The 130,447-nt window shown below is 38.1% G+C and overlaps 14 protein-coding genes, 2 long non-coding RNA genes and 2 pseudogenes across 22 annotated transcripts; 10 read left to right on the forward strand and 8 right to left on the reverse strand.

Moving 5' to 3' along the window:
• Positions 1 to 1,559: 1,559 nt before the first annotated feature.
• On the forward strand, positions 1,560 to 2,559 carry LOC148692526 (uncharacterized). 2 transcript variants are annotated; one of them, XR_015954559.1, is made up of 3 exons: positions 1,560 to 1,807; positions 1,891 to 2,163; positions 2,276 to 2,559. It is a non-coding gene; the product is annotated as an uncharacterized LOC148692526 (long non-coding RNA). The 2 variants fall into 2 exon arrangements; XR_015954558.1 differs by having other exon boundaries at positions 1,560 to 2,163.
• A 4,538-nt stretch (positions 2,560 to 7,097) lies between these two features.
• Positions 7,098 to 12,300, forward strand: LOC137745373 (cytokinin riboside 5'-monophosphate phosphoribohydrolase LOG7). The gene is made up of 7 exons (XM_068485321.2): positions 7,098 to 7,226; positions 8,362 to 8,459; positions 9,805 to 9,835; positions 9,931 to 10,030; positions 10,262 to 10,332; positions 11,046 to 11,189; positions 11,932 to 12,300. Exons 1-7 carry the CDS (start codon positions 7,119 to 7,121, stop codon positions 12,025 to 12,027), a joined length of 648 nt encoding a protein of 215 aa, XP_068341422.2. The 5' UTR covers positions 7,098 to 7,118; the 3' UTR covers positions 12,028 to 12,300.
• Positions 12,301 to 14,033: 1,733 nt separating this feature from the next.
• On the forward strand, positions 14,034 to 15,275 carry LOC148692527 (uncharacterized). The gene is made up of 2 exons (XM_088680967.1): positions 14,034 to 14,264; positions 14,409 to 15,275. The coding sequence occupies exons 1-2, from the start codon at positions 14,034 to 14,036 to the stop codon at positions 15,273 to 15,275; spliced, it is 1,098 nt and encodes a 365-aa protein (XP_088537093.1).
• A 3,364-nt stretch (positions 15,276 to 18,639) lies between these two features.
• LOC137745374 (uncharacterized) lies at positions 18,640 to 19,940 on the reverse strand. The gene is made up of 3 exons (XM_068485322.2): positions 19,419 to 19,940; positions 19,203 to 19,324; positions 18,640 to 19,095 (listed from the first exon to the last, which is right to left on the reverse strand). Exons 1-3 carry the CDS (start codon positions 19,714 to 19,716, stop codon positions 19,033 to 19,035), a joined length of 483 nt encoding a protein of 160 aa, XP_068341423.2. The 5' UTR covers positions 19,717 to 19,940; the 3' UTR covers positions 18,640 to 19,032.
• A 467-nt stretch (positions 19,941 to 20,407) lies between these two features.
• Positions 20,408 to 23,082, reverse strand: LOC137744718 (2-Cys peroxiredoxin BAS1, chloroplastic). The gene is made up of 6 exons (XM_068484503.2): positions 22,562 to 23,082; positions 22,127 to 22,208; positions 21,928 to 22,007; positions 21,047 to 21,172; positions 20,825 to 20,938; positions 20,408 to 20,674 (listed from the first exon to the last, which is right to left on the reverse strand). Exons 1-6 carry the CDS (start codon positions 22,856 to 22,858, stop codon positions 20,558 to 20,560), a joined length of 816 nt encoding a protein of 271 aa, XP_068340604.2. The 5' UTR covers positions 22,859 to 23,082; the 3' UTR covers positions 20,408 to 20,557.
• Positions 23,083 to 25,751: 2,669 nt separating this feature from the next.
• Positions 25,752 to 27,314, forward strand: LOC137746027 (protein SEEDLING LETHAL 1, chloroplastic). Its single transcript, XM_068486075.2, has one exon. The coding sequence runs from the start codon at positions 26,060 to 26,062 to the stop codon at positions 27,059 to 27,061; it is 1,002 nt and encodes a 333-aa protein (XP_068342176.2). The 5' UTR covers positions 25,752 to 26,059; the 3' UTR covers positions 27,062 to 27,314.
• Positions 27,315 to 30,796: 3,482 nt separating this feature from the next.
• Positions 30,797 to 35,626, forward strand: LOC137745313 (transcription factor E2FA). Its single transcript, XM_068485251.2, has 14 exons — positions 30,797 to 31,321; positions 32,049 to 32,235; positions 32,466 to 32,513; positions 32,618 to 32,703; positions 32,801 to 32,889; positions 32,994 to 33,048; positions 33,314 to 33,366; positions 33,452 to 33,502; positions 33,621 to 33,669; positions 33,755 to 33,820; positions 33,912 to 33,988; positions 34,158 to 34,389; positions 34,844 to 34,910; positions 35,036 to 35,626. Exons 1-14 carry the CDS (start codon positions 31,109 to 31,111, stop codon positions 35,170 to 35,172), a joined length of 1,410 nt encoding a protein of 469 aa, XP_068341352.2. The 5' UTR covers positions 30,797 to 31,108; the 3' UTR covers positions 35,173 to 35,626.
• Positions 35,627 to 42,411: 6,785 nt separating this feature from the next.
• LOC137745740 (uncharacterized) lies at positions 42,412 to 44,250 on the forward strand. The gene is made up of 2 exons (XM_068485743.2): positions 42,412 to 43,607; positions 43,735 to 44,250. Exon 1 carries the CDS (start codon positions 42,637 to 42,639, stop codon positions 43,186 to 43,188), a length of 552 nt encoding a protein of 183 aa, XP_068341844.2. The 5' UTR covers positions 42,412 to 42,636; the 3' UTR covers positions 43,189 to 43,607; positions 43,735 to 44,250.
• On the reverse strand, positions 43,236 to 45,468 carry LOC137745739 (putative HVA22-like protein g). Its single transcript, XM_068485742.2, is given in 8 exon segments — positions 43,236 to 43,447; positions 43,449 to 43,600; positions 43,828 to 44,043; positions 44,413 to 44,476; positions 44,583 to 44,639; positions 44,910 to 45,008; positions 45,139 to 45,216; positions 45,332 to 45,468. Coding segments are annotated over 7 exon segments (738 nt in total). The 5' UTR covers positions 45,171 to 45,216; positions 45,332 to 45,468; the 3' UTR covers positions 43,236 to 43,329.
• A 5,661-nt stretch (positions 45,469 to 51,129) lies between these two features.
• Positions 51,130 to 57,778, forward strand: LOC137746104 (uncharacterized). 4 transcript variants are annotated; one of them, XM_068486169.2, is made up of 13 exons: positions 51,130 to 51,336; positions 51,695 to 51,823; positions 51,914 to 51,987; positions 52,061 to 52,132; positions 52,231 to 52,259; positions 53,215 to 53,265; positions 53,738 to 53,788; positions 54,594 to 54,653; positions 54,771 to 54,853; positions 55,345 to 55,492; positions 55,741 to 55,791; positions 56,429 to 56,533; positions 57,248 to 57,778. In XM_068486169.2, exons 1-13 carry the CDS (start codon positions 51,293 to 51,295, stop codon positions 57,383 to 57,385), a joined length of 1,035 nt encoding a protein of 344 aa, XP_068342270.2. In that variant the 5' UTR covers positions 51,130 to 51,292; the 3' UTR covers positions 57,386 to 57,778. The 4 variants fall into 4 exon arrangements, with proteins under 4 accessions (XP_068342270.2, XP_088537807.1, XP_088537809.1 ...); XM_088681681.1 differs by having other exon boundaries at positions 51,185 to 51,336; positions 56,326 to 56,533; XM_088681683.1 differs by lacking the exon at positions 51,130 to 51,336 and adding an exon at positions 51,352 to 51,586.
• Positions 57,779 to 59,028: 1,250 nt separating this feature from the next.
• LOC137744220 (transcription repressor OFP6 pseudogene) lies at positions 59,029 to 59,876 on the forward strand (annotated as a pseudogene). The gene has a single exon (XR_015954038.1). The product of XR_015954038.1 is annotated as a transcription repressor OFP6 pseudogene (transcript).
• A 16,254-nt stretch (positions 59,877 to 76,130) lies between these two features.
• LOC137746267 (transcription repressor OFP13-like) lies at positions 76,131 to 77,398 on the reverse strand. The gene has a single exon (XM_068486341.2). It carries the CDS (start codon positions 77,175 to 77,177, stop codon positions 76,230 to 76,232), a length of 948 nt encoding a protein of 315 aa, XP_068342442.2. The 5' UTR covers positions 77,178 to 77,398; the 3' UTR covers positions 76,131 to 76,229.
• A 6,518-nt stretch (positions 77,399 to 83,916) lies between these two features.
• LOC148692528 (uncharacterized) lies at positions 83,917 to 90,229 on the reverse strand. Its single transcript, XR_015954227.1, has 2 exons — positions 88,363 to 90,229; positions 83,917 to 84,513 (listed from the first exon to the last, which is right to left on the reverse strand). It is a non-coding gene; the product is annotated as an uncharacterized LOC148692528 (long non-coding RNA).
• On the reverse strand, positions 85,357 to 86,624 carry LOC137745084 (putative CCR4-associated factor 1 homolog 11). Its single transcript, XM_068484958.2, has one exon. It carries the CDS (start codon positions 86,301 to 86,303, stop codon positions 85,455 to 85,457), a length of 849 nt encoding a protein of 282 aa, XP_068341059.2. The 5' UTR covers positions 86,304 to 86,624; the 3' UTR covers positions 85,357 to 85,454.
• Positions 90,230 to 90,980: 751 nt separating the features above from the next.
• Positions 90,981 to 93,765, reverse strand: LOC137744984 (ubiquitin-conjugating enzyme E2 variant 1D). Its single transcript, XM_068484821.2, has 4 exons — positions 93,446 to 93,765; positions 92,681 to 92,820; positions 91,955 to 92,080; positions 90,981 to 91,393 (listed from the first exon to the last, which is right to left on the reverse strand). The coding sequence occupies exons 1-4, from the start codon at positions 93,477 to 93,479 to the stop codon at positions 91,253 to 91,255; spliced, it is 441 nt and encodes a 146-aa protein (XP_068340922.1). The 5' UTR covers positions 93,480 to 93,765; the 3' UTR covers positions 90,981 to 91,252.
• Positions 93,766 to 96,276: 2,511 nt separating this feature from the next.
• LOC137744985 (uncharacterized) lies at positions 96,277 to 99,482 on the reverse strand. The gene is made up of 2 exons (XM_068484823.2): positions 99,217 to 99,482; positions 96,277 to 98,607 (listed from the first exon to the last, which is right to left on the reverse strand). The coding sequence occupies exon 2, from the start codon at positions 98,590 to 98,592 to the stop codon at positions 96,568 to 96,570; it is 2,025 nt and encodes a 674-aa protein (XP_068340924.2). The 5' UTR covers positions 98,593 to 98,607; positions 99,217 to 99,482; the 3' UTR covers positions 96,277 to 96,567.
• A 227-nt stretch (positions 99,483 to 99,709) lies between these two features.
• Positions 99,710 to 104,405, forward strand: LOC137744986 (uncharacterized). Of its 2 annotated transcripts, none has more exons than XM_068484824.2 (12): positions 99,710 to 100,275; positions 100,380 to 100,482; positions 100,596 to 100,671; positions 100,889 to 100,985; positions 101,126 to 101,228; positions 101,345 to 101,478; positions 101,867 to 102,044; positions 102,457 to 102,611; positions 102,815 to 103,024; positions 103,350 to 103,697; positions 103,822 to 103,948; positions 104,042 to 104,405. In XM_068484824.2, the coding sequence occupies exons 1-12, from the start codon at positions 100,132 to 100,134 to the stop codon at positions 104,191 to 104,193; spliced, it is 1,827 nt and encodes a 608-aa protein (XP_068340925.2). In that variant the 5' UTR covers positions 99,710 to 100,131; the 3' UTR covers positions 104,194 to 104,405. The 2 variants fall into 2 exon arrangements, with proteins under 2 accessions (XP_068340925.2, XP_088537623.1); XM_088681497.1 differs by having other exon boundaries at positions 99,745 to 100,275; positions 100,596 to 100,705.
• A 4,578-nt stretch (positions 104,406 to 108,983) lies between these two features.
• LOC148692529 (uncharacterized) lies at positions 108,984 to 111,151 on the forward strand (annotated as a pseudogene).
• The last annotated feature ends 19,296 nt before the right edge of the window (positions 111,152 to 130,447 follow it).

Raw genomic sequence — 130,447 nt, forward strand, 5'->3', positions numbered from 1 at the left:
TTCACAGTTATGCCTACCTGATCCACTACTCCTGACATCCATTAATCTATCATTATGGCTCATAACTGTGCCAATCTAGCACCACAGCTCCCAGCCGTGCCGATTTTGCCCTGTGGCTCGCTCTAACTAAGCCTTAAAATGGCACATGATGAAACCCCTAATGATGGCGCAATAATTCTGGGAGCAGCTCACTGTGCTTACACCCTTACGCGGGCTCTACAAGCAGTTCAAAGTCTTAAGCAGTTTGCCAAAAAAGACCTCGCAAGCTGAGGATTATTTCAGTTATCCAGCAGTTCAGCTTTCCTCAGCTGCACTCACGACAATGACTTCCATGCTCTCCAATACGAGAGGGTAAACCAATCCACCGACACCCATCTGGGTAAGTTCTCCAATGTGAGAGGATAAACTAATTGCTTTTTAGTGCGAAAGGGTAAACCAATCCCCCGACACCCATCTAGGTAAGCTCTCCAATGCGACAGGATAAACTAATTGATCTCCAGTGCGAAAGGGTAAACTAATTCCCCAACACCCATTTGGGTCTGCTTTCCAGTGCGAGAGGGTAAACCAATCCCCCGATACCTATCTAAGTAAGCTCCCTACTGTGAGAGGATAAACTAATTGCTCTCCAATGCGATAAGGTAAACCAATCCCTCGACATCCATCTGGGTAAGCTCTCCAGTACGAGATGATAAACTAATTGCTCTCCAGTGCGAGAGGGTAAACCAATTCCCCGAAATCTATATAGGTCTGCTCTCCAGTGCAAGAAGTTAAACTAATTGCTCTCCAGTGCGAGAAGGTAAACCAATTCCCCGAAACCTATATAGGTCTGTTATCCAGTGCGAGAAGTTAAACTAATTGTTCTCCAGTGTGAGAAGGTAAACCAATTCCCTGACACCTATATGAGTAAACTCTCTAGTGCGAGAGGGTAAACTAATTGCTCTCCAATGCGAGAGGGTAAACCAATTCCTTGACACCTATATGGGTAAGCTCTCCAGTGCAAGATGGTAAACTAATTGCTCTCGAGTGCGAGATGGTAAACTAATTGATTTCCAGTGTGAGAAGGTAAACCAACTCCCCAACACCTATATGGGTAAGCACTACTACAAAAGTGGCTTATTGTGTTGGTGGCTTGTGTCGGTTTTATATAATATACTGGCGGATACGACATTTCCAACACCCTCTTTACATGGTGTCGAAATTAATGTTGGGTATAAGTGACATAAATTGTCTATGTCGCTTATAACCGACATAGCTTTTAATCTTTTTAAATGGTGGTGTCGTATAAAAACAAAATCGTGTTGCTTTCAACCCACATAAAGTTAATGTTGGTTAAAAAAAGAATCGTGTCTCTTCTACCCAACACTAATAATTATATTTAAATATTTTAAAACCTGGTGTCGGTTGTAGCCGACACTAATAATTATTTTTAAAAAATAGGTTGTGAAATCACACGAACTTAACTACAAAATTTGGAGAATGAGCGGGACAAGAATTTTGCAAAATTTCAAACATCTTTGAAATTTAAAAATTTCACATTACTTTGGCAAACTTCTCAAAATAAAAAGGAAGTTCAAATTTTATTTATTGGTTTATCTCATCCCATCAGCTAGTAACTGCAAAACTCCCCCTCCCCAAATTGTGAGAATTTTTTTCAATCTTCTTGCTTCTTTCTTCCTCGTCCGCTTTGAACCCTCAAGTATCTCCACCAATCACTCTCTATCTCCCCCCCCCCTCTCAGGTTGGCTACCGATAAAATCCCAATTCACCACTCTTCCATTTGCTCGGTAACCAAATAGAGAACCCATTTGTAAAGTTCTCAACTTTCTCCTTTAATTGGATTAAAATTTGTTAATTTTTTGTCAAATGTTGACTTGAAACTTTGTGGTTCAGTTTGTGAAGGGAATTTATGGAAATGGACATTGATGAGCTTATGGGTCACAACTAGCCGGTGAGCATTCCGACGAAAAGGGCGATTTTTGTGTGGAGATATAGCAAGTCCAAGCAGACGGGTTAGAATGCGAAGAAGCAACAGTTGAAGATCTCGAAGCATCTCTCCGGAGCTTTTTGGGTGCACAGCGAGGGCTAATTGGCGGTGGCTGGACATTACTTGTGACCGCTAGCACACCGCCTCTACTGCTTCAGATGGTTTGCTTTTCACTTGGGGTAATTAAGCTTCATTTTTTTATTTTATTGTTTTAATTTTTATAAATTTCAATTCTTTCATTTTTTAATTTAATCAAGTAATTATATATTGTGTTTGGTTTATGTGCATTAGATAACCTGAATGTGTAAGCAATCGTTCAGGAGCTAGTGATTTCAGTCTGTTGGGAGATGGAACGAAGCAGTGAAGAAATGTATAGTATATTTGCAGAAATGCATGAGCGACAATATATTTGCAAAAATGCATGAACGAAGCAGTTAAAAACTGAGACAAACATTTTTATTATTTTTTATTATTAATAGTTTGTGGTGTCGCTTATGGGTGACATTATAGTGGTTATTTTATTATCAAATTATTAGGTGTTGTTGGTTAGGACCGACACCAGTTTGCTTCATCAATCAATCATTGTCAGTACTTAACGTCACATTTATCCGACATGAGCCTTGATGTCATTTTTAACTGACGCTACTATCCTTTTTTATTTTATATTGCTCTCCTTATTCGTGGCGAATTAAGGGGATTAACCGACATCAATACCCTTTTCGTGACGTTAGCAATGGTGTCAGTTCCTTTATCCGACATTTCACGATTTGAAGTCCGATTTTTTCGAAAAATACAACAGTAATTGGGGTTTCTTGTCGATTTTTACACCGCTAGTGATAACCTCTTTTGTAGTAGTGAAGCTCTTCAGTGCGAGAGGGTAAACCAATTCCCCGACACCCATATGGATAAGCTCTCCAGTGCAAGATGGTAAACTAATTGCTCTCCAGTGCGAAAGGGTAAACTAATAGCGCTCCAGTGCGAGAGGGTAAACTAATTGTTCTCCAGTGCTAGAGGGTAAACTAATTGCTCTCTAGTGTGGGAGGGTAAACTAATTCCCCAACACCCATCTGAGTAAGCTCTCTAGTGCGAGAATGCCACATCGCTCAAAAGATTGAATGCTTGAAAACCAACTAAGCATCAAATGGTCAGGGGGCAGCAGCCACTTTGCACTAACAGTTTGCTCATTCGACACTTCATCTTCAACAACTCCGATCTTGGCAGCTTCATCCTTGACTACTCCATCTACGGCAGCTGAGAAATCAAACTCAAGCAGTTTTCTTATTTTTGATAAGCAACCCAGACGTGGCAGCCCAAACCGTGGCCTATGCCACGCCACTTCCTTGGCCCACGCTGAGCCAGTCCTTGGCTTCAGTCAAGCTGAGCAGCACAACAAGCAATGGCCCTTGCCACTCCACCTCATTGGCCCATGCTAAGCCGACTCTTGACCCCTACTAGCCGACGTGTCACACCACCCCGACGGCTGCCCCGTGGCAGCACCACCCAAGAAGAAGACAAAGAGAATTAAGTTTTTCTTACGTCGGTGCGGCGCGGAGAAGACAAAGAAATCAACGGAAGATGGTTCTTTGCACGAGCAAGTAAAGAAGAGTGCTAGGGGAAGGGGAACAAATATCCTCTAGTTTTGTCTCTTTCTTGTAGGGACAAATAATTGCCCTTCGAAGTTGATTTAATCCCCTACTTAAGGTAGGCTTAAATAGGCTTTGGAGGCGATTTATTTCCCTTTCCTAGAAGAATCTAATTCCAAGTCCAATTGAGAATCTGCATCAAAGTTGGAGATCTCTGCACCTGCTGCCCTTTCTTGCAAGTAGCTCAGCAGGTGTGGGGATATTTGTGGAGCCAAAAATAATCGAGAAAAATATGGAGGTGACACGTGGATTCTAGGGTAAAAAGGACAAAATTAACCTCGAGGAATACTGGAACTAGGATAAAAAGGACAAAATTAACCCCGAGGAATACCGGAACTAGGACAAAATTGCCCTTACTTGCAAGTAGCTCAGTAGGTGTGGGGGTATTTATGGAGCCAAAAATATTCAAGAAAAATATGGAGGTGACACGTGGATTCTAGGGTAAAAAGGACAAAATTAACCCCGATGAATACCGGAACTCCTACACATGAGCAGTGGACAATCATGACTCAATTAAGGTCCAAAGTGCTCAAAGTAGGTAATTATTCAAAACCTATTTCATCCATCCTCATCAAATCTTCTCCACAAGGTAACCCTCAAATCATTCCTTTCAATTTATATTAATTAGCTAATTAATCGATTAATTATTCAATTAATTGATTAATTAGCTAACAAATCATGAATCTCACTCAAAAAACCATCCAAGTGGCTGGTCCTCCTCCTTCCAAAAGGACTGGCCACATCCCTATATAAAGACCCTCATTGTCTCCAAAACCTAAGTTCTACACTCTTGCTAAATTCTCTAAATTCTCCAAACACATTTCCCTCAAAATTCTAACTTTGGCATCGGAGGTTCTTCAGCCAAAGCCCCCCCTCGCCAATTCATCGTGGGCGCGTAAGGCTCTTGGCCTTGACCAAAGGTGTTATTTGTTTTGTAGGTACAATTTGGTCCAAGAACAAAGAGGAAGAAATTTGCATCCACATCAATCACCATAGCCACCCTGCTATACGTATAACAAAGCTTCATGCATGTTCAACCAAACTAAAGCTTTTCAAACCTATTTAACAAAAAAAAAAAAAAAACACTTCAGACTTGAAGAATAAAAACTGGAGGCACGTATAAAATATAGGTAAACTGTGGTTGGGATTGAAGGGGGAGAGATAAAGAGAGCAGGGAGAGGAAAGATAATCAAGAGAGTGAAGAGGTAAATAAGGATGAGAAATGGGAGAGATAATAAAAAGAATAAAGTGACGAGAGAAAGATATAATAGTTATTTTCTAGTTAGCCTAAATTTATGATCTATGCATAATTATTATAAATAATTCATTGATTATGTAAAAAAAAAAATGGCCATTAATACATGACAATTAGTCAAGATTTTATTGACCTTTGACTAAATTACTTGGTTTAAAAAACAATTCAAGTCATAAATCAAATGATGTGACTGTTAGTGATTGGATTAACGTGCTTATTTTCTAATGGTGATACATCATTTAGTTTATAAATTTAATTTAACAATTTAGTATCTCTAACATCATCCAACTCTAAAATGTGAGTGCCCTTTGTTTTTTCCCGGTAACCATGAAAGTTTTGCTTTTTCTTCCTATTATTGGAGTCTTTTTATTGTACTTCTCTTCTGTTATGAAATCATAACTAAGGGTTGACACTTGAAACCAAAAACACGAATCAAATTGAACTGCATTGAAAGGTTCAATTTTGTGGTTTTGAAACGGTTGCGGACCGTAGAGTAGGAAACTATTTGGTTTCGGTTTTGGCTTTTGAAAACCGCACTGAAACCAAAATTGTAGCTCAAATTAAATGTCATGTTTTAATTGGTTGTTTGTTAGAGTACATACATTTAGTATGAACTCAACTACACTGGAATGTCATCCCTTTTCACCCCTATTCTATTTGACAATTAGCACTTATCAATGCAACCTTTCGAAGAGGAAAAGCTACCCTGCATTTCTTTAGAAAACTGAAGAGTAGATTAACAAAATCATCCCCAGCTTCTGCATAACAAACCATGTTCCTAGATTTAATAACCATAAGCTTAACAGTAAATGGTGCAAATTAACACTTGCATTAGGATTGACATGTAATTTTCTTGTGCAAACTTACAACTTTTTTTGGTACTATACTATACCATCTTAGTAATTAACATGTAAAGGTGCAAAAACAGGTGCTCTATATCTATATATATGGAGTTGGAATATAAGTCATCTGTTACAAGCAAATATAGTGTGTTGACTTATAAACAATTCTCCCATCCTCCTCATGTACATGTACAGTGTAGGCTTTATTAAGCTAATCAGCCTTTGCTGCCAAATACAAATCTCCTTCTTGGCCAAGTGAAAACATGCCGAAGATTCTATTTTATTAATTTTCATCATAAATGAACACATGGATTAGATCGGTGTAAACATGTATTGTGTGGAAAATGAGGTCGTCTTATGTGTAGATAAGGTGTAAATTTTAAACTATACATTTTTTTTTTCTCAAAAACCAAACCAAAACCGTTTGAAACCACACCGAACTTAACCAAATAGTTTGGTCTCATTTCGGTTTAGGCGCGCGTTAAAACCGCATAGAACTTCACCACAAAATGTTTCAATTTCGATTGCGGTTTTACTCAAAACCGCACTGAACCAAACCGTGTCCACCTTCAAGCATAACTTGACCATAAAAAAAAAACTTAGAGACCTAGTGGTTGTGCAATGCAAATGTATCGGTTGCACGGAATCACACTAATCAACTCAAAATAATTCATTAAGTTGCTAGAGAGTTACTTGGAACATCCCATGGTTAAGGATGAGCATCCTCTCCGGATCCTATTTGTGAGGATTTCGGGAATCACTTCATCATGTTCGTTCATCATACATCGTGTGATCACTTTTCGTCAAGTAATGTTTGTGTTCAATTTTAAACAAAAAAAAATTCAAAATGATTTCTGATTACAAAATGATAAATGAGCGAACACGATAAAGTAATCTCTAAAATCCACATCTGAATAGGATCCTATTCCCATGGTTAATACTTCTACAAAAATATGTCTCTCCAATATGTCTATGTTTTACAACCAACTACTCTATTTGACATCAAAACTGCTTTTATATAATTCAAAATTATTTGGTTGGTTGCCTATCAAACAACAAACTTTTTCTTATAAGTTATATAACTGCAATACTGAAAACTACTACTACTATAAAAAAAATTATTGATAAATAAAAGCGGTTTATAAATAGCAAATTCCAAACAAAACCATTAAAATATTTTCAACCTTTCAAATAGGAAAGTGAGTGCTCTAGAGCGCCCTATGCCTATATATACTAATAGATAATTGGCGAAGGCGTTATAATATTTCATCCCATATAAACAAATACTCACTTTGTTTTCATTCCCAACCATCCCCCTCCCTCACTTGCTCAGAAGATCATCATTATTCTATCTCTGAGATCATAGAGAGAGAGAGAGAGAGAGAGAGAGAGAGATGGAAGAGACAAAGTCGAGATTCAATAGGATTTGTGTTTTTTGTGGTAGCAGTTCAGGGAAGAAAGCCAGCTACCAAGAAGCTGCTGTTGAACTTGGGAAGGAGCTGGTAATCAACGTTCGATTCATTTTTATATTTTCTCTTTCAATCTCTCACTTTTTGTTCTTATATATTCATCCTTTTGGGTTCCAAAATTCCCACATAAATTGGAACAGTTCATCGCCAAAAGATCTATGTTTCAGAGAAAGTGTTTAATCGTATATATGTGCATACGAACCAAATTGATCTATTTCGGTTTTCTGCGAATGATTCTACTCCTGGGATTCAGAGAAGCCATATTTATCTTCTTTGACTTTCATAGGAATTTGGATTTAATGCATTGATACATTGTTTCCATTTTTGGTTAATTTAATTTCCTAAAACAATGTTTGTGGTCAATTCCTAGTCTTCCAATTTTTAAATTTTCTCCTATTTTGGTTTGTTTCTATGGAAGCTTGTAAAAAGAAGAATAGAAGCAACCACGAGGATGGTGCTTCGAACTTGGGTGCAGAGCGAAAGCTCACTGCACTAGCCAATTTGTCCAAGTTTTCTCAAGTAGTGTGGAGGTGTGAAGGGTCGTCTTGCAACCAAACAAGCCTTCAACGTGGGCTTATCATTGTTCAAGACCTAGAGCTAGCTAGCATTGAGCCTGATTAGGGTTTATGTTTGGCGTGAGAGAGAGGGAGGGAGGGAGGGAGGAAGGAGAGGGTGCTAGCTGTAAACTGGCTGTCAGTTAAGCAGCTTTCTTGCATGATCTGGAGTTTTGATTTTAATTAAACCCTTTTATTTTTATAAGATAAATTAGTTTTGCAGCAGTAGTACTGGCCTCTATGTGGTTTTTATTATTTCTCTCCAGGCGGCCAGGAGGGAACCAAACGTGCTCTCTCGGTATCATGATCCTTTTAAGCGTGTTGACAAGCTTCCATGACTGAACCTCATCTCCATGATTTTTGTTTATGGGGTTCCACGACAAGAAATTTAATACCTATTTTTTGTAATAATAATAATTAATGTTCACACAGTAGCCTCTTTTTACCTAGCTAGGGTTTTTATTCATTCATTCATTCCATCCACTGAAACATACATTATTATTTGCTGCCATTCTACTTCAAGTTTGTTTCAATCAAATCAACTCCATTTTATATTTTATGGGAACTGGGTTTCTGACACGTTGATGGGTTTTGAATTTCGATGTGTTTGGAAGGTGGAGAGAAGGATTGATCTGGTCTATGGTGGTGGAAGCGTGGGATTGATGGGTCTTGTTTCTCAGGCAGTTCATGATGGGGGGCGCCATGTCCTAGGGTTTGTAGCGCTCTCTCTCTCTCTCTCTCTCTCTCTCTAATATACACACCACACGCATACGTTACCCTTATGAAATGATTGGCCAAATTGGGTTGCATTCTTATTTTTTATTGAACCATACCATGCAAATTAATACCTATTATCTATTAATTTACTGGGTTCACAAAGGCAGACAACATAGAAATCTAGGATCAAATGCAACCCCATATTTTATAATGGAATTTGTGCATTCCCTTCTTCCATTTTTTTTTTTATTGGGACAAAAAGGTTCACATATTTATGCAAAATTACCGTGTCTTCTGGGTATTGTAAACATGGTTTCAAACCGCTTTATGTGATCTACAGTAAATTCCAAAAGTTAACCTCCTTTAAATGAAGGCAGATTCTCTACCCTCTCACTTCTTATACCTTACCGTGTTCTTCTGTTTGTATGGTCACAGTTAAGCTACGTTAACATTTTATATTATTATTTCTTTTTATCTTATTATTTCTACATGTTAACATTTTATATTACCATTTCTTTTTATCTTATTATTTCTATAAAAAAACAATATAAAAAATTAACGTGACCACACAAAACACTAAGGCATGAGAAGACATGAAAAGTAGGAGGGCAGAGAATCTGCCTTCCCTTTAAATTCTTACAATGTCAGTTCCCTCTCTGGAACTTCCAGTTAGAAAGATTTACAGTAATGGAAAAGATAATTAGTAAAATTATGGAGACTTTTAGTGAAGGACTGGCATTGCATTTGTAAAAAGCCTGCTTTCCCTGTAATGTAAGAGCTCTTGGTCTCGTAAAAGTTTAAACACGTTCTGTGAAACACAACTGCTGCAAATTAGCTTGGTCAATGCCCCTTGTTAGGTCGAAGGGATGTCAGCAAATTGCTAAATCTTTGATCAATTAAATATTCAGGTATATGCCTACTAGGCCATGGGGAACTTTTAGTAAATTCATTTGTTAATATATATTACCGGTGAAAATTTTCATTTCATTTTGTTTTTTTATTATGAAGTGGAATTAGTTTTTAAATTTTTTTAAAAATAAATCTGTTATGAAAATTGGAATAATGATAAAGTGGTTTCTTCTAACGTGGGAATACTTTTTATTTTTATTTTATTTTAAAATAGTGCATGTTGTACTAAGCTAAGTGTGAGGTTGCTCTAAAAAAACAGAAATTTTTTTGTTCATGTAGTTACTAAATTGCCTATATTTTTTACTTGAGTTCAATTTTGGTGAGGGGGTTAAAATGGTAATTTCATAAAATTTTGATTGAGAACCCAAGTTTTATTAATAGGTAGTGTGGAGATAGTGGTTTGCTGATAAATGTTCGTGGTGTTTTTGCAGTGTTATTCCGAGGACATTAATGCCTAGAGAGGTACATTTAAAGGCTTAAATGTGCTGATTTTAAGTGACACATTTACCGATCTCTAAATGATTAATTAATAATGTGATCTGATTAAATTGTTGTAGATAACTGGTGAAACTGTTGGAGAAGTGAGAACTGTCTCAGATATGCACCAAAGGAAAGCCGAGATGGCCCGTCAAGCTGATGCTTTCATTGCCCTCCCTGGTATGGTTTTAACCCATGAATCGGATGTCACTTATGAAATTATTATTGTTGTCGAATGTTAAAGTTAGCGTGAATAGCTGATTCTTAACTGTTAAATATGTGGTATTTACTCTTGATTTACACGCATCGAGGGTTGAAAGCCATCCATGTGCATGTGAAGTTCTGAACCATTATCCAAATCAACTCTCAATTGTTTTTGTAAAACCCTTTAATTGAAATTATTATGTTCAGGTGGCTATGGTACCCTAGAAGAATTGCTGGAAGTCATTACCTGGGCTCAACTTGGAATCCACCGGAAACCTGTAAGAAGAACTAAATTTATCCACCTCGTTTTATACAATGGTTTGCATGTGATTCCAAACTTTACATGGAAGCAAGCCCTCACATGATTACATGTCGTATGTTTGTTCAAATGTAGTTGTGTTCTTGTAGATAACTGTTGATGTCCCCAAATTTTCTACAAAACCCTAATTAACAATCAATTTCTTCACATTATAGAATATTTTATTGTGTCCTTGTCTCTATGAATTAATAGGTCTATCATATGCCTACAATTTGTAAATATATCATGTTTCTTAAGTACACGATTCTCTCTCTTTCATTTCATAATTCCATACAAGTATTAGTTAGCAACGTTGACGGGGAGATGATATTTGTGATGATGTGAGTCAATCTTATTGAGTGGTATGGATGTATGAGAAAGCTTCATATATAACAGAGAGTCAATGCATGTGGTACTTAATTCTAATTCACATGGAAAAATAACATAAGTTAGGTGGTTGATTATTTGGAGGATCTCCGTTTGAATGGGAGAAATCTTCTCAAATTTAATTTTTTAAGGTTTAAACAAAGTGAGGTTGTTGGTCAAAAGAAGGGTGTTGTTGGTCACAAGACAATGAGGACATATGAACGACATACATATAATATGGAGATTAAATGGGTGTTTGAAGTTGATATTATTAATGAATTGATTGATTAATTAAATAATTTAGTTAGAATTATCTGTTTATTGTAGGTGGGGCTTTTGAATGTGGACGGTTACTACAATTCGTTGTTGTCTTTCATTGATAAGGCCGTTGATGAAGGCTTTGTTTCTCCTACTGCTCGGCACATTATCGTGTCTGCTCCAACTGCCAAGCAATTGGTCAGACAACTGGAGGTAATGCTTCGTGCCTATTTTCATCATATCATGTGCATCATAGAATAGAATATGATCATCAAGATGAATAATTAACGGACCGGATCGATGTGGTACGGTTTGGGGACACTCTCAAGTCCCTGAGGTGTTCAAACTATGCCTCAATGATGCTCATAGATTCCCACTGATCCTATATGCATGTGCTTAAGTTTTGGTAATACAAGGATGGTCTGGACAGAGTAGACTATAAGCTTAGATTTTTATATAACCAAAAATGAAGAAATTATAATATGGATGCGACTCTCTCAATTGAGAACAAATAAATAAGAGAACCTTTTTCTTACATTGTATAGCATCATGCCGAATAATTAAGCATCGTTATGGGTTGGTCCGGTTCAATCTGGTCAAGAACTTTGGGTCCGTCCAAACTCCATCTGGCTAACCTTGGCGACAATGCTGGGTTGGGGGAAAGGCGTCCTTGGCCCCGGTTACATACAAGTGGATTTCAACTAAGTTTGCTATTCTCAGTACCTAGGTTTAGATTTGTTTGAAGATTTACATACGGTTTCTAGGTCGGATTTGTTGCGAAGTTTTTGTTGTTGTACTTTAGCCTTCCATGTTACGAAAAGTAAATGTGTATTTTCATATAATTTCATCAGGGAAGATTAGTACGAATTAACCCTTTTTGTTATTTAACTACACCGTAATTTACAAATTTACTCAACGATCTGGTTAATGATATGTTTTGGTTTTTTGGCCTCAGGAATATGTACCACAGCACGATGAAATAACATCAAAGTTGGTGTGGGAGGAGGTGGACAGAATAAGTTATGTGTCTGAACCCGGAGTAGCCACGTGAAGTGTTGCTTGACTGATCATGCAAAAGCCCTCCTTTTTTTGCGTTTTGGGTTTCACAGTATATACGGTTAATATATGGTACGACACCGTACATCAGCAGCAGAGGAACTTTGGGTTTTTTGTTTTTGTAGCTGAAGCCAGAAACTCTCTCAAGGTCCTCTTATAATATATATTTTGTTGGAAGGTATAAAAAAAAAAAAATTGAAAATGGTGTAGGAAATGCATTGCCCTTTTTGTAAAACTGTGAGGGAATCAATTCAAGTTTCTTCTTGGCTGGCTGCATGGTTGTTATTACTGTGTCGATTCTTTAATTTGCGACGATGTCTTCTGGACATGTATAGTTTCTACTTTAAATTTGTGAGGAAAATGTTAGGATATTATACGAAAAGATGTATTGCAATAGGAAAAGATATTCCATTTCAGCTTCTGTACTCTCAGAAAATGTCCATGTGTAAGTTATAACAACTATATATGATATATTCATTTGTTTTAATTTACAACAAGGGGAAAGCATATGTTAGTTAGGCTTATAATTTTATAGTTAGCACAAATTAATGGTTGTGTTTGCTGTGTTAAGGTTTCAATATAATTAAAAATAGTTTGTCATGAAACTTGAGGACAGCTTGTTGATTGAGTTCTAAAAGCCAGGTGGTATCAGCATGTGAGGCACATGAAGATTATTAATCTCCAAATTGCACTTGATTAAGCACTCGATTAAGGATTGAAGTTAGGTATAGATCTAATGAACCAGAATAAGATCCTCACCCTCAAGGTCAACTCAAATAGTCAATAAATCAAAGGCTTCTCTTGTTGTTGGGTGGCATATAGCTTCGTATGTAGGTTATCTGCATATCTTTTGCTCAAGTTCTTAGATATTTTGGTGGCTTTTAAATTTCTAATACAACTGGAAAATTACCAAAAATAATTAAGGGGGAAAATGCGAAAAATGTTCATTTTATTTTATAAGAAGAATGTCAAAAATGTAAGTTGCTTGCTTATGTGCTAATTCAAGGAATACTTGGTCTTCATAAGAGACTTGATTTTTTTTTCGAGTTGAATGCACTACAACATGAATAGGTCAAGAAAAAAAAACAAGTTAACACCCTTTATGAGTACAAACTCATATAATTTAACATAACTATAAAGAGATTTGATTAATGCTTGATTCGTACCAATTAACGATTGTCAGTCATTTGCGCATGGGTGCGTAGATGATTAAGGTGTGTTAAGTTGTGTTATGATCATAATTGATCGAGCAGTACAATGCAAGAGGTTTGGGAGTTCGCGTGGACATACCAATCGCCCCAACCTTAGTGATCAGTTGGATAGCTCCAATTGTTGCATTGAGGGAACTTTGAAAGTGATTACAAACCCTAATTACAAGTGAGTGTGAGGAAACACTTTCACTATGGATAGTGCTATTCACACGACTGTTTTTACTTCCCACACCCCTTTGTTAATTTTTTGCTATTGGTCTTCTTCAATTCATCTTATCCAAAAGGCCGCAAATTGAGAGGGGTATGTGAGAAGTAAAAATGAGTACGTGGATGGCACTACCCTTTGAGTATATGTAACTGTAAAGATGAAGATGCCAAGTCATAACAAATGTTGTTATTAGTTTGTTATAAGTTTGCTGTAATGTATTCTGTTTTGGTTAGTTAGAGTGTAAATAGTCAAAGATTATATATTAGTGGTTGTATCATTCATTTAAAAATTAATGAGAAATATACTTTTCTTAGTGTTTAAGAAAAGCTTTTAGATAAAGTCTTGAGTTTCTATATGGTATCAACCGCCTCTTGCCTTCCAGCCCCATCGATCCTCATCATTTTCGCTTCGCATTTCTGATTTCTTGATTATTTTCAAGAATTTCTTCTCAGCTGCCATGGTTTCTCCTTCTGATTCATCATCTCATCATGAATCGCTTCAAAATCCAGTACCCAATTCCTCTTCTCCAAACCCTAATTTCACAAATTCGTTTGCATCTCTTACAATCAGAACATTGGAAGCATGGTTCCAATCAAGCTCAAACGATCCAACTATCTTCCATGGTGTGCACTGTTTGCACTGATTCTCCGCCGTTACAAGCTTCTTGGAATCGTTGATGGAACTGAGTTATGTCCACCGCCTTTTTTCCCAGATCGCTCCATCAATCCTGCCCTTGAGCTCTGGTATGAGAAAAATCATAATCTTCTGATCTGGTTGAATTCTACACTTTCTGAAGATGTCATTCCCTTTACCGTTAGTGTATCTTCTTTTTGCGATCTTTGGATCAAGCTAGAGCAACGTTTTGGTGGTGTTTCTGATGCTTATATTCACCAGCTTCAATCTCGTCTCCAAGCCATACAGAAAGGCTTTTAATCTATGTTAGATTATCTGCAATAGTTGAAAGAAATCTCTGATTCTCTCTCTGTTACTGGAGCACCGATCTCCGATCGCGATTTAATGGTGGCAACACTGGCTGGTTTACCAGATGAGTTCGAATCGTTCATTGATTCACTCATGCTTTGCCTTTCATCCACCTCTTTAGATGAACTACTTGGACTTCTTCTCACAAAAGAACTCTTCATGTCTCGTCGCAAGAAGATCTCATCCAATACTGAACCGTTTCAGGCGTTCTCTGTGCAGTCACAAGCACCTCTACTTCCTACTCCACCGCCTCGAGCATTTTCCGCTCATAATCAATTCTCACATCCAAATTCTTCTCGATTTCCCTTTAATCGTGGAAGAAACAACAATCGAAGATATCAATTCAACAACAACAATTGTTTCCATCACAATCATGGTTCTCGGGGTAATTTTCGTGGAAATTCTTCAAATCGAGGTCAAAATCAAGGGTTTCGTGGTTCTAATTTCTCTGGAAATTATATCATCTGTCAGATTTGTGGTTCAACAAGCCATGAAGCCATTGATTGCTTCGATCGCATGAATCCTGACATTCCTGGAAGAATTCCACCTACAAAACTTGCGACCATATGTGCTCATTACAACTCCAAACCATCTTCATCTTGGCTCATTGATTCTAGCGCCACTTCCCATATCACAAATGACATTGCCAACATCAACTCACTAACACCATACAATGGAGAGGACAAAGTCTATATTGGTGATGGTAAAGGTCTGTCCATACACCATATCGGTTCTTCTTCATTGCATACTTCTTATGCTGCCTTTAAATTGCGCAATGTTCTTCATATTCCAAAAATGAAGCATAATATGTTGTCTGCTTATCAGTTTCTTAAAGATAACTAATGTGCATTAACTCTTGATTCTGATGGATCCATTGTAAATGATCGTTCTACGGGGAAGATGCTTTTGTAGGGTCCAGTTAAGGATGGTTTTTATCGTTTGCAAAGCTCTTCTCCCCTTGGTTTATCATATTCCAGCTCTTCTCATGCTCTTGTAAGTGTTCTAGCTAGGCTTTGGCATAGTAGGTTAGGCTATCCTTCTTCTTCTATGTTTCGTAGACTACTATCTACTAATAAACTTGCAATCAAAAGAACATCAACTGTGGATTTCTTTTGCTCTAACTATGATATAGCAAAGAATCACAAGTTACCCTTTGGTTCTTCCACTTCATCAACTACTCATAGCTTAAAATTGTTACATTGTGATTTGTGGGGTCCTGCTCCTGTAACTTTAGTGAATGGATTTAAGTACTATCTACACATAGTTGATGATTTTAGCAAGTATAGTTGGCTCTTTCCTTTAAAGGTCAAATCTCAAGTGTATTCTACTTTTGTAATTTTCAAAAACTATTTAGAAAACAAAACTGGCAATAAAATCAAAACTGTACGTTCTGATTCCGGGGGTGAGTTTACCAGTGTATCTTTTAAATCTTATCTTCATACTTATGGAATTCTTCATCAATTGAGTTGTCCACACACACCATAACAAAATGGTTGTGTAGAAAGGAAACATCGACATCTAGTTAAGTTAGCTAGAACTCTATTAGTTCAATCACGTATTCCTCATCAATACTGGGTTGAAGCCTTCACTACTGCACTATATCTTATTAACAGATTGCCACTCTCTGGGATTACACAATCACCTTGGGAGTTATTATGTCATACTATTCCAAATTACTCCAGGCTCAAGGTCTTTGGTTGTCTATGTTTTCCATGATTAAAGTCTTATGTGTCATCCAAGCTTGATGGAAAAAGTAAAAATTGTGTTTTCTTGGGATATAGCTTACATCATAAGGGATATAGATGTCTGGATACAAAAACACAAATGGCTTATATTTCAAGACATGTAATCTTTAATGAGACTACATTTCCTTTTCATGGTTCTCATCACCCTGTGTCTTCTGTTCCCTCTTCTTTATCTCAGAATATTGATTTGGAGTTTTCTCTGCCCTTATCTATTTCCTCTCCTGCTCAACCTAGTACTTCAACTACTACTACTACTCCAGTTTGTATTGTACCTACCTCACATGCTTCAGTTTTACCAAGTGACACCACAGACTCCAATCACTTTTCTGAGCAGCAGGTTCCACATTTGCAGCAGGTTAAAAATGTACATCCCATGATCACAAGGTCTAAGAATGGTATTTCCAAACCAAAGGCATTTAGTGCAACTAAACACCCTCTTCATTCTTCCATTGAAGTGATTCCTACTACATATCTGCAAGCTTCAAAATCTGCAAATTAGAGATTGGCAATGCAAAACGAGTTCAATGCACTTCAATCTACAGGTACTTGGCTCCATTGAAAGATACAAAGTCAGGCTTGTTGCCAAAGACTTTCATCAAAAGGAAGGTTTAGATTATCAAGAAACTTGCAGCCCTGTCACTAAACCTGTCACCATCAGAATCTTGTTAACTTTTGTTGTTCAATTCAACTGGTTTCTTAGTCAGTTAGATATTAGCAATATTTTTCTTTATGGGGATTTGAAAGAAGAAGTGTTCATGGTACAACCTCCTAGGTTTCAAGATCCATCTCTTCCTAATCATATGTGTAAGCTAAAGAAATCCTTATATGGTCTTAAACAAGCCCTTAGGGCTTGGTTTGATAAGTTGTTTCAGGCTCTTAAATCTCTTGGCTTTACTTAATCATCTTCAGATGCTTCTCTGTTTGTTCTTAAATTCCCAAACTTGGTCATTGTACTGGTTTATGTTAATGATATTCTCATTAGTTGTCCCAATACTTCTCTCTGCAAACAACTCATTCAACAATTGAGTACCCTATTTCCAGTCAAAGACTTAGGACCCTTACATTATTTTTTTGGTTTGGAAGTTCACAGAACCAAAGATAGTATTTTTCTGCATCAAGGCAAGTATTTACTTGATCTTTTACAAAAGACCAATATGGATGGAGCTAAACCCTGTTGTACACCCCTCAGTTTTACAAAATTGGATCACAATGGTGAACTGTTACCTAATCCCACTGAATATCAATCTATAGTTAGTGGCCTACAATACCTTACCTCAACTAGACCTAATATTTCATTTGCTGTAAATCAAGTGTGTCAGTTTATGCATGCACCAACAGTTACACATATGCAAGCAGCAAAGGGAATTTTAAGATTTCTCAAGGGCACTATCTCTCAGGGTATTCTGTTTAAACAAAGTCATTTACTTCTTTCTGCTTACTCAGATGCAGATTGGGCTGGCTACACATTTGATAGAAGATCTACTAATGGTTTTTGTCCATTTTTAGGTTCTAACCTGATTAGCTGGTGTGCAAAGAAACAAACAATAGTGGCTTGTTCATCCACTGAGGCATAATATCGATCTTTGGCTCAAACTGCAGCAAAGATTACTTGGATATGCAAAGTATTGAAAGATTTTGGTTTTCCCATGACTGCTAAACCCACCCTCTAGTGTGATAACATTTTAGCCTTATATCTTGCTTCTAAGCCTATTTTTCATGCTTGCACTAAGCATGTTGAAATAGATTATCACTATATCCGGGAATTGGTTCTTGCCAATTTAATCAAAGTTCAATATGTGTGTAGCCAAGATCAGATTGTTGATATTCATACAAAATCTTTTTCCAAAAATCGGTTTCAGTTTCTACAATCCAAACTCTCACTTGGAACTCTCAATTCTTCCAAGTTTGGCTTGAGGGAGTGTAAAGATGAAGATACCAAGTCATAACAAATGTTGTTATTAGTTTGTTATAAGTTTGTTGTAGTGTATTTTGTTTTGGTTAGTTAGAGTGTAAATAGCCAAAGACTATATATTAGTGGTTGTATCCTTCATTTAAAAATTAATGAGAAATATACTTTTCGTAGTGTTTAAGAAAAGCTTTCAGAGAAAATCTTGAGTTTCTATAAACTGTTCTTCTTTTCTGATGGTGGGAATCTTGTGGCAGCTTACGACGTAGCTCATATTGAGTGAACCTCGTAAGTCCTTGTGTTTGTGTGATTAGTTTACTTTTGTGATTCTTCGCGTTTAGGGAATCTAGAACTTGATATCATAACAACGCATACAAGGAAAATTCAAAATCCTAATCATCACAGCAGCTGAAAATTTCTCTAATGACCTCAACTCTGGTTGAACAAATTCTACGTCCGAGCTAAAGTTTCGGATTCAAACTCAGAACTTCAAATGCATGGATAAACGCTCTTAACTACTTAAACTACTAATCCCAATTACAGCCGGTCTAAAATATACAGTTAAACCTTTCTTTTTTGGTCTGAAGTTTATAGCCTACAAATACAAACCCTTATCGACATTTGGTCTTAATATGATCATATGACTGAAGTAATACACAGCAAACTACTCTCCTTGGAAAAATTTGATAGAACTGTTGATTTATATAAAAAAAACATATATGATTTCTGCCCAAAGCTGTCTTTTTAGTGTTTGGGAACTAAATTGACAAAAGCGATATTCTAATCTACTCTAATTTGCAAGGAAGGAGATTCAAACTTTGGGTTGTCAGGGAGTGTGCGTGCACAAACCTAACCAACTGGCCTAGTCCGCCTCTGCTGGGAACCAAATTTAAGGTAATTTGGCATAGTACAAGTTGCTGCTGTTTTGGTTAAGCTGTAGTGAGTACCTCTAAAAGTTTGCAGGGCTGTCATCCAATTGCTTCTCATCTTCTATATCAACCTCTAAAATTTCCTGAGATCGAACCAGAACTAGATTTTCATCAGCGAAAGAATAAGACAGTAATTTTTCCAAGTGTAAAAATTCAAGCAATTCTGGTCAGTTGGGGTTAATTAACTCACAGGGATCCTCTGCTTGAGATAATTGGCCAGTCTAGCCAGAACCACGCTCCGTTCGTGCCAAAACCGGCCCTTCAGACTGATCTTAACAAAGGGTCCGTCAAGTTCAGCGAGGTCTACTTGTCCTGCAAGTCATCTCCTTATCTTAACTGATTTCCCACCACCAGAAACTAAACAACATAACTGACTCAAAAAACATAAAAGATAAGTAAGTTCAACCTGTCATGCCAACTGAAGTGTCGAAGAGCTGCCCGAATTCAACCCTTGCATCGGCTAAGACCTGTCGAATGTTGTCTTCCGTTAGATCGAGAGGCTGCGAAGGCTGAATCGTTGCTGCTGCCAATATTGTTGAGAATTTCGTGCTAGTTTTGGTTCCCAGTGTTGCTGGGAACGTGGAGATCCTTAGCCTTGGCCTTTGTGTGTGGTTGTGGTTGGCTGTTTTCAGGATCTGGGTTTTGGAGATTTGATGACAGGTAATGGGAAGGGTTAGTGTTGAAGAATGCAGAACTCCTTCCATTCCAAAAGCTTCTCCTTCAATTTGCCTTCCAAAGACGAGAAGCTACAATGATTGGTAGAGAAATGGATAATGGCCACTTATCTTTAGTGGATAGAATTTACTTGCTCAAAAGCCTCTAGCTTGCTGCTCTACTAAGCAGTCATGTGAGATTTCACCTTCATTTTTAAGCACACTGTGAGATTCGTCAAAAGTTCAGACTCCACCAAAAGTCATAAATTCGAATTTCGCGTGCTGTGTAACTGAGGTATTGAAACCAAGGTGAGGTTGAAACAACGCAAAACCCAATTGTCAGATGAATCCCAAGTCAAAGAACTAAGAAATCTTACATGTGCTTATAAAGAGTTCAGTTATTCGTATTTGCCATTTGGCTTCATGGCGGAACCCTATACTGAACTAACTACTTGAGTAATCAAATTGCATAACGATAATAAAAGTTGCGGGTTGATCTTATTCATTGACTATTTAGCTTGTATTATCTTGTCCTCACTTCAAATTCTGAATAAGATGACGATCTGCAGATTAGTCGGACCGAACCGACCCTTGCCCGGAAAATAGAAGCAAAACAGAACCGGGACGATGATCATTCTCTCCATCTTACAAGTTTCTGATCAGATAAAATTACACATAGGCTCAGCCTGTTTCCATAACAAAATAGAGAGTGACAACAATAAAATTGTATGCTACTTGAATATGCTGAAAATCGGGCAAGTCCCATTGATTGGGGTTTATTGTGACATGCTGATGCTCAAAACTACCAAGGATTGGAAAAAGAGGTTACACGAATACAAAACTCGTTTACACGTCCTATTTGAGTCCGACATGGACATGCAGTGTACTAGCTCTATATTGCGGAGAAGTACTCTTTGCTGCCCTTGGGGTCTGGCTTCATGGACTTCTCCCCGGGCTTCCACCCTGCAGGGCAAACTTCATCGGGATTGTCCTGCACGTACTGCAAGGCCTGCAGGATCCAACCCAAGCCAAGAAAGGAAGGAAAAAAAAACAATTATAAAATGTAATAAGAAACATGATGACGAAATTCTTAGCTATACAACAGATCTTGGAAACGAAAACATCCCATTTCTATTTTGGACTTGATGAATATGTTTACCTGGAGCGTTCTCTTAGTCTCATCCACACTACGGCCAATGGCAAGATTGTTGATGGTGGAGTGTTGAATGACGCCTTCCTTGTCAATAATGAAGAGTCCTCTCAAAGCGATTCCCTATCACAGAGAAACCGAACATCTAAATAATCCAGAATTCACAGCACTGAGTCTTTCACAAGTTTATCATTCATTAAATTCAGAACCAACTTTCATTACATATCATACCTGATCTGGGATCAGCACACCATACGATTTTGAAATTGACTTGGTGACATCAGAGATCAATGGATAGTTCAAGTCACCAAGACCGCCAGATTTCCTATCGGTTTGGACCCATGCAAGGTGGGAAAACTACAAAAAAAAAAAAAAAAAAAAAAAAAAAAAAAAAAAAGACAGCATAAGGCCAACGTGGTTCCATCTTACCAATCTAAGGAAGAGCAATTTTAAAACTATTTTACATCAAAGGAACAAGTCAGATGTACATAAGCAAAAGAATCACAGAAAAAAATACGTAGATTCACATCATTCATTGGCCATTAACAAGAACACAACTTTCTGACATCGCCAATCTTATTAACTCCTTTTGGTTAACCTCCATATAGTATTCTAGGTGATTTTAACTGAAGACGTGATACAGAACCGAGCGCAATGTGGTTCTAAGATTTATATAGCCGACCCCACTTGGTGGGAAAAGGCTTTGTTGTTGTTGTTGAATATCCTCATTGTCTATTGTGTGTTCTTTCTCCACCAACAATGGGAATTAACCTTTTGGCTCCCACATGCATTGTCTGCAACCCATACCATGGGTCCAATTTCATGTCGAAGTCAAAAATCCCAAAGCATAAGATCGATATTTTTAGAACTCACGATACGGTACATAATTGTTTACTCAATAAAGGAACAAAGCATGCATATCGTTCAAGGTGCAACTTAGCATACTAACGCGTGTGCATATGCAGCTATTGACCTTTGCAAAAGAACAAGGCTACAACATGTCTAGGCCGAATATTGACTTTTTCGTGGTATATCTAGGCAGAACATTGACTTTTTTATGGTATGTCTGGCAGATTGTGGTATTGAAGATAGCGGGGAGCAGGGCAACTTACCACACTGTCAACTGAAACACCCAAGATTTCTGTGTTGAGCTCCGCAAACTCGGCGTGACGGTCGCTGAAAGCGGTGATTTCTGCGAGATGGGTTCACCAATTTTGAGCAAAGCAATCAGATTCCGTTGGATTCATTCAGCATCAATATAAAGATTAAAAACTTGTCTGAAGAATTGGAGATTGTGAAAGCAAAACAAACCTGTAGGACAAACAAATGTGAAGTCCAATGGGTAGAAAAAGAGAATCACATACTTCTTCCCAATGTACTCAGAGAGCTTGACCTGAAATCCCACACCAAAGCTTCAGTTGCAATGGAACAATTTCAGACTCGTTTGAGACTGCTTTTGCAGAAAGCTCTTTTATTATAAAAGCATTGAAATTTTCACTGAAAGTTCCTAGAAAATCACTTAGAAATGCCTTGAAAAAGTATCTGACATATGCTTCTCTAGAAAGCGCTTTTATGACGCAAAACCATTTCAACTTTTTTCCAACAAACCCAGTAAGAAGTGTTTCTGGTTGTAGAAAGCGCTTTTAGTACACTCACAAGCAAATCCTAGACAGACCCGAAAATCGAAATTACAGAATGCGATTGCAGGAAAAAATCAAAAGCTATGAGTTAAATTAAAGATACGACATTGACGAATTCTTGGTCGAAAACAGCCTCGGCTTCGAAATCAGGAGCAACATTTCCGACGAGGGGAAGCTCGCCGGCGGAGGCTTTGACGATGAAGGACTTGCGAGTGTGGGAGCCGCCGCGGGGGAGGGAAGCAGAATGGGCGACGCGCGGGAGGCGGAGGCCGTGGATGGATTTGGGGAAGTTTAGGGTTTGGGAGATAGGTTTGGAGAAGGCGGCGACGAGAGGGGTGGATTTGGAGGAGGAGAAAGCGCGGGAGGGGGCGAAGGAGATGAGGGCGGCGGTGGAGGCAGCCATAGTGGTTGTGGAGAGCTCAGCCACTCAAGTCAGTGATGAATAGTGAGTGATGTGGGCTGGGAGGTCTAAGGTGGATAAAAGGGTTGGGGGTACAGTTTGAGGATAAGTAGTGGGTAGGAGGAAGGGTGGGTTGGTGGGACCTAGGTTTGAACTGAACCGGCCGACCGGCTACATACGTTTGGGGCAACCGGAAAGAGTAAGGGATTTGGTTTGTGGAGTTTGATTTCTTGGTGATCAAATCTAAAGATTGGACACTATTAGAGCAACTCCAGCGTTGGAGCCCTCCTCCCTAGCAATACACTATTCAATCCACCTAATGAACAGTAATTGCCCTTAATGAACAGTAAGTAGCCCTGGAAATAGAATTTGCATCTCCACCGTTACACTTCAATAGCCGTGGCAATAGGCAATAAAATATTAGTATTTTTTTTTTTAAATAATACAAAATAATTTTAATTGTAATATCGGATAAGATTTTTAATCGTTCTCGTTGCGCCACGTGTCATTATCCGAAGTATTATTAAATAATACAAAATAATACAATTATTGGTGATGGATTTCTGATAAGATTATTAACCAATCACGTCGCGCCACGTGTCATAATCGGTTCACAATCTTTGAGGATAAATTTCCATCAGATTTTTAACGAATGACGGCATGCCACGTGTCATAATCTGTTCACAATCTTTGAGGATAGATTTCCATCAGATTTGTAACGAATGACGGCATGCCACGTGGCATTATGCAGAACCTAATCCTTTCTGAATCCTCTATATAATCCACCATCCATCCTCACAAATCTCACACCAAAATTCTCAAGATCTTTATCATTATTCATAGTTTCTGCTTCCTTATTCACAAAAATTTGTATCATTATTCATAGTTTCTGTTTCTTTCTTTCAATGTCGTCTTCTTCTTCCTCAAGGATGATGTGGGAATACAATCAGGAAGAGGAAGAATTGTTTAACGAATCTGAAACAATCTTCAATCACCAGAGGGTAAGAAATGAGAGGGAAGAGGATGAGGAGCGTCAAATGAGAAATGACGAAGTAAGAAGGGGCAGAGCCTCACATTCCCGTCGAGTCATCCAAGCTGCGGCTCAGATCTGCAGGCCCAGCCGTTCCGGAAACCTTGATAGAAGCAGACAACGACGAGGTATGGAACTCTTGGATGATTATTTTGTTCCTAATAGTGCATTCCTTGATACGTACTTTAGACATCGTTTTAGAATGGAACGACATTTGTTCAACAAAATCATGATTGCTGTTTGCAACCATGATTCTTATTTTGTGCAAAAAAAAGATGTTTTTGGTGCTATGGGTCTACTGCCTGAGCAAAAAATTACTGCTGCCTTGCGGATGCTTGCATACGGAGTATCTGCAGACCAAGTGGGTGAGATAACGAGGATGGGGCAATCAACCATTCTTGAGTCCCTGATGAGGTTTTCCCCACTTCGAATATTACTACTAGCTTGTGCCAAAGCGTCTCTCCACGTACTAAACAATTGGCTAAGTAATTTCCAACGACTGGACATCGATTCTTTGGTTCTTTTCCCACCAATTTTCTCAAGAAAATTGGTATGAATAAGACTCCACATTTCTCGCAACTGCATCTCATTACCCGTAAGCGAACTATGAGTAACTTCAACCCAGCTAGTACACAACGCAACATCTTCAATAAGCGACCAATTCGTACCTGCACCAGTGGTCATTTTGTTGAAAAAAAATGGATTCAAAATTTGAGACAAAGAAAGGAATGTGATTGAAAGTAGTTGAGAAAATATGAAATTGTTGTGTAAGGTAGATGATAATGAGAAGGTATTTATAGAAAAGTAAAAACAATTTTTTTTACAATTTTTTTCAGATTTTTCAGATATTTTTTTGAATTTTTTTGAATTTTTTACAATTTTTTTTAAATTTTTATTCAATTAATTAATCTCTGCCGTTAGATATAAAAAAATTTGAATTCCAACGCTCCAGATTGTGCCATGTGTCACAACGGTAACTTTTCAGATTTTTAAAACTATTTTTTCATTTATTTTTTAATTTATAAAGCATTTTAATATCCACTGTTGATCTCAGATCGAACGGTGGATATTAAATCTGACTTCTTTTTTTTTACCGTTGAGATCTAACGGTCCACATTAAGTGACCGTTAGGATCTAACGCACCGTGGGAAGCCACGTGGCTTCCCAACGGTAACTGACACTTGCTTTTTTTAATTTTTTTTGTGTCGGCGACGCGCCCCCACGCGCGGGTGGGATGCACGCGCCTGACACAAAAAAAATAAAATAATACGCTGACGCCACCCTGGCGTCAGCCCCACCTCGGGCTCAAGGCCTGGCAATCCCTCACGGGCCTGGCCCTCGGGCCTCCCCCTGCCTTCGGCCTCCCGCACGCTGGAGCATCTCCACCGGCCCTCGGGCCATTGTTTTGGAGCCCTTCCCCCGAGCAAAACCCCACGCTGGGGATGCTCTTATGTGATGAAGTCTTGGTTTACTTTTAGGTAGCGGTGGACACAAGATTCAAAACTTAGAGGTTCCGGTAGTATTAAAGTATAAGTTTTTAAGATACAAATAAAGTGAAAAGCGTACAAAAGAATTTTCAGTTTATTCACTGAGGTATTTCGTCGACTAAACCATGTTACGCACATGTCACTTGTATCGACACATACAAAAACAATTTGATGAGTGATATCGAGAGGATTTTCCCAGTGTTGTTGATGCAACTTGTCGAGATATGTCTAGCAAACATTACAACAAACACAAAAAAGACACATATCAAACATTCAAAGAGTCTTCGAAAGAAGTGTTTTTCAAACGCGAACCACCTTAGTATCAACGTTCATTTGCCAATACTTACAATGAACGTATACAAAAGAAAGATAAACCCCGTACCATATAAGTCTCTTCCCCAAAGCTAGACTCACGTGTGCCTATCTACGTGAATTCTTTAGGCTCGGCTCCTCCGGGCTGGCAAGATTAGTCTGGACTCAAGTAATATCCATTTTTTTAACCCGGCCCATTTGTGTTAGATTGCTGATTTCTCCCTCTATCCCTCACCAATCACAATCCGCACAAATCAATGATATTGCTTGGAGCATTTTAAGCCTTATCCTCTCCCTTTCCCCCTGTCCCCCAAACCAACGCTCTTCAGTCCTCCGCCATGAGCAGCTGCGCCCAAACAACAACCAACCAACCAAATGCACGAAACCCACTTCCTCTCCACCGCCATCACCGCCACCAAACAACCCCTTTTCTCCTCCATTCCCAATCCCATTCCCAAACCCCAATCCCCCTCCTCCTCTTACCATGACTCCCACTCCTTTCCGCCTCAGAAGAAAAACCCCCACTTCCCAATCATCTCCGCCTCCAAAACGACGGCCTCCCTCAAACCCCCACCAACCACTGCCACCCCCCACTCCGACTTCCAAGAAAAAGTCCTCTACCTCGACTCCATCGGCCTCGACTTCTTCTCCCTAATCAACCACCACCCTCCGATCCTCTCCTCCCCTCTCTCCCACATCAAATTCACCGTCCACTTCCTCCTCACCTCCATCGGCTTCACGTCCCCAGAATTCCGCCGCCTCATCGGCATGTGCCCCGAAATCCTCTCCTCCCGCGTCGCCGAAATCGCCCCAATCCTCACCTTCCTCCTCCGCGAAGCCCACGTCAACGGCTCCGATCTCCGCCGCGTCATCAACCGCCGCCCTAGACTCCTCGCTTGCAGCGTCAAAACCCGCCTCCGCCCCACCCTCTACTTCCTCCAGAGCATTGGTATTTCCCAAGTTAACAAACACACCTCCCTCCTCTCCTGCAGCGTGGAAGACAAGCTCCTGCCCCGAATCGACTACCTCGAAAAAATCGGCTTCTCCCACCGCGACGCGCTGTCGATGTTCCGGCGGTTCCCGCAGCTGTTCTGCTACAGCATCGAGCAGAACTTCGAGCCGAAATTCGATTACTTCGTGGTGGAGATGGGGAGGGGGATGAAGGAGCTGACGGAGTTCCCGCACTACTTCTCGTTCAGCTTGGAGAATCGGATTCGTCCGCGGCACCAGCGGTGCGTGGAGAAAGGGGTCTGTTTTCCGCTGCCGATGTTGTTAAAGACAAGTGAGGCAAAGTTTCGCGACCGGTTGGAGTTTTGTTGTACTTCTTCCATCCCTTTTAGGAGTTCTCCTTTATGGGGTACAAATTCGGTTGATTGAGAAAATTGAAAATATACAAGGCCACATTCCAATTTTAACTAATTTACTCGTGCAGATGAGTTTTTCAGAATGCTAATAACAATTTCTATTAAATGCCTTATTTAATTTTGGGCGAAAAGGCGGAGATTTCTCGGGTTTAGGGGAGGTTTAGAAAAAAAATTTGGAGATGTGATTTGTTATACATTGTACAATGATAATAGTGGTATCATAAGGACATGATTCATAATGAGAATGTGTTTTTTGGTAGTAGTTACATCAATTAGTTACAAAGTTTGTTCTCATGATTGTTAGTGGTAATAGATTGCATAGTTAACAACATATGGTCTAATATCTCAGTGAATAGTCTATTAGGTTTCCACTAATACGTCTTGGTTTAGAACTCTCTACTCTCTTAAATTATTGTAATAATTTTAAACCTTTTATTTCTCTTAATAATAATAATTTAAAATAAAAAAGTAGCATAATCAACACAAATCATAGTACGGCACAAGTGCTTTAGTGAATCATCTTCAAACTCAACCCTAATAGGATAGAAGGACATGTCCTTCGATAAAAAGAGGTCACTATTCCTCTATCAAGAAACTCAAGCTTCTTTTTTTTTTTGGTAAAATTTAACTCTAACTTAAATATCAAAGAGTCTTCGCCTCGTACATCACTGATGTAACAAGGTCAAGCCAATTTATTCATTTTTGTTGAATAATGCAATTTCATATTGGAGATTTGAAAGAAAATAGTACTACTTATAAATGAATGGTTTCACTATTAATAACAAGATCCTGATTTGACTGTTCCAATTATGAACAAGACCCTGATTTGACTGTTCCAATTGTGAACAAGACTCTGACCTGACAATTCTAATTGACGACGAATCTTCTATTGCTTGAGAAAAAAGAAGGTTGCCAATGTAGAATTGGTTGGTGAATGCAATCTCACATAAAAAACTTGACATTATATTTACCACTTGTTCATGAATGATTCCACTACTAATAACACCCATTTCTTTTGTGATAAAATATAACACCTGCAGGTGGTGATTAGTAGTGGACAGACATCCCAACTCTGAAATCTTAATATTTCTTAATTTCAGAAACGCTCAAATAATTTTATGCTCATGTGAAATTCATTTCCCACATTGTTCACTCTTCGTAAATTAGAAGGAGAACAATACAGTATAATTATTTTTGGCACGTGTCATGTACCCAATAGTAGTAGCACCAAAGTTATATATGTCCGTTGTGGTTAGCTGAAGTTAGGGTTGGAGGAGATGTGGTGAGAGTCGGTGAGAAACGAGCCGTCAAATAATCAGAAAAAAATTGTTTAAAGCCAAATAAAGGCGCGGATCGGCGATTCTCCTTGTATTTTTCGTTTGTTGTCTTTTCTTTTAGCACGTTGCAGTTTTGCCCCATAATTTTGGGATAATTCAAAACTGACCATTCAATATACTATTTTTCTAAAGATTCCACGCCGTTTGGTGCTTTTTACTTTTTCTTTTTCATTCCATTGGTATAAATATAAGAACATATTTTGGGATTAGTCCATATATGTTGGTCTTTTTGGACCTATTTATTTGGGTACTTCAACTAATTTTTATTTTGGGCATCATAAATACATCGAGTGCAAAAATTGTAAAAAGATACAATATCTAATCGTAGTTTTTTGTATCCTATAATAGTATAATTGATGCTCTTGCATTAATTTTAATTATATCTCTTCTGATTCGTCAATTAGAAGAATAAAAATAAGTATGTAAAACATTTCTATGTCTGGTAAAACAACAATAGAATTAGGAAACTTACTCACATGTGTGACAGCCCATCCCGAACTTTTCGTACCGTAGGAGTGAAATGACGATTTTGCCCCTAGTATGTTTGTCTCGTTGTGTGGTCGTTTTTGGGCATTGGTTGGTTGATTTTGGACCACACACACACCCACACTCATTTCTCTCTCTCTATCTGCCCTGTCCCGAGACCCTCTCTCCCTTTCCTATCCTTTTCGTACGAACAACACCACAAACCCTTGGAATCGTCACGGATCGAGGAAACAAACTATACATTTGTGTTCGTGAGGTTGAGTAGATCACGTTGGTGTATTCATACACCTCATTTGAGCATTGTATGAGAAGTTATTTCGTAATGTTGGTTATGTGCTTTAAAATTAATGTTTTAATAGTTGTTTCGCATATAGGTGAGACCTATCCCGAGGACGAGCGTTGTCACTCAAGGTAAGGGGGTTACGACCCTTCTACATACCAGTGAGTGGGCTTTTGGTTTTCCGTATATACATATATACTTATATTTTTCCCAGAAAGTGAAATGAAACGTTTATATGTTTTAAATGCCATGAATTGCAATTGCATATTTAATTATGCATTATTAGTGCATATATATATATATATATATATATATGTTTGGTGCTGCGGACGCACAGGTAAGTGCCAGGTAAGTTATGATTTATGTTTATGTTCAGTAGTGATTTGAGATGCATAGAGAGCTCATAACCTGCACCCCCGATGTTAGTGCTCCCGCCCAGAGTTGGGCACAGTCCTTCACGTGATGTTTACCTCCCGCACCACTCGCTCATCTTGGATCCAAGTTAGGTGCACAGTCCTGTCGTATAGACCACTTTAGGTGGTTCCGACTCGTAGGTGATCCGCGATTATTCGCCCAGTCTTCACGTGATTGTAGCACTTGAGCATATTTATTTTACACCCAGTCCTGTCGTACAGACCACTTTAGGTGGTTCCGACTTATGTGCAGGTGTAGTTAGTGAGATGGAGATTTGAGCTCTAGATTCAGCCGTACATGTCACGTTAGGTGACTTCGGCTGACAGATTACATGACATTGATTTGACATTACCTGAGTACTTGCATTTTATTTAGAGGCATTTGACATGGCATATTTCTGAGCATGATTTATATATATATATATGTATATATTATATTTTCTGGGATGTATACAGGTTTTACGGCGAGGGGTTAGAACCGTGTTTATGAAATGATTTTTGAAAAGCTTTGTTTTTGCTCACTCACGTTTTCTGTTTTGTGCCCCTCCAGGTTCTAGTTTGGCTAGTACTTTTGGTGGCTCCCCAGAGGATTTCCCGGCTTATCTGACAGATTATCACCAGTGTAGGACCACCTTTGGGTGTGTTTATTTAGTGTTGTTTCTCCCGGACTGCACTAGGTCTTCCGTGCTCTGAACTTTGTTTTTCACACTTACGCTTGCACATGTATGTTATTTACCTTGTGTATAGCTAGGTTTGTATTTATTCGTACTCTTATTATTACTTATTAGCTTCCGCACTATGCACATGGTTACGTCACTTCCACGTGATGGCTAGCATGCTCTGATCTCGGTCGGGGTATGTCACATGAGTGCATGAAACCCGTGAAGGGGGTATTTCATAAGTTCGACACGACTTGGAAAGACATTTAATGCACCTTTATATTTTTCAAAAATTACTCTGGTTGTAAATTTAATATACCACTTTTAAACATGAAACGTAACGGTCTTACTAAAAATATGTAAGCATTTGATTCCTATTATTGCATTTGTATAAAACCAAATGGGGAAGTGAAAAAAAAAATGGTATTCCCTCGTCTACATTTTCCAATTCTTTCCAAACAATAAAAAGAAAGGTTTCCATTCTCGCAGGGTCAAAACAGAAATACACAAGTTTCAGGGGTGGAAAATAGGAAAAAAAGTTAACAAATTAATTGTTTTCGCCGTGTTCCCTCCACATCTAGCCGAAACAAAAAATTCCCTCCCTTCCCTCGTTTTCTGCTAGCTCTTCCCATAACTCCCACAACTCACTTTCCCTCTCTAACACTCACTTTCTCTCTCTAACCCCCCCCCCCCCCCCCCTTCTCTTTCTCTCTCTACCCCTCTCGGATCCCATTTCGCCTCCCCATAAACCCTAAACCCCCGCCCTCCTCCGCCCTCCCTCAGATTCTCTCCGATTCCCCAAACCCTAAAGATCCACCTCTCTCCTTCTCCGATCGTCTCTCGGCAATCGGAGACCGCCGCTAGTTCGAGCCGGTCGATCCCTCTATGTCCGGCTGCGCTCAAGCTCCCAACCGCCAACCAGCGCCGGCGACGGCGGCCACAGGCGGCGGCGCCCAGATCCTGCCGCCGTTGAGGCGTCACCTCGCGTTCGAGTCCACGAAGCCGCAGCCGTTCCCTCCCGACAATTACCACCGATTCGCCGGCGGTGCTCGCAGAGCTGGAGACCAAGAACCTGAAGCTATTTATGTTCGATCTCCTGTGAGTTGTTGTCATTTCCATGGATATCTGTGTGTTAATCTCACTGCGTTGGTTTGTTTGGGTGAATTGCGTTGTAATTGTTCAAAGGATTGAGGGTAATTCTGATTGGTTTTGTTGTTTAGGGTAATTAGAAGATTTGGATTAGCTCATTAATGTTATTTTTGGGTTATAAGCTAATATTCTTCACTTACTACTAAGATAGTGCTTCTTAAGATATTTTGTAATCTGGTGGACTTCTGAAAATATGTATACTTAATTGCAATTGTTAGTTGTAACCGGAAAAAGCCGACAATTGTAAGTCTGGTGCATAATGCAACTTGTCAAGGTGAAGTATTGTGATAAATGTCGGCAATGAGGGGAAGACTGAGAAATGATATGGTGTTGATGTGCATCACACTTAGCTGTGTTGCCTAATCTGGAGTGAAGGTACCTGTGATTTGAAAGTAGACTTTCAAGTTGTAGCATTTGGCTCCTTTTTAGAATCAGTTGTTTCTCGTGGCATGTGTTGGTTTCTTCATTGGGTGTGTAAATTAATATTATAAAAGTGTAATTGGGTATAATGACTAGCGGTTCCATTCTCCGTCCTCCATTTCATCTAGATTGATTTGCAATGTTCATCTCGTCGATATATAGTTCATTGTGAAGCATATTTTAACTAGTATGGTTGTGAAGTCGCCATATGCCTAATTTTTAATAAGAATTCTTTAACTTTGCTGGTGTTTTTCAGCAACTTACTCGGAAGGACAACAATGAAGTTGAGTACAGTGATTGGACCTGCAGTCCCGGAAATACTAATATTATTCAGAGTCCCCTTCTGACTCCTCCAATGTCTACAAAAGGGGGAAGGGTAAACAATAGGTCAAAGGCTTCCAAGGGAGGTAGATCTGGACCTCAGACTCCTGTGTCAAATGTTGGTGAGTCTTCTTGTGTCTTCAGTTTTTGCTTGATCTCTACCTTTTTTGGCCTAACTTGAATGAATCACTAAGATGAGCTTCAGATGCAGCTGTCCACGTGAAAGAGGTTGCATAGCATCGTTGATAATAACAAAGTCTTCCTTCTCCCTGGATAAATACAAATAGAATTCTCAACTCTCTTGTTCCATACATACTAAGAATCTTATTGGATAGCTTCTGTCAACATGCAGGTTCCCCTTCTACTCCAGCCGGAAGCTGTCGTTATGACAGTTCCTTAGGTAATCTGAGCATGAGTTTTCTTCTCTTTGACATTTGTGATTTTTAGACTTCACAAGGCTGCCATATGGTGTCACTTGGAGATAACTGTGCTCAAATTTTCCAGGTCTGTTGACAAAAAAGTTCATCAATTTGATTAAGCGTGCAGAGGATGGAATTCTTGATCTAAACAAAGCAGCAGAAACTTTGGAGGTAATCATTTTCTGTTAAAGAGTGTATATACATGCACACTAACACAAATTATCTGTATTTGGTGGTGTGCTGATTGATGGTTTTACAAATGACACAGGTTCAGAAGAGGCGGATATATGACATTACAAATGTTTTGGAAGGAATAGGTCTCATTGAAAAGAAGCTGAAGAACAGGATACGTTGGAAGTAATCTTTGATAGTTTATTCTTAAATTTCCCTTAATTTTCAAGTTCTAATAAGATTTGGAACACATGGAAACTTTCTCAAGGATGCGTTAAATGATTGATTAGGGGATTTGATGCTTCAATGCCAGGAGAGTTGGATGGTGATCTCTCTATATTACAGGTATTTTAATGTTGCCAGTTCTTGTAATGCAAGGGTCAGGAACTTATTTATTTATTAATTTTATTGTCCTTTGAATTGTCATGAGTATGGATTGTCTGTAGTACATAAAATTGCTGAACTCATGTTCACATAATGTTTCTTTATTTAGAGATTAACAATTTCATCTGTCTAGATTGCTATGAAAAGCATGGTGTTAAAAAATACTTTGACAATTTAGTAGCTTCGTGAAGGAAGATAAAAGCCTAAGTTGTGGTATATCCTGCAGGCAGAAGTTGAAAATCTATCCTTACAAGAGCGCAGATTAGATGACCGAATAAGGTATATGCGATTAATTTTCTTTTTGGACTTCAACGCCACTGTTTTGAAACTATTGAAAAGTGCTGACGCCTTCACCCTTGTGCAGAGAGATGCAAGACAAGTTGAGGGATTTGAGCGAAGATGAAAACAACCAAAAGTAATGTCTAGTCCATTAACTTTTTCAGATAATTTTTGTCTTTCTTCTTTATGTTTATATTGTTAATCACTTGCTTCTATGTATACAAATACGTTCTTATCTTCAACTCTTACTCTAGGTGGCTTTTTGTGACTGAAGATGACATTAAAGGCCTACCTTGCTTCCACGTGTGTTCCATGCATCACTTCTAACACTGATTTCTACGATGGTTTAGTGTTTTCCATTATGTTAATTGCACCTTTTCTTTTCCAGAACGAAACCCTGATAGCAATCAAAGCTCCCCATGGAACCACCTTGGAAGTCCCAGATCCTGATGAAGTAAGTCAAACATAAATTTCTCTTAGAAGGTACATGTTTTATATGCATTCTCTCTTTAATTAATATTGAATTCTTCTTCAATATGCACCAGGCTGTTGACTATCCACGGAGGAGATACAGGATAATACTTAGAAGCACAATGGGACCCATTGATGTCTACCTTGTCAGGTATTGTTTCCTTTTTCTTCTTTTGTGAACGAAATATCTTTATACATTTGAGTATGGTACTCTCCCTTTTTGTTTAGCATGTTTAGTGGATTATTGATGATAAGAATATCTGTGTTGATTTGTATTTATTTACTTGTTTATTGTTTTGTGTGTATTATTTGGTGTTTAGTCAATTTGAGGAAAAGTTTGAGGATGTGCATGGAGCTGAGCCACCTGTGAGCTTCCCAATGGCTTCTGGTTCTGGGTCCAGTGAACACCCAATAACAGAAGTGGTAACTGTTGAAAGCAGTGGGAAGGAAATTGAGCCTTGGCCGCAACAGGCTCATCACCTGTGCTCTGATTTAAACACTTCTCGGGAGTTTGCTGGGGGAATGATGAAGATTGTTCCTTCTGATGTTGATGTAAGTATAGTTGTTCTGACTGATTTGTTTTCTTAGCTGCAAGGGTAAAAGAGAAAAACATCATTTCCAACACTGAAAGTCTAACTTTTGAAAACGATAAGCGTTTTAGTGTAGTTTGCATATAAGTCTCAGATTTGAAGCTTGCTAACTGGACTAATTGTCACCTAATTGATGTGAAGGTGCAACATATGATGTGCATTTTTATTTGTTTGTATGATATTGGAAAGCTGTGCAAAATATAGTAAGACTTGTTACATGGATACTGTTGTCCGACCTTTCAGTTACCTATGGATTTGAGCTATATGCTTGCAACCTCTGCCAGAAAAATAGAGCACACGGAGTTCCATATGCTCTCGTAAAAGATTTTTCAGAACCATGTATACTCTCAACAACATACACATTGACTTACTATTTAGTTTCTTGCTAATACTATATATCTTTTATGTTGTTACAGAATGATGCAGACTACTGGCTTTTGTCTGATGCCGAAGTTAGCATTACAGATATGTGGAGGACGGATTGTATCCTTTTTCAAAATTGTTCCCCATTTTTCTTTTCACTCTCTTCCCACTCTTACGGTTTTCTTTTCAATTAAATTATTGTTTCGCTGTGTGAATGATCAGTTCCTTCACTATGACAACTATAGCTGGTGTTGGATGGAATGGGACAGACATTCTTCATGCTGACTTTGGAGTGACTGATGTTAGTACACCAAGGCTACAAACTCCGCCATCCAGGGTTGTTGAAGTCCCATCTCATGCAGTTAACTTCGCTCAAAGGTGAATCTTCGTTTGTGTAACGGGGTATCTGTAGAAATTTCGTGTATCCACCATCAGTGGCCTTCCATCTGTGTCAAGTATTGCTAGGAGATGCAACATAGGCGAAGCATTTGGAAGAAGCTGACGGATGACTAGCTGGGAACTATTGTTATACTGTACAGTTCAGTATGTCCTTGACCCCTGTTGTAGAAATAAAGAGTTCATCGTAAAACTGTAGAAGCTGCAGATATTCAGCAAGGAGCGAAACATTGAGGGATGGCACGTCCAATAATGGTAGTCGACTCTACATACGGGAGAATAGTAATGCTGAATCTGGTTGTATGATGCATGCTCGTTCATTATTGTATGCGCACACCATGAGGGGGTTCTGTTTGGAATCCTTGTCTGTAAATGCTGTGATTTTAAGCATGTTGCAGGACCGGTGTGCCGGATATTGTTAAGGCAGCAAAGGTTTTCTAGTCCTCAGTTCTATCTGATTTTAACGTTAAGACTGCTAAAACATAAACAATTGCCAACATCTTTTATTAACTCTCTTTTTGGTCCAAGGTGGATTTCAAAAGAAACATTTTTGTGAAAATCTCGTCGAAAACTTCTATATGCCCATTTTGGTATTCCATTATTTAGAAATTCTATGCATACGACATTTACCAATAGCATGTCGAAATGAGTCACTTCTGTAAGAATTGTTCCATAGGTTTATAAGCGTCACTTCCACCATAGAATTGAGTTTAGTTGTTGACTACAGTTGTGTGTTCTTAGCTTATATTTGAAGTTTCAAGTTCGAATTATCTGTTGTTAATATAAATTATTTTGAATGCACTCACTTTTCTCGTAATTAGGGTAATGTTAGTAACCGTGGGTAATGTTAGTATATTTAAATTTTTAACCTCAATTTTATAAAAGGTAGTTATTGTAGGGGTGGGCACTTGAACCCGAAAACCGAAACCGAAACACGAACCAAATCGAACCGTACCGAATGGTTTGGTTTTGCGGTTTCAAAACGGTTTCGGTTTGAAACTGAACCGAATGAGGGAAAAACGGTTTGGTTGTGGTTCCGACCATCTAAAACCGAACCGAAACCAAAACCGCATAACTTTATTAAATGTTAAATTCTAATTGGTTATTTCATTGAGTCCATACATTTAGTATGGACTCGACCACATCATAATACAGCCACATAATCTCTTTCTTTTCTTTCTTCTAGTAGTGGTATGTGTTGATCATGAGTCAATATTAGGAAAAAAGGAATGTAAATAATAGGAGTCCTTTTTTAAGTAGGTTTGTATTAAAGCTTTTGTTTCCTTGTGGAACTTAGATTGTACATGTATATATTTCAGAATAAGTAATACAAGAAATATTCCGTAAAAGTTCTATTTGGTATCAAGAGCAGGCTGAAACCCTAGTGTGTTCCGCTGTGCGTGGGTGCCTGCGTTTTTTCTGCAAATTTTCTGCAGAAAACAGTGTGAGCCGACTTCTCTGCACAGTTTTTTGTCTGTGTGGTGTGGTTTCGTGTCCGTAGTATCGTGTTGGACTTCTCTGCACAGTTTTTTGTCCGTGTGGTGTGGTTGCGTGTACGTAGTATCGTGTTGTTTTTGGGTTGATTTGGTGATTTAGTGAGCAACACCGAATGGACTCAGGAAGCAGTGGTGTGATGCGGTTAGAGGGCAGTAACTCAACCAATAATCAAGTCGTGAATCCTATCGTTATTTAGAGTGATGCGTCTGCTGTACCCAATACCATGAAGTTAAATGGATCAAATTATCCTCTTTGGTCCAAGGTTTTGGAGATGCACATCACTGGACGCGGTAGGAAGGGCTTTGTGACTGGGAGTACCAAGGAGCCGACTGAGGCTAGTGCTGAGTATGAGACGTGGGAGACAGGGAATGCAATAGTAAAAGGGTGGTTGATCAACTCCATGGAACCTACTATTATGGGTTTTTTCATTCACCTACGTACTGCTAAAGAAGTGTGGGAAGAGGTAGCTCGGACCTACTATGATGGGTCAGATATTTCTCAGATTTATGAATTAAAGGTTAAATCATTCAGACTCCGTCAAGAGGGTCGCCCAGTTGGTGTGTATTATACTGATCTCAAGTCCGTTTGGCAGGAGTTAGATCAGCGGAGACCAATCCAGATGGTATGTGCTGTGGATCTCAAGACGCTTCGAGAAGAAATTCAGATTGATCGTGTGTACGTTTTTTTTGGCGGGATTGGATGATGTGTTTGATAAAGTGCGTAGTGATATTTTACGTACTCAACCTTTATCTTCTGTTGAGGAGGTGTTTTCTGTTGTTCGACGTGAAGCTCAACGACATGCTACCATGATGGGTGGAAGTAACAATCAAGGAGGGTTGCCGTCCATGGCAATGATCTCTCGGCCAACTGGTACAAATCGTTCTAGTAATTCTTCTAATCAATCTTTAAATTCTCGTCCCTTCAACTGAGAAAATAAAGATGATTTGAAGTGTAATTTCTATGGACAAACCCGTCATACTGAGGATACATGCTTTACTAAGCATGGAGTGCCTGATTGGTTCCCAAAGTTAAAGAAAAAATTGCGTGCCAAGGAGTGTGGAGCAGCCGGGTCTAGTGGAGGCCGTGGCTCCCTTGCTGCGGCTACACCCACTGTTCAGGAAGCCATGCCTAGCCCCAGTGACTCTGGTCAGAATTTGTTGACTCGTACTCAGGGTGCCTCGTCGTCCGACACAGGTACCATGGGACATGTTCTCTTAGCCTCCAAGAAACAGCATCATACAGGTTGGATTCTGGACTCTGGGGCAACGAATCATATGACATATGATAAAAATATGTTTCAATACATGACTACATCTCACAGGAAAAATATATCCACTGCCAATGGTACTTTGGCACCCGTGTGTGGTGGCGGCACTGTGCATCTCACCCCGTCACTTCCCTTACATCATTGCTTGCTTGTTCCGTCTTTATCCCATCACCTATTATCCATACCACAGGTTACTGAACAATTGGATTGTGTTGTTCTAATGTATCCGTCTTTTTGTCTACTCCAGGATATTCAGACCAAGGAGATAATTGGGCGTGGCACTAAGAGAGAGGGGTTGTACTACGTGGACGACGTCGTTTCTGGAAGAGCAAATGCAGTTCGCACGTCCAGGTCTAGTAATTTACAAGCAGTGTGGTTGTTGCATCGTCGGTTAGGCCATGCATCTTTTGGGTATTTAAGGCATATGTTACCTAGTTTATTTAGTGGAATAAATGAATCAGACTTACATTGTGAAGTATGTATTCTTGCTAAAAGCCATCGTGCTTCTTTTCCGCCTAGTATGAATAAAAGAGCTTTACCGTTTGAACTTGTGCACTCTGATGTTTGGGGACCATCTCCGGTTGTTACTTCTTCTGGGATTAAGTGGTTTGTTACGTTTGTTGATGATTGCACTCGTATGACGTGGCTATATGTGTTACAAAATAAGAGTGATGTTGGTATGGTATTTCGGAATTTTTCTCAAATGCTTCGGACCCAATACTTCTCTGTGATTAAAGTTCTTCGTTCTGATGATGGTGGTGAATATATTAATCGTGAGTTGTCAGAGTTTCTTGGTGATCAAGGCATTCTCCATGAAACAACTTGCCCCTATACTCCACAGCAAAATGGGGTGGCTGAACGGAAAAATCGTCATATCTTAGAAACGACACGTGCACTACTTCTGGGTGCTTCTGTTCCTAAGGTTTTTTGGCCTGAAGCTATTACTTATGCCGTCTACGTGATTAATCGTATGCCCTCTCGGGTGGTTAATTTTCAAACTCCGTTTCAAGTCCTCACTCAACATGTTCCTGTGGTGTCTTCTCATACTCTCCAACCCCGGGTCTTTGGGTGTGTGGAGTACGTGCATATTCAGAAAATTCATTGCACTAAGTTGGATCCGCGTGCACTTCGCTGTGTGTTTGTTGGTTTCTCCTCTCACCAAAAAGGATATAAATGTTATCACCCTGCGACTCGTCATATGTATGTTACCATGGATGTGACCTTCTCTGAATCAGAGTATTTTTATGCACCCGTATCTTCATCTTCAGATCCCCAGGGGGAGAGCTCTAGTGATGATCTGAAATGGTTGGACTTGGAAGGAATCCCTGTGGTTGATGCCGTGCATAATGGGGCAGTGATTATACATGCCGAGAATGATAAATCTGCAATTGTTGCCGAGAGAAGCATGCAATTAGGACCGGTTCCAGATGAGAGTGATCCCGAGAGTGATAAATCTCCAACAGTCACCGAGAGCAGCATGCAGTCAGGACAGGTTGTTGACGAGCCTACTAATGTACCCCATCTCTCTCTAGCTCCACAGTGCTGCCCAATGAATCTTCTCTGGATATACCTGAGGTAAGTATTGTGGATGATTATGTAACTAATACAAGTAATGATGTAAATACATATAAGCTGCCACCGAGACAAAATCGGGGTGTGCCTCCTAACAGGTTTTCTCCGAAAGGCAAAGTGAAGTATCCAATAGCTAACTATGTCTCATGCAATGGTCTTGCACCAGAGCGCGAGACTTTGGTGGACAATATGAAGGCTACTCGAGTACCAACCCGTGTGGAGGAGGCTCTAAAGGATAAAAAATGGGCAAACGCAATGGATGAAGAAATGTTGGCGCTACAGAAGAATAATACCTGGGAGGTGACGTCTTTACCAGAGGGAAAAAAAACAGTTGGCTGTCGTTGGGTGTTCACTGTCAAATACAAAGCCAATGGATCAATCGACAGGTACAAAGCAAGGTTGGTAGCTAAATGATACACCCAAACATATGGTGTAGATTATCAAGAAACGTTCTCTCCGGTTGCCAAGATGAATACGGTACGAGTTCTGATATCTTTAGCTGCTAATATGAACTGGCCATTAAAACAGTTTGATGTGAAAAATGCCTTTCTTCATGGGAACTTGGAGGAAGAAGTATATATGGATTTTCCTCCTGGGTACAGTGCTGGTAGAAGTACCGGAGTATGTCGGTTGCGTAAGTCTCTTTATGGGCTTAAGCAATCGCCTCGTGCATGGTTTGATAGGTTTACTCAAGTTATGAAAAAGATTGGGTATTACCAAAGTCATTCTGATCATACATTGTTTGTCAAACGGAGACATGAAAAAGTGACGGCCTTAATCATCTATGTAGATGACATGATTATTACTGGGGATGATTGTGATGAGATTTCAAGGCTGCAGAGAAATCTTGCGGCTGAGTTTGAAATGAAGAACCTAGGGGATTTGAAGTATTTTCTTGGAGTCGAAGTTGCTCGATCATCGAAAGGTATTTTCTTGTCACAACATAAGTATGTTTTGGATTTGTTAAAAGAAACTGGTATGCTGGGATGTAAGCCAGTTGATACTCCTATTGTTGAAAAACATCATCTATGTTTGGATCCGAATCAGAAATCGGTTGATAAGGGGAGATATCAGAGACTTGTAGGGAGACTAATTTATTTGGCTCATACACGACCAGATATTGCCTATGCAGTACGTGTAGTAAGTCAATTTATGCATTCACCGAGTGAAGATCATATGGCTGCTGTTATGCGTATCTTAGCTTATTTAAAGTCTGCACCTGGAAAAAGGAGTTCTCTATCGGAAGCATGGACATTTAAGGATTGAAGGGTTCACGGATGCTGATTGGGCAGGAAGTGTAGGTGACAGACGGTCTACTTCGGGATATTTTACTTTTGTAGGAGGCAATTTAGTCACATAGAGAAGTAAAAAACAGAAGATAGTATCAAGATCCTCAGCTGAAGCCGAGTTTCGAGGGATGGCTCACGGCATTTGTGAGCTTCTCTGGCTTCGAAAACTTCTTGAGGGGCTTGGGTTCAAGCCAAAGGAGACCATGAGACTATACTGTGATAATAAGTCACCGAGAGATATAGCTGATAATCCGGTACAGCATGATAGAACAAAACATGTGGAAGTTGATTGACATTTTATTAAAGAGAAACTTGAAAGGAAGATTGTATCGATCCCGTTTGTGAGTTCAGATGAGCAACTTGCAGATGTTCTAACTCATGCAGTATGTAGTCGAGAGTTTGATGACTCACTTGTCAAGTTGGGCATGTGTGATATCTATGCACCAACTTGAGGGGGAGTGTTGATCATGAGTCAATATTAGGAAAAAAGGAATGTAAATAATAGGAGTCCTTTTTCAAGTAGGTTTGTATTAAAGCTTTTGTTTCCTTGTGGAACTTAGATTGTACATGTATATATTTCAGAATAAGTAATACAAGAAATATTCCGTAAAAGTTCTATTGTATGTAGACACTGTACTCTTTCTTTCTCGTTTGCTGCTCTCGGTCTCCCAGGACTCCCTCCCCAGGCTCTCTCTTTTATTTTGAGTCAGTGATGATGTTAATGTTTTTGCTCTTGTTGTGTCAAATTGGCTGACAGCTTTGGGCTTCACGTGCATGCTTTTTGGTTGTGTGCTTTGGAAAATGGTAGCATGAGCAGCAACTATACGAAACGATAAAATGATAGCTTGAGAAGCAACCATACAAAATGTTCTAGTGCACAAGGATCAGTGATTTCTCATACATTGATTTTAAATTTACAACATGCAAGGTTTTCCTTAAGTATCAACTTTTTAAGTTCGTTCACAAGTTCAAAGACTTTTTAAACCTTCGGTTAGTAAGTGTGTAAAAGGAAAGGAAAAAACAAATATTTGAAACTTGAATGATGCAAAGTAAGTTGAAACGCCAAAACTTATTTATTGAATTGGATGAATGCTATATTGAAGACATGCTTGATTGAATTTTAATATTGTATGCATGCTTGAACAATGCAGTAATAGAAGCGTATATCAAAGGAAAAGGAAATAAGATACAATTCGGTAACCATAATAGCTTTTTCAAACAATGAAACCAAACCAAAATCATTTAAAACCAAACCAAACCAAACCAAATGGTTTGGTTTTATTTCGGTTTTAGCTTCAAAACCGCACCGAATCAAACCGCAAAAACTTGTGGTTTTGGTTTCACTCAAAACCGCACCAAACCAAACTGCGCCCACCCCTAATTATTGATGATTGAATTATTGATTAACATATTTATTTGTTATGACATATTATTTAGTTTAAAATTTTAGTACAAAATTTTTATTTAACTCGCATTGTCTTTTTAATTTATATGTTTCATTTTCCCATCTTTTTATAGTCGAAATATTCCCGTTATTAGAAACGAGGGCTAACAACCAGTCCATAAAAAAAGGTATAAATTGAGCGCAGCGCAGGCTCGTCAGGGTGGCGGGCCGCAAACGACAATTTTTCAAAAACGAAAAAGAAGAGTGTTTTGCGCGTGAAGACAAAAACGACGTTTGTTTTAGGCCAATTATTGCCAAAACGCACCCACGCACCCACCGTGAACCCAAACCGCGTTTCACGTTCCACTCTCGCTCTCTCGCTCTCTCTCTCTCTCTCTCTCGCACATTTTGTTCTTCTGCTTTGCTTTCAGCTGCTCTACTATGGACGATTCAACCGTACTCAGCCCACACCCGGCGACCCCACTGCCCTCGTCAGGGAAGCTCTGCCGCAGAAACTCTATCTGCACATCCGTGGTGGTCCCCGCCAAGCTCAGCCTGCTCTCCGCCACCACCACTCCTACCTCAACTACCAAGCTCCGGCGCCTCCGCAACCCCAGCCTCCCAGCCCAAAACGGCGGCGTGTCGGGCCCAGAGCCACTCCAACTGGACCTGGAGCTCCTCTCCTTCAAGAGCTCCAAATCCTACACTTCTCTCAAAGACCTGCTCCCCTCCTCCGCCGCCGTGAATTCCCCCACCGCTGCCTCCGCCAACAACTCCGGCTACGAAATCTCCATTCGCAACCGCCTCGTTAAGCAGGCCGCCTGGGCCTACCTCCAGCCCATGTCCTCCACCTCCGGCCCATCTGGCCCAAACTTCCTCCGCCGCCTCTGCCTCAAGCTCTCCCCCTGCCTCTCTTTCTTCACCCACTGCGTCGTCCCCTTCCTCTCCCAAGCCCTCCGCCGCACACTCCGCTGCATCGGACTCGCCACCTAACACATTCTGCCACTTTTTGTCATCTGTATATATTATATATTTCAGAGTTCGATCAATCAATCAATCGATTGCTGTTTCTGGGATTTGTACAATTTCTGTTTCTCCTTTTTTGTTTTTCTTTTGTGATCACAATCTAATCTGTCACTGGATTGGCTTGGAAGGCCTGAGCCGGAGCTTCTCGGTCAACTCATCAACCTGCCCACCATCTGTTTGATGTCGGGACTGAACCACCTTTGGGGACCTCGGAGGCTCAGACATGGCGCCGGTTGACTGTGGTGGCTCTGCCATTGGGTGTTGCTGGTGGGGATTCTGGCGGCCACTTGTTCTTTCCGCTCGGTTTGCGAAGCGGCACGTTTGGCTGCTGCGGTGCTGGCGCTGTGGCGTCCTGCTGATCATCATCGACTGTCTGCGACTGTGAGGTTGGTTCAAATAATCAAACAAACAAAAACAAAGGATTTTCAGTAACCCCTTTTCCAGAAAAATTCAAATCTTCGTTTTTGTGCACGAGAGAAATTGTTTCTTGCTCATATCGCCTACATGAACCAGGTGAATGAACGACTGGATGCGCGATCAAGGATTCTGATGCATACTATACTTCGATCGACGCTAGAAGTGTATTGCATTGTAAATGTGGCCTACCTCGGTGGTGGTTTTGGTGGCGAAGTTTGTGGAGTTAGCAGCCAAGTACTGAAGGGCTTGGAGGAAAGCAGCGTGGCCGGATTGGGCGCAGTTCTGCCAGTAGAAAACAGTCAAATCCCAGGCTCTTGCTCTCAACTCAAGCAACTTCCTGTCTATGTCTGTCTCATGCTTTGCTACATATGGCCTCAGGAAGGTCTTGTACACAAACCCAGTTCCCTACAACCACATTTCAAATGTCATTCCAATGAATCAATTGAAAATTTGTACAACCGTGTTTATGTTGTCAGACTGTCAATGCGGATTCTAAACGCTGACGGAATGTATGTTCAGTCAGATTCACAGGCAGACAATGTAAGTCTAGCGCAAATATATGCACATTTCAAATGGTATTCCAATGAATCAAACTGAATATTTGTATAACAAGATATGTTGTCAACTGTGAATACAGATCACTAATTAGGTTAAGTGTTGCTTGAATGTTGACGGAATGTACGTTCGGTTATTTTCTAATTCACAATCTGCCAACATAAATCTAGGGCGACATTATATAAATTTGATCAATCGCTCGAAATATGTGTTTCTTACCTTGGTCTTTGGATACCATAGGTAGATGAAAAGGGCCACCTTCCCCTCACCATACATGGGCAACCTTCACATTTTTTTCACAAGAGTAACTTAATATAGGTCACAATTCAAATAACAAATGAATGCTAAAATGATGAAAAATGAGTTTATAGTTACAGAGTGATTTGTACCATGAGATGAATACATCTCCAACCCTCTCAAGAACTGTGAGCGTTGCCACAATTATCCTGTAAAAACGACATGTCGTTATTGCATATTCAATTGGACTTTGGACATGTTATTATCCAAAGTTAATGACATCATTTAAACAACCATTAAACAAATTATTGGTTGAATTGCTACCAAGAAGATAACCCCATATGGGGAAAGACCCGGGGATGCTAATGTGGTGGTATCTCAAACCTATCACACATCACTACGTGTTGTAACTTTCTCACACAACGTCGCATGATTGGTTTGAAATACCATCACATTAATGTAGAGAGGTGTTTACGTACCAATACTGACACCAAAAGCGGAGTTCTTCAATCTCAACTCTGTTCTTCTCCACAGTTTTATAACACTCAAATGCTGGGTATGCATACCCAAGAAACAATCTGCACATCCCAAACCAACAAAACCAATATTAAAAAAAAAAAAAAAACAACCCAAGTACAAAATCAAAGGTAAAGTCGGAGATCAAGATTCAAAAACTGGATTAACATTAATGACAGAACATTAACATACATAAGAATTCTGGTAAGCAAGCTTCCCAACATCTTTTGATTCCTTCACATCAAATACCAACACACACAAATTACATCCCTGCAACACGAAACTAAATTATAAATTCGACCCCGAAATTGCATTACTTGGAAACCCGAAAGAAAAGAGAACGTTAAGATTTCAGAGAGACGGACAAGCGATGATTGATCGATACCTTCTCGTTGAGAAGGAGTCCAAAAGGAAAAAATAAGAAGTCCGAGCGGAGAGCCAGAACCAAAAATGCCCACCATGTGAGGAGTTCCAACCAACCAGCAAGAAGGAAGGGATTAATAATATTCTTTGAGGAGAAATGGGGTTTTATTTAATCTCTGGTTCTGTGAAGGGAGAGATAGACAGACACAAATTCGCAGGGAGTTTGAGACGGGAAGAAATTGCCAAGTTTCTGGAAATGCTATATTTGTATGTGTATCGATTTCTCTATATATATATATATATATATATATATATATATATGGACTTTTGGGCAGTTAAGTTGTTAATCCACAACAGGATTAGATTAGATTAATTAATTAATTAATTAATTTATTTAATTAATATATGAGAGACGAACAAAGATGTGGATTTTAAAAGAAAAAGAAAAATTAGAGGATTTCTTGCGATGGACGCCTCCTTACGATTTACGCGAAGTTCTGTGAGGAGGAAGGGACTTTTCGGGAATCGTAGTCAATGACGGATTTACCCTTTGGCGGTTTGATATTTTGTTTTAACAATTAAGAACAGAAAATTCCACTAAACTAAAATGAAAAGAAAGGGAAATAGAGGGAGGGATGAGCGTTTAGAAAGAAGTAACAGAGTCTTTATTTAAAATAATTTCTATTTTTTAGGTAAAAATGAGACTAGTTGTGGGGCTATTATGCATTAGATTTTAACGATTCGAACTGTTTATTATTCATTCGTAGGTTATTTAATCCGAAACTACATACTCATTTGATTGACATGATGAACTTTCAGTATTTCTTAGAACATAATATTCATCAATTTTTAAAAACTCAATTAGATGTCTCAAGCATTTTCGATTTGGTTAATATTTTACAAGAATGATCTAGAGAGTGCAACTTGAAGAATAGACGGTTTGGATCATTGAAATTCGTCCCATTTTCCATTTAAATTTCAATTTATTACAAAATCGTCTAAAATAATGATCTATGTATATAATCGAAGAAGAAGAGTATGGTGAAACATTCAAAAATGTCATTGTAAATTCATTAAAGTCTATCCGTATGCAAATGCACACGTGACAAAAAAGATTTTGTCACGTATGGATACGTATAACTAGTTTTAGTTTTTAGTATTTTGTTTTCCTCAAAAATGTCATTGTAAATTGATTAAAGTCCGAAAAATATTTCAAGAAATAATACAAATTTGTTGCAACGTTGCTTATGATGATAAATCTTTAAAATAAGAGTTGTGTGAAGTAAACTTAAGATTAAGAGTTGTGTGAAGTAAACTTAAAATGAAGAGTTAAGAGAAGCGTATAAAGCAATGAAGTTTAATTGAGTTATACGAACCATATTCGTATTTAGTGAACTATTTTATTTTATTTTATTACATCAAAATGAGGTTTAAGAGCCTCATGCACCAAGGCAAAATCGTAGCAAGTCCGTAGCAATTTTTGGATTAATTTTTTTTTTAACTTTTAGTGAATTTGTTAAGTTTTATTTTTTTTTATCAATAAGAATTTTCAAATATAAACATAATAAAATGAGCAAAAATGCCATGTGCTAAAACATGAATATCCACCAAACAACAGAGACTAAAAAGGAGATATTTTTCAACGTGCTCAAAACACGGAGTGATATGTTACATGACATTATCTAATTGTGTTTCAAACTCATTGAAAAATCTCTCGACAAGAAAACACTAACTTGTGAACACATGTAAAATATTGTCAGTATTTTCGTTTATTTCATAGTTTTCGATTAAATATAAATAAAATGGAATAGGCCTCTTGTAAATAGTTAAGTTAAGCTCGAAGCCCATAAAATGGAATAGGCCTCTTGTAATACACCACAAACAGTAGCCCATAATGTGCAAATACTGAAGTTAAGCTCGAAGCCCAATCTCCATTGCCCAAGAGCTGTTCTCCCAGTTGTTCACAGCAGCGGCCTCCATTGCAGCAAACAGCTCCTTCTTAGGGAGAAATTTTTAGGTGTACCCTCACTCATTAGAATTTGATTTTATTTATTTATTGAAAAATAAGTGAGGGTAGGGTACACCATTATGAGTGAGGGTACACCAAAATTTTTTGGTGTACCCGGTACACCTAAAAATTTCTCCTTCTTAGGGGGGCCTCCGGATGTCGATTCTATTGAATTTTTCAGAGAGATGGGCCGGGAACTTCACTTTCAACAGCATCGATACTGTCTTCAATTTGGTAATTACCACATGCTCAATTTATCAGGTATGAAGTTTTATCACAAAAAACATCGGGGGGTTTTTTTTTTTTTGTTGAAAACACGATATTATCTACACTCAGACCAAACCCAACTCTGGACTGAATGCTATTTTTTAGGTTTTATTATTCCCCCAAACCTAACTCAACTCATGCTAAATGTGTGGGTTAAAAGCTAAAAGCCAATCAAAAGCCAAATACCCCCAGGATTTAGCCCATAAATGGTGTGGGCACCACCAGCGGGACCCCACTCACATGGGCATGTCTCTCAGGATTTATTGAATCCAACGGCTGAGATCGAATATAATCAAATCTAATGATAAAAAAAAAACATTTAACGGCCCAAATTTAAATCCAACAGCTAAAATAATTTTAAAAAGGGAGACTTTGGATGCGGTCCCTAACTATGAATATTTTTTGACTGAAACCTTGTTGGTTTCAAATTTTTATCTAAGTCCCTGAACTTATTGTGATAATTTATTTTTATATACGTTACTATATTTTTTAAATTAAAAATTGAAATTTATAGTTGTTTATATTAATGAGATTTTAAATAAAAAACCATAATTTGTGGGATTAAGAATATTAAAATATAAATATACTATTGTGTGTGTGTGTAGAAACATGGGTACATTCATCAAAATTAACCAAAAAATTATTGTATCAAAACATGAGTACATTCTTCAAAATCACAAAAAAAAAGAAAAAAAAAAAAAGAAAGATATTAGGCTGAATAAAATTAGTAAATTTCTTTGATTAAACTTAATATGGATACATTCTCAAATAAAAGAAAAAAGAATGTACCCACATAAGTTTAAAAATGGATTAGAAAAAAAAATTGAATAGATTTTATATAAAAAAAAATGGTACATTTTACATATAACAAATTGGTATATTTAAGAATGAGTACATTTTAAGATTAAAAATTTGAAAAAAATTACATGAATGGTACATATAATTTGTTACATCCCACATCGCCTAGGGGAGTGGATCCTGTAAGCCTTATATGTATATTCTCATCTCTACCTAACATGAGACCTTTTGGGAGCTCATTGGCTTTGAAGTTCATCGGAACTCTGAAGTTAAGCGAGTTCACGCAAGAGCAATCCTTAGGAAGTTATTGTGTGAGTTCCCAGAAATAAAACCGTGAGGGCGTGGTTGGGGCCCAAAGCGGACAATATCGTGCTACGGTGGAGTCGAGCCCGGTATGTGGTGGGGTCCCGGGCCGGGATGTGACAATTTGGTATCAGAGCCAATCCCTGGCTGGAAGTGTGCCGGCGAGGATGTTGGGCCCTTACCAGTGGATTGTTATATCCCACATCGCCCAGGGGAGTGGATTCTGTAAGCCTTATATGTATATTCCCATCTCTACCTAGCATGACGCCTTTTGGGAGCTCACTGGCTTCGGGTTCCGTAGGAACTCCGAAGTTAAGCGAGTTCACACGAGAGCAATCCCAGGATGGATGACCCACTGGGAAGTTCTCGTGTGAGTTCCCAGAAACAAAACCGTGAAGGCATGGCCTGGGCCCAAAGCGGACAATATCGTACTACGGCGGAGTCAAGTGGACAATATCGTACTATGGCGGAGTTGAGCCCGGGTTGTGGTGGAGGCCTGGGCCGGGATGTGACATAATTAGCATGGGTACATTTAGCAAAATTAAAAATGGGTATAAATACAAATAAAACTTTATAAAATATGGGCACAAAAATAAATTAATATATGGGTACAAATTAAAACTGAAAAGAAAATTGGTACAAATTACAAAAGGGTTGCAAATGAAAAATGGGTACGAACTAAAAATAAAAATATATGATAAAAAATTTAGCCATAAATATAAATATACTAATTGTAACATTTTTAACATTAAATGAATATATTTAGAAATAAAAATATTTTATTATTGAAATAATTAATGATGTTATTAATACTAAGGAACTTGATCAAAAATTGGAAATGAATAAGATTTTAATCAATGGAGTAGTAAAAGGAATGATGAGAACCTAATTTCTCCTTAAAAAAATTATTTAACTCAAAATTCACCAAAATTTAGTGATTTTTCAATATCTATCGAAATTTAAATATTTTTAGATTAAAATGTTCATAAAATTAAATTAAGATAGTGAACATAATTTTTTTTAATTACTTTAAAAGAAAAAAGTAGCCTAAATTTATTCTTTAATAATCTTAAGCTAAAAAATTTAGATTAGAAGAGTTGGAGCAGAAAAGTTGTTTATGGGCTAAAACCTAAATTTTTTGGGCTAAAATTTTTTGGTTTAGCCCAAGGGTTGGAGATTGTCTAAGGGGAAGAAATCAAAGTTGAGGCATTAAACGCTGCAGAAGGGAGACGATGATCCTAGAAATCTGGTTTATTAAGAATGAGACCTAGATGAGCTAACGCGTCTGCCATAGAATTTGCCTTTTTGAAAATATAGTTTCATTCGATGCGATTGAACTTAGAAACCATCCCACAAATATCCTCAATAATAGAATTTAGGTTCCAATGGACGTCTCATTTTCCTTGAAATGTGCAGCTGATTAACTTTGAATCTCCCTCCACCAGAATGTTTTGAAGCCTTTACATCTAGCAAACCTTAATCCTTCCCTCAAACTCATAGCCTCAGCCACTGAAATAGTTACTCCGTCTAGGTTGAAAGCACTAGTACCAATAACTTGACCCTCATAATTCCTTGACACAAAAGCAACATCAACTGTCTCCAGAGTGACAGAACCATCCAAGTTTAACTTTATAACGTCTTGGTGAGGGGGATGCCATCGAATGACCTACTCAAAAGAAACATCAACCTTGCATTTTGGTTTCCAATTAGAGCTGAAGAACGAAGAAACCACACTAGTTGAAATGGCAAGGCAGTGAAAGGTGTTCATTAATAATATATATTTTTAGATTATTTATATCACAAAACATAATTGTTATTAGCAATTTAAAAGTCAACAAGAACTGAAAATGATGAAGAATAAAAAACCGCTAACGGAAGTACGAAAGTGTCACACAATATCACTTTATATATGAAATTGGAACGAAATTAATGTATGAAAGTTAGAATTATATAGTTAATAACAAATTCTAACATAAACTCACCGTTTTAGTACCAACAATTGTTGGGTTTGGTGGTTGAGATTATAGCTATGATTGGAGTCCCACATCGGTGGATGAGGAGAGTCATCCATCCTAAAGGTACCACACACACATATTGCTAAGGCCCTTTAGTAAAATTCCAAACCTATTTCTTTCGGGTGGTTAAAGTGGAGGGAATATCAGCAATATTGACTCGTGTGTGTTGAACTCGTAGGTGTGCTTCCGCACAACAATAAAATCTCCAACGAAAACTTGTCGTAACTATATTAGACCACGTAAATTAGCAACACATGTTACACTACAAAAGTTTCTTTTTATTTAAGCTAGATGCCTTCTAGTTCTACTATACATTGCCCTTGAAGTGACTCAAATTTATTGGCTAAGTTCTTTTAGATTCTTGAGAGAGCATATTCAACAATTTGATTCATAGCTATATATCCATACAACTATTTTTACACACCTTCATTTTCTGTAATTTGTTCATAGCTTCCTCCTATTTTTTTTCTTATTTATGACTCTTAATTTTTTTTTTTTTTAATTTGTTCAATTAAATAGCTTCCTCCCACAAAATAAGGACAATAAAAAACTTTGGAAAAAATATTAGTAAATAGAAGACCGAAATACAGAGATGCTTCTTCGGCTCTTTTCTATCTCACGCTCTTCTGGTTTCAGGTAACGTCTCCGTTTCTTACTCCCACCCATCCACAAAGCCTACAAGTTTGGTTTTCAAATTATGAATTAATTGTCCTAAACAAGTACGAGGCCTTCATAAACTCATACACTTTTTAGAGAGAAATAGCTAGCAGCCTAGCAGTAGCCATAGGATGCTGTATAGTCCAATCACACCGATATTGCCCTTTTAACTTGTGCCTTACCACCTGCACAACACCACCGGTCTGGTTTTATCACAAAAAACATCGGTGTAATTAGACGTTCATATTTGATTTTGTTCTCCTATATGAGATTTTTGTATTGTAGGACATATGCGTCTAAATTCTGAAGTGAAACTCCGTTATCGATATTTTTTTAGTTATATAAGGCCAAGGGCAAGCTACAGATTATACTGTGGAAGCAGAGAAATGGGTGAGCAGGAAAATTCAGAATCTGAAGCGATTCGAGTGAAGAGGCGTGCTACGTTTCGTATATGCAATGTGTCAAGGTTCTTACTTTTTTGGCTCAAAATTCTTTGTGGTGTGTGATAGTTTTAGTGGCGATTGTTTTGTTAATTGGGGTTTTTTTTTTGTTTCAGTTTCACCACTGAAATACTGGAGATCCCTGCTGACAATCCAGCATTGCATGTTCTTGTTATACCTGGAAATCCAGGTGGGTTTTTGTGTTTGTGTGGGTGGGATTGATTCAATTTTGAGAGTTACGATTTGGGTTTTCGGTATTGTAGGTGTTGTTTCATTTTACAAAGACTTTGTGGAGTCACTGTATGAGTTGCTGGATGGAACTGCTTCTGTGACAGGCAAGATTTTGGTGTTTGTTGTATGTTATTATTCGTTAAGTGTTTCGGAAAGTGTAAAAAATATGCTAATTTGTTTGCATTCTTGTGTCTATCATCAGCTGTTGGGCATATATCTCACACCAAAAAGGTATTACATTTTGCTTATGCAAGGTTAGGCCATACTCGTTTACTATTTGCATCAAATTTCACTTCTTTACCTTTGTTGCTCCTGATCATTAATGCTGTACTTTTCTTTCCTTTGCAACTGATGATGAGTATGTTTTGCTGGCTGCCCATTGTAAAGCCTACTGAAATTCTATGAACATAAAATATGGTTAACCCTTGGTTTGTGTGGCTAATCCTATCTCAGCTTTAATAAGGCTTCGTCTATTCAATTAGCAATATGTTAATTTCTCTGTAATGTGAAGACTGAAGACAAATAAAAATTAGGGGCGATTCGTGGAATATATTGTAGTCCCGAGCTTCAAAATATCTGTAAATTGAAATACTGTATCAGTTGGAGTGCATGAAGTGAACCAGCAAAAGGTCTCTTTGATCTTTGTTTAGTTAAAGGTAATTAATTTGGACAGATCACAGATGCATGAGCTGAAAGCCACTTACAGGTCTTGTTGCCTTTTTCTTGGAGAGCAGCGCTAAAACAAGCTGAGTAGGGGTGTCATTAGTTACATTTTTCAAAGGAACAATGGTATATGTCTTGGGTAGTTGGGTTAGTGATAAAAGGGTGGTGGTCATCTTATTGGCCTCAGGTTTACATGTTTCTGAATCTGAAAGTTACAAAGGTTTTTAAGACCGTTGTACGATTAGATTTCAACCAATTATGCATGCAAGTTGGGATTTTGACCTTCCATAATAAATATGGTATAGTTCTTGCAAGTCTGGCTTTGCCTTTCTGTTTTAGTTTAATGTTATTTTCATGACATTTGTATCATTAATTAATCAGATATTTGATCTTTTTATCTTTTTATGGTCCTTCAGCCTAAGAAATGGTTTACTGTGTTTTTCATATCACAAGCAATATATATCTATGCTTCAGCAATCTGTGGCATGGGCATGATTGTCAAATAATATTCTCTTTTTGTTAGAACTGGGAGCATGGAAGGCTGTTCTCATTGCAAGAACAAATTGATCATAAGGTAAACTCTGCTTGCTTTATTGCTTCTGAAAAATGGTTGGCCGGATAAGAGAGATCAGAGATTTGTGGTACACCTCAAGTTGGTGGTGTGGTGGTTTAATATCCTGCATAATGGAGTGAAACATATTGATTGTCATTGCCTCCCAAATCAAATGCGTTGTAGTTGATCTGCTGGTATTAACAATGACTGAATTTTGAATCCAAATATCTGAATTGAGCTTCTGAGCGTACAGTTTTTCATGTCATTCCAATTCCATGCATTTTCTCCTGTAATACAGAATCCAACTTTGACTTCCAGATCTTACCTTTATTTTTCAAAACTCCATTTCAATAGTTTTCCTAATGGCACTCTTCAGCCAATTTGTCTATATTGGAACTTATTAGTTATAATTGTGTCTGGTTCCTCAATAAAATAAAAAATAGTGTAGAGTGTCACATACAGTTTTGACTGCTAATTAAATTCGCACTTGCAGATGGACTTCATCAAACAGGAGTTGCAAAATAATGAAGTTCCTATATTACTGGTGTGATAATTTTCTATCTCCAATTTGTGCTTCTATTTTCAGTTTAATGTCTGCTGTGTGGAGAAGAGGGGCGTATAAGTGCAGTATCTGTTGATTCTGGTCCTAAATCACCTCTAGATTCTTGGAACAAGTTTGATATCTCTTGCATTTAAGTTCTGTAGCAATTACTTATCAGCGAAGCTGTATCTGCTAAACTTATTGGTGGCATAGACATCAGTGATATTGCAAATACACATCCATCTTTACTTAACAATCAAGCACCCCTTGATCAGAAGCTGCTTCAATGTTTTTTTTTAGTCTAAGTGTTAGTATACGAAGCATTTCCCAGTGTCAACACAAAATGTTCTCTTGTTTCAGTTTTTGTGTGTGATTGTTTACTGAGAGTAGTTTTTTTTTTTCATGACTATATCTATATGCAACTATGTTCTGAAATTTCTGTATTAAGAACATAAGGTTTGTGATCAAGTGCCCTCTCTTACTCTGGTTTTTTTTCATTCGGGTGTTATCCATATGGTGTTTCTCCTGTGTAGATTTTTAGTAATCCTTCAATATGTGTGTGTTTTAGCCTTCGATCAATGGTTAGGTGATGAAGATCTGTCAGCATTTCCTGGTTCTGAACTAGGATTATTAGTATACCATGATTTTTTTTTTTTTGTTCGAAAGTTGTTTTGTCAGGTGTTGATCTCAACAAGTTCTGTGATCACCAATTCATCCACAGGGTTACATGAAAAAAAGATTGAATTTTTTTTTTTTTGTTTCTGACTTTGATTATCTTATAAAAATGCTGAAGTTTAGTTTCCTGCAGGTTGGGCACTCTATTGGTTCATATATATCTCTAGAAATGTTCCAGAAGTCTCCAGAGAAGGTGACAACAACCTTGTACAATGTTGTCTACTACTCACTCAGTCACTTGCCATACTATTACTACCACCCATAGGCTTCTGACTACAGAGAACCTGCTACATGTTTTATGGAATTGTAGGTGACATTTTGTGTTGGACTATATCCTTTTTTGGCCTTAAACCGACAATCCGTACAGCAGTCTTTCATTGGGAAGCTTGCAGCGTAAAATTCTTTCTTTTTTATGCATGTTTTTTGTTTTGTCCTATGCATTAGTGTGCTTCATGCACATGCAATAGGCAGTTATTATAATGAAAATTTTCCTGTGGCTGGTAGCTTTGGTTTTACTTTTATATTTCATGCCTACTTTCATTGGTGTCTGTTTAGTTTTGTTGGTTTCACTTACGCGACAATGAAAGTTGAACATTCAATGAGAAAACTGACAGTTGATGAATTGTTCAGGGAACTGTTATTGACACTCCAAAAAATCATCCTACTCTCCGCCAAGTTGAGTTTCTCGTTTAAGTGTTTATGTGAGAGGAATGCCGGATGACTTCTTTAGAGTGCCAATAACATCTCCCGTTTTTAGCCATTCATTGGAATTCTCACTTGGTCCTAATGTATATTGGCGGGGTTCTTTTAAAACTCATTCTAGTGATATTAGTTGTAACAGTAGCCATTCATAGAGATTAACAATACAGAATAGTGTGTTTCAGGTCCCGTATTCTAAGTGTTGTCTTGAGCTTAATTGTTGCACTCTTGGGATTGTTTCCTATCCGATTGTTGAGTTTAATTGTGACCACATTCCTTGGGAAGCTCTGGTCAGCTACTGCAATTGAGGCTACTTGCTCTCACTTGGTAAAGGTAAAGGTTTGTCTTGTAATAGATTGGTGAAGTTGGCTTCATAGGTCATACATACTTTCAAAAACGTCAAAAATATTTTCTTTTCTGGTTATTTCTTATTATGAAGAAGCTTATACTTATACCAATGTTCTGCTGATTAAACTATTTGCCTCCATCAAGCAATATGTTTTTTGTGCATGACTGTGTGCACGCTATTGTGCATGTGTTTTGAATCTTTTTCCATGAACATTTGATTTGTGTACTTGCAGTACCATACCATGCGGAATGTCCTCTTCATGGCAATGACAGAATTCAGAAAGGTAAAACTATTGGCTTTTTGTAAATTTAAGATTTTAGTTGTAATTGATCATGAAAGTTACTAATATTGTTTTTCGAAAACTGTAGTCACTGACTTCCAAATTAAACTGAAACTTTAACATGGGTCATGTGATTTTGTAAATAGTAAAACTTTTTTCACCCGCTTCCTCCTTTTATGTTGATATTTTCATCCTCTCTGAAAATAGAGTTATTACCTCCACATGCTTTCATGGTGATCATGAAAATGCAACTATTACTTCCCTTTAGATTCTCATCCACATTTCGAAAATCTAGTTCTTACTTTTAAATGTATATTGGTTTTGTGCTACTGCATCTACTGGGTGCATCCTTGATGTGATACGAATGAGTTCTTTCCGAATTGGTAATTTGGTAATCATGTATGCATTCAATCTGTTATCCTCGTGTTAACAGAAAGTTACATATTTGACTGAAAATTTACCATGATGGTGTTCGACTATGTATTCAACACAACACTATTTTTTTGTTAAGATATGATATTCTCTTTGCATATATAGCCTCTTCAGCTTCAACAAACACCAAAATTGCTGCATAGTTCATCTAGGAAAGTTAGAACTGTGGTATACATATTTTGTGCTTACCATAGGACTCCACTGTCAGCTTTCAGCAACACCAGATTGGGCATTCATGAGGGGAAACCAGCACAAAATAGCATTTTTGTTCGGCATTGACGATCACTGGGGTCCATTGCAAATGTTTGAAGAGGTAATTTAAGGAGTTCTTTTCAATGTTGAGTTTGGAAGTCAAGTGTCAATAAGATTTAAGAGGGATATTGTTTCCCTGCCTGTTTGTGCATATGAATATGTTGCGAATGCATTTATGCTTTAAAAATTATATGGTAAGTTTCATGACCTTCCAGACCCCTGAGATTCCCAGATACCTTTAACTCCCAGTGCTACTCGCCTGAAATATGCAGGCACAATTTACATGTCAATCACAAGGTGTATGGTGATTCTTATGGCTTTCATGTTAGAAAAGTATATGATTACAGTTTGTCCTGGATAAACATTGATTCAGAAGCTTTAAATGACCATTGTATTGGCTTTCTTTCCAAGCAGATACAAGATATGGTCAGAATTCTTAACATACAGATTGAATATTTGCTGCTAATGTCATGCACGTTGGTAAAAAGAGAGATAAAATGGTTGCAGTTGATGCTATTGAGTGTTAAGCGTGTGTTGCAATTTTGTTTGCGGAGATAACTTTTGAACGCCCTTTTTCACCTTTTGCACACCCTACTTTTTTCTAGCTATTAGATTGAACAAATCAAAAGAAAATCAGAGTGCCATAATTAAGAAAATGTGTGTAGAAGGTGTAAAATGGCGTGCAAATTTCACTTCCCTTTGGTTTACTTTTGCTTTTGGCATTTTCTAATATGCCTTACTGGGCATCACTACTTTGTATATCTGTGGGTCCCAGATTTCCAAGCAGGTCCCAGATGTTGCTCTATCAATTGAAAGAGAGGGCCACACTCATGCTTTTGGTTGCACTGAGGCTGGCTCATTGTGGGTTGCTGAGCATGTAGCAGGCTTGATCAAGAACAATCAAGCATCATAGATATACCTGCTCTATCTAGCCCACCATATTTGTCTTTAGGATGCAAATATTAGACTTTCATTTGGATGGATAAGTCAATAAATAAAGTCTTAAAGTTTTGATTGTTGCTTGATTAGTTATACCAGAAGCAGTGAATGGATTTGAGCTGCCTACTTGTGGACAAGGGCAGATTCTTCCGTATGACTGGTTGTATATCTGTTCTCCCTATTTCTCATACAAGACCGGACTTATGCTATCTGGTTGGGGGCCACGGAGGATTTTTATGTATAACCGGTTGTATGTCTCTCTCTCACTAACTCAAGCGTTAAATTTCTGTAAAGTCTTTAGTTAAAGTATTTGTACTATATTTATTGATCAGCATAAATAAGATTTATGAAGAATTTATTTACGTGAGACTTGTGAGTGCTTACAATATAAGTATTACCCATTCTGAATTATAATTTTTTGTTTTGGTGAAGTAATATTATTATTGACCATAAAGACTCTTAATTTTGTCTACAATTAACCATGAAAATGAAGTTGGGAAATTATCTTGGACATCATTTTCTAACATTAGGAGGTGTATACAGGTGACAATGAGCAGTGATTTAATTATTAGCTTTGCATCACTTGAGAGTAGGCCTCGCAATCGGATAGTGTTCGCCGTTTTTGTGTTATATCTGCTAATTTAATAGGTAATTTTTATGTCATATCTGTTATCTTAACGAGTCATTTTCGTATCATATACGTTATCTTATCGGATCGTGTCGTGTTAAATCTGTTATCTTAATGGGTTCTTAACAAATGACTAAATAACGACGTGATTCGTTAACAAGTCGTGTCGTGTTGGGTTAACGCGTCATGCAGGAAATTGTTATGCTTAATATCTAGATTTGGCAAACGATATCTTATCGGATTCTTAAAAAATAACTTTATAACAATATAACTAACAAATTAACTCACTCTAAAACTTATTATTTTTGTGTCGTGTCGCGTTAACAACTGGTGTACAAATTGACTAGCCTACTACAGTGCCAACCAAGGACAAAGCCAATGAAGGCTCAGTGGGGTATATGCCCCCACTCAAGTGATTCTTTAGTTAAGTCGCAGACTACAATTATATAATACACATGCATTATTTTTGAAGAAAATATATGTACCTAGTATTTAGCATACTTTCATACTGCGTATACTCTATATCAAATATTATATGAGCAAAAGTACTCTTATTTTGTCATTCAAACCGAAAAACCTCACTTTTGCGTAATTATGTATTAATATTTTTCTTATCACTTTGCCACTTTCCACTACTACATTGAAATTTTTGTAACATTAGAATTGTAATACATTATCATTTGAAATCATCCCTATTTTTATATTGATTATAAGTTATACTATAATAAAATTTTCTTAATTGATTTTCGGGTTGCCTCCATTAAAAGAAATTTCTAACTCCGTCCCTGACTCCAACCATCAAGAAGTAGCACACCATGATAACTAGGAAGCAACCCATCAAGTACATATTTTTCATAGTCAAATTGTGCGGTTTAGACGAGACTGTCACTGGAATAAACTCACAGAACATTCATTTTAGCATCTAGGGGACCCTTCAGGAGCTCACATGAACACTTTATAGTCAAATCCCCTTATCCCAACAACTCTCACTCACTTCCTCAACTAAACTAAACTCAACCTCTGTCTCTCTGTCTCTCTGTCTCGCTCTCTTTCTCCCTCTCCCTCCCTCTAAAACACACACGATGCCTACAACAACCAGAAGAAAGCTCCGGTTGAGCAAAGTCACGGTCGACATAGGATGCAGCTGCAGAAAACCTATTAAGCTCTTCCAAATATTCCACCCTAAACCTAAACCCTCCTCCAAAACCCTAAAACAAAACAAGTACAACCACTTCCCTCATCCTTCTTCTTCTTCTTCTTCAACCCCAAGCAACAATAACAACAACAACAAAGTCTACAAAGACGACTGTGCTCCATTTTTAGTCACAAATTCCGACGCAAAAGCCACGAGACCCGTCAGGGGCTTCGGTAGAATCGGCAACGAGAGCGTGGCTGTGGAGAAAGACTCCGGCGACCCTTACTTGGACTTTCGACACTCGATGCTGCAGATGATACTGGAGAACGAGATATACTCGAAAGACGATCTCCGGGAGCTTCTCAACTGTTTCCTGCAGCTCAACTCGCCCTGCAACCACGGCATTATTATCAGGGCCTTCACTGAGATCTGGAATGCTGTTTTCTCTGTCAGGTCTGGACGTTCGACGTTGCTGCACTTTGCGAGCAACAAGTCACATGACTACTAGCTGAAGGCTGAAGCTGTATCTGCTGCTCGTGCAACGGAGGATTGAGAGATTGAGTTTCCAGTTACATGTCGTGTTAAGATAAAAGACAAAGGGATTCAATCGAGTTATTTAAGGTCCTTTGTAAGGTTGTGGGGTGCATGTAATGTAAATAAATATTTTCGATTAATCAAATCTCATATGAATTATGGACACGATTTTATATTTGTTTTTTTTGTATGATTGAATTTTACTACTTTCCTAGAGTACAAAATAAAGTAAATTGTGGGATGATATAATGTTGGATCATGAGTTTTGTTACATAGTAACATGGTAAAAGAATATTTCTCTATATATATATATAAGGGATAATGTTTGTGTGTATGTTGTTATACATTTTTACCTTTTACTTCTAAAACATTACTGTATATAATTCACAGTTACAATGCCTTCGTGAATTTTTTTAGCGCAACAATTCTAATTTTGTATCTTATGTGGTAATCTTTGAAGTGAAATTTTCCGGCTGATGTTGTTGAAGTATGATATATATATATATATAGCAATTGGCTTGTAATAAGTTTTAACTAGAGTGGTTAAATTTGAGAAGAGCCAAGGCCATCTCCAACCGAAGGCTGGTCAGATAGCTCATTTTAGCCATCTGGTCATTCAAGAAATTAATATTTTAATGAACAGTGTATGACCATATTTCTTACCATCTCCAACCGAGGGGCCAGGCCATAGGCCAAAAATAGCCCTGTGAAAAAAAATCATCTCCAACCAAGGGCTAAAGGGTCATGGGGCCAAACATAATTTATTATTTTAATTGAACTACTATGGTTACTTAAATTAATTTACCTCAATAATTTTATGTTACGGGATTGTCAATAATTTTCATATTGTTGAATGTTTTTAAAAATGTTGTCTAAGTTTCATGTTGTTTAATTCTTTTTTGTTTTTACGTTGTTTAATGTTACTTAATGTTGTTTAATGACTTAGGAAGTTATACAGAAAAAAAAAGAATTTTTTTATTTTGTTAAAAAAAAAATGTAATAAAAAAAAAACCAAATATGACGTCAGCATGTGGCCTCGCCTGGGGCTGACTGGCTGGCTACTTTGGGCCTGTTGGTTGGCCCTTTGGCCCTTTTTTGTCCAGTGGGGCCCACAAGCCCTTTGGCCTGACCCTTGGTTGGAGACGGTTTTCGAGCTATTTTCGATCCTTTGGCCTTTTGGACCATTCAGTTGGAGATGGTCTAACCTTCTATAAAATAAAGAACAATACTTCATACTTATATTATGCATGCATTGTACAAATATTATGATTAAAATGGCTCATTTCTCGTCCTTAAGCAATTATTTTTATAAAATAATTTCGCATGGATATAAATTATGTCTTGGAATGAAAGACAATTCAGAATGACACACCTCGACCGAAGTCGAGACGTGCTGGCTGTCACGTGAGGGTGACGTAGCCAAGTGCGCAACAGAAGTGATGATAGTAATAAGTAAATGCGAATAAATAAAAACTAACCTAAGCTTATTTAACTAGTGATAAAAATAAGGGCGTGAAAATGATCAAGTACCAAATACAAGTATTCAGAGCATAGGCAATCCAATAGTGCAATCAAACCAACTAAGTGCTAATTATACAAAACAGGGAGAAGATCCCTACACTTATTTAGTAGATCATCAGAACCGTTGAGAAATCCTTGTGAGCCACCAAGATGTACAACTACCTAAGACCTGGAGGGGAGCAAAACAGAAGGGTGAGTGGGCAAAAACAAAACGTTTGAAAGCACATTTATCTTTTCTGAACATAATAACCCTAACTGTAAAACCCGTATAATTTTCAGAAAATAATACTACATATACACATACGAATACCAATGCGCAAGGCCAGTAAAAACTGTAATATACCATGTCCTAACGTTTCCACACTAAAAGATGTAAGCCAGGTGAAATCAATATAAAGTAATATGCCAGTCGAAGTCACCTGTATGACTGGACCCATAGCTCATCAGTATATGTTAGCACACGAATCAGAACCACCTATTGTGGTATGTACGACAGGGCTGGGTGTAAATATGTACGCTTAAGTGCTACGATCACGTAAAGGTTGTGCGAATAATCGCGGGTCACCTACGAGTCAGAACCACCTATTGTGGTCTGTACGACAGGGCTAGCACCAAACTTGGATCCAAGGTGAAGGTGCGGTGCGGGATGTGAACATCACGTGAAGGACTGTGCCCTAAGCTCGGGCGGGAGCACTAACACCGGGCTGCAACAATGATGAGCTCTAAATGCATCTATGCATAACGATGTGTAATGCAACCAATACCATCAAAATATACTCATCTAAAGCTTACCTAAGCCTCCGCAGCATCAAACAATATAATTCACGATTGATAATAATGAAATACTTAAAATGTAACTAATTTTCGACATGGCATTTAAAGCATAAATCATTAAAAAAATGTTCTGGAAACCATGATATATAGATATATATATATATATATATATATATATATATATATATATATATATGAAGCAAATGCCCACTCACTGATAAGTAGCAGGGTTGTAGCCCCCTAATCTTGCATGTCCACGCTCGTCCTCGGGGTACGTTTCACCTATATGCAAAATAACCAATTTTCGTTAATTTTAAAGCACATACATAAACCCGAGGAATAACTTCTCATACATTGCTCAAATGGGGTGTTTGAATATACCAAAATGATCTACTCGACAACACGAACACCCCTATATTTTTAGAATAATTTTTGGAAGTCACATGTGCAGGCACGTGCCTAGCACACTTACGGAATCCCTAATGGCGTTATGGAATATTACGTTAAAATAGTAGAATATTCCGTTAAATCCTAACTGAGTTACCTGACGCCGTCAGTATATTTCGTCAAAGTTGACGGAATATTCCTTTTCTTCTCCGATGACTCGCCGAAATCTGCCGTTGGCCGCCGTATGTACTCGCCGGTTTCTGGAAAAATTTCAAAGTTTAATATCCTCTTCAATTCTCAACCAAAATCCAGGAAACTTATATGGATTTAAAGGTCTTAAAGAGTACAACACAACCATACCTATTAGAGGTCCAAAATCTAACAGAAACGGTTAGAATTATCCTTGGAAAAACCTACCAAAATTGGAACTTCAAGAACTCGACTATTTTAACGTCTAAACCACTCCAAAATTGCTCCAAGATGTTAGAGAAGTTGAGTGGGTACCTTACTAAGCCATAAAACCTTGAAACCACATCAGGATCGTGACGGAGCAAACTTCACCTCGCCGGAGGTTATGGTTTCTCGAGTTCCCGTGATCTGTTCTTCGAACTAAGGGTACGGTTAGTTCCTAAGCTTGCAAGGAACACGAAGGTGGTCTTCAAAAGCTCAATCTGTGCAAGTTGATGATGGTTGGGTGTATGGGTGCTACAGTGTACGGACGAGGAAAGGTCGAGAAGGTGAGGGAAAGAAGAAGGATGTGTACGTGTGTGGGTGTATGTGTGTGTGTGCCCGAGATTGGTCAGAAGAAAATGTTCACAAGCCCTGATTGGGATGCCGTGAAGAAGAGAGAGAGAGTTAGGTTCTAGTTGGCCCAAGGAAAACAAAACAATCCAAATCTGATTGGCTCAAGAATATAGGGACTAAAATGATTGGTGAATAAGTGATAGGCAACCTAAAATTATATTTCTACCCAATCTCAATCTTTAATCACCATAACATTTTTCAATAGAAATCCGATTCGACCCTAACTCGCGTCGACGCGCTCGTGACGTCAAGTACAATTTAATTACATACGGCGAGGAGATAATTTAAAACTACATATGTGCATCCACGTCACCAAGTCAACGAGGGCATATTCGTCACTTTACACACTCGGGCAGAAAAATATATAATAATTTAGGACGGGTCGTCACACATAATCTGCATTGTCTACGAGCAAGGAAGTTATTAGTAATGCAACTATGAATCTCAAGAAAAAGGCAGGCAAAGTCCCAAGGCTGTTATTCCAATAAATCGACAATTTTGATAACATGTATCATACTTATGGCAAACTGTCACTAAATAAACACAAGTTATTAGAGTTTAAACAAGTGTTATCCAATCCTAAAAATAAATCAAACGATCGAGTTGATGTATTATCTCTAGGAGTGTAAGTTGGGTTGGTCAAATAGGGCAAGTTTCAAGAAGTTAGGGCATTGTTGGGGGAGAAAGATAGGCATTGGGATTTGGATTATAATTATTACAGAGAGTTGGAAGTGGTGAAAGCCAGTTGTTTTATGCAATTTTATATGTGAGGAGAGAATAGAAATGTCTATGACTGACATATCTTTATACATTTTCCAACACTCCATTATATTTTTGGCTCCTTCTAGGTTATTAATCACACACTTGCAACTTGGCTTTCGATCTCTCTCCGGCTCGTCTTCTCTGCCGTATGTTTCTCCTCTAACATCAACTGATTATCTATTTGCATAAACGAACATCGCTCTCCCTCCACCTCAAAAAATAAAAATAAAAATAATAATAATAATAATAATAATAATAATAATAATAATAATAATATATAGCTTTCAAGCAATGTGACTTCATGTCAAAGTTTGAGAGACGATTTTGCGACCGATTAATAATCAACACCAAGTTTAAGGTGTGCAGTTTCTTGAAAAATATCTCATTGCAAGTGGTAGAACCACATGTTTTATCTAATAAGTGTGTAGTTTCTTAAAAAAAATATCTCATTGCAAGTAGTAGAACCATAATTATAAAAAGAATTAATTTAATTGCATAAGATTTCTTATGCGAGACATATGCTTCAACACTTCAATTTAATCATCAAACACTTATGATAAGTACCCATAGCATAGTAAAATATAAAAATTCATTTATAAACTTTAACCTTTTAAACACTAAATAGTTCCTTACATGCATGCAAAACTTATTTATGAAGAACACACACACAAAAAATACATATATTATAATTTTTTTTTTAAATCTGAGTCATATATATATATATATAGTTTCATAAGCAACTTGATAGAAAACTCACTAATGTAAAGGTTATAAAAAGGAGGGGATCGATGTCCAATATTCGAAGTGTGGATGAAATCAATGAATTGCAAGGTGTTGTGATAAGCCTTCACGATTAAAAATGAAAAAAAAAAACGTTGCACACTAAACTTTCTTGATGTTTAACCATCAAATTAAAAAAATTGAACGAAAATAACAGATGAAATTAAACAAGATGTATGAGAGCTTAAAAAATATACATAAAAAATAGGTATTACTGATTAAATTAACAATTTTAAATATCACCATGAACTTATCACATATGGTCTAATGATTTTTTTTTTCATTTGTAATTAAAAAGTTTTAAACTTAAATAATAAGTTCAATATTAATTTATTTTTCACACTTCTAAATATATCACTTTATCAAATGTCACCATGTGCTTGAAATGGAATTTAAGGCCTTAACAAGTCCTCAATACCAAAGTGATCTTTATGCAGCCATCAGCTGGGCACAAGCCACGATAATGAAGACCCACTTGACTCTATCTGTAACAAGCCATATAAACCAAAGGACATGGATTTCATCTGGATCTAAATTGTGAAAATTCTAAGGATTTTTACATTTTAGTTATGCATCGTATATCGTGCGATAAGAAATTATTTGATTTTTTTATTTAAAATTAAACACGAATAATACCTGACAAAAACTAACTATACGATGTACGATAAATGATTACGACATGAGGATTCTTAAGATCCCCACAAAAAAAATCTCTAAGATTCCCTAAAATAGGATCCGGAGAGGATCTTTCTTTGGTTTTGCTTTGCAGTGACGGACAATTACAGTTTGCATTCGTGCCTCTCTCTCTCTCTCTCTGTAGCCATTCTCCATATTACCAAGTTAGTTCTTTCTTTTTGCCATTTCTGGCCCAAAGAAAATTTTAGATGATGGAAAATGTTCCCCATCATCTTATAAAAGATCTAAACAAAGATATTGACTTGATGTGAATGTGTACTTGTTGAAACAGAGATTTGATATGTGTTACAATTAATTTACTAGGCAGGAGGAGAAGGGAGGCACTCATTATCTTTTGTTTGTAAAAATTCAATTTTTCTTGTTCGTAAAGTGAGGATTTAAGGGGGAGAGAGACGTTGGACAGAGTCATGATGCATATGCATGAACCTGCTTCAAATTTTAAATGAAGGAGAAGGCACTTAAGTTTTTCCACGACCAAGAAGATTCCCTCAATCACTTAGATTTTGACTAAACCCTTCTTATAGTAGACCACATTCAATTCTTACATTGATGATGATGATACATCTACATTAATGAAATTTGAAAAAGTTGCTGTGTGAGAGAGATGATGGTTAATTGTTTTTATTATTTATTTTTATAAGAAAAGATATTAAGTATAAGCAATATATTACATTAGTCTAATTAAATGAAAGAGAAGAGTTTAGAATCGCAACAGAGAATACTGAAGAGGAGTAGACTTCATATAAAAATGAGCATAAAATGTGTGCCGGAAACTAACGTAAGAGAAGAGAAATTACGATAAGATAATATCATTCACTCAGAAAGAAAACACTAAATGAAAAGCAAGAAATAAAGAGGAGGGTGATGAGAAAATGTATGCAAAAATACTTGAAAGAAATGAGTAAAATGAGTTCTAATTATTAAACTCTCTATTAAATCAGTAATGCAGCTCTTACTAAGGATCTAGTAACATTTGGTCTTGTAACATCTAAACCCTCTTACTGACGTATGAACATTTGGTCTTGTAACACCTAATATGAATTCTACCTTATCGGAGAAAGCATTAAGTTTAATTTTCATAAACAATACACGTTTAATAAAATAGAATAAATAAAAAAGTTGACTGACTCATTAGTAAACATGAGATCCTTTCATGTAATTACCAATTCTATAATTTTTTGTCTTTCCCGTCACTTGACTTGATTAAAATAAATAAATAAATAAATAAATAAAGAAGAAGAGAGAGAGAGAGATATATACCACCGATTACACACAATAATTTCCCAATTAAAGATAATAATTGAAACAAATCAAGCCAAAGAACTGAACACTGTTTTATGAGCATATTACATAATCAAGCATGAGCTAAATCACCAACCGGAAAGAAAGCATAGCCGACTTTAATTTTTAGTATCCTGTAACACAGACATACAATATGCCTTCAACTTTTTGTTGAACCAAAGAACCTGAGTTTGTAACTGGATATGACAATTATACGAGTCCATTTGGGTCGATGGCAAAGCTAATATAGGATCATTGTAGTGGTGGATTCAGGATTTTAAACTCAGGGAGTCCCAATTATAGAGGTCAAAAAATTTATAGACAAAAATAACATTGAAAATTTAAATATAATACATTTCATTCAAAAATCATATGCAAAACAATATTACAAATTATAAAATCATAATTCCAGCGTCCATTACGAGGTTTCATAAGTTATTAGGGAGTACCTAAGTTATTGATTATCTAATATGAACCACTAAATTTAAGACACCGGTCAATTAAAACTCTCCTCAAGCTCCCACTATCTTTCTAACCAAACACACCATTTTTCTCTTTTATTAGTTTCCAAACATTCACTTTCTCTCTCACTAAGAACAAAGCTGCCATACCTCCACCAACCGCCTCCCTCCCCATTTTCCCGAAGTCATGGCAGCTATACCCCCAAATTTCACCAACCCATGACAGATCATATCCATCTTACTAACATTATGAAGGAAATTTCACCCATAAGAAAAATTACTAAGATGATTGAAATAATTTGGGGAAATTTGGGCTTATGTACTGCCCCCGCCAAACGACAAAGAAAGGTTGGAAGAGAAGTGGGTGGCACTGACGGATGAGACCACAGCAGAAGCAAGGAGCAGACAGGCAGGAATGGTTCCTATTTTCTTTCTTCTTCGTGCGCGTCATCTTCTCCGAGAAGAAGACAGCCACTGCAACTTGCAACCTACAACCTGCATAGACCTCATGCTCTAGTACGAGGGGTCCCCAGAAAATTTATAGCAGGGCTTTAGGATCGCCAACGGATCCTGGGACCTCCCAGGTCCCTATGTGGATTCGCCCTTGGATCATTGGTTATCTTTGATTTCAACAACGTAAAAAACTTCATGTATGTTCGTTTGTATATTGTATTTGACTCTTATAAACATCTAAAGTAAATTAAATTACAACAGTATTCTCCTACTTCTTCTATTTTATTCTATCATATTTGTCTTTCTAAGTATTGGCAGTCTTTAACATTACTCTACAGAATCATGCGTCTACCCTCGACAAGTCTCTACAAATAATAGTAGTTGTCGACATGTTGGCATAAACTTTTCGTCATATGTTAACAGGAATTAGCAGGTGTTTGCTAAGTGCTTGACGAAATTGCCCAAAATTTTTATTTTATTTTATTGATATTCTGATCCCATTATTTGAAAATTATGGCTATGCCATTCATTTGGATACCTTTATAAGCCAATAGATTTAGGCCATCTCCAACCGAAAGGTCCAGAGGGCTGAAAATAGCCTGAAAACAGTCTCTAACCGAGGGCTAGGCTAGAGGGCTCATGGGCCCCACAAAATCTGAAAGGGCCAAAAGGCTGGCCACAAGTAGCCAGCTAGCCAGCCCGGGCTGGGCTAGAGGGCTGAGTATTCTTGTTGATTATAACCGACAAAAATGCTTAAACAAAAATTTGAATCCAACGGCTAGCTTACTAGCCGTTGTATTCAATTTTTTTTTTCTTTTGGGTCCTTTTTTTTTTTAATTCTTAAAAATTCTAATTTCTTTTCCCTATAAATACCTAAACCATTCATTAAATTTAAGTTCTAATTTTTTTGGTTTTTTGGGCCAGTTACCGTTGTAATTTTTAAATATAAGTTGTAGTTTTTAAATTTAAGTTGTTGTCAGATTTGAATTTAAGTTGTTGTAGTTTTTAAATTTAAATAATAAATTATGTTTGGCCTTTTGGTCCTTGGTTAAAGACGGTTTTTGGTGACAGAACTAAAACAAGCCCTATGACCATTTGACCTTCGGTTGGAGACAGAGGCAAACATGGTCATGTATTGTTCATTAAAATATTAATATCTTGGAATATCAAAAGGCTAAAACGAGCTCTCTGGCCTGCCCTTGGTTGGAGATAGCCTTAATCATTTTGATTTGGAGCATCAAAATGTGAGACTGACATGTAAAGGGTACATAGTGGGAACAATGAGCATGGGAAAATATAATATAAGGAAAAGACATGACACTTAAAAAGGCAGTTGGAACCCTACTGCTCCAATCTTGTCCCTTAAAGACATGCCTTTAAGTTGACCTCTCTTGAAAAGTTTAATCTTTAATCTTTCTTTTTAAGACATTTTAGGGGGTTTAAGTAACTTTAGGAATGCTGAAATTCCAATTATTAGTGACTTTTGGTAACCTAACCCTACAAGGTTGTCCTTCGGTACAATATCCAGGACACAGTCATACAAGTGTGGGCATAGAAGTTTGCCTTACTTTAGTAGAAGCCTGGAAGATTATCAATTGCTAATCTATGTTTACGTTATGATTTATCCAATCGGTTTAGGATGTTATTAGCTACACTTTTAAATTCCGATCTTAGTTCAATAGAAGATGTGCCTTTGTCTAGACTTGAATTTAGTCGAATTAATCAAAGCATTATACTTTTGCATCTACGTCTAAGTTCGGTTTTCACTTCTCATGGTTTAGACTTCAAAATAAGATAATCTTCAAAATAAGAGATTGTTAAAATGAACAATTTACATTTCTTGTTGGCCGAAAAAGTCCCCCACCGAACAAATTTTAATGGAATACAAAACACTCATCTTGACACTTCTCTAACCTTAATTATAGTGGACGTTTCTTTAACCCTATAGAACTGAAAACGTATTAAATTTGGTGCAACCGAAGCTTGGGCCCAAACAAACATAGAATGATATTGCAAAATATCTTAATTCACAGTAATGTGGTTTTCTTCTTTTATAAGGTAGCATTTTATTTCACTGTCATTTTCTTGACTTTAATTAGTGATTAATGTCTAACGAACCTCAAAAGCTTAGTAGTTAGCCAGGAAAGTTGGAGTAGAACACAAACTGGATAAGTGAATAAAGTCATAAGGTTATCGAAATACCATCTGCAAAACTATACACAAGTGAAGTGGCTGAATTGTAATCTAGGATATTAGGGTTTCAATTTCTGTTGCAGCAACCTCAAGAGGCCTTAGCTAGTGTTCTAGCCCAACATATGTACATTGTTCAGGTTCAAAATATAAAAATGCACAAATTAACTCATTAATAAAATGGTAATCACTTGCCAATGTCTATTGAAATTATGCATCTAATTCAAGTTAATATTGGCACATTACAGCAACTATGCTAGTCCACACACACAAAAGAACAATACAACATATTTTCCTTTTTCTCTCCTCTCTTCCCAAGTTCTAACAACTCCTTTTAAAAGTGGGAAGAAAAAATTGTCACTAGCATTACGGTTTAAGGGTACGTATTTCTCTAATTTACAAGTAAAAGATTTTAGATTTGATTCTCATATATGGTGAGTTAAATACCTAATTATGACTGACTTGTTATGTGACTTATCCTACATTCCTTCTCTCGATATTGTTGTATAAAAAATGGACGAAAATACTTGAATCTGTTTATCATTCTTTTTCTATTGTTCTCTCACATCCATATTTTTACCAAGTGAGGGTAACTTATTATGTCCTCCCTTCTATCTTTGTTCATGGTTATTGTTTCCTCCTTTACCAAACACGGAACAATTAGGGTTTGAATGTTCTTCTGCATAAACGTAATGAAAAGCCATGATGCAGGTGAGTAATGGTGGCTGAGTAATGGTGGTAGCAATAGTATTGAATCCTTGATTGGACCTTTGGTTGGTGTCAGGGGGTGTTTATGTGACAAAAGCTTTTAAAATACCAAAGGTAAAAGCCCAATTGAATGCAAATGGTGGTACCGATTGGAGTGATATGGGCCGTAGTTGGCAGTTGGTGTTAATAAAGCCTGCCCTCAATTACATCATGCTCCATTTAAGGTGCCTTAAATTGACTTGAATGACTAGGTCCTTCTAACACGTAAAGCAACCATGACATCTTGATAAATTTTTCAGTGTATCAGAAATATGACTCGATATACCAAGTGTTATAACACAGATGGTAGAAAATTTTAATTTCAAGTATCCAACCACTTAATATTATGATTTTTGGTGTACTAAGCCGTGTTCTCGATACATTAAAAAATTTCTTCTTTCAAAAGTGTCGGTGACTCACTGTTTTTTTTTATTTTTTATTATTATTTATAAACGATATTACTATCCTAAAAAGTAGGCTCGTTCTTCTAGACCGTATCATTTAAGGAAATTGTTATCACTTACCCTTCGATTTTAATTTAATTGTAAGTGATCATTCGACTTTTGTTGTTGTACTTTCTTATCCACTGTTAGACTAAGATCGGTGAGTGACTACAATATTCTTAGATCATAAGGTCTAAGAAAAGAGACTCTGTAATGAGAAGGTGTTAACAATGGATGCAGTAATTTGACGAGAAATGACATATACATTGAGGCAATCCAACACTTGTAAATGATGTATAACTTTGGTATCAAATGAATACATCACTCTTACTGTAATATAATAGAAAATAATAATCACACATTATTTTTTTTCCTTTTACATATTCTTCTTTATTTTTTTCACCATATTGAACAAACCAACATAAACAACCAACGAACAAAATTAAACAAGATTGTATAGAGTAATAAAAGGGGGTGTAGTTATCTTTTTCCTTATAAACTACGATAAAGTTGTCCAGGTTTCGTCAATGATCCCATGAAAATGCAATGTTGCTTGCTTATCAGTTTGAGAATAAAAGTTAAATAAAAATCGCTCACACCCGTGTTAGTTCATTTTGTCGTATATATGTCTTACGGGTCGTTTGTTGCACTATATTATTTTGGATTAGACTAGTTTCAGTGATAAGTTGGACTAACTTAAAATTGACTAAGCTTAATTGACTTAGTAAAACGTTTGATGCAGTATCAGACTAAGAAGTAGGATAATAAAAATTAATTCTCAGTTTTTTTTTTCTTTTTCTTTTTCTAGAATTAATTCTCTATCTCTTCCTATTATTTTCTCTCTTCGTTTTTTTTTTCCATCCAAATCCCTCTCTCTTTTCCCTCTCAACTAATTAAACTGTATCTCAAAGACTCAAACCCACCTCAAGAGGTGGGATTGTGTCGTCCCTCCTTCCTCACGATCCTTCTCTTTCGCCTCCCTTGCGATCCCAAGCCTGTGGTGGTGGGTCGAGGGGTTCTGGGTGATAATCAAATTCTAAGATTTTAGGGTGTGGTGAGGCTGCTGTCATTGGAGAAGGCTGCTTGAGACGGTTTTGAGGAAGACAAGAGAGGAGTGACATATAGTCCTAGCTAATACAAAGCTATCGATTGCAATTAGCTAACGACAGTTAGGGATTGCAATTAGCCAACGACAGTTAGGGAGGCTCACACAAAGATAAGATTTTTGGAATGACAATAACACTTTCCTTGTTATTATAAATACTCCAATTTGAATCACGCATTAAAGCAAGAATAACTTAATAAATAATTTTAAATAGAATCGCAATATGTCATGTTAAACTGTTCGATTCAAATAAACACATTAAAAACCATATTATCATCTTTGTTTTATTATGGGGATTCTCACTCTAGTAACAAAGGGGAAAAACAATTCATTATTTAGATCTTTTAGTAGTCTGCATCTAAACCACTCTCATCATTTAAAAAATTACCAAGTAATAAATATACTTTACTTCCATCCCTAGGGCAAAAAAAAAAAAAGGAAGAAGCCTTGGAGTGAAATGTGGGACGGGCGTATGGATCTATGAAAGGCATTGAATGCAAGAACCACACACAGCTCAAGTTGAAATAAGACAGATGCCAACTTCTATATTATTTTTTTGGTCCCAATTTTCGTGTAAAATTAAATTTTCTTGGAAAATGAGGGATTTCTGTTAGTTGTTTTGTTTTTCTCTTGGGTGTTGTTTGGGTCATTATCTCACTAATTAGCAGACTAAGCAGCATTAATTAGTTTGGGAAAACATGTGTTGATATTGATTTTCTCCAAATTGGACAAGTAAAAGCCTGCAGGGTGTCTGTTTCTTTGTCTGGAACAGTTCAATTGTGTTCCAATGCGTGCATTCTAACCCAGTGAGACCTATTTGTTGATGTTGTCATGTGGCACCTAGCTAGTTTATTTTGACCTACACCGTTGCCAACCCCTTAATTAGTTTTCTGGTTCAAACGATAGAAATTTTTATTAAATTCGAATATAAGCGTTTACATCGAAAATTAAAATATTAAACAATTATTTCGGCTCAAAACTATTCAACCTATGAAGGCACTTTCCCTTAAAACAAAAGTAGGCAATAAATGTGTTGACCATTACAAATACGAGAAGCAAAAAAAACTTCTACTAACCTCAATTGATTTTGTAAACACTGTATACAAGGTTCTAAAAGGCAATAGATGCTAGTTGGACGAGGAGCAGAGGCCTATCGCCTAGGGAAGGTGCTTAAAGTCTTCAAGCACTCGTAGTGCTTGAAATCCAATTTATAATCAGACTTCAGCAATGAGTAGACTTCAAACATCATTAATCTCAAACTTAATTTGCTAATAATATATAATCAGCAGTCATTACAACTTGAACATTATATTGTTTGTTTAAACAAAACAAAATTAAACATTATATCCACCTTAGCATATCGAGATTGAGGTATTAAAATATGAATGGCACGAGGTTTAGAAGCTTCGCCGTTAGGGCAAGAATCTTGGCTCAGAGATTGAAGAGGCATCTATGCTGATTGCTGAGCCAAAAGACTCTCGAACCATGGAGCATTGACTAATTTTTTTACCTATTTGATTGCTGAGGCATCTATGCTGATTGCTGAGCAAACATTATGAGTAGGAGGTAATCTAAAGCTAGAGCCTAATAAGCGAAGTTTTCTTCGTTTAAGGAAGTGAACACACTATTCTGATCATATCATAATTAACAGAATCCATATTTACATAATATAGCACAGCTCCTATATATTTGTTCTTTAATTATTCTTCCCAATGATGAGAACAAGATGATAACATAAATCAACATGATAATTTTTAGGAATCAATTATTTTTAAATCAGACAATTAAACATATTACGTTATCAAAATAAATCAGCATGCGCAATTTAAACGAAAGCACAACCAAATCGACTGTTCAGATTAACAATCTTTTTCATGGCTAATTAGGTATACCACAACATGGGAATTTGTAACTCCCTCATCTGCTTATTCGTGCTACATAAACAGCACAAGATTTAGTAGCTATAGTATTACTTGATAATTGATGGGAATAATTTTTTGTTTCAAGACAATCAAACATATTATGTTATCAGAATATGATCACTTTGAGTTATGTACATGGTTAAACGAAAGTATATATAGTTACTTAAACTTAGAATAACAATCTTTTTCACGATTGATTAGGTACCGCGACATGGGAAATTGTAACTTCCATATATATAACTCCTTGCCTAACAAGACATCTATGCAGATCACAACCAAATACAGGTATGGAGTATGGAGATGTAGCATCGGATTTAGCTTGAGTTGTTCCTATCCTGCATTGGATTTACCTTGGTGTGAGCTGCTTCTTTGCACCACTCAAAAACTGACATTCATACATAACACCTCCAAAGAACAGATATCCCACCTTCTTGTTTTTTCCTGCAACACCTAGCTATTTGCATAACGGTGAAAAATTCAAATTATTATATATGCAGGTATATGATGATAAGGTTACCCAAAATAAGAAGACAAAATAAAAATAAAAACAAGCATACAAATATTTTCCATCTGAAATTATATAAAGCTGAACAAGGCAATTGCAGGTGTGTTTGTTTTCTTTTCTTAAACTTAGTACTTGTTTGACTCTTAAAACTATGAATAAAAATGGCGACTCCAAGTCAACAAGGTTTTTTGCTTTGCAAAGGTCGGGGGAGGGGGAGGACAGTCTTTCGTACGCAGCCTTACTATTGAAGTAACCATGGATATTCATAATAATTCATTATGTTCATGCCAATCTCATCACTAAGTAAGTTTTTTAGCATACTCAAAACACTATTACGTAATGTTATTATTTTATTCAAATTATAACATATGTATTTTCTTTTTATTCATATCACGAAAAATAATAACACTCCGTAACTATGCTTGTGGTACACAAAAATTTCCCCCGCTCACTCAAGGATAATATTTTCGACGCAAAATTTCACAGTTTTTATCGGGGTTGTGCAGGTGCAAGGAAATGAGTGTTAGGACCACGCCAAATTTCAGAGCTGGAATGGCACCAATCATTGATAACGACGGTCCATTTTCAAAATCAACGGCCCTGATTGCTTCAAAATTTCAGAAATTGGATTGCACAGTGGCAGATATTACTAAATCACAGTGGCTACACTTGTGTCAATGTGATCAGCTGCACAAGATCATCTCTGCAAATTTCTGTTCATTTTGTTAGACTTAAAATATTTTAAATCACTGAATTCTTAACTTAGTAACCGCAATACATAGAATACACCGGAACATATTAAACAATCCAACAATAATATAATCATTATAGAGTAACACATAATTAGAAACGAATTTCAAACATTGTGTGAATCAAACAATGATAACTAAAAAAATGTTGAAAGACTTCTTTGAGTTTTTCTAATCTCCTGAAAGCTAAATTGCCATGACAAAATCACAGATGAACCCTTTTTAAAGAAAACAAATCCAACAAAATAATATATTCACTAAAAAATAGGAGAAGAGGCCACAAGTTGTTGCCCACATGGAGCTTAGTATATGTCAATATGTCATATATAATTAACAAAATGCCGTTGAAGCAAGATGCCTAATTTTCAGTGTACCTTTTTTCCCGCTGCATTTTTTTATTTTTATCAACAATTTGATGATGTCTTGACGGTCCACATAAAATTTTTAATTTGTCTTACGTAATATTAACACATTCAATCTGCCATCAAGTGTGACCATAACGTTTCCAAAAATAGCATACATGACTTTTTAATAAAAAGAATCACATTATTCATCATGTAAAATTTACTCGGGCTAAGTAGGTGAGAAGTAGGTAGATTTTTCGAGAAGTGTAACGTGATCAACTACATCTTAAATCTGTAAAAAGTATAACCAATAAATATGTTACATGTAACGTTCCGAATATTGAAATGAAAGTTAACCTATGTTCACTAATCTTACTCTAATTGAAATTAACCTATGTTTCACTAATCTTACTCTAATTGATATGCGTTGGGAAATGGGAAACTGTAAAACTCGCGCACACGCTTGTAATCTCCACACGAATTTGGTGAAGAGAGAAATATCAAAAGTTGAAGTTTTCACTATCATTTCTAGTACTACTACTAGTATACATGTTTTGATTTTCCATCGAATTAGAAAACAAATAATTAATTAACTAGCTAAGATGAAACACCGTCGCCACCGCCGTCGTCATTTTCTTCTTCCTTAATCTGGTCTTCTTCACCTTCTAACAATGAAGATAAACATGGAGTAGTAGCAGTACTTTCAGACTCTTCTTCTACGGAGGAAACACAAGGAGTAGTCGCAGAAGAAGACGATGACGACAACGACGAAGAAGAAGAAGTAGTAATACTATTGTAAAAATTAGAGAAAGGAGAAGAAGGAGAGTTAATAATACAAGAACAAGAATTGCTACTGGTAGTAGTAAATGCTAGACCTACCAAGAGATCGACAAAAGCTCCAACAATATAACCATGGTTGCTTTTACCATTTACCCTCAAGTACCAACACAAAAGCTCCTCAAGATTCTCCCAATCCTTCAAGCCATGAGCTTCCACCATTTCCTCCATAGATTTTCTGAAATCCACAATCGGGTCTGGTGAGTCAATTGACAAAGCCACACTCTCCTTGAATGGCATAACATTATTAACCCCATCACCACCTTCATCAGCTGTTGCTGCTGCCGCGGCCCCCGCCTCAGCCTCCTTGGTCTCAACTAACACAGAGCTTGTCTGACCAGCTGGCTCAAAGAAGAGCCTCTCTGACCTCAACCCTTTAATCACACTCTCTATTGCGTCTCCTCCTCCAGCTCCTCCACCGCCTTTTGAGTCTTCAGAGACGGTGGAGAAGCTGGGACACTCGTCAAATGATGAGTTGGTGAAGAACGAGTCCGGTGTGCTATCCACCAGCACCAAATCTGTTGTAGGGTTTGTGGTGTCAAAGTAGGCTGAGTTTATGGTCTTGAAGATATCATTGCCTGTTCTGAAAGAAAGGGTTCTGGTTTGAGCACAAGAAGGCCAAGGCCATGGGGAGGAAGAAGAAGATGAAGATCTTGATAGTTCTGATGTGTTCTTGGAGAGAAAAGGGAGCTTCATTTTCTTCCCCATCTGAAATATATTTTTCGGGTTTTCTTGGAGGGATTGGGAGAAGAAATGAGGTTTTTCAAAACTTTGAAATATGAATTTTTGGAGTTGTGAAATGTGGCATTGATGGGTAGTCAGAGGGGAGGGTTTTAGGGGAAGGAAGATTATTTAAAGTTGTGGTATAAGGGAAGGTAACTGGTGGGGTCTTTTTACTCGTTTACGTTGAGAGATTTTTTAGGCTAATCGGAACACGGCTACATTGTCATATGTCATATATAAATAGAGAAATCTTTGAAAAAAAAAAATTCTTATCATATAACATATCATCTTGTGTTTCGAGCACAATAACAAATTTCTGGTTTATGTTATATTTGTCTATATATAAACAACTTTTAAATTAAATGGTTATCCATTTTTTTGGGTAATAATTTAATGTGTTTCAGTTGAGCGCATTGAATAGTATAGTACTGGTTAAGTGGAGAGCTTTTATTTCCTAACAGTCGTTTATTAATTGACTTAAAAGAAAAAGAAACAGTCTCTTTTTAGGACATTATTTAGCTATTCACATGTTCGGATTTATTACTGTCGGATACGTGTGTAGATGTAACTCATAAAAATTACAAAATTAAAAGTTTATACACACGTATCAAAATATTATTTGTGTGAAAAGAGCTGAAGTGTTTTCCCTCGTTTTGAGGTACGTTTGATGTAGCTACATTCCACAACCTAGCATGTTATTGCATATCCTTACACAAATTGAATGTGTAACTATTTCAAGAATTTCACCCGTACTTCTTTATATTTTCAAGTACTTCTTAGCTCTAATAACTTATTTTCAAGAAATTTATAAAATTTGTACCATCTTAGTGGAGCATATATTTATCAACAACAAACATTTGCCACTCTTAATTTTAAGAGAAAATTTTGTATTATTCACAAAATTCTATTCAGAATAGCAGTTTACGTCATATTCTAAAGATCGAGACAAATCCTTTTAACTAATTAAGGGATCACAACTCTATATACGGTTTTTTTTTTTTTTTTTTCTTTTGGGAAAGCTCGACAATATGAGGAAAAATTTATTGAAGAAAAAAAGTAGTTAAACTTATTCCGGGAGACATAAATTTTACCCCTCATGATACAAGAAGAAAGAAAATGAAAAATACAAGAAAATAAGGGATGACATAAACCGAACTTGTCTTCAGAAAATAAATAAAAATACAAGAAAATAGGGAGGACTAAAGCCTAAACCCCTCTAAAGAAAAACCTAGAAGGTCTACTGATTTAGACTTGCAAAACAAGTTGCAAAGCACCAAAAGCAATGGGTTAGGAAAAAAAGGAAAAACACACATCATGAAGGAGGACAAACTTGTAAACCGAGATGCAGATTAATATGATAATCGGAAACCAAGCAAGCCAAGAAAATCCAAATGTAAAGAAGCACAGACCGCCAATGGAGGGGAGTCATGCCAAACCAAGGTTGAAGAAGACAAACTCATATTAGCAAATTTGTTGGCAACGACATTTCCTTCTTGATAAATGTGTGAGCAATAAAAAGTCATCTTCCGAATTCGATCCAAGCAAGTAAACCAATGAATGCGAAGAGGCCAAGGAGGAACCAATTCTTTGAATGAAGACAACAAGAGCACTCGTAATATCACTTTTCAACCAAAAACAGTGCCAATCTCATGGATAAGAAAATTTTACGCTAATAATTTTGCCAAAAATCATTGTGATGATGCAATACCTTGACAACAACCACCAAGAAAATGACCACTTTGAAAAACTCCTCCATAAGCAGCGGGACCAAGATTTCCTTTAGTCAAACTATCAGTGTTAAGTTTAATCCAAGAAAACTTTGGAGGAGACCAAAGCACACAATGAATAATTAAGGCCTTTCGAGGGATAGGTTGAATACCCAAAGATGAGATAATACGAAGATCCAAACCGTTGGAGTATCCAGGGATAACCTTGCCAGTATAAACAATCCCAAAAGCAATAAACATGTAAAGATGATGAAAAGAGATTGGCTGATCTTCAAAGGTAGACTTATTGCATGCCTTTTGAATAGTATAACATGTAACTAGACCTGCAAAAATTCAAAGATTATGCAACTAACGAGAAAAAGGGTTACTCCCAAAAGCGTCCCAAAACATTGGTAAGGAATAATAAGGGCCAATAAGTACCAAATTGACAGGCCAACCACATCCAAATTTGCTTAGATGATGAATATTTGAAGCAAAAATGAGCAGCAGATTCTTTAGAGGCACGACATAAATGACAAATGGTGCTAAAGGAAAACCTCGTTGTTGAAGTATGACCTCAAAGTGAGAATTTTGTCTTGAAAAAGTCGCCTAGTCAAAATAGTCGTGGGGGTATGAAATGTCAGCCAAATGACCTTCAAGATAGTTGGGATTTGGATCCCATCCGGATCCAAATTGTGGGGATTCTCGAGATCCTCACATTTTAGACATTCATCGTGCATCATGAGGTTAGAAATCATTTGACCTTTTTTATTTAAAATTAAACACAAATAGTACCTGACAAAAACTGGCTGCACAATGTATGATAAACGGCTAGGATATGGGGATTCCTAAGATCCCCACAAAGTAGATCCAGAGAAGATCCTCTTCCATATGGTTGGTCTCTCATTCTTTTAACTAATACATAACACTGTTGAAGATACGTTATGTCTTCTTTTGGTTTAATTATAAATACATATGAAATATATATTTATATTGTTTGCTACATGTAGATTAACGTATGCACATTGAAATACCTTCTGCTCTTTTGACATTCTCTCTCATGCTTTATGATTGACTTGATAGCTGCCAAAATGTTCTTGCAAAACACGTGAATTCTTCTTCTTCGTTATTTTTGTTAGACAAATCGATATTGAATAAGGGAGGAATCAAATCTAGAAATTTGGATGCAAAAGTATATATTTATAATTACTTCAGCTACAAGTTCTTTGCATATCCTTATGACAAGTCATTTATTGCATGTGTTGCGAGAGTGCTTTCAGCTCAACACACTTGATCTCCTTTTTTTCCTCAAAGAAAACACATTTTGCCACCAAAACTAAGTAGAATCCATATCTATCCATGACATTGTCTCTTTTGTTTTGGTTAAGCTAACGTAAAAAAGAATTTCAACTCGAAAAGAAAGAAGGGATACATACAATTACTTGAAGGTGGAGGGAAAGAGAAGAAATTCAAAAGTTACAAAATTAAAAGATGGGGGCAAGTGGGGATGAATATCATATGGAAGTATCCACAAAGTAACTCTCTATCACGTACCTACCTTCCCCCAAGAGTTACAGAGAGAACAGCCTCGAGAGAGAGAGAAAGAAGGAGACCCATTTATCATTTCATCCATTACCGGCCATGGCCCTGCTTTTGGATTCTAATCTAATCAAGTGTGACATTGACAGACTCAACAACGTTGAAAGGAGGCTGGGCAAGTCCAAGACAAAAAGTACTGCTGCTTTTACATCTTCAAATTGTAAAATACACACCATTTTTCTCTCCTTACACACTACTTTTTAAGCTCAACTTTTGTTTTCGTTGATTTTATTAACTACGATGTTTGAAAATAAAAAGAGGTGCATGAAAAACTAAAAAGGGTGTGAAAACCAGATCATTAAAAAACACAGCTTACCTTGTAGTGAGAGAAGATCACTAAAGCGATTTCTTAACTAAGAATCAATAAAAAAGCATGACAAGAGGACAGATACAAGAGATTTTTCTTCAATGCAGCTCTCGAAGCGTTGTTGAATAGAACTTATAGTTGCCGAGGTATTTTTTTTCTACTTTACTTAAAACACTTTTTCGTATCGAACTATAATTGTTTTTGGGGAAAAAAAAAAAAAATCTGTGGAGGTAGGGTTTGGGAGAAGGACCACCTTATCCCTCTCAATCAATCCTTGTCTTATGTGGACCAAAATTTACAGCTTGTGGTGTGTCTCTATGTGCACTAGAAATGCAAGATCACATGTAGTTGCTGTGGGGTTTGATTAGGAAACTCATAGCTGCACTTTGGCTGCCTTGATTTTCTTGATTTCTAATTCACGGTAGACAGATGCATTATGTGCATGTGGGTGGCTTAGCCATAATTCTTAAGTACTCGACGAAAGAAACAGACCGGTCATAAACAACTCGAGTTTGATAGCAAAGGAGAACATGAGGACCTCTACGATGCATGGATAGAGAGATACGACACGACATGACACACATATACGTCAAATTAACAAGAAAAATTATTGTATGACGACATGGAAATACAATATGACTTGACACGACACGGGAATACGAGGGGATACCACCGTGTTCATGCATTACGAGGACATCAATCATTGTACAATTTCTTTATCGTAAACATTCATAATATTTTCTCCGTGTGTCCTTCCATGAGAAACAATAATTCACTAGGACCGCGCCGGAGGTAGGTCTTATGCTAAGGGTGCAATTTCTTGTCCTCCCAGCAATCATTTAACTTAACAAATCAAGAGAGATTTCAAAGATAGTACTATATATTGCTTCCGGAAAATTAACAAAAGCTAGGCCAAGTTTATTTACTCTGTCCAGTTGGAGTTTGTTACCTTTTTCATTTGACCGCCCATGGCGTTCATATCAAATACAAACAGAAAACAAGTGCCACGGCTGCTACGTAAGTTGATCGAAACATTATTCAAGAATATCAACTGCAGCCCCACCTCGAATTAGAAGAGTGCAACATTCCCATCGATATTGGACGCACTGTCCCTAAATCCGGTTACTTGATTGAGAAATTGTTGACCCACATTTGAAAAGATCGACGACCCTCTATCGGCCTGAAATTCTGGGATAGGGCCGAATTGATTAATAGCCTGAAAAGGAGGTTGCAAGTTTCGGCCCAACGGTGAAGTGCTCGGGCCGGTAGTGAGATGCTGATGGTTCGGTGGAGTCCTAGGTGAATTGGGATTGCTTAAAAGATGGGGATTGGATTATAGCTCGGTCAAGTCCTAAACAAAGTAGTACTGTTGGAGGATCAAGATGGGTTTTGATAAGAATTGAATTAAATTGCTTATGGATCAAATCCTCGTGTCTCAATAGAGAATGAATTAATCACATAAAAGGATTTGGTTCAGAATCTTAAGTCAAGTCCAAGACCAAGAGGGTGAGACTCGGTGGAGAGATAGTTTTAGTAAAAGTATTCGTGAAGATAATTTGTTCATATAACTCGGCATATATGGGCATCAAGAAATTTGCTCCTATAAATACAAGACATCGTGTAACAAGAAGGGGACCTTTAACTCAAAACACAAATCAACGTGAAAACTTTTCACACACTATTATGAAAACTAACTACTTCACTAACGGTTAGCACAAATTTTAAACGGATAGACGGGTTTGGGTTGGTAACCGACGGATGACAACCAACTGGATAAACTGAGTTTTCCAAAAGCAAATAATGAAGGTGACCGACTAGATAGATTGGGCCAAAGTTATAGAGTCAGTTTGCCTTAGGGTCTCAACCGCCTGTATAGACAAGGATTCTCCCAAGTTTGCGACTGACTATTTATGCAAGTCTTACTAGCGAAGAGTCTTTGATTATTTCACAGAAAGATTACTTTATCAACCTTCTCGAAGAAGTGAGGTGTTACTTTTAGGTTATTTTAAGAGCTCAACACTCAAACAGCCGATTACTTTTGAACTTCACAACAATTTGTATAACTTTGTCTTCACGTTTTAGAACCTAAGGCCGAGAGTGTTCCTTCCTCGACTAAACTCGCTCAATTCAGGAGTCAGCAACGCATTTCACCATATTCACCACATTTAAGAAATTCACCCGGGCGAGCTCACTAGCAAGTTGGACGACCGAATTAGCATTCAAGCCATTAAAGGACGTAGTTAGCTCTTAGTTACTTTGACTTGCGCCACATAGGCCATGTAATTTTTAGGTTTAACATTTTGGCATGCCCAATGGGACACTTAGGCCATCTCCAACCGAACATAGCCCTCGTCCAGAGTATAGCCTTGCAAGAAATTATTTTTTTAATGAACAGTGCCAGACCATATTTATATACCATCTCCAACCGAAGGGTGCTATTTTTTAGCCCCCTAAATAATTTATTATTTTAAGTTTGTTCTTTAATTTTATTGGTTAATTAAATTAAACTACCATATTAAAATAAGGTTTCCGAACATATTTTGACTGTCACTTGAAGATGTGGCCATTTGAAAATTATTGAAAAAAATAAAGGAAATATTATTGGAAGAGGTAAGAGAGGGTTGTGTATGAAAAAAGTGTTTGAGGTGAATAAAATGTGAAGAATTGAAATACAATGAGGTAAGATAGTATGAAAGGGTGAATAGAATGTGTAGAAATGTCTTATGTATTTTTTATTTTTTAATTTCGTCTATTAAAAAAAAAAATATCCAGCTGGGCTCAATTGAATGAGCTGGCTAGCTAGCTACGGATAGCCAACCCAGTAGCCTTATGGTTGGATTTTGACCCGGTGGGTCTCAATGATTTTTGGTCCAAACCTCCATTATAGATGGGTTTTTGTGTCAAAAAGAGTATCCTTCTGCCCATGGCCCTAAGAGGCCCGATTGGAGATGGCCTTATTGCAAATATGTGAAGTCCATTTGATATTTTCATATTCCAATCGTATCAGTTTTTTCGGTTAGTTGAGATCCAAGCTCAACTAAAGAAACTTATTCAAAAGAGTGAGAGGATAAAAACGGCATGGGAGGTGGAGAAGATTCTTGATGGACATGCAGAGATGAGGAAATCTTTATCCTAAATGGTAATAAGTGAAGGCTCATTTTGCCTTACAGGAACAATAGGTAAAAGACAGCGTCCATTTTAATACATGACACGGCGACTAATCTTCAGGCTCGATGGTTCTCGGTCTTCTTCCCCTACCTCTGCTGGAACTGGTGTTATAATTTGTGACCATAATGGCTCTTTTATTGCAGCAGCTTTCCCATCATTGTTCTCACACCTCTTCTGTGGAGGTGGAGGCCTCTGCTGCCACGGAGGGTCTTGGTGGACTTGGATCCGCCGAGAAGCCAGCAGTGCTGCTGATGCCACGGCCAAGCTTGTGAAAAGGAGGTTGTGCGTTTGCAACTGGGTTAACACCCCTCCACCCTCCCTGGTGTCCGTTCTCTCTCATGACGACCTCCCTGCTCGGCCTACTTAATGCTTCCCTTGCTGCTGCTTTTGTATACTTGTTTTTTTCTGTACCCACTGTTTTGCTGCACTGTTTTTCTTCTACCTGTTTTTTTGTTTGTTCCTCTTCCTTTGTGGCTTTTATCAAGTATCACTATCACTTGACCAAAGAAATATGAACGAAGATTTACAGAGCTAAATGTGACTGTAAAAAGTAATTAACAGTAAATAAACAACCGTCTGCATGGAGAATCAATCTAAAATGACCATGTTTATGGAGCTAAACGTGATAAGAAATTCAAAGAGAACTGGCAGAATCCTAAACCTACCATTCTAAAAAGGCATCAAGTAAGAAGGATTAGGAGCACCACTACAAAACCCATGGCCTTTTAACTTCTCATGCCGATGACCAGAAATGTCAGAAAGCATATGTCATGTAAGTTGAACCCAAGTACCAAGTAACAATTGAAAACTAACTGGCATGGGACAAGTTCTCGAAGTCAATATGCAACTGGAAGGAAACAGCATATAATTACAATTGTACTGCGAGCAGAGGCTGAAAGGCTGCTTGCAAGTCTTCTAGCCTTGATAGGAACCACAATATTAATTAGGTTTAATCATTGACCGAGCCATACATATAATCTCACACCACGTTTATTGACCGCCATCGCCATATTCCCTTCTCGACACTCTTACCATAAGTCCAAGCTTTCTTAAATTATTCAATCATCTTGCTAAGTGACAACAATGGGGGCCTACGATTCCTATGACAATGACCTGCAGAAGAATTATGCAAAGTATGCACTGTTTATGTTGTTTTTATATACCAACTACCAAGACAATCCAACTTCAGGAATCCCTTCAATCCATCAGAATTCTCTAAACCCACAACCCCACCAATCCTCTCTTCCCAAACATCTCCAAAGTTCCTAATTCTATAAGCTTCCAAACCCATCAATTATCACAAACAGATATGCACAGAAGTAAATGAAGGATCAGAAATCCGAAAAAAGCTCGCATCGAAAGCGAAACCAAGAACTGCAAAGAATTAATAAAAGCCTAATAATATTGATGAAACCAAGTCATGTATACAAAATTTACTTAAAAGAGAGAGAAATCTATGAGCAATGGATTCCAATGAAAAAATCAAGAAACCTCTAGACCATACAAAACGCCGGCGTACTTCACGATCCCGTCCTTCGGAAAATAGACCTCTCTGATCCTCTGGAACGCGTGTAGGGTTAGCAGGCTATCCGACCCGGCCTGGTGGCTCTTACCGGCAATCCGGCCCACATTCAGTGTCTGGCAGACCCGGTCCAGCCCACCATAGAGGGCGGCGCAGAACCTCGTCAGGTGCTTCACGTCGTACACTCCAGACCCAAAGAAAACCCTCACGTAATTCAAGAACACCGACAACTCGTCCGGCAAGACTCGCTGAGTCAACAACTTGACCAGGTACCCGAAATCGTAGGCGCTGTGGAACGTGACCCAGTTAACGGCGTCGTTGCAGACGAGCCCCGACGACATCATCAGCTCCGCGAACTGGACCGAGTCCACCCCGAAATCCCGGTTCCGCTCGAAATCGATCCCCTGGCGGCGAAGCAACTCGACCGAGTCGTGCGCGTGGGCGTCCCGCGCGACGTCGAAGTCCCGGAAATTGAATTCCCATATATACAGATTCTTGGTCCCCAAATCCGGTAGATTTCCGCTGTCGTCCGAGAGGGTGAGGCCGACCTGGATCAGATTGAGGCGATCGACGTTGGCTTTGAGCATGAGGTAGTGCGCGGCGGGCTCGCGGTGGTAGAAATTGGGATCGTTGGAGTCGGGTCGGACCACGACGCCCGGGAATTCGGTATCCATGGAAATCAAAGGGTAATCGTCGATGACGGATCGGATCAGTTCGAACTCGGACTCGAGGTTATCGGACCACACCGAGCGGATCAGGATGTCTCGCGGCGGCGGAGGCTTGGGTGGAGGGGGCCCGGATGATGACATCGCAGAAGATCGTCCAGATCGGATTGCGAAATCGGATCCGAATCGACGATTGTTTGTCACTGAAATTAAAAAAATAAATAAATAAAAACGAGGGTGAAATTTGGTTAGGGTTTGACGGATGATTTTGAAGGAGGAACAAGAAAAAAGGGGGCAGTTTTATACAAATCAATCGATAGTTTAGAGAGAGAAAGGGATGAGAGAGATAGAGGGACGTGGGGCAGTTTTTTTATAATTTATTTACTTTTATTCCCCGATTTGTTGCGGAATACTATTTTTATTTATTTTTGTGGGGTTTTTTATTGGAATTAAATAAAGGTAGTTGTCGGTGATTGGCTAGTTTATTGATTTGGAATTTTGTGAATATTGTACAACTGAAAATTAGCTAAAGTAGGAAAGTGGTGGGGTCCATGGGAGAACTATGGGCCGACTTGGGTTTGTCGTGTAGTTGATTAGTGGGGTGAATCGGGTGATGTGGATATAGAAAATGGGCATGTAGTTAATTATTGAGTGCAACTTATCCACAAGATAATGAAAATTCGAAGAACGATAGCGTTAGTCGTTCATTTATGTTTGTGAGATCCATAAAATAAAAATGTAGGTGTTGTCCTACACGAAAAATACATCTATATCAAACGTTCTTCTAAAGATAATCTTAAATTTTGACGAAAATTATGGAGAGCGTTTATTGATTGAAAAACATCATTTAGGCATATTGATGATGTAGATGGTGTCGCAGTGAAACTAACGATAGGATTGACGTAACAGTAATTGATGGCATGCTACTTTAGTGGGTTTATTGACTAATCTGACTACCTCAACCCGACCAATCTGACTAACCCAACTTAAATATGCTGGGTTGGATTGGGTTGGGTTGTAAACTTCAAAATTTTATTTTTATGTAAAAACACGACCACTCGGTCAATAAATGGATTGGGTTGTTTAAAGTATTGTTAACTCGATTAAAATTGACTCACTCGACCAAGCCACGCAATGCACTGCCCACCTTTAATCCCATGGAAGAAACAAAAGCCGAACTTTCCGTTCAAAGTTTAGCTTGTTTGCTTAAATGACTTGAATTATATATGGTTGTTAAGAAACAACGAGTTGAGCAAAACACATGCTGTGTGTATGATCGAGGGGCCTTGGGTGCCAGAACTCGTGTGTAGGCCCTCAAATTTGTGCTTTTGAGTTTTTACGGTCCAAAGAAGATCTTCTTGGTAATGTTTTAATTGTTAAAACGTAAAATCTTGAACAAAGACATAGTTTGAAAGGTCAAAATTGAAACTGCTACCATACTATAAACCTAAAGAAACATCATACACTAACACTTTGTTTGAATGAGAAAATTTAACATTACTTAATTTTAAAACGACGGATATTGAAATAATAAAATTTTATTTTTTAAAATTTGTGAATTTTCTTATTTGTATAAATGAAAAGAACAATATAATTTGAATACGAAATTTGTTATTGTTAAACTTTTAATCATAGTAATTAGGAAATGACATATACTTACATGGAATTTAAACTTAGGAATTAGAGGTCTCAAATTCCAAGTTTTTTTTTTCATGTGAAAATTCTAAATTTCTATGTTTATAAATCCAAACAAGAAATTTGGTACGTGACAATTTATAAATTCTGACTTTTGTCCACATTCCAAATTTATTTTCCTCATCCAAATACAGTGCAAGAAAGTAGGCAATTTAAGAAAGGAGTTAATGGATTGAGCAAGTTCAAGCAAAAACTTTGTCTCCTTAATTTTGTGATCCTATTACTTTCAATACAATGTACTCTTATTTGGAAACCCAATTTATTTTCAAAAAATTCAACTTTTTTGTATCTCCTAATTTTAATTTTAAGATGTGTACATTTTAAGAAAAAAATTATAATTAAAACACAAAATTACATAATCAATTGCATAATTACAGAGAAAACAATAACTAGATTCAAACAATTGAAAGAAAATTGAAAGAAAATTGCAAGAAAAATAGAAGGAGGGGGAAGAACAGTGGGAGGGGAGGAACCTGGGAAGAAGAAGAAGAAGAATGAGAAGACAAACCTGGGAGAGAGCGATGTGTCTGGAGAGGACCGGAGTGGCTGGAGAGGAAGGAGAGAGCGAGAGATTTTCTTGTACAGTATGGAGAGGAAGAGAGAGCGAGAGTGCGTTTTTAGGAGGAAGAGAGAGCGAGAGTGCGTTTTTAGGAGGAAGGAGAGAGCGAGGGTGCGTTCTTAAGAAGCCAACTAAATTGTAACGTGGTTTTAGAGGGGATAAGGAAACGGGCGCTTACCGTATAAAATAAGTGGGTCCAAATTATTTAATCCGGTGATTATCTAATACGAACGAATATCAAATACTGTACTCTGTACTATTAATCTTATCCGATGTACCAACCACGGCCACAGTTTGCTCAACATTAACAGAAGAAAGAAAGAAAACCATATACAGAAGAAGTGATTGACTTTGACAAGTCAGCATTGCGTTGTAGAATGCCAAAAATGTGCTCAGTAAAGTGGCACTGAATGTGAAAGCCGTGCGCCAAGTTGTCGCTTGCGTGCGTCTGTTACCTAGCGTTTGGGCTGTTGCTGACTCATTCTTCATGGTTCATGCATTTGTACACCGAAAGAGGATCCTGAGCTCAGGATAAGGATCCTTCTGACCATGAAATTAAGGTCGTTCAATTTTAATCTAACTACTCTAAATAGGGGATTCTTTAAAAAGTTATAATAATTGTAACCGTTGGATTAAAATTGAACGATCCGGATTTCGTGATCAGTAGGATTCCCATACTATGCTCATGAGAGGATCCTCTTCCTTTGTACACCAGCCGCTTGTCTGCAAGGGAGGAACAGCAACTTACACGACATGGGTTTGCCGTATTTGTTGTCGAATTATCATAGAGACAGGTTAAAAATTTATTTTCGTCAACATAATAATTATCATCTGCACAATTCATTAGATATGAGATTTTATCACAAAAGTTATCGGTATTAGTTGGAGCAGGGTTATGATATTTAAACTCTTATTTTCTCAAAGACACAATCGATGAGATATTTCAACAATCGTAATATCCCGTGCTAATTTTTTAACATTAAATGGTAAAAAATTTACACATATTACTATTGTATTTGGTATAAAACACTACAATAACGGTATATCAGTGCCATAAAAGTATATACCTGATGAAGTGGAGGGCATAAGTCCAAGCAACAAATACTAAATATTTAACAGAAAACAAGTTGCGATAGTTGGGTCACCTAATTTTACTTGTTTTTGCGTATTCCCACTTGGTTACAAAAATCAAAATTAGATCAATGCTGACCCAATATTTGAATAATAATTTACAGCCAAGCTCTTGTGTAATGTATAAGCAACAATGCTAAAATAGTCATAAATGTGTAAAATGAAATAAAATATATACTCATATAACCGTTTCAAATACAGTGTACTTGATCTTCAAAATAGAAATAATAATAAGAGCGGTGTTATTCACACAACTCTCTTAATTTTCGACTGTCTAATCGAATTAATTGAAGAATATATGTGTGGACAATACCACCCTGATGATATTGTATATACACGTTTTGCGTTAAGAATGATTTAATTATTCACTATATTCAAGTTATATTGATTCATTAAGTTAAAAATGAAGACAAAGTTCTAAATTATGTCTAAGTTGAAGATGACAAATGAACTAGGGTGTGTTTGAAAGTGCTTCTAAAATAAATGATAACACTTATGGAGAAAATATTTTTAGATTCCAAAAACATTTGTAATGCAATTGGAAAGAAGCACATTTTCATGTTTTTAATTTTTTTTTTTTTTTTTCAAAATCTATTTGCATTTTCATAGATGATTGATTTCAAAAGTACGTTTCATCAAAAATACTTTCAGTCCTTTAAAACACACTTCCAAAAACACCCTTACCAATTTGAGAGATTTGGAATAATATACCTTTCATTCCCAATACGTTAAATCTAATGAGTTATCCAGTTTAGTCTATAATTAATCACCAAACGTGGCATGCTTTAGATGAAGTTCGTGTCAAAACTCAAATCCATTATTTTAAATCCTTATCGAAGTATCCGCAATATCACTTTCAATTTGCTCCTTGAATTTTTAAAATAAAATAGAGATTTGAACAATTAAAAATTGTCAATTTTCCCTACTCAAAAAAGTTGAATATCCAACACTAGTCCGCGTCGTACCTTCACTCAAAACATCCCTAAAGCAGCTGCAAGGTAGTGACCAACCAATTCAGAAAATTGTTGAACGCATCATCTACAAGTTACAATTGGCAAATGCTAACCAAACTGATTCTTTAGTGATTAGATTTCGTGCTTCTGCATCAAAAAGATTGCGGTAGACGGCTACCGGACCTCGATCGTCTTGAGATCCCATTACAGTACATCTCAAACAATTTACTTTGAACCAATGCACAGATAATGGACACAACACAATTTACAGTTAATCTCTTAACAACACAATTAGTGCCCGATTCAGAGAGAAACATGCTTCCTACTGTCGTTCCAGTTTCGCTTACAACCACAATTTACTTGGTGTTTGATTTACCGGCCCCCTTTTCAAAATATAATGCTTGCAATTTGATACATTTTACCCTCAAATTAACAAAAAAGAAAGCAACAAATCAAGAACAAATACGATGGCGAATGAGTATATATACAGATAAAGGGTAGAAGATTCCACTTAAGGGGTATGTTAAATATTTGACACACATAAAATCCCATTAATGAAACAGCATCCCTTCAATACAGTTCGACAAAATACGAAAGCAAAACAAAGACGAAGCCATGGAGAGGTAACAGGAGAAACTTTTTGGGGGCACTACCCTGCATGTTCTTAACATAGGATCTACGAGGGCATTACAAACTATATATTGCATATAGCATATGCAATTGGATCCATGATGATAACTATACGGTCTTGAAAGCTAGAAGTAGGTACCTTCTGGAGGCTGGACCAACTTCCGGTTATGCGGGGCTCCCATCTCCTTTTTCAGCTGTGTAAGAATATCTTCCATGGTGTACTCCCGCTGCCAGTTTGCAAGAAGTCCAAACTTCTTTGGTTCCACCTATCGAATCAAATGCACTCAGATATTGTCAAACCAAATATCGTTAGGCACAACCACTTGGACTGAATTTTCAATAGTCATACACCTGGTCAAAAATTCGTCTGGTCTGGCTTTACTGTTCTTATAATCATATTCAATATCATTGAAGAATAGAGTGTGTGTGCACGCACATGCGTGTGTGTTGGGTTGGGGGGGGGGGGGGAATAATGTGGTTGTTTGTTGCAGCGGTTGTAAAAGACGAAGGTACTTTATTTTTCTTCTCGCCAAAACAAAAGACAAATACATTACATATTGTCAAATGCACTCAGATATTGTCAAACTGAATATCGGTTGGACTGAATTTTTAATAGTCATTATATCCGGTCCAAAACCCGTCTGGTCTGGGGGAGACAATCCTGTGGTTGTAAATGACTAAAGTACCTTATTTTCTTCTCCCCAAAACAAAAGACAAATACATTATGTATCGTAAGTGTAAATCACTAGCTGCAGTGAGAAAAGAATATGCAAAGCAAAACGCAAAACAACCGAACTAAAAATCATGTAATGAAATTGTGACCATACCACTCCAGTTTCATGGTTAACACAAGTCATGTTAACCCGAGAATGAAAACGAACACTTGGTGGCTTCTCAGGGTAATCTTTATCACAGAACAATTTCAACTGATAGATCCGACCTTCATGTACAGTCTGGAAAAAAGTAAAAAATGGAAATATTACATTAAACAAAAAATACATGGAAAAATATATTATGAAGCAGTAGAAAAGAATTATTTAACTGCAAACTAATTCAATGAAGGGGAATATAGAAAGAATTAGCCCCGAAGGATTTTATGCTATATTTGAAGGTTGGGAAAGGGAAGCTTCTTCCCTTTATTCACGAGATTTGAAGAGCATAAAACCAAGCCCCAATCCCAGCAATGCACCTTCCTTTTCCAAAACAGGTCATTTAAAGAAAGAGATTGAACAATTAAAGTCAGTTTTTAAGCAGGCACACGTAACTTGCATCACCTGTGAAAACCCACTACATCGTAATTATATTTTAGTTAGTTCAGCCGATGCTTGACACTAAACACACATCCTTTTAGGATCTAGTATGCTTTGCACAATCAACCCTTTCTCCTTTTAAGGTCTAAATCAGGGACTATTTGCAATAAATTTAAACAGAATTTCTTGAAATTCGGGAGAGACTACAAATCCAACACAATCTTTTCTGATAAGCACACGAAATCTGACAAAACAAACGTTAAACAAAAACATGATATAATCTAAACGCGAAGCGAAATTTACATTGTGGGGACCAATAATGGTGCCAGTCCAAGAACGCATGTAGATGTCATCTCCGTCATCCATCCCATAGCTGACAGTGCCATCCCCAATACCTTTTTCTCCTCGTTCAAGTTCCTCCAGCAATCTGAAGTTTCGTGGGACTGCAAGAAAACTCAAGGGTTATACGTGGTTGAAAGAGTAAGGGAACATAACCAGAATCTTACATTCTTAATAAATTCCTTTTATTTACAGTTTTAGGAATGATAAACACAAACACAACGAAAAATTTATATGCAGAGAAACCAAATCATGCTTGGATTGAACGGAACATTAGTTGGCAGCTTCAAATTTCAATGGACAATAATTAGAAGAAAAATACAAATTTGAATATACAAAAAAAAAAAATTTGATCTTTTCCTCATAAATACACTCTATATTTCAAAGACAAACACAAAGTTCAATCTTACCTTTCAAAGTTCAAATACTGCATGCGCAAAATTATTCAGAAATGAGCTCAATATTTTGATTGCAATTAAACGAATTAAAAAACATTCGGGGAAAAAAAACACAATTCAATTCAATGCAACAAAAAAACCCAGCTGGAAAATGCAATAATTAAATCAACTAAAGGCCAAACTCACCTACCCACATGCGAAATCATATCAAAAAACGCATAAACCACAAAGTCAACAAAAAACCATTTGCACAATCGATCAAAATTACACAGGAACAAAAAGATCAAGGCAAAATTCGATCAAACGATGACATGGGTAATGATAAACTCACCCACGACACTCGATCCTCCTGAGCCCAGCGTCATAGATGATGACGATGATCAGTTGGGTGGGTGGGTGGTTGGATTCTCAGGTGGGTGTGCCGAGATCTAACGAAAGCGAGAGGTATCGGAGGTGGGCGGAGGCGGTCGAAGAGTGAGGAATATGAGAGAATCTGGAGAGAGAGAGAGAGAACAAGGCGTTGAAGGCAAAGTGGGATTAAAGGAGAAGACTTGAGGGGCAAGAGGGATTTTGATAGGTTATGAAGAAAGATGATGGGTTGGGATTTATTGGAATTTTGGGAATTAGGGGACTGTTTGTTTGCAATTTTAACTTTCACTTTGTCTTCAAAAAATGACAGACACTGTTATTTTGTCTTTGTGGGTTTTCATGTTTGAGCCTATTGGGTTGTGATCACTTTTATTGGCCCAAAATTGCTATTGGATCAAGGAGGTATGGTGGCGACCCAATGACAATCCTTCGTGTTCGGGAGAAGGATTTACATCGACCGGATTCACAGTAACAAAGTTTTATGCTGCAATATGTTTTGTTATGTTTAAGTTTTTCTCAAGATGATAATGCATTATTAGATTTGAATGTCATGGTCATACTGATCGCAGTCCATGTAAGTTGTTCTTTATGTTAAGTAGGGTTATTACGCATTTTGGGTTGGTTTGAGGTTGTGGTGTTTGAAAAAAAAAAAAAAAACTAGTGATTAAAAAATATGGAACGCCAAATGTATTTGGTAAAACAAAAAAAAAAAGTTTATTTAAAAAACTGATGTTAATGGTAGTAGAAAAGTATAGAAAAACATAAGCAGTGAGGTATCCTACTTCTAGAAAAGTGTTTATTCTAGAAAAGTGCTTCTAGAAAAGTGTTTATTTTCAAAGCAGTACCTCCAAATGGCAAGCATAACTGCCCGTATTTTAAAACTACGATCTTTGCCCTTGTATTGTTGTTTTTGATAATTATGATATCACATTAAATACTATATTCTTTTTAGTAATTTAACATATTCACAACAGTTTTATATAAAAGTTACCAATAATCAGACACAATTTTTTTGTTGTAAAATCACTTTTACAAATATCAAATACCTGACAACTTTATTTTACAACTGTTTATTCTCATACTATAACAAAAACAACTTTTTTAAAAAATGCACAACAATATAGGGCTGGGTTTGGTTCGAAACGGTTCGGTTTTTTGCTATAAGCACAACCAAACCGAAATTTCAAATTTCAAATTGAAACAACCGAACCGTAACCAACCATAAATGCACAGTTGAAATTGTTCAACATAAACAACCGTTTCAAAAAACCAAACCATAAATGTTCAGTTCAAATTTGTGTCGTTTATTGTACTAACTTTTTAAAAAATGCACAGTAATATCGGGCTGGGTTCAGTTTGAAACGGTTCAGGTTTTTGCCAAAACCGCAACCAACCATAAACAACTGAACAAAGATGCTTTCCCACTGTTTCAATTTCTTTCTAGCAATACAATAGACGACACAAATTCACTTTGACAAGTTAGTACAAAATCTTTTGGTCAATAAATAGAATCAAGAAAGAAAAAGAGCATCAACACGAGTTGAAACAGCATTGGCACTAAAACATTAAAAGAATTTCCTTTCTAAAAGCTGAGAAATAAAAATGAATGTTAAAATATCAGAGATGCCCAATCTGTTGAGACCATACCATGAAGCCACCAGTTTCAGTTTGCCACCAAGTGTCGGAAATAGGACATTTTGAATCTTCAACCACATTGAAAAACCAGACAACAAAACCACCATGGATACAATACCCCAATGTGCATGGAAGCTCTTAGTAAGCACGGAATTGGTGAGTTCTGCTGCAAGCTCTTTTGCTAGAAGAGACCAAAAACATACTTTCAATTTCATGAGTTTTAGGTTTTTGTTTTGTAAGGTTTTTAAATTTTAGTTTTAGGTTTTTGTTTTTGTATGAAGATGCAAAATCATGAGTCAATTGAAAGTATGTTTAAATTTCATTATCTTCTCTCGATTTCAATTACAATTTAAGTTTTTGCCTAAATAGTTGGACGAGACCATCTCCTTCGGCAATGAGATCCTATTTATTTTCAGTGATCACTTAAGAAATATAAGAATATCTAAAGTAACACATCTTTGAGGCGTGTAGCACCCGTGATGCAAAAATGTCTCTCGCATGCGCGGTGAGCGCGTGCGGAGAGGCTAGTACTCTTGAAAGCAAAAAAACCCCAGAAACAGCCATCCCATACATTCAGAAACGCAGTGAAAAAACCAACTATACTCATCCATACATGGAATTTACCTGACTGGGATTTGTTCAAGCAGCTCACCGACTGAATGCCAAGGTCGATGCCTCTGCAAGATCCCTGCACCAAGAAAACCCCGCCTTCGAACATGCTTTATAAAAAGCGTTCAACAATTTGCTGTTAACAACAGAAGTATGGAGGCAATAGTTAAGGAATGAAAATAGAGGAAACTATCCTACCACTGTTTTCCCGTTCCATATACGTACTGATGTCGTCATGACCGATTTCCTGAGTTCGACTATTGTTGGTGTATTAAAAGAGATGAGTACGAAAAAGAGATACAGCAGAGACGATATGTGGAATCACAATGGCATCCCATGTTTCAGGGTGCAAATGCAACCAATCCTTCAAGTTCTTCATGAGTGACCTAAAGCATCCTAACAATGCAAAAGGAGTTACAGCACCAGAATCCAATCTCCGAAACACATAAAACAAAAATGTAGTGTCAAACAAAAAGAAAACTATCCCAAACCAAAAGCAACATATGAGTGAGCAAGGAAACCAAATCAGAATTCATCCAAACACAAAAATAAGGGAGGACGAAATTCCAAACTAGTGTCATTCCAAAATCTGCCCTGCTAGTGAAACTTTCACTTTCAACCAGCATTATACACAATGTTTGAGGAAGAAAGCTACAATGTAAATGATAGTGACTTCTCCTAGTCAGCATAGAGGACTATTACATATTCATCAGAATTACCTGTTCAAAACTTCTTCCAACACCCACTAGAGCTACTGCTTGCGATTCAAATTACCCAAGGCAAAATATGATTCGATAACTAGGCGAACAAAAACTTGGCACGTTAATGTAGAAAAACCTTTCAAGGGTTGTCGACACCAATTTCTCCCCACCCACTGCTGCTTCGGATGTACTTATCAACGATGCCAAATTCTTGGTTCTGAGAAACTCGCCTGGCATAATTCTCAACAGAAATTAGGCCTTTTCTCAGCCTCCTGTAATTAATAACCTCCCATGGCCACAAGCGAGCAGAACCAAAGTAGCCCTCCATGGGTAAATGCCTTTCACTTTCTTCTGGAAGTTCCAGGCCATAGTGCTTCAAAACCGTACACAACTCATCTGAGGATATGCATGTTGAACGACCAGTGGTGCGGTAGATGGGAGTTTCTGAAGCTGGCTCCTTTGATTGAGATGGTACATGTCCAATCATCAGTGCATTAGAGTTTTGATGATCCTGAACATCAATCAAACCCTCCGGGGACAAACTCTTAGTAGTATGAGAGCCTATCTCTGGCAGAGTTGTGCCCGGATTTGTTACTTCATGGATTGACCTGGACATAGTATGGTTTGCACCATCACCATTCATCTGCAAAGGATGGTCATTTTTCGTGTCATCTTCTGCTTCAAAACTTGATACTGCATGACTGCTCTTTATTGCATCCATTGTATTTTCATCATCAGCCTTCTCGATGCAGGCATCGCCTTCTACTGGCTGTCTCTGTTTAACCTGAATCTCCTTGGATTTGGGAGTACCAGCAGAGGCTTTAAGATTTGTATGCGCCTTATTTGAAGAGAATGGTGACGGACTAAGCGATACAGACAAGGACATAAAGGAGCTTGACCTTGACCTAGACTTAGAACTTTTTGATGTTGAAAGGAGTCTTGAATCAGAAGCTACAGAGTGGTGTTCTCCCCTAGATGCTGAGTTTGACCTAGATTGGGAACCAGACCTTGTCACAGACTTTGACGATTGAGAAGTTGAGCATGATCTGAGTCTGGATGCAGCATGACGAGAATGAGGTGATGATGAAACTGACCTCCTTGCTTTCTTACCACCATGCCTTTTTGGCGATTCACCTTCCCTTCTACTTCTCTTCTTTCCTTCATGGTCCTTTATTTCTGTAATGTTGTTCTCATTTCCTGTAGGGGAGCTCACATTGTCTGTCACCATTTTATGCTTTCCTGAACCACTTGCCATTCCACCATTCAAGTGCCTTGATGCAGTACCCTCATTCAACTGCATTTCTCCCACAGACCTAGATCCCATCCTTTCTAGCTCAGCTTCACCTCTACTTCTTTCATATGTGGCATCATCTTGCCTATTATCAAACCTTGTGAGCTTTCTTCCAGAAGAATATTTCCTGGGACAATTTCGGATCTTGTGACCTGATGCCCCACAACTAAAGCAAGTACTCCGCATATCACTGGAATGGTTCAAAGTAGTACAATTCATTCGCTCTATCCTCACATTCTCTTGGGAACTTCGTGGAGCAAAACCACCAGCAGAATATGCCATCCGACAGTTTTCATCTTCATATTTCCTATCATGATCTTGGTGAGGTTCATATCGGTCAAATTCCACCCCATTGGCGTTTGATTGGTCATGAACTTGTTCACCCCACCTGCCAGTGTCCACCAGCTTGGGCACAGCTCTACCGATATCATCTGGAAGATCTTCCCTAAAATCATGACGATCTCCATTATAATCTTGAATATCTCCTCGATGATCACCTCTGTCATCATCACGCATGTTCACAGAATTAAGCCTTCTACCATCACTATATGGTTGCTCATTGTCCAATTCGTAATCTCGCCAATCATTTTCATTCATTCTTCTCTCATGTTGTAGCTCATAGGAGCTCACACCTCTTGGATTTCCATGAAAAGGTTTAGGCTGTTTTCTTGACCATGTTAGTGTTAAAGGCTCCCCACAGATCTTCCTACCCTGTAATGCTCTCAAAGCTTTCTTAGCATCTTGCACAAAATCATATTCAACAAACCCATATCTGTCCTTCAGCCGCAAGTTACATCGTCCAAACCTCCAAAAGACATGTTTAAGATCATCTCCGCGAGTGTGAGCTGATAGATTGCCAATGTGCAAAGACATCTGGACGCCCCTCCCCTTGTCAAACAAAAACAAAATAAATAAGGTACAAACACGAGAAATGTAGTCACATTTTCGTGAGAAAACAATCACGCATGTAACGAAATTTATGCATATATTTGCACTTGGTATTAAAAAAGCTAGTCCGAAACACAGATTTCGACTAAATATTAAACTGATTAATGCATAAATACAACACAATCGTCCATTTCACAACAGTTTAATACGTCAATAACGAAATAAACCAAAATCTTTCTCAATAAAAACCCTCATCAACCCAATATTGTATCTCATACTCGATTTGACTTCCAATGAGGACGAAGAACAAAAACTAAAATTAACTTTAACATCTTGAAAACCTGAAGACCTAATAGCTTCATACATTTATGATTTGTAATACAGTAAAAAAATTACAAAAAAATAGGAAAATCGAAAATATACCGTCTCATAGGCATTAACTGTAACAAAAAAAGCAGTAAAAAATTCAACTAAGCTCAGCGACTGAGCACACCAGAACAAAAAAAAAAAAACATTTCTGAGGAATTTCATCAGTTGGTAGGCGCGCAAAATCAATGGCAGAAACCCTAATGGAAGAGAAAGATAAATAGTGCGACGAAGAATATTTACCGTGTTAGAGCGGTAAACAGAGGTGGAATGGCCGTCGCGTCGTTGCCAAACAGGCGCGCTCGCTCAGTGCTCTCTCCGTCTCTCCCCCTCTTCTTTCTTACTCTAGAAGGAAGTTAGGATCAAAAAGGAAGAGGGAAAGGTGAAGGCGCGTCTCAGTCACTCGCGAGTTGACGAGTCCAACAGTAAGTCGGTCTTGCATTTTTATCGTATTCGGGAGGACGTGACGATTCGGCGTTCTCGTTGGGCTTTCTAAGGACTAGTTTGGTATTACCTTATTTTTGAAAAAAACTATTTATATTGTGTTGTGAAAATAATTAACTGTAAGATAAAACAGTCAAGTGTTTAATAAATTTTTTTATAAAAATATTTTTAACAAAAAAAATTCAAATATTTGTAAACTTTTATATAAAACTGCTACGATCATGTTAAACGATTAAAAAAGATGCGATATTATAATTTTAGTTATAATTTTTTATTTATAATCTCTCTCTTTAGGGCTTTTATTTATCTCTCTTTTAATATTCATCCACCCCAGATTCATCGTCATAACAAACCCTAATTCGTCTCCATCCAAATAGTTATCGTCTTCTCTTATAAAACCCATATCCCCTCGCTTTTCAATCCTTATTTTTTTCCCTCAACGCTTATCGATTTCTTTCAATTTTCTCAAAGCTTTTCAGGGAGAAGGAGAAGGAAATGAGCGAATCCGCAATCTGATGTGCTTTTCAATGAGCGGATCTACAGTTTGAAGAGGGGGGGGGGTTCTCGCAAACTAGTTCGGCAAGAAGAAGACAACAAGAATCAGATTAGTCACTTGGGCTCTCCTAAATTTGCGAACGAACAAGCAAAGCATTTTATGAGGCCACGGTCCTCTCTCTCTCTCTTTTACAGTCTCTCACTCTTACAGTAAGAGAGATGCTCGGTCTGACTGCCTCTCCGGCCGCCGCAACGCCACCTAACTCCACCACCACAAATTCTTGTCTTATTCCAAACACCACCAGTCTTCTCCTGCTATCCTCCAACGCCCAAATAAGAACCAATTCCTCCCCTTCTTTCACGGTATGTACTTTCTCTATTTCTTGTCATATTATTATTCATATATATATATATATATATATATATATATCTATATATCATATATGTGTGCTTGTTGGTGTATACAGTGTTGCTCAGCGAGGAACTTGCACTCAAGTTGCAGAACAATTAAAGCCATGGCGGTGACTGAGGAGACCCTTTCAGTCAGTAACCCTCCCTCAACCCTTTCTGGTATGCTCCTTTTGTGTTTGTTTGATAATTTAATTTTTGTGCTTTTAAAAAATAATTATGCAATATATCCATTAGAAATATAATTCAAGAGAGAGACATTGTGTGAGTTTCAGGTAATAGGCAGGCTCTGATATCATTGTCAGACAAGAAGGATCTTGCTATCTTAGGGAATGGCCTTCAGAACTTGGGGTAATTTCGCAGTTCTTCTAAGGACGATTGCTTCGTAATGTCTCCAACATTTTGTATTAAGGAGCTCTTTTTATAGATCGTTGTCTTTTACCTGTTACGCAGCTTCAAATTATATTTTCAATTGCATTATTCAAGTAGGATATATTAAACGCTTATTTTTTACCTTAAATGGTGAGTGTGATATGTTTTTGATGACGGTTGTTTTCTAAAACTGTAGATATAAAATTGTTTCGACTGGAGGAACGGCATCTGCTTTAGAAAGTGCTGGCCTGCCCGTCACTAAGGTGGAACAACTTACTTGTTTCCCGGAGATGGTAAGCCTGTTATTGTTCTTGTTTGGAAATGGCACGAGAGAGACTTTGCTTGCTTGGCAACCCGCATTGTGAAATATCTGATATTGGGGATATTAACTCTATTATGTGAATTAAAACATCACTGAGATTTTGTGTTGCAGCTTGATGGTCGTGTAAAAACTTTACACCCCAATGTGCATGGGGGTATCCTTGCTAGAAGAGACCAAAAGCATCACATGGAAGCTCTCAGTAAGCACGGAATTGGTGAGTTCTGCTGCAAACTCTTTTACCATGCCTGCACGACTCTCTCTCTCTCTCATGCTCTGTATGTGTGGAATAAGATAGAACTTTAATAATTTTTCTACACAATGTTTGTTCAGGTACATTTGATGTAGTTGTGGTGAATTTGTACCCCTTTTACGAGAAAGTTACTTCAACAAGAGGAATAGAGTTTGAAGATGGAATTGAGAATATAGATATTGGTGGTCCTGCCATGATAAGAGCGGCTGCAAAGGTTGTTTATCTGAATGGAAGTTCTAGCATATTGTTGTTCAATAATTTTATAGATCATAATTCATGATAGGTTTTCCAGTGCATTGAGTTTTTCAGAATCATTGTCATGAATAAAATATTTTCATCCTGACAAAAAAAAAAATTTCATCGAACTTGTCGTTTTTTAGTCATCAAAGTGAATCTCATTTGGTAGATGTCCAGATATGAACTCCGTACTGCATCCTTGGTGCTATCCTGATACACATTGATATAGTTGTTTAACGTAGCTATTGTTCAATGTATTGCTCATAATACGCTTTCTCTAACACAATCCTTACATCACAAGTCGTACCTGATTTTGTTTCAGTATCTTTATCTGATGTTCCAAGTTAAATATGTTTGTCAAACAGAATCACAAAGATGTCTTGGTGGTGGTTGATTCAGAAGACTATCCCGCACTTCTAGAGTTTCTTAAGGGAGACAAGGATGATCAACAATTCCGAAGGAAGCTTGCATGGAAGGCTTTCCAACATGTTGCTTCTTATGATTCTGCAGTTTCTGAATGGCTTTGGAAGCAGACTTCTGAAGGTACTACGTCTTTCATGATGTTGCTTTTAGTTATAAATTTGCTTTGATAAGGCAAGGATTAACAGTGAACTATACATTCTAGACTCTAGCTTGACTTTTTATGTTGTGCATTTAATATCTAAGAAGATATTAGAATCAAACATGCGAAATGGTTGCAATCTATTGAATCAACAATTTGATATTCATAAAAAATGAATTAGGAGTTAGCTAATGACCTTGAAGAGAGAAGACAGAGATTTATCAAGTAGATTGCAATAATATCTTCAATCACGTTTTTGATGTTCATGATATAGCGCGAGGAATTACCACAGGATGGAGATAGTAGTTTCTAGGAAAATTGACTTAAGTTAATTTTCTTGTGTCTCTTTTGTGATGGGATGCATAGATTGACAAACTCTTTTTTTTTTGGAAGATAAATTCCCTCAGAGCTTAACGGTGCCTATGTTGCTCAAAAGTCCCCTTCGTTATGGTGAAAATCCTCATCAGAAGGCTGCATTCTATGTTGACAAGAGTCTTTCTGAGGTGAATGCTGGTGGTATTGCAACTGCTATCCAACACCATGGGAAGGTAAGATAGACATCTTCCTTTAGCTATTGGATTCCACTTAAAGTAAAGAATTGATAGGGATGACCATGCATCCTTATTTTTCTGAATCGTTAGTGGCATTTATGTTGGTGAGGAAACCTTTATATCATAACTGGGCCCTCTTTTGAATGTTTACAAATTAATCAGATCTCATCCTCTTTAAATCTTTTAGTTTCTGCATGCAGGAAATGTCATATAATAACTATCTAGATGCAGATGCAGCTTGGAATTGTGTGTCAGAGTTTCAAAGTCCTACCTGTGTAGTCGTAAAGCATACAAATCCCTGTGGTGTAGCTTCACGTGATGATATTCTTGAAGCATACAGGCTTGCTGTCAAAGCAGATCCCGTGAGTGCATTTGGTGGCATTGTAGCGTTCAACATAGAGATTGATGAGGTTAGTTGGAGTTTTAAGGGTCTGACCTCGAATTTATATATGAGATGGGATCCAGTTTACTTTGCACCTTTTAAAACTGTCCATCACTAAATTGCTATTCTTTTATTTGAAACTATTTTTTTTCTGAAAAGAAATTTTTTTACCAGTTGAGCGGTGACTTGAATGGCTAGCTGAGCCACTTTCTTTTCAGTGATAATTCTGCGTGTGCACATTGGACAACTTGAATACCAATTGATACTAGCCCTGAGAAGTTTAACTTTGTAATATGTTTACGCGTTTTGTGGTTTGCTCTGTTTCCTAAGTCCTTTTTTGTCTGTGTTTCTAGGCTCTTGCTAAGGAAATTCGAGAGTTTAGAAGCCCGACAGATGGCGAAACCCGGATGTTTTATGAGATTGTGGTTGCACCCAAGTACACAAAGAAAGGGCTTGAAATCCTTTGCGGAAAATCAAAGACTCTAAGGATCCTTGAGGCAAGAAAAAATGAGAAGGGAAAGCTTTCACTTAGACAGGTTGGTGGTGGGTGGTTAGCCCAAGACTCGGATGATTTGACCCCCCAGGATATACAGTTTAAAGCTGTTTCCGAGAAGGCTCCACAAAAAAGTGAGCTTGCTGATGCAGAGTTCGCATGGTTGTGCGTCAAGCATGTCAAAAGCAATGCAATTGTAATAGCAAAGGTCGTCTTTCTCTGCTTCACCTTTCAAAATCTCGCCTGGTTCACATTTATTATATTGTTGGTATGCCGCTTTGTGTGAATTGGATGGTACTTCTGACAAATATGTGATCCTTGACTATTAGCAGAATAACTGCATGCTGGGCATGGGGAGTGGGCAGCCTAACCGCCTGGAGAGTTTACGAATAGCCTTGAAGAAAGCTGGAGAAGAGGTCAAGGGTGCAGCTTTGGCCAGCGATGCCTTCTTCCCATTCGGTAATTACTATCTCATGCATTAACTTTTGGTTATGTTATTTAAGAGTGGAGTGCAAGAGGAAGCTTAATGCGACCAATTTCTTATGGATGCAGCATGGAAAGATGCAGTGGAAGAAGCCTGCGAAAGCGGAGTTAGTGTAATTGCTGAACCTGGTGGGAGCATTAGAGATGGGGATGCCATAGACTGCTGTAACAAGTATGGAGTTTCACTTCTTTTCACAAACGTTAGGCACTTCAGGCATTGATAACGATTTTTTCCCTTGGTGCTTCCATCTCAGGACCTTAGTTCTGAATCTGTTGTTTCAATCATATAACTAGGTTTTCTCGCGGTGAAGTTTTTGTAAACATGCTTGTTTGATAACGAGGCAAATTATATGTTTTATGTAATCTGAATGCGGATTTCATGTACCGTACCAAAGATTTATAATCTATCAATAATCTATCTATGCTTGTTATATACTGTTGATCTTCAAGTGCAGTTGCAATAATTTAATTTGTTCTCGTATATTCTTTTCATTGGGATTGGTAGCTAGAATCAATGTACTCATAGATGATGCTGTCGTTGAAATTCTTGTGTCTACTTTGAGGGGGATGCCATTCGTAGGCCCACACAACCAAGTAAACAGCCTACATTGAGATTGGTGAAATCGGGCTAGTGTGGTTCCCAATACAAAGGCAGTCTCGCTTAATTGTGTGAGTGGGCGTATGGATGACATGGTCCTCTAAGTGGACACAAAATTTTCACACCTCTCTTACGTGCATGTGTAAACATGAGTAGAAAAAGATAACAAGGACCTCTATGTGAGATTTTCCAAAATATACTAAATGTAGGTAAAACATTATCTTATGATTGGCTTTTAAAGCATATTATTAACTGAATCTCCTCCAAGGCAAGTGAGTATTTGCGTTGGACTTGAACTATGATGAGGAAGAGAATATGAACTTTGGACAAAGAACCTTCCTGCAAAACATACAGCATCGACTTTAGAGAGACTGCAAAAAATATATTTATTACTCGTTTGGCCCTGATTTTATGGGGTTGCTTCTGCATTTTAAAGAAGTTTTGGCTTGCTAAGCTGTTTGGTAAATGTCCCAACATCTGCTTATTTTGAAAGTTGTGTTGGAAAAAGAACGAACTTGTAGTTTTACCAAACAAGCAGACGTTGGGACATTTACCCACATACATTCAAACCACCCACCACCACTACCATCTCTGACCCCTAGACACAAATCTCAGACACGGAGGTCCCTTTCTTCCCTCATTTTTCGGCTGCATAGTAGTGGTCACTGTGCAATACTTTTCTCCGGCGAATTCTCGTCATTTCTGGCCAAGGTAAGCCTCGAAATTGGTCCCCATCATTGTAGATCATGTCTAGGTTCACAATTAGTTAGTTTTTGGGTGGTGTAGGACTCAGAAAACACAAGGGAAGTCACTGTGCAAAATCTGGAATTTCAAATCCGTGATCGTTTGGACACTTTCCAGCCATTTTTCTGGCCAACGCCGATCTCCATTGGGCCTCCTGAGGGTTGAACCTCTTCTCCACATTCCTAACTACATTTTGGGATTTGAATCACTCAATTTGGGCTTGTATCGAGCTTGGAGTGAGCTTTTGAAGTAGGACAATGAATCTGGAAAATTTCCAGAAATCGTGGGGTGGCGCGTGATGACCCGGGCTGCCACCTCATGGTAGCGCGTGGTGGAACTCGAGGTCCCTCCTTAGGTTTTTCGATGTGCCAAAATTTGAATCCGCTGTCTGTTTTCCCAATTCGATTCTTTTAGTAGAGTTTTATTCAATGGTCTCTATTTGTGGTTAGGTGCGTCGGTTGGAATTAACCCCGTCCTCCCTAGTTTGAGCGGCTCCTGGTAGTGGAATATCTGTGAGTGGATCCCTTCTTAAATTGCATGTTTGTATAAAATACAAGGCTTACATTCACGAAAATAATGATTTCATGATTTTAAGTTGGGTAAATTACACTTTCATACCTCAGGTTTGGAGTCTATTTCAATTCCTTACAACATCTTCAAAACATTTCACTTTCATACCTTAAGTACTCTTTTATTTCAAAATAATACCTCCGTTACATTTTCCATCTATTGATCTGTTAAATGCTGACATGGCTGCCAAATGTCTGCCACGTGGCAAATAAAAATAATTAATTTTTTTTTTTATAAAAACCTGAATTTTCACAAAAAAAAAAGAAAAAAGAAAAAAGAAACCCACTATCCCCACCCCACAACGATCCACATCCCTATCCTAACCCAAAACCCAAAAAACCTGCAGCAGCAGAAAGAAGAAGAAGAAAAAAAAACCTGCAGTAGTAGCAGGAAGAATAAGAAGAAGAGGGAGGAAGAAGAAGAAGGAAAAAAAAACCCCAAAGCCAGTTCTTCCCCCCCCCCCCCCACCTGGGGGCACCGCACGACCTGCCCCCTTCGCCGCCCCCCTCGGGTTAGGATCTCGTGATTTTCAGTATGTGTGGGTTTTGAAAATACTTTGAGTTTGAGATTATTTTTGGACTGGTTTTGTGGTAGATCCACCTAATCTCGGGTGGAATTTTTGTGGGTGATGGGGGATGGGAGAAAGGGGTGGCCCGGGTGGGACGAACTAGGGCTTTTTTTTTTTTTTTCCTCCTTATTCTTCTTCTTCTTCATGCATGTTTTTGGGTTCTGGGTTAGGGTCGTTGGGGGGGGGAGGCGCGGGAAGGCACTGGTTTCAATTTTTTTTTTTTTTTTTGAGAAAATTCAGGTTTTAAAAAAAAAATTAAAAAATATTTTATTTGCCACATAGCAGACATTTGGCAGCCACGTGACATATATGTGGCATCCACGTTAGCATTTAACAGATCAATGGATGAAAAATGTAACGGAGGTATTATTTTGAAATAAAATAGTACTTAAGGTTGAAGTGAAATGTTTTAAAGATGTTGTAAAGAATTGAAATAGACCCTAAACTTGAGGTATGAAAGTGTAATTTACCCTTTTAAGTTTTATGCATTATTTATGATTTATCGAATTACGTTTTACCAAACGTTATGAATTATTGGATTTACGCGTATGATATATTACGGATTTATGAATATGATTTATTATGGTTTATGAATTGATGCTTTGAGGTTTTGAGCTCTGGTGATTTGATATGAGATTTTGAATTACGTTTTCTGTGCTTATCTAGTGTGTTATCATATGACAAATACACAACACGAGTATGTAGACGTCTATGGCCATAGGACACAGTTGAGGATATTTATGACATACTCCTAGCTTTACTGGTGAAACCAGTGTTGGACAACATCACTAGCCACGGCTAGTGTCGGTGTGTTATGTATATGTGTGTGTCTGTGTGTGTGTGTGTGTGTATGGCGTAACCCAGAGTTGTACAGCTTCACCTTCGGGTGATAGGACCTATCATATTTCTTCACTGGCGTACCCCAATATCGTATAGCTTCACCTTTGGGTGATAGTTATGCCTTCGGGCGACTGTGATACCCCTAGTTGAGTACTTACACACCCAGAGTTGTACAGCTTCACCTTCGGGTGATAGGACCTATCATATTTCTTCACTGGCGTACCCCAATATCGTATAGCTTCACCTTTGGGTGATAGTTATGCCTTCGGGCGACTGTGATACCCCTAGTTGAGTACTTTATTATTTTGGGTTTACGAGCTTTCTCGGATTTGCCTTTGGACGATTTTTGATACCACTTTTAGATATGGTTTTATTACCTACGAATGTTTTCATGGCACATTAGGGTTTTCAGAAAACCTACTATGTAGCATTATTTATGTTTTCAAAATAGGAGGTTAGTATGCTCAGAAAGAAATCGGTTTTATTATTATTAGTATTAGTATAAATTATGGTCCACTCACCCTTTGTTTTGTGCCCCCTTCAGGAGTTAGAATTGAGGCATACGAACTCGGCGTTAGGGCACTTTCGCATAGGTATCTTCGAGTATTCTCAGTGTAGGACCCATTCCTTGTTCGTAACTTTTTTTATAATAATTCTTTCACATTATTCTTGATTAGTTGTATGCTCTGAACACATTTCCGCATTGGCACTTCCGCATATGTATCTTCGTCACCCTCGGGTGTTGGCCAACACGTGCCTATCCTAATATTTGGGGATATCGGGGTCGGGGTGTGTCAAGAGCCACACTTGAAATCAATTGTTAGCTCAAGTTTTATGCCTGGGACTAAGGCTTTAGGGGAATGACTTGGATTTTTGTTGGACCATCATACTAGTGTGAGGCCGATGAGTTGTGTGGTGCTTTTAGTATTTGCAACAAGTGGATGTATTTTCATTGTCATTGCCTTGAAGGATTTGAACCTAAAGTTAGCGAAAAATGGAGACTAGAATATTTCTCAGATGGCTATGTGAGGAAAATTCCTTTTCACTGCAGACCTGGGGAAATGCTTCATTACTTACAAATTGCATCTCTGAATTATGGATTATAAAAAAAGACGACTAGAAAGACTGCTGTTATGAATTGCATATCTGTGATTACTTCGATCACAAGAATAATAATTAGCTATAGTTAAAGGGTTAAATTGTAAGAGATTTGGGGGTTGAATTGTAATGATCTGGGATCTTTGGGTTGATTGTAATAGGCCAAGTGTTGTAGGGAGTTAATTCAAATAGCTGGCAATCACACACTGAATTGCTAGCTAGTGGTATATCTCTCTCTCCACACTCATTGTAACGGTTAGATTTGAACAAATTGAAAGAATATTCCAGTCTCAACTTCTTCTCCATTTGCATTGCCGCCATAGCTGCTTAGTTTAGGTTGAATTCCAGCTAAGGATTGCGATTCTAACATTGGTATCACCTATCCGATTTTGGTTTTCCTTGCAGTGTATGCCCTTCACCAAACCACCATGGATGCTCAGGTTTCTGCTTTGGAAACTTTATTTGCTTCCTACCTATTCTGATCGTTGAAGCTATGAACAATGCGTTCGATGCTAAGCTCCCTGGCTAACTCCAAGCACACCTTTTGGTGTACTTAGAGCAATTTCGTCTTGAGCTCCAACTTAAGGGAGACGATGAAGGTTCTTCTGCTTCGCCTTTCACTGAACCTCATTTTCACCAAGATACTGATCCGGGTAACCCACATTGAACTTAGATCTGGGCTGATGGAGGCCCTAATCCTCATCCTCCATGGTAGCAGCGGATTGATTTTCCTAGATTCATTGAGTAGGAAGATCTATTAACCTAGATTTACAAAGAAGAACAGTTCTTCAACTTCTACAATATTTCTCATCTTCAGTGAGTGTTGACAGCTTCCTTCCATCTGGAGGGGGAGGTGCAACAATGGTTCCGATAGATGGACTGCCTCCATACTACACTAAACTAGCAGGAATTTTCTCAAGCTCTGTATCGAGAGTTTGGACCTTCTGAATTTGACGATAGTGCTGAGGCCCTTTTCAAGCTCAGGCAAACTGACACCCTCCGTGAGTATGTCACTGAATTTCGCCGTTTGGCTAATTGCTCTCTTGACATTGGTTCGATCCTTCTTAAAAGCTGTTTCATAAGGGGTTTAAAGAAGGAATTGAAATATGATGTTAAACTTTTGAAGCCGGTAACTGTGCATAATGCAAAAATCTCTAAGTTTAAACCTACCCATACTAAACCTTCTCCCACAGTGAAATCTCACACTACATATGCTACTCCTCTGACTCACATTATACCTCGCCAGGGTAACTTAGCTATTAATAAATTGTCTCTTGATGAAATTTGAAGGAAACGAGAAAGGGGAAAATGCTAGTTTTGCAAATGGTCAAAGGGACATAAATGTGGGTTGAAACAACTCTTTATGTCAGATGTGTTGGAATCTGATGAATTGGAGGTGGAACATCAGGAAATACCCTCAGAATTGCACAACATGAAGTTAGTGCTTGTGCATTTTATGGCACTAATGGAAGGCAATCCTCCAAAACCATAAAAGTAGAAGGGCAAATCAATAAACAATGTGTTAAAATCCTCTTGGATTCTGGCAGCACACATAATTTCATTGATTCCAAGCTTTTCCAACAATGGGGATATCAAGCTTTCCTTATTAAGTCTTTTGAAGTGATGATAGCATATGGGGGTAAGGTTAGCAGTTCAGGATGTTGTAAACATGTTGATCTTACATTGGGAGGGTATAATTGCAATGTGGATCTGTATTCTCTACCACTAGGGGGTCTAATATAGTCTTAGGAGTGTAGTGGCTATCCAAAAGGAGTCCTGTGTAGTGGGATTTCTAACTACTCACGATGGAGTTCACTAAAGATCACCACACTTACAAATTATCCTACAAGGTCACCCCTAAGCCTACCATTCAAGAAGTGACATTGCGGTGCCTAGATAAGGAGATCTTTAACTCCAATTTAGGTATGTTTCTTTACTTCATGGAAGGGAGGAAAGTTGAGGCTTACGAATTAAGTGGAGAATAGCTTCAAGAACTTTAGAGTTTGCTTGGAGAATTTGATGAGGTTTTTGCCTTGCCCACTAAGTTACCTCCCCACAAGGTACATGATCATCACATTCCACTAATACATAGAGCTAAACCACCCAACATTAGGCTATATCATTATGGTTCATTGCAGAAAAGTGGAATTGAAAAGGCAGTTTAGGAATTGCTTGATGTAGAATTCATTAAACAGAGCCATAGACCCTTCTCATTCATTGTCTTATTAGTGAAAAAGAAGGAAGGCACATGGATGATGTGCATTGACGATAAGGAGCTCAATTCACTCACTATCAAGGACAAGTATCTCATTCCCTTGATAGATGACCTCATAGATGAATTGCATGGGGCGCAATACTTTTCCAAGTTGGATTTAAGGTTTGGATATCACCAGATCTTGATGAAACCAGAAGATGTGGAAAAAAAAAAACTTTTAGAACTTATGAAGGGCATTATGAGTTCCTTGTGATGCCTTTTGGTCTTATCAATGCATCAGCCACTTTTCAAAGCCTAATGAATGATTTGTTCAAGCCATATCTCAAAAAACATATACTAGTTTTCTTTGATGATATTCTGATATATAAGAAGACTTGGAAAGACCACTTGATTCATTTGCAGCTTGTATTGGGAATTCTCAGAGATAACCAGCTTTATCTCAAGAAATCTAAATGTTCATTTGGACAAGCTTCTGTGGAGTATTTCGGGCATGTTGTATCTCATGATGGTGTAGCTGCTGATCCTTCCAAGTTGCAAACCATTTAGGAATGGCATATTCCCAGGAATGTGAAGGAATTAAAAGTGTTTTTGGGACTCACTGGCTACTATAGGAAATTTGGGCCAGGTTATGGTAAAATATGTTAATCCTTGTACAAGCTCATAAGGAATATGGGTTTAAGTGGGATTCAGAGGCTACATTGGCTTTTGAACAACTCAAGTCTATTATGGTTTCACCACAAGTTCTTGCTCTCCCAGATTTTTCTAAGACTTTTGAGTTAGAATGTGATGCATCTGGATATGGTATTGGTGATGTGTTACATCAATCAGGGAGACCTATAGCTTTCACCAGCCAATCCCTAGGCCCTAGAAATCAAGCTCTTTCCACCTATAAGAGAGAGTTGATTGTTATAGTACATGCTGTGAAGAAGTAGTAGAACAATCTTCAGGGAAAACACTTTATTATCAAGACTGATCATAACGGTTTCAAATATTTCCTAAACTAGAGGGCAAATACCCTATTAACAGAAATAGGTGTCAAAATTGTTGGGTATGACTATGAAATCCAATACAAGCAAGGTCCTTAAAATATGGTTGCTGATGCGTTCTCTAGAGTTCAAGGGACAACTCAACTACATGAATTCCCTATTCCTGTTGATGACATGAACATGGAATGCATTGCCATCTCATATCCATATTTTGGATGGATGGATGAGCTCAAAAGGAGTAATGAGCAAGATGAGTGGATTGCTAAGAAAAAGAAGGAAGTGACTCAAGCTATCCAAGATGGTTTTGGGGGTTCAACATTGAGCAAGTATTTTATGGACAATTGGTCCTTATGCAACAAACAAGGAGTGGTTTTAAATCCTTCCTTTGATTGGAGAACTAAGATCATTGAGGAGCATTATTCAACTCCAATATCTAGGCACCAAAGGGTCTTAAAAACTTACCAGAGGATTAAGAAGCGTTTCTATTGGCAGAGAATGCAAAATGACATCAAGAAGTTTGTTGTTGAGTGTCAATCTTTTCAACGAAACAAACTTGAAACTATCTCACCCCCTGGATTGTTGCAGCCATTACCTATTCCTCATAGGTTATGGGCTGACATTAGCATGGACTTTATAGTAGGCTTGCCTAATTGTAAGGGGAAAACTGTGATCTTAGTGGTGGTTGACAGGCTATCAAAATATGCCCATTTTGTACCCTTGTCACACCCCCTACACTGCCACTAAAGTAGCACAACTATTTGTGGATCATATATTCAAGTTGCATGGGATGCCTAACTCTATTTTCAGTGATAAAGACCTCATTTTCATTAGTGCATTTTGGAAGGAGCTATTTAAATTGTAAAACTCCAAGCTATGCATGAGCTCAGGGTATCGCCCATAAAGTGATGGCTAGACTGAGGTGATGAATAGCTGCCTGGAAACCTATCTCAGATGCATTGTGGGAGGTCAACCAAAGAAGTGGGTTCAATGGCTCTCTTGGGCTGAATGGTGCTTCAATACTTCTTATCACACCTCCTCCAAATACACTCAATTTATGCTAGTTTATGGAAACCCCACACCCCATGCAATCCCTTATCAAATGGGTATTGCAAGAGTTGAGATTGTGGAGCAAAGGTTACTTGAACGAGATAAGATCTTGTAATACCCCGTATTAAAAAAAAAGGGTTATATGTGTGTGTGTGTGTGTGTGTGTGTGTGTGTGTGTGTGTGTGTGTGTGTGTGTGTGTGTATGTGGGTAATTATTTTTACGTAATGATTTTATTAGATTTATTTTATGCAAGAACCTACTTTCAATATGTAAAATAGTCTCAATGTAAAATCCTTTTTGCTACAAATTATTTCAAAAAATTGGCTAGTATTATTTCATGTTCATAAGTAATTAGAGATATTTTTAGTTTGAATTGGAGAAGGAGATTATGATGAGTTTGGCTTGATATTTTTACCAAATAAGAGGTGGAAGTCTACATAAGGATGAGATGGAAAGTTTGTAACATTAGGAGTTAATGATTTGGTGATTACTCACCACTCTAAATGTGAAGGTGGAAGTCTACTTAAGGGTGAGTTGGCAAGTTTGTATTCATTAGGAATCTAAGAGTTAAATGTTTGGTGATGATTCATCCCTCCAAAATTGGAGAGGTGGGATTCATATTCCTTAGACTTTGATCGTGGCTTTTGAGCTTTTGTCCACTTTGCACGATATTCACCACTCTAAATAAAGGAAGATGACAACTTATTGTGGTTAGAACATTTCACGTGGCCTTTGATGCAAGGAACATCTTGCATATTATTCATTAGTTCATAATTAGCTTCACATTTGTTGTTTTTCTATGGGACCACATTTCATTGCTAAGGATTAGGACAACATTTGTTGCCTTATTATTGGAACACATTTTATGGTGATGATTAGGTTAACAATTGGTGTGTTTCTATTGGAACACATTTAATGTCTAATGATTGGCACAACACTTGCTTTGTTTCTATTGGCACACTTGTGGAGATTCTTTGGAGAGGAAGATGTCATGCAATCTTTATAAAGGAAAGAGCAAAGAACCAACAGAAGACATGGAGAGAAGAGAGAGGAAGAAGAATAAAAAATAAAAAAAAAAATGAAGAAGAAAAAGAACAACTCCAATAAAAAGCCATCCTCCCTTTCATATTATCCAATTACCCTTCTTTTACATATTGTTAAGGCTTTAAGCCATCTTTCATTGTATTTGTAAATCCCTCATATATAGTGAAAGACAATGAAAGCAAACCCCGGTGGATGTAGTCGATTTGGCGAACCACTTAAATCTTGTGTTGTTTATGCTTTTACATTTTGAGATCATTTCCATGAGAAGCACTTCCACCAAACTATCAAAAATCTCCATTTATTTTCCCTTGAGAATGATGTACAAAAAGGGTGAGACAAATCCCAAAAAAATACATGAAACCTTACCCAACAAAAATCTCCATCAAACTCACTATCATTTTCATCTATCAAAAGAAAGATATCCAAAAACTAGAAATTCGTCCAGCCTATTTATCAGACTAAAACACCATCATTCATAGATTATATCATAGTACTTTCTTCATGAGAGTTGTTCGTCTGTCTCTCTACCATAATATAGCAAAATTTCAGAAAAATCCAACGGTGCGATCGTCCAATATATTTGAAATACCAACTCATGTCTCTAATCCCGCAGAAAACTAGACAGCCATGTTATGAGCACCAAAACCTCATTTTTTAGAGTTCCGATCACAACACTTCCTTCACAAAAGTTGTTTCTTATCATCTCCTCTGTAACATATCCAAAAACCACGACAATCCAATTTATGTGCTCACTTGTACCCCAGTTCTAACAGCTGATGTTCGGTTGAGGTAGCCTTCTCTGCCAACCTCTTTGCATGGCCAGCATCTCTAGTTTCTTTCTCTCCCTTTCATGGAAGTTTTTCAGCAATCCAACTCCTATTATATATGTAGAATTTCAGCTATATTAAAGAAGAGGAAGGGGAAGTGGTGAAGGAAGAAAGAGAACAAGAGGGAGGAAATGAAATTGAGACAATAAAATAAATGAGGAAATGATAACATATTGCTTATCATCTATATTAAAGATTATTATTTTGTTATTAATATTATCATTATACTACTCTTGTCACTAATCAATTTGATTTATGTTAAAGCTTACAAGCTTGTTAAAGAAAATGTGAGTATTGATATCTATGTGAACATGACATGTACTTATGCATTGCAAAGCAAGATAAAGAGTTGTGTTGTTGTAGACACCGAAATTTCAGTGAAATAAATGTTAACCAATGTATTAAAATTACAACATTTATTCATTTCACTTACATCACACATTCATTTCACTTACATCACACATTCATTTCACCTACATTACACATTTACTTCACTTACCAACTCCACTCATTTCACCAAAAAAAATGGATGGTGGTGATTCACTCTCTTGGCCTATAAATAACCTTCTCCATCAAGTCAAAAAGAAGGAAGGAATTTTAGAAACCGACACCAAAACCTTGAACCCTTGAAACTCTAAAGCTCTCAAGAAAATCCCGAAGGATCAAGAAAACACTCTTCGTTCTTCGTCAAATCCTCCTTCAAGGTCAAGCCCCAACGGCCTTTGAAGAACTTCCACCGACTCAAGATCAAGCCCCGACGGCCCCTTGAAGAAAGTGTTCATCATTCATCATCCGTTCATCCTAAGATCAAGCCCCAACGGCCCTTTGGATCAACAATCTCAACAAACCTATACACCCATTCTTCAAGATCAAGCCCACCGCCCCTTGAAGATCCATTCATCAACTGTTCATCCCTAGATCAAGCCCCGACAACCCTTTGGATCAACAACTCATCCACAAACCTACACCCTACGAAGATAGAATCAGATGATCCAATTACAAAGAGATTGTAACCCTAAAAATCATTAATATATTTTGTACACTTATTCTTGTTTCTTGTTTCAGGAATTTTTCGTGTTTACAAACTTGGCACGCCCAGTGGGACATCTCTACCTCTCATCTCTATCCTCAAATCATTGAAAAACGCAAATGGCATCAAGAAAAGATCAAGCTGTTCCCGCAATCAAAGCGAAGAATAAGAACATCATCGCCGCAAGTGGTGATATTTTGGGCATCACAACCCGAAGTAAGGCAAAAGCTCTTTTTACCGCAGCTTCCGCCCCTGCATTAACTCTGTCAAAGGAACAAGAGCACCTGAGGCACGAGCCTGTGATCACCCTAGCCTCGCTAAGGGCGTCAAGAGGAGAGAGCCCGAGGAAATACTCAGAGTCCCTACTCTCCGACGCTGATTCGAGCGGTAGTACAACCATGCAAGTCATGACCACTGGAGCAACTTCAATCGAGGAGCAGCTAGCTCAGATGAATGAAGCAATCGCAAAGCTTACACGGACTGTGGAAGAGAAGGACTTACAGATTGCCGCACTTGTCAGCCAACTAGATGCGCTGCCCGACGTGAAAGTCGACCTAAATATTGGCCTAGTAAAGAAAGAAGTCGACGAAGAAGAGGAGCCTCCATCGGAGAAAGTCGAAGAGAAGCTGAAGATAGACCAAGCAATGGCGTTCATGGGATCTCTCTCTATCCAACAGCTACATGAGATGATTGCAAGCACTATCAAGACACAGTACGAAGGAAGCTCACATGACTCCGTACTGTACTCAAAGCCTTATTCCAAGAAGATCGATGCTTTGAAGATGCCAAGGGGTTATCAACCCCCAAAATTTATGCAGTTCGATGGAAAAGGCAACCCGAAGCAACATGTCGCCCATTTCATTGAAACTTGCAACAATGCTGGGACAGAGGGGGACTACCTCGTCAAACAATTCGTACGTTCGCTGAAAAGTAATGCTTTTGACTGGTACACCGACCTCGAACCCGAGTCTATTAAGAGTTGGGACCAGCTAGAAAGGGAATTCCTCAACCGCTTTTACAGCACTCGCCGTACTGTAAGCATGCTAGAGCTGACCAGTACGAAACAGTGGAAAGATGAACTTGTCGTCGACTACATCAATAGATGGCGCTCCTTAATTCTAGATTGCAAAGATCGGCTTTCTGAAACCTCTGCCATTGAGATGTGCGTTCAAGGCATGCACTGGGGGTTACATTACATCCTCCAAGGCATAAAACCAAGAACATTCGAAGAGCTAGCAACTCGTTCCCACGACATGGAGTTAAGTATCGCTAATCACGGGAAAAAGGAGCCGATTACTAACTTCAACAAGGATAAAGTATTCGCCCCAAATGTAGACAAGACCGGGAAGAAGCCCGCTAAGGAAGCTTTCACCGTCAACACTACCCCCATCAAGACCTCCTCAGCGCCTATCAAGATCTCCTCCAAGAAGAAAGCAAAGGAGATAAAGACAAATGAGCCTTCTCACACCCAAGACAGATACAAGAGCACCTTGAGAGAGTTGGAACAGAAAACTTACCCTTTTCCTAACTCTGACATGGCTGCCATGTTAGATGACTTGCTGGAAAAAAAGGTGATTGAGCTACCCGAATGCAAGCGTCCTAAAGAAATGAATCGCACAAACGATCCTAGGTACTGCAAGTACCATCGTATTGTGAGCCATCCTGTTGGCAAGTGCTTCGTTCTTAAAGAACTCATCATGAAGCTAGCACAACAAGGGCAAATTGAGCTCGACCTTGAGGACACGGCCGCAACGCATACCACTACAAGCGACACCTGACCATTCATGTGAATGCTCAAGCTGCATGGCACCTCTTACACAACCATCACTGGAGGGAAGCGACCAAGATGCACATGCTGATAATGAAGAAGGATGGATATTGGTAACCTACAAAAAGACAAGGAGACCAAGACCACGAGTCATACAGCCAAATGTGGAACAAAGAAGAAATCACCATGGCCGCAACAATGCGAAGCCTAAAAGAAACATAAAGCATGATAAAACAACATATGCTGAGGAACCTATGGAGCAGGAGCCACGCATTCCCGTTTCCTTGCGTGAGTACTTCTCAAATGACTTTTTCCAACAGTGCACTACCGTGGCCTGTCACATGGTTGAAGTAGAAATAGAAGAGCCCTCAAAAGGCAAAGCTATCGCCACTGAGTAGACCTGGCAATTTCTTACATGACCCGTTAACACGACACGTAAACGACACGAAAATAACGGGTTTCGGGTCAACACGATAATTAATTGGGTCATTATCGGGTCACACGATAATAACCCGTTAATAACGGATCCTTAACAGGTTTACACGAGAGTGACACGTGGGTAACCTGTTTCGACACGATAAGAAAAATGTTATTTTGATGATTTTAATTTTTTAAACTACTAAAAAAAAAACTTACTATAAAATGCAATAGATATAATGAATATGTATATATTGTTTATTAATTATTATTCTATATAAACTTTAAATTTTAAGTTTTATTTATTTATTTATTTTTATAGTATATTATAGGCAAAGATTGAGATTAAAAATCATAAAACACATTAAAAATAAAAATATCAAGTAATATAAAAATACCAAACACATAAAAAAATTATAATAATTAATTTCCCGCCTAATATTTCAAGAGTTTCATCCATTTCCCGCCTAATGTTTGGAAAATTTTGCAGCCTATATCCATCCATTTCCCGCCTAATATTTAACCCAAAGAAACTCTAAGTGTTAGTTAATGTATCGTTTTGATGGGATACGCATCCTATGAAACAAATTTCAATGATCCAACCGTCAAACTTGTTTATATATGCTTCGAGATCGCATACGCCAAAATTTGCAAAAAAAAAATATTCAGCGATCAAGAAACGAGACAAAACTTTTCAATGGTTATAAACGAAAAATCACGATTTAACGGTTGTTTTAACTCTGATTTTGATGATTTTTTACAGCTATACTCTTTGACCCTATATGAATATAATGAATGAATTCGATCTTCAATTTAAAATATTTACATTGGTGGATACCACAAAATCTTATGTTATACTTGATAAAAGTATAAATAAACTCTCTAGTGTTAGTGAATTTATCATTTTGATGGGATACGCATCTTACAAAACTAATTTCAACGATCCAACCATCAAACTTGTTTATATATGCTTCGATATCGCATACACCAAAAATTGCAAAAAACAAACATTCAGAGATCAAGTAACGAGACAAAAAATTTTGACGGTTATAAACGAAAAATCACGATTTAACGGTTATTTTAACTCTGATTTTGATGATTTTTTACAGCTACACTCCTTGACCCTGTATGAATACAATGAATGAATTCGATCTTCAATTTAAAATATTTATACTAGTGGACACCACAAAATCTTATGTTATACTTAATGAAAGTATAAATAAACTCGTAAGTGTTAGTGAATCTATCGTTTTGATGAGATACGCATCCTACGAAACTAATTTCAACGATCTAACCGTCAAACTTGTTTATATATGCTTCGAGATCGCATACGCCAAAAATTACAAAAAACAAACATTTAGAGATCAAGTAACGAGACAAAACTTTTCAACGGTTATAAATGAAAAATCATGATTTAACGGTTATGTTAACTCTAATTTTGATGATTTTTTACAGCTACACTCCTTGACCCTATATGAATACAATGAATGAATTCGATCTTCAATTTAAAATATTTACACTAGTGGATACCTCAAAATCTTATTACTTGATGAAAATATAAATAAACTCTCAAGTGTTAGTGAATCTATCGTTTTGATGGGATACGCTTCCTACGAAACTAATGTCAACGATCCAACCGTCAAACTTGTTTATATATGCTTCAAGATCGCATACACCAAAAATTGAAAAAAACAAACATTCAGAGATTAAGTAATGAGACAAAACTTTTCGACGGTTATAAATGAAAAATCACGATTTAATGGTTATTTTAACTCCGATTTTGATGATTTTTTATAGCTACACTCCTTGACTCTATATGAATACAATGAATGAATTCGATCTTCAATTTAAAATATTTACACTAGTGGATACCACAAAATCTTATGTTATACTTGATGAAAGTATAAATAAACTCTTAAGTGTTAGTGAATCTATTGTTTTGATGGGATACGCATCCTACGAAACTAATTTCAACGATCCAACCGTCAAACTTGTTTATATATGCTTCGAGATCGCATACGCCAAAAATTGCAAAAAACAAACATTCAGAGATCAAGTAATGAGACAAAACTTTTCAACGGTTATAAACGAAAAATCATGATTTAACTGTTATTTTAACTTCGATTTTGATGATTTTTTACAGCTACACTTCTTAACCCTATATGAATACAATGAATGAATTCGATCTTCAATTTGAAATATTTACACTAGTGGATACCACAAAATCTTATGTTATACTTGATGAAAGTATAAATAAACTCTTAAATGTTAGTGAATTTATCGTTTTGATGGGATACGCATCCTACAAAACTAATTTCAACGATCCAACCGTCAAACTTATTTATATATGCTTCGAGATCGCATACGCCAAAAATTGCAAAAAACAAACATTCAGAGATCAAGTAATGAGACAAAACTTTTTGACGGTTATAAATGAAAAATCACGATTTAACGGTTATTTTAACTCCGATTTTGATGATTTTTTATAGCTACACTCCTTGACCCTATATGAATACAATGAATGAATTCGATCTTCAATTTAAAATATTTACATTAGTGGATACCACAAAATCTTATGTTATACTTAATGAAAATATAAATAAACTCTAAGTGTTAGTTAATGTATCGTTTTGATGGGATACGCATCATATGAAACTAATTTCAATGATCCAACCATCAAACGTGTTTATATATGCTTCGAGATCGCATACGCCAGAAATTGCAAAAAACAAACATTCAGAGATCAAGTAACGAGACAAAATGTTTCGACGGTTATAAACGAAAAATCACGATTTAACGGTTATTTTAACTCTGATTTTGATGATTTTTTTACAGCTAAACTCCTTGATCCTATATGAATACAATGAACTAATTTGATAGTCAATTTAAAATACTTACAGAAGTGGATATATACCACAAAATCTTATGTCATGATGATCTATGAAAATTGAGGATTTTGTAAAAGGAATAACATGTAAGCTTTGAGTTCCATTGGCAAGGTTACATGGTCGTTTAGATTTTTAAAACCCTCCAAATCTCATGAACAATGTTATTTATTTTAGTGAAAAATTAATAACATTAATAATAATTATTGTAGAAGTGTGAAAAATGTAATCACTCGTAATAAAAAGCTTTACAACTTTCATTAAGGGGTCAACTCCGAAATTTAGTACGCATATACTGATTTAGTATTATGTTTTACATTTTTTTGGGTCAAATTATGTTTTTCATTTTCATTTTTATTGATTTAAAATATATTTTTCTTAACGGGTAACGGGTCGGGTCATATTACCTGAAAATATTAACGGGTTGATTTCGGGTCGGGTCATATTACCCGTTTACTTTAACGGGTATTACACGACACGACCCGTTAAGCTATCGGGTATAACACGAAAACGAGAAACACGACACGAATGCCAGGTCTACCACTGAGGTAGAAAAGACCCTCACACCTGAAGAAGGTCTGCCAACACACTTTAGCATCGAGGAAGCGCTACCATTGCCAAAAAAGATGCGAAGAGCACTAGCAGCAGTCTTGGCAGGTCCCAGCGACCACGAAGTGCAAGAAAGTAACGATGAAGGCTCGAAGCTTCAGCCACATGAATGTGCCACATGTTGTGCCACCCATGACGTAATTAACTTTACTGACGAAGACCTACTGTTGGGATCAAAGCCTCACAACCGTCATCTCTTCGTCTCCGGGTACATAAGGGAATACAAAGTCAACCGCATGCTTGTGGATGGTGGGTCGGCCATAAACATCATGCCAAAATCAACAATGACCATAATCGGCATCAAGGTGAATGAACTATCCCTGAGCCGTCTGCTGATCCAGGGTTTTAACCAAGGAGGACAAAGGGCAATGGGCATGATCCGAGTAGAGATGACCATTGGTGAGCTTAAATCAAGCACGATATTCCACGTGATTGATGCAAGAACTTCCTACAGCTTGCTCTTAGGAAGACCTTGGATCCACGCAAATGGGGTAGTGTCGTCCACCCTTCACCAATGCCTAAAATTTTACCAAGAAGGAGTGAAGGTGATCCAAGGTGACACCAAGCCATTCACCGAAGCCGAATCACACTTTGCAGACGCCAAGTTCTACATGGATGAAAACATGGTACCCGAAGCCCTTTCGGAAGATATCAAATCCACGGGCAAAACAACACCTAAAAAGCAGGAGTGGCAAGTCATGCCTAAAAAGCAAAAAGAGCAGACTGTGCCATCTTCAAGCAAAGACGATGACGAGTTTGCTAAACCTGCAACAACCAAAGGGAGTAGGATGCTGTCAGAAGGACCAAACGCACCCATATTTCGGTATATCCCGATGTCAAGAAGAAAGAATGGTCAATCTCCATTCGAAACTGGAACAAGAAAAGCCGACACACAGTGGCACACGGATAATGTGAAGTTGCTCAAGACAAATGCAGTTTTGCCTTTGACATAGCTAGGGGGTGCTAAGGTCGCAAGACTACCACAAGGCTTCATAAAAGCTCTACCAAAGAAGGTGGAATCAAGCTTTCTTCCAACCAAGAGGACCGAGGAAGGTTTCGACCCTAACGCCTACAAACTCATGTCAAAGGCCGGGTACGACTTCGCTTCTTCTGCGGTGGCTGGAAAGAAGGTTTCAAACACTGTCAATGACGAAGAACGTAACCTCACCAAAACTCAAAAGAAGTTGAAGGAGCATGGTTGCGGAGTTGACAACAACAAAGCCGGACTTGGCTTCACACCAAATGCACTTGTGATGATTTCAAACAAAGCGAAAAAACACTAGCACTCAATACGTCAGCGTGAGCATTGAACAGGACCAAGAAGAGCCTAAACCCTCCCCTCGGACGTCGGTCTTCGATAGGATGAGCCATTCAAGCTCCAGAACTTCAGTGCTTAATCGCATTGGTGGTCAAGACCGAACCTCTGTCTTCAAGAGGCTTAACGCGCCAACATCCCAAAGCTCTGTTTTTGAAAGGTTGTTAAAGCTTAAGAAACAAAGCAACACAGTTATCTCTCCTCTACGACGATCAGCTTCAGAAAGATTTGAAGATAATGAGAAGCCTTTTGGAAAGAGGAAGACAACACCAAAGGAAGAAAAACTCGATGGGTTAGGAGAAAAAGACGACGTTCGAAGCTTGATTCCTTCAAGGATGAAGCGCCAAGCAATCCTAAAGGTCGACACAAAGGGACCACTGAAAGTAAGAAGGCGTACTATCATCCACACCAGACAATCCTTATGCCAACAAGCTCGAGAAAACAACACTGAAGAGGAGGTCCAAGATGTTTTCCACATCACGGTTCAAGAAAGTAAAGAAGACGAAATCCCCGAGGAAGATGTCACTGCTGCACCACCACAGCTCGAAGATGGGGGGCAAGCCACAGTCGATGATCTCAAGGAACTCAACTTAGGTACAAGCAAGGAACCAAAGCCTATCTTCGTAAGTGCATTATTAAGTACAGATGAGATAGAGGAGTATTATCAGCTGTTGTTAGAGTACAAGGACGTCTTTGCCTGGACCTACAAAGAAATGCCCGGCCTGGACCCTATCATCGTTGTTCATCATCTTGCGGTCAGGCCTGGAACACGACCGATAAAGCAAACTCAAAGACGCTATCGATCTGAGCTTATCCCACAAATCGAGGTCGAGATCGACAAGCTAATCGAAGCAGGCTTTATTCGAGAAGTGCAATACCCCAAGTGGATCTCCAACATCGTCATTGTCCTTAAGAAATCAGGACAAATACGTGTTTGCGTAGACTTCCGGGACCTCAACGATGCTTGCCCAAAGGATGACTTCCCCTTGCCAATCATTGAAATCATGGTGGATGCAACCACTGGCCATGAAGCATTATCATTCATGGATGGCTCTTCTGGGTACAATCAAATTCGCATGGCCCTCGAAGACGAGGAACTAACAGCCTTTCGTACTCCAAAAGGTATCTATTGCTACAAGGTGATGGCCTTTGGTCTAAAAAACGCTGGAGCTACGTATCAACGCGCAATGCAGAAAATCTTCAATGACATGCTACACAAAAACGTAGAATGTTACGTAGATGATGTGGTGGTTAAGACGAAGAAAAGATCAGACCACTTGAACGATCTGCGAATAGTGTTCGAAAGGCTGCGAAAATACAACCTCAAGATGAACCCGTTAAAGTGTGCGTTTGGCGTCACCTCTGGAAAATTCCTCGGCTTCATCGTCAAGCACCGTCGTATTGAAGTAGACCAATCAAAGATCAAGGCCATTCAAAGCATGCCCGAGCCAAGAAACCTGCACGAGCTGAAAAGTCTACAAGGACGACTAGCTTTCATCAGACGCTTCATCTCCAACCTCGCAGGGCGTTGTCAACCGTTTAGTCGCCTTATGAAGAAAGATGTTCCATTCGTATGGGACAAAGCATGCCATAATGCTTTCGAAAACATAAAAAAATATTTGTCAAGTCCACCTGTCCTGGGGGCACCTGTGCCCGGGAAACCGCTCATATTGTATATTGCTGCTCATGAAAGTTCAATCGGAGCACTCTTGGCGCAAGAGAATGAATCCCAAAAAGAAGGAGCACTTTACTACCTCAGTTAAACTCTCACCGGCGCTGAGTTGAACTATTCCCCAATAGAAAAGATGTGCCTCGCTTTGGTGTTTGCCATTCAGAAACTCAGACATTACATGCATGCTTTCACCATCCACTTGGTTGCTAAAGCCGACCCTGTCAAATACGTTATGTCTAAGCCAGTCTTGACAGGGCAACTCGCTAAATGGGCTTTGCTTCTTAATCAATATGAGATCATCTACGTCCCAGCTAAAGCCGTCAAGGGACAAGCGCTAGCAGACTTCCTTGCCGATCATCCAATCCCGGCTGATTGGAAAATCTCAGACGACTTGCCTGACGAAGAGGTGTTCTACATCGACATTTTCTCGACATGGACGATGTTCTTCGACGGATCCGCACGAGCAGATGGAGCGGGGGCAAGAGTAGTATTCATGTCGCCACAAAGGCAAATACTACCTTACTCCTTCCAACTGAGTGAGCTATGCTCCAACAATGTTGCTGAGTACCAAGCATTGATCATCGGGCTCCAAATGGCGATCAACATGGAAATCACAGCTCTTGAGGTATATGGTGATTCCAAGCTCATAATCAATCAACTCTTAACTGAATATGAGGTGAGGAAAGATGATCTCGTCCCATACTTCCGGCTAGCGACCCAACTGCTACAAAAGTTCGAAGCTGTGACACTAGAACATGTGCCAAGAAAGGAAAATCAAATGGTAGACGCTCTCGCCAATCTAGCCTCGAGTATGACACTAGGAAAAGATGAAGTTGCAGACGTGCCAGTTTGCCAAAGATGGGTGATTCCGCTCGTTAATGAAATGTCACTAGATGATACAAATGTCATCTCAGTACTTCCAGTCGATGCTGAAGAATGGAGACAGCCGCTGATCGACTACTTAGAGCACGGAAAGCTTCCGGATGATCTTAGACACCGTTCCGAAATACGTCGACGAGCACCTCGCTTCCTTTACTACAAAGGAACACTCTACCGACGCTCTTTTGAAGGAGTGTTCCTGAGATGCCTAGGTGAGGAAGAAGTTAATCAAGCCATGGAAGAAGCACATTCAGGTGTGTGTGGGGCACATCAGTTTGGACCAAAGCTACATTTCCAGCTTAAAAGAATGGGGGATTAGTTCCTCATGCTTGCACAACAAAAAGTATTGAATTTAAACATTGAAATCATAAGAAAGAATACACCTAATTGCTCAGCGATCCAAGATGAATTCGATGCACAGATTGGCTCCTCTTCCTCCTCCTTGCTGCGGCACAAAGTTTGGGTGGTGTTTTCTTGTTTGGAGGGATGGAGGATGGTTGATTATGGTGGGGAAGGGTGCGGCAGAGATGTATGGATGTGGAGGGAGGTCTATGGAGGTCAAGAATGGAGAATGGAGGTGCGGCACAAGGGTTTCTGAATAGCATAAGGGGGTGGTACGAATTTGTGGCTGAAAATATGTTTATATAGTCCTAGGGTTTATTAGATTAGGGTTTACTTAGCAGATTTGGTGGATTAGGGCCCTAGAATTCGGCCATGGGTTGTAAAATCCACCTAGGAAGAGGTTTTTGGCCCACATAGTTTTATAAAACGAATTGTATACCCAAATCCACAAGGATTAGGCCTTGGAAATCAGAATCCCAAAGGGATTGGGCCTAGGGAGGTGCGGCTAACTTAGGGGAGAGGGTTGCTTGGCTTGCAAGGCAAGCCAAAGCCTTCTAGAATGGATTGGGGCGCCACTTTTCTAGGGCTTATAGAAAGAATAGGTTTTGTGGCAGATTTGGGCCTTCTAGAATATGATGCTTCTAGAAATAGGTTCTAGAATTATCCATTTAGGTCCCCATGCAATTAGGATTAAGACATGATAAGGTTTGGATAAGATAAGATGAGATAAGGTTTGGATAATGTTTTGGATAATTGGATAATGTTGGATAAGGTTGGATAATGTTTAGATAATGTTTTGGATAAGGTTTCCTCTTTTGAGCTCCTTCCTTATCCACTTTGTCCTTAGCTTAGTTCTTTCCTCTTCTTATCACATATCTAGCCTCTTGAAGTTCAAATTCGTCCATCCATGTTAGCCCATATGCAAGCTATCCCCATAGTGTCCAAAATAGCTCCAAAATGCACCAAAATGCACTTTCTTGATACTTTGACCCATATGACCTACAAACACACGAAATTGAGTTGTAATACGACATTAACTAAGAAATAATAGCACAAATGCACAAGAATAAGGTAGTTAAGTCGCCTAAATATGCTCCTATCAAAGCTGTTCTACCGCTCGAAAGTCAAATCCCCTCACTAAGGATGACTATACAAGAAGGCTTGACTGATGAAGAAAATGCAAAGTTGCGCCTTCAGGAGTTGGAAGCGCTGGATGAGAGAAGGCTCGAAGCTCAACAACACTTGGAATGCTACCAAGCACAGTTATCCAAGGCATTCAACAAGAAAGTCCGCCCAAGGTCTTTCCAAGCCAGAGATCTCGTGCTGGCATTGTGTAGGCCTATCATTACAACTCACAAGACAAAAAGCAAGTTCACATCAAAGTGGGATGGACCCTACGTAATACAAGAGATCTACACCAATGGCACCTACTTAATCATGGCAGAAGACAGGTTGAAGATCGGCCCCATCAAAGGCAGATTTTTGAAGCGCTACTACCCCTAAAGCAAACGCACCACGCTCCTGGCCCGCAAGAGCATAAACTGTGTACGGCAAAATCATCATCAAAACCATCAATCATTTGAACTACGTCATGACTTGATCCCTCCTCAACCAAGGGTATGTAGACAACTTGAAACTTCAAAACTTCAAGTACAGTCACATCATGAAAAAAAAAAAGAAAAAAAAAAAAACACACAAACACTTTGAAGAATAAAGAGCAAAATCAAGAATGCAAACATTTTATTTCTTTAAAGGAAAAAAGTCTGATTACAAAAGAAAAAAGGGCAGAAGACACTACTCGAAAACTATGTCCCTAAAACTAAGGAGGCGGTCTTCAAGCAAGCCTTCCAAAGCCTTCAAAGTCTCTACCTCGGTGAGAGACAGGATGGGCAACTCCATAGCCATGTATTTCTCTTGTTCTAGGCGTGAAATCTCCTCTTGGCATTGAGAAAGTGTAGCTCCCTGCTCCCCGAGAACACTTTCAAGTTTTGATGCCTCGATGCCCAGCTGTTCTTGTTCTCGCATCAACGTATCTAGACGTACCCGGACGGAAGCTAAAGAAGTCTCTGTAGATTGATAATCTCCCGAAACAACTTGCTGAGAAGACCAGGCTTGGGTTAGTGACAAGTCTATTGCAGCAAATTGGTGAGCTCTAACATCTGGACTCAACTTCTTTGAGGAAATAACAAGCAAGGAAGAATACTCAGTTGAGGCGGCCATAAGTTCGGCAATCTTGATCTTCAAGGATGAAGAATCAATGTTAAGATTGTCAATTGCAGAAATAAGTTTCGACAAGTCCTCCTTAAGCAACGCAAGGTCCTCCGACGGGCATTTTGAAATCCTCCCCTCAATATGGCTCTTGATATCCATTGCCGCACGAAGATTGATGCGATGAATAAGCTGCTTAGTACCACTAAGGTTTGGCCCTCTCAGAGCTAGCTGGCAAAGGTATAGAACGCATGACGGGATCTTGCATGCCTCCACCTACACACGGCAAACTTAGGAAACTTGACGAACTTGGGATAAGCTCTGTACCAGGTGGATCCCCAATCTCCTCGCCTGTAGGTAGGTCGCATCCAAATAGCATCTCCGTATAAGAATAAATACATGTGGTCGCCAAGTCAAAAGAACAAGAAGGCCCAACCTAAAGAAAACAAAGAAAGCTGTTAGAAACAAAAGCTAGAACAATGAAAGCAGAAGAAGTCATAAGAGAGAAGAAGATGCATACGTCTTTCTCAAACGACACACTGCCATCGAGTTGAGGGAGCCTAAACGCTTCTTTCTTCTTATGACGAAAATTGACATTGTTATCGGCCTGAGCGCCTTCAAGACGTCGCTTGTTTAAAACTTGTTGACCCTGCCGCAAAACAAGTCCATCTTCGTGCGAATCAACTTCATCACCAGCCTCTTCAGATACATCCAGATGTTGAGAAGACAAGCGTGGGCATTGAGGGACTAAGACCATTGGTCTATCTTGCAAAGTAGCAGCACTCGCGCAATCAAAAGATATCAGTTGTGTAGGAACCACAGAACACCCCCCCTTCAATACATTAAGGTGTGAATAAGAAGAATTGGTACCACTTGCCATCCCCAAATTCTCATAATGTACCTTTGACCACCAACTTACGTAAGCACGGGTCACTGGACTACTCTTGAACTCGTCTTTGGCCGGCAGGGTGATAGAAGCATTTGTACATGCACGGGTACAAGACTCCCAATGCATATACACGGCTTGCAAGGAGTCTAATTGGTTTTTTTCCTTCAGCTTGCCTGGCACATTTTGGACAAAACCAAATTGCCTACTAAAACGGTAGGGACTATACAGCTGAACAATGCATCGATCTTCTTGCCGCAAAGAAACATACCCTGAGCGAAGACTTATAAGGTAAGATAAGTCTGAGAAGTGAAGATGCGAATCATCCATGATGCCTCGCCGCACCGAGCCAACTCTCGCCAGATAGTCCATCTTCAAGCCTTCGCAGCTTCTAAACAGTGCTTGCGCCTGGGAATCATTGAGGCTCTTCGAAGAAAGCATGCCAGAATACTTCGTCATCAAAGGCCCTGACTTGTTTAGAGTTGAAGAAAAAAAATGAGTGCCGAAGTACTCACCCAACCAACCATACACATAGTGGTAGGGAAGAACCGCAGCACGATCTTCAGTGTTTGCCGAGTTCGAAACAACACTCAAGCCGTTATAAATATTGGCCAAAACCGGGATAACAAGACTGAAAGATTCACCTGTAGCCATCTTGCTAGCAACTTTGAAAACCCCAGGACGAACAAAGTTGACGTCGCCAATTGGAAAAACAAACTTACAAAGCCAACAAGCTAAGAAAACAGCTAGGTAAGATTCTTCCACATGCTCTGATGCTATGCCAAGGTCCTCAAACGCTCTCAACTCGGCAGGGGAACGGCGCCTAGCTGAACCAATGGCACCAGACGGATATGGGTCTCCTTTTGGCTTAGTGGTTTTGTTGCAACTTCTTCTCTTCAAGGACTTCTTGTACCTTGTGTCCTCCCAATACCAGAAGCGGATCCATGAAGAAATCTTCACGCCTGATTTACCTCGAGCATCTTGGGAAAGCTTGTGATATGCCCAAAATAAACAGCGACAACTCGCAGGCAATCCTCGGTTATTGCAGAGAGAAAGTTCCTCCGCACTAGGAACGACCTCGTCATAAAACTTACCTTGGATTGGCAATCCCCCTATCTTGTGGAGATCCCAAAGTGAAATTGACATATCTCCTTGAGCTGTATGAAGCGTGTTAGTCGCTGAACACCAATGCTCGAAGAACGCATGAAGGACAGAATGATGGAGGTCATAACTAAACAAAGATGCGTACACGGCATGGTAAAGGCCCACGCTAGTAAGCACATGTTTAGATCGGCCTAAGACATCTTCAAGCCACTCCCAATAAGACTCAGTAAAAACAGCTTCTCCGGTAGTCGACAAGACATCATTCCAAGCCATAGCTCCGCTGCGGATGTGATCTCCGAGAAGCTTAAACGAAGCCGGATGATTGTCACAAGCATGGTGCGAAGGGTTCAAGATAAGAATCCTCAGTATGCACGCCTTCTTCTCCGTATTTGATCAAACAAAGTCTGCCACCTTCCAAGATACTTCAGAAGACCACGACTTAATATGCATGGAGTTGTCTTTTGTAGGAAGAGCAAGCGCCTTAAGGCCAGTCAGTGGGGCGTAAATCTTCAGCGTTGTTCCCCTATCTTGCGAATCACTTTCCTTCGCGAGAATGGTGATGGTGTTGCTCTTAAAACATTTGAAAAATACCATGACCGCAACAAAGCAAAATCAGCCACAAAACTTGAGCAGCACACCAACAAAAGCAGTACACCAAAATCAACAAAGCATATGTACACCCGCAGTCCTGCCCGCTCTGCCACCAGCTACCACACCTTTGGAAACTTCATGAGGGCCCTAGCATCATGCTCTGTCTTCCCAAAAAAAAAAAAAAAAAAAAAAAAAGGGAAAAGAATCGTATCATCACAACAAGGAAATCCA

This window comes from Pyrus communis, chromosome 12 (genome assembly GCF_041283825.1).
Source record: "Pyrus communis isolate YQ-2024b chromosome 12, ASM4128382v1, whole genome shotgun sequence".
In the NCBI taxonomy this organism is placed as follows: domain Eukaryota; kingdom Viridiplantae; phylum Streptophyta; class Magnoliopsida; order Rosales; family Rosaceae; genus Pyrus; species Pyrus communis.

Coding starts and splice junctions, on each gene's coding strand:
- LOC137745373 (XM_068485321.2), top strand. CDS start 7,119: ATGGAAGAGACAAAGTCGAGATTCAATAGGATTTGTGTTTTTTGTGGT. Junction 10,333..11,045: donor TTGGAATCCACCGGAAACCT/GTAAGAAGAACT, acceptor TGTTTATTGTAG/GTGGGGCTTTTGAATGTGGA. Junction 11,190..11,931: donor AATTGGTCAGACAACTGGAG/GTAATGCTTCGT, acceptor TTTTGGCCTCAG/GAATATGTACCACAGCACGA.
- LOC148692527 (XM_088680967.1), top strand. CDS start 14,034: ATGGTTCCAATCAAGCTCAAACGATCCAACTATCTTCCATGGTGTGCA. Junction 14,265..14,408: donor AAGATGTCATTCCCTTTACC/GTTAGTGTATCT, acceptor TATCTGCAATAG/TTGAAAGAAATCTCTGATTC.
- LOC137745374 (XM_068485322.2), bottom strand. CDS start 19,716: ATGGAAGGAGTTCTGCATTCTTCAACACTAACCCTTCCCATTACCTGT. Junction 19,325..19,418: donor CACTTCAGTTGGCATGACAG/GTTGAACTTACT, acceptor GATGACTTGCAG/GACAAGTAGACCTCGCTGAA. Junction 19,096..19,202: donor ATCTCAAGCAGAGGATCCCT/GTGAGTTAATTA, acceptor GTTCGATCTCAG/GAAATTTTAGAGGTTGATAT.
- LOC137744718 (XM_068484503.2), bottom strand. CDS start 22,858: ATGGCTGCCTCCACCGCCGCCCTCATCTCCTTCGCCCCCTCCCGCGCT. Junction 22,008..22,126: donor CACATTTGTTTGTCCTACAG/GTTTGTTTTGCT, acceptor CCCATCTCGCAG/AAATCACCGCTTTCAGCGAC. Junction 20,675..20,824: donor AGACTAAGAGAACGCTCCAG/GTAAACATATTC, acceptor TGGATCCTGCAG/GCCTTGCAGTACGTGCAGGA.
- LOC137746027 (XM_068486075.2), top strand. CDS start 26,060: ATGCACGAAACCCACTTCCTCTCCACCGCCATCACCGCCACCAAACAA.
- LOC137745313 (XM_068485251.2), top strand. CDS start 31,109: ATGTCCGGCTGCGCTCAAGCTCCCAACCGCCAACCAGCGCCGGCGACG. Junction 32,514..32,617: donor TCGTTATGACAGTTCCTTAG/GTAATCTGAGCA, acceptor CAAATTTTCCAG/GTCTGTTGACAAAAAAGTTC. Junction 33,367..33,451: donor AGATTAGATGACCGAATAAG/GTATATGCGATT, acceptor ACCCTTGTGCAG/AGAGATGCAAGACAAGTTGA.
- LOC137745740 (XM_068485743.2), top strand. CDS start 42,637: ATGGACGATTCAACCGTACTCAGCCCACACCCGGCGACCCCACTGCCC.
- LOC137746104 (XM_068486169.2), top strand. CDS start 51,293: ATGCTTCTTCGGCTCTTTTCTATCTCACGCTCTTCTGGTTTCAG. Junction 54,854..55,344: donor TTCATTGGGAAGCTTGCAGC/GTAAAATTCTTT, acceptor AGTGTGTTTCAG/GTCCCGTATTCTAAGTGTTG. Junction 55,792..56,428: donor CAATGACAGAATTCAGAAAG/GTAAAACTATTG, acceptor CTCCACTGTCAG/CTTTCAGCAACACCAGATTG.
- LOC137746267 (XM_068486341.2), bottom strand. CDS start 77,177: ATGGGGAAGAAAATGAAGCTCCCTTTTCTCTCCAAGAACACATCAGAA.
- LOC137745084 (XM_068484958.2), bottom strand. CDS start 86,303: ATGTCATCATCCGGGCCCCCTCCACCCAAGCCTCCGCCGCCGCGAGAC.
- LOC137744984 (XM_068484821.2), bottom strand. CDS start 93,479: ATGACGCTGGGCTCAGGAGGATCGAGTGTCGTGG. Junction 92,081..92,680: donor CCATTATTGGTCCCCACAAT/GTAAATTTCGCT, acceptor ACTTTTTTCCAG/ACTGTACATGAAGGTCGGAT. Junction 91,394..91,954: donor TTAACCATGAAACTGGAGTG/GTATGGTCACAA, acceptor TTGATTCGATAG/GTGGAACCAAAGAAGTTTGG.
- LOC137744985 (XM_068484823.2), bottom strand. CDS start 98,592: ATGTCTTTGCACATTGGCAATCTATCAGCTCACACTCGCGGAGATGAT.
- LOC137744986 (XM_068484824.2), top strand. CDS start 100,132: ATGCTCGGTCTGACTGCCTCTCCGGCCGCCGCAACGCCACCTAACTCC. Junction 100,276..100,379: donor ATTCCTCCCCTTCTTTCACG/GTATGTACTTTC, acceptor TGGTGTATACAG/TGTTGCTCAGCGAGGAACTT. Junction 103,025..103,349: donor TCAACATAGAGATTGATGAG/GTTAGTTGGAGT, acceptor CTGTGTTTCTAG/GCTCTTGCTAAGGAAATTCG.